The sequence below is a fragment of the Nothoprocta perdicaria genome, unplaced genomic scaffold (assembly GCF_003342845.1).
Source record: "Nothoprocta perdicaria isolate Ctin4 unplaced genomic scaffold, notPer1 scaffold_126, whole genome shotgun sequence".
Classification (NCBI taxonomy): domain Eukaryota; kingdom Metazoa; phylum Chordata; class Aves; order Tinamiformes; family Tinamidae; genus Nothoprocta; species Nothoprocta perdicaria.
In genome coordinates, this window is record NW_020454383.1 from 1,000,788 (window position 1) to 1,144,966 (window position 144,179).

The following is a 144,179-nucleotide window of genomic DNA, read 5'->3' on the forward strand; positions in this document are numbered from 1 at the left end:
TTAGAATCATAGAATCCTTAATGTTAGAAGGGACTTCTAGAGGTCATCTAGTCCAACCCCCCTTCACATGCAGGGTCACCTAGAGCATGTGGCACAGGGTGGCATCCAGGTGGGTTTTGAAGACCACCAGAGAAGGAGACTCCACAACCTCTGTGGGCAACCTGTTCCAGTGCTCTGTCACCCTCATTATCAAAAAATGTTTCTTTAAGTTCCTGTGGAACTTTTGGTGCTTCAGGTTGTGGCCGTTTCCTCTAGTCCTATCACTGGCCATCATTGAAGAGAGGCTGGCCCCCTTCTCCTTACTCCCTCCCTTGAGGTATTTATACACGCTGATCAGGTCCCCCTCAGCCTCCTCTTCTTCAGGCTGAACAGGCCCAGCTCTCTCAGCCTTTGCTCACAGCGCAGATGTTCCAGGCCCCTGATCATCCTCGTAGCCCTGTGCTGGCATCTCTCGAGCAGTTCCACATCCCTCTTGTACTGGGGAGCCCAGAACTGGACGCAGTGCTCCAGATGTGGCCTCACCAGGGCTGTGTATAGGGGGACGATCGCCTCCCTCAACCTGCTGGAGACGCTCTTCTTAATGCACTCCAGGATCCTGTTGGCCTTCTTGGCCACCAGGGCACACTGCTGTCTCATGGTCATCTTGTCATCCACCACGACACCGAGGTCCCTCTCTGCGGGGCTGCTCTCCAGCAGGTCAGTCCCCAGCCTGTACTGGTGTCCGGGGTTATTCCTCCTCAAGTGCAGGACCCTGCACTTGCCCTTGTTGAACTTCATGAGGTTTCACACCGACCAGTTCTCCAGTCTGTCCAGGTCCCTCTGGATGGCAGCACAGTCCTCAGGGCTATCAGCTACTCCTCCCAGTTTGGTACCATCAGCAAACTTGCTGAGAGAGCACTCCATCCCTTCATCCAGGTCATTAATGAGTAAATTGAACAGGACCAGACCGAGGACTGACCCCTTGGGGACACCGCTAACTACAGGTCTGCAACTGTACTCAGCACCACTGATCACTTTCTGAGCTCTGCCGTGCAGCCTGTTCTCAATCCACCTTCACCGTCCACTCATCTATCCCACGCCTCTGGAATCTGCCCAGGAGGATGTTGTAAGGAATGGTGTCAAAAGCCTTGCTGAAGTCCAGATAGATGACACCCACTGCTCTGCCCTCATCTATCCAGCTACTCGTTCCATCATAGAAGGCTATCGGGTTAGTCAAGCATGATTTCCCCTTGGTGAATCCATGCTGACTATTCCTGAACACCTTATTGTCCTCCACGTGTTTGGAGACAACAGCCAGGATGAGCTGTTCCATCACTTTTCCAGGAATGGAGGTGAGGCTGAGTGGCCTGTAGTTGAATTATTTCAATTCTTATTAAATGATGATATACTTTTAAATGAATGAAGACACTTAATGCAGAGTTTTGTCTGCTGACCACTCCTAGCTTTTTGGAAATGAACCCCAAATATTTTTCTGTATTCTTTCTTGTGAATGCAATCTTGCTTGATATAAAAGCATGACTTGTGTTAGATAAGCATATCTCAGAAAGTTCTTACTGTTGCTCTGATAGCAAAATTTTGGTGACTGAGTTGTTTATAGGAAAGCTTGCAAGCATTTCAGGTATGCACAAGTGTATTTGAGTACGTTTAGAGTATAATGTTAAAGAGAATGAAACCCTGTGGAATCTTGCATGAATACACTGTTGACTCTACATGCTAAGGTCCCAGCTGATCTCAGTTTCTTTATCAGTGTATGAATATAAACTTCATAGAATCTACTCTTCTGTGAAAATGCAGTGGTTTACATCCTTGTGATCAAAAAAAAGTTACCTCCTTTTCAAAGAGGTATGAGGCTAGGGAGCTTCATAAGCCTTATAGGAGACAATTGTTTGGAGAACTGCAACATTTTGAAAATGACCTGGACTAGTGGCATGCCTTGTCCAACCACAGTTTCTATGTACGTGTAATTTTGAGGTCAGCTTTTTGTTGCATAATTTTACAGTTACTTGACCCCAATATGAGACGTATTTTAAGAGACTGCATTTAGTCATGGCACTGTGTGGGTTTTTGTTTTCATTTTAAATCCGGCTCTGGATTGTCAGCAGCTAATGTATTCTTTCCTGTTCCAGTACCACAAGTATTCCTGTTTGTGAAGAAACGCTTGATCACAGATTTTAAAATAATGATTGACTTAAAAATTCTCTTCTCAAAATTACTATAGTTCTTTGTCAAGTCTTAGGACAATGCTACTCTTTATTTATAACTGAAACCTATTTCTATCACTAAAATAAGTGGCGGGATTGAGAAATGGCATATTTGGTAAAATTTTCAGTATTTTTATCAGCTGTTATTCAAAGATTCTTTGGCACTAAATATTTGAGACTCCTAAATAAAAATAGCTGTGGAAAAGTTGCCCCTCTGTCTTTCCCTCTCTCTGCCCCAACAACTCTTCAGAGGGAAAGCATCTCAGCAGTAGCTCTTAGGTCACTAATTTTCTTTTCAAAAAGAGAGACTCACCAGCCTCTGAGTTTAAACATCCTGTGTATAAGTCCCACAGGACTTATCTGTGCTTTCTGTTCTGATCTCCTCCTTGCTTGCAGTGCATATTAAATTTGCTGGTTTTATTCTGACTTTATTCTTTGCCTGCAGGAAACAAAAGGTGTAAACAAAAATGATTTGTTTTTGGCAAGACTGACAACTTTTAGCTTTGTGTTTGGTGAAAGAGGTGTAAGTATATACACACATGCAACTTGCAGATGACCGTTCCTATCTGGTTCAGCATTACTCAGTTGTGACATCTCCTAAGAACAACACTGGTATTTCTGAGACTTCCTTGGGCACTGTTTCTCTTTGGCTCCATTTAAATATGATACGAGACATACTTTATACAGTATTAACACTGTTGTAGTCCTAAAATGCCTGAATTAAAATTTGTGGAGTGAGTCAACTTCGGTAATCACAAGATTATTTTTACCTGACTTAAGAATAGTACATATATTATAGCAAGGATAATGGATTCAGTGAGAGCTTGTTCTTCTCTTCTTCCTTTCTTTCTTCTGCCCTACATGAAGCGGTATCTCTATCAAAACTAGCATCTGTTTTATGTTTGAATGGCTTTTTAGAAATTTTCTTGTAGTGATTTGTTACATTGTCTTTTAGAAAATCCTAGTATTTGATAGACATATGTTTAATCTCTCTTTTTTTTGTTGTTGTTGTCATGAGTGTTTCATGTCTCTGCTCTAGTAATTATAACTGTTGTAACTGTTCTTTTTCCGTTTTTCATATTTCATAGTTATGCATGCTTGCATTTTCATTTTAGGAAAGAGGAGAAAAAAAAACTCTTTATATAAATTTTAGCTTGACTTTCCAATATACTTTTAACATCTGTTACACACCTCTGAGCTTGTTCGATCTGTCTTTTTAGAAAACAGTACTGAATATAGAATTTACTTCCCCCAGAAGATACCCAAATATTTCTGAGAAGGGAGTAATATCTGATGATGTTTGCAGACAAATTCTGCATTTCATAGTGTGATCCTTGAAGAAGTTCTGTTAGAACCTGTAGGGCCTGTTCTCATGGCACAGGCTTTCTACGTTTCTAGCTGCTCACCATATTGTGTGGGTAAGATAGCTATTTTTCTTTGTAAAACTGCAACACAGCTGCTGTGGTTGCTACTTCAATGCTATGTTTTTTTGAATGTATAGGTTTGGACTACTCTTAGTAGTATTAAAGGCTCTTGTATATTTGTTCTAAGATGCTTTAGATTGAGGTTTTTCAAGCAGAAAGGAGAGCTAGGAAAGTAATTTCAGCTATTCCCTCAAATAATTGTGCTAGCTAGATCAAGCATGAGTTTAAGGATATTCAGAAAAAAATTATGATATGAAGTAAATCATGTTATGTGAAGGACTTGATGAAACTATGAGTGCATCAACTGTTAATGTTGAAAATCCATTACTAAAATTTATTTTAATTAGGCAGAATCTGATGGGAAAGTAGTTACATAAATTTAGTTATTTATATTCTTGTAACAGAGTTCTTTTAAAACTAAAGGCAATACTCCTGTAAATTAAAGGCCTTCTGAATAAAGAAAGAGAAAACATTAGAACTCCCAAGCTGTTGCTAGAATTTCAAATCTAGGTTAAGTTTTGCAATATTTATATAGTTGTCTAGTTTGTGTTTTGGATGCCACTTAATAGTTGGCAGTGCAAATATGTTGGCATTCTGAGTTGTTTGTGCATTGCTCTCTGCTTCAGCAGTGGTGTTCTATAGTTTCCATTGATGTCATATGTTATATTTTTGAGTGCTATTTTGAAGCTATGAATGTTAACTTAGAGCATGAATGTTTGAGCAGTTAAGGATAACATTGATTAATAATTCTGCCCCCCTTCTCCAGCCCTTCCCCCCAAAAAGGAACATTTTTGTAGTGTCTGAATACATACTTTGTTATTATACCACATGTGGGAAGTGAAAATATTTTTACTTTATTTAAACCGATCTGTCCACTTACACTTTGACACTTCTGACTTACTCTGAAATTACCAGTATGACCTTGGAAATAACTTTGTTAAATGCTGTAAGATGTTTGTCTGACTTGCACATGGGCAATGATTTTCAGCAGTGGGCATTTATTGAATGTGTCCACCTAGGACTTACTCTAATATTTTAATTCAGACATTTTCTGTAAACTTTTTCCGCTCTTGTCTTGCAAAGCATATGCTTTCACAGTAATAAAAAATTTCTCTGGCCTGTAGTCTACTTAAACTGAAGTTGATATAATCTTCGCAAGCATTTTGTCTTTTTTATAAACCCTAATTTTTTTTGGAATTATCTTTCATTCATATATCAGAAGGATATTTTTTCAGTATTTAATATTTAGCGTACCCTCTCGAGCACCCATGTGTAGCTTGAGTTACCTTCATTAACTGAGTAATCTTGCAGTTTTGCAAAACAAACAGCAGTCTAACTAAAAATATATGAAAATGCCACAAAAGTCAGGGCTACAACTCAAAAATGTTGATCAGATTTTAAAATCTAAATCAGCCATTCCATGAAAACTAGGGAAGAACCTCTGTGGTAGCAGAAAAATTTCCAGAAATGCACCACAGTCTTTTTCTAAGCTGCAGTTTGTGCTAATGTTGCCAGACAACTGAGATGGGAAAAGCAGGAAACCTTTTTGGAATTAATCACAGTTTTGATTTGGAAAAGCAACTTAAAATACAAAAATATTTTCCAGTGTTAGCTCGTGAACTTAAATCTACAGAGTACATTGTATATTTTATATTCTGTTAAATTATATAAATGGATCAGTTATTATGTTCATTAGTAATGAAGAAAATTCTTTTTATTTTTTTGAAATCTGATATTATGTTATGAATTCTGTGACTCAGAATTTATTTATTTATTTTTAATATTCAAATGGGCTGGGTTGCCTACTATTTTCAGTACCATTTCTTTACGCGCTGGGGACTTGACTGTTAGCAGCACCAGGCAGTTTTTAAAATATCTGTGTGTTTTTCTGTCTTGAAGAGCTTTTTCTACGTTCTTATATTAAAAGTAACTCTGACACTGGGCAATGCTTATCTTTTCCCTTGAAGATTTTTGGAGTTCCATCCTAAAAATACACAAATCTTACTTATCTTGGTCAATAACTTTCCTTGATTAATCAAAAAAAAAAAAAAAAAGAAAAAAGCAATTTTGCCTTTGTATCATCTGTGCAAACGTGATCTGATAAAGAACAGACAATCTCTGGAGATGTGTACTGGGTAGCAGACAGACTCTGCAACCCAGATGGGGACGTGATGGGGTTAGGCAGAGCATGTAGGTGAGCTGGGAAGCATTTCTGTATGAAGTTATTCACCTGCCATCTGACTTATGTATAAATACCTGTGTCACTTTGTTTTTAGACTCCTAGTTGGTCATGAAATCATAGACCTCTCTTAGGAGTGTGGGCCATGCAATGTACCCATTTTCCTGCAATGGAAAGTGTTGTATTACTTCATGCAAACATTAAGGCTTGGCTGGGCTGCTGTCACAGATTCTACCTGGATCTGTCCTTTAAAACTAATGCCATAGCTGCTGTTTATCACGTTTATTTATTTATTTATGTTTTATCAGTAATTTAGATATAACAGTTTAGGACGTGGCTTTTTTGTTTTATTTTTTAGTGCCAGTTGAAAGATGGATGACGATGACTTTGGAGGATTTGAGGTATGTCACTTCAATTTAACCTTGAAATATAACTGTTAAGGAAAATGGTTTTGAGTGTTTGTCTCAAGAAATATATTACACTCATACTTCTGTTAATTATATCCTCATAAAAATTTTGTCACTCTTAGGAATTGAACAATTGAATACTTCAGTAATTTGGACTTGTATCTTTTCTTAGATGAAACAGAGGATGATAAATAATCTTAAAGTCCTTCTTTAAGAGTTCATAGTGTCATAAATCTGTATTTTTTAAGGTAGATTTTAATACCTACACATAGCTGACATTTGTCAAGTAATAATTTTCCTATGCAGTTGTCTTTCATATATCTGTGTATATCAAATATCTAATCTTTAAACTTCTGTTTCATTACTCTGAGACTTAGTTGCATGGCAGTCTGTGAAAGTGCTCAGTACTATCATTCTAACCGAGGTCTTTCTTGTTTGGGCTTTGTAGATGGATACAGTTTAAACTTGACTTCTATCTCACTATTCTATTCTGACAAATAATATATGTATGGTCAATATAGTTAGATAAATAACTTAAAATATAAATATATAGACAAATTTCATTAAATATATCACAATTGTTATATTTATCACATATAATAAAATATATATAATAATATTTGTAAGTAATATATATAAAATTACCCTTCTGTTTTACACTGCAAAATATACTTGAAGAGTTGGTAAATAAATGTTTGTTATAGACATATAAAGCATTTTGTAAAATGTGCTACAAAATCATTTTTCTATTTTTCTAGGCAGCAGAGTCCTATGAGAGTGGAAATGGTGAAACACAGACTACATCTCCTGCTATTCCTTGGGCAGCATTTCCTACAGGTACTGATAGGAACAATGCTAGCATTCTTTTTCACGTGTGGCTGAAGAACAGTTTATCCAATTCAAAGGCTGACTGGCATCTCATGAGAAGAAGAGTAGGAACCTTTCCAGTCAAAGGCTATTCCTATTCTTGAGTATAGAAGGTCTGTTGCAAATGATGAGCCTTCTAAAGGAAGGATAACAGGAATATGTTGTGATCAAATTTGTTGTTCTTTTGCAAAACCTAGCTAATTAAAAAAAGAAAAGCCCACTATTTGTAACCTAATAAATGTAAATTATTGCAGGATATTCTGGACACAGGTTTATTCTTTATCTACCACGCAGACTGCATTTTGGAATGTCTGATGTGCTAGATTTTTTTTTACTTGATTATAAACATTGCTGCATTAAAGTTAAGCATTGTTACAATTTGAAGTTCCACTATGCACAATCCTAAAGGAAAGGAAAAGGGTACTTATGAGACACTTTTAAATACTTCTCAAAATCTCTCAGTAATTTGCACTGTGAAGTCTAAAGGTATGCTGAACTTAGAAATGAATGCTGGCACTCTCTCTGGAAAATATAGAGAATCTTTTCCCTGCAGTGGCACAGTCTAATACTGCCTGTGTAATCTAGTAGTTAGTTGTTCTGCTTTCAGATTTGTACAGTTTTGTAAAACTAAATTTTTACTAGTGATATCCTCAGAATAAAAGACAAAAAGGAAGTACATGAAGTTGCTTAACATTTACTTATATTAAATATTTTCTAAACTAAAAAAACTGTGCTTTGTAAATCCTGAATGTTAAGTATAGTATAATTTAAGAGCTGCGTTGGACTTGTATACTCAGGATATCATAATAATGGGAAGTTCAAATAGATTGCTTGTATGATATACATTTATTTCTGACCTTGCTTACAGGCAGTAATTTAGAGACAAAGAGAGGGAATATAAGCTGAATCTGAAAGCAAGAGTACTGTTGAGGTGGGAAAAGGCAATTAGATTCAATGTATCATAGTTCATAAATCTATTATTTCATATTAATATATGTATATACACACATATATTTGTTTAATCAAAACACAGGTAGATTGTAAACAGCTGTGAATAACAAATATTCTAGTAATGTATACCAACCTGCATGTTTGAGTTTGGCAACTTGGTCTGTATACTAAAGATACTGACAATGTAAAGAAATTTATATCTTCAAAGATAACCATCAGCTCCTGCACTTGAGAATTGCTGCAAGCAAATGTTCCTTTGTGAAGCAACATATAGGGTTGTATGAGTATGTTATGGAGCAGAATCTCTGGGACATGCAACGCACTGAATAGTGTGTATATATATTGTGTATGTCAAAAAATTTTCAAGCACGTCGTCCTGTCTTACTGCACATTTTCAGCTTACCATAACGTAGTCTTCTCCTATGCTATCAGTAGGACAGTAGATTAAGAAACTAATTTCGTTTCTGAAATTTAGTCTTAATTTCTCAGCTGGTGCAACAGAAAAAAATATCACTTTAACAAGATTAGGCAAAAAACATTTTATTATTCTTGTGGGAATGGAAAATTTCTATGCATTATTATAGTACTAAATAAATTATAAAAACTAATATAGTTGTAAAAATTGCACATAGATTTGACATAGTTGTGTCAGTATAAGCTCTTCTGTTTTTAAAAAATTACTTCTAGCACTGGTTTTCGCCTATTGTAATTTGTTCTGTTGGTCATTGAAACAAACAACAAAAACCAGAAAGCATATTTTTAAGAAATATCTTTATATTAATCATGTCATTTTAATGACAGTCTAAGACAACTCTTGATGGTAACTCTTGGGGTAGGTTACAGCAAGTTATTTTAAGCATTTTAATCGTAAAAGAAAAGCCCATGTATTCAGATAACATTACTAGTTTAAACTTTTTGCATGCATGAGAATGCTGCTTTCAATAATTTTAACTTGCTGTAACTGGCAGTATTTTACTGAGACTGATAAAAATGCTTGTTAGGCATTGACTTGTATGTTAACACTTCTAAAGAGAGAAGTCACTGATGTGCATGCTTTTTGGTTTTTATACAATGTTGTCCTTTCCTTATCCTATAAAATTATCAGTCATAAGTTTTCCTGAAAAAGTTGGAAATTGAAATGCGTTATGATGTTGTCAAGATGATATTGATAAATTTGGGGTGTGATTCTAGTTTAAAACCCAGGAATCACTGAACTTTATGGAGGAGATGGATGTTACGGATCTCATCCATTTCCTTTGTTTGATGTATCATTTATTCATCACTTCTTACTGTCTTTCTGCTCATGGATTTCACTTTGTCAGTAGATTCACAGTATGATAAAATAGATTTCCAAGTATTTGCTGCTTGTGGATGCTTTTTCAGAAAAGGAGAAAAATATGAATTCTTACAAGAGAAATGGTATATCGTTTTTCCTCTCACCAGGGTAACTGAGAGAATGTATATCCGTTTCCATGGCAGTGTTCTCTAGCAATGAAGTCAAATAAAGCTTTTACTCTAAACTGAGAATAGACTTCCTTTTTTTTTTTCTCTTGCTGTTTTAACTTTCAACCAATACTAGTGCTGTATAAACTTGAAGACAGCAAATGGGGCTCCTCTAGAGAACTCCATTCTGTGGAAGGTGCCATAGTAATATGAAGGAAGAGTAAGGAGTGAAAGAAAAAACTAGATTACATTTGTGCAGTCTTGGATATCCAATTGTATTTAGAGATGTCTTTGATAACTTTTGTTAGCAATACTTACAAAACAGCCAGCAGTACCACGTCTGTTCCTTCTGGCTGCTCTAACTGAAGTAGACACAAGTAGTACTCCTAGTTTGGTGCCATTGTACATGTGATAGGTTCTCTTTGTCCTTTCTAGCCCTAATATGGGGAAGTAATAAAAATAATCTTTACAGCATGTCTGTGTCTGGGCTGTGGAGGAATGTGAGGTATGACTACTGAAAACGTCAGCATTTTCTTATAGTGGATTCATTAAAGTGTTCTGTAAGAGTGAAAAAGAGGGACATCTCTAAAAACATTTGAGTTTGAAATCAAGTTGTGCTTTAGAAAGCTGAGACTTCTGCATAAAAATGAAGTTTAAAATCCTACATTTATAAGCAGTTAATTCAATTTAGAATTAAAAATATTTGGAATTCTAAAATAAGTTAGAGTTTTTGGAACGTTCTACTGCCTTTTACCCACTGCTTCTGATTTCTAGTAGAGCTCCAAAGGGGCTGATTTTATAAAGTGTTATGACCTCATGTTTTCTTCTTTTGGTTTGCTATTGCAGGATGAGACTTCTATCATTTGAATTCATAAACTATTTTTTTTATCTGAAGAAATTACAACAGTTAATGCTGTTCTCAAATTTATTAATATTAAGCATTAATAATCTATTCTCTTCACCATGATGGTAGAAATGCTAATATGTTTCTGTTGACTTTAAAGAAGTTGCTGTAGACACTTGGATACACTTTCTTATTTGAGAAAATAACTGCAGAATTTTAAATCTTTTAACTGAAAAGGTATATACATAACTGAAATACTTATTCTTAGTTTAGTTTTGATGTGTTTCTTCTTCAGATACTTAGTAATAGAAGTGTATTTCTATGCAACTTAATAAAACCAAATGGCTGGGTTTTTTTGTTTTGTTTTGTTTTGCGGGGGGGCGGTGTTTCTGATATGCTAGAAATGACCACTTGAAGATAGGTGAAAACTAATAATTTTTTCTGCACTTCTGTAGGCACCAAGTTGTGTAGCTTTATGTCTATAAGGAGAAGCTTGAAATTTAGCACTGTGCTTGCATGTCAGCTGCTTTTGGTGTCATCTCTGCTTTTCCAAGCTTACAGATAATTTGTCTGTCAGTAACAGTAAATCGCAGCAACAGAAACAGTGTCTCTGCACAGTATGTCAGTGTTTTGTTTTAGCAGCATCTCTTTTGCGGCTCTGGATGTAAAAAGGAGCCAATATATGGGAACAGAAAACAAAAAGGAAAAGCTTTGTGCATCCATCCTCACCAGAGAGAAGCTGTTTGACTCAGATGGTGCCCAATGAAGCTGGTCCTCAGTAGATTCTGCAAACTAAAGTAAAGGTGGCCTAAAAAAAAAAAAAAACAAAAACAAAACAAAAAAAAAAAAAACAAAGATGCATTTTCAGTGAATTCCAAGCTGTGTGAATTCAGAACAGTTATGTTTGCAGGAGTTAGTTGAGATGCAGTGGTGTTTGGTGCAGGTGAGGTGGATGTATTTATTTTTTTAGCCTGGTTTCCTGAGGAAATGAAGTTTATGCTATTGCTTTCGGTTCCTGTTCCTTCATTATAGGTTTTGTTGGCTAGTTTCAGCTAAACTTGAAAAGTGTCTAAATTACATTTCTGCAGAGTGCTTCTAGGGTGAGTGTTTTTTGTTTTTGCTTTTTTCCTCTGGTCAGCAAGTGGGTAATGACAGAGGTAATGCTTCACTAAATGAAAGGATGGCTGGATGTAGCCACAGTATGCTATGTTATATAATAGATGCGTTGTCATTATGCGTGTTTGCAGCTGTTACACAAATGTTGTAGCTGTAACTTACTACCATGAGAGATGAAGGAACTGCAGGAACTAGAGGACAAGAACACAGCTGAATGGAGACCAGCACTAAAGTATAAGTATCTTAATATAGATGTTTTATGTCTCATTTGCTTAATGGAAATCTAGTCAGTTCATTTCACAAAGAGGAAAGCTATTCAGCTGATCAAAACCTACCTGCATTCAGTTTTTAGAGTGAGCTGAGTAGCTTTCTTGTGGCTACCTTTTGTACTGAATAAGTTTCTACTGTCCAGAATGATCATTTAGACTTCTTAAGTTCTTATTTTAATGTGAAGCCCTGTCACACTACCTAGTTTTATTAATTAGGCTATTTACAGAGTACCTTTTTTTTCTATCCTATGGTAGCATGTATTGGAAAAAAATAAGGTTTGTTTGTCTTTTTTTTTTAAATCTAACCTCATTTCTGTATTTCCTAGCATTGTTTTTATTTCTAAGACATTATTATATGATATTGTTTCTGTACTTTTTAGAGCAAAGGTATGTCAGAAGGGCTCTATTTGTTTTGGGAATCTTTTCTGTGCTTTCTTTGTGTTATGTTCATAAGCTTTTCGTAAGAAGATTTAGAGGTAGCATGTAGCTGTTGCTTCAAATTTTATGTTAGGTCTGATAATGAGTCCTCGAAATGCCTACTCAAAAAACAGAATACTGAATGTTCCTGGAAAAGACTTTTATCCTTGTTTTAATAACCTTTCATTCCATGAAAATGCAGGTGGATTGTGTGAATGCAAAGCTACTTTCCACGTTCCTGTTATGAATTCACTATTCCTGATGATTTCTTTGTGACACCGAAAGAGCAGATATTTTGAAATTTAAGCAGTATGAGGTAGAATGATCACATTAGTTTGTAGACCCAGAGCAGACATCTGCTTAGCTTGAAAGGTGTTATTTTTAACTACTGTGTTAATATGGTTTTAATCTGATTCCTTTCATTAAATGTTTTAGGTTTAGCTGAATGCTAGCATAATGGCATGGCGGGGAAAAATGAAAAATACTGTAGTAAAAAATAAAGATATCCCACAAGAATAGTTTCCATCTCTTGTAAAGACTGGACAAGTTTCAGTGATTTTTGTTGATAGTGGTATGCACCAGCGTTTAACTGTGGAAGGAACAGCTTTTCATTCATTGACAGTGCTGTTACCTGTGAAATTCTGCTTTGAAACAGAGTAAAATATCTTTAAAGATTTAAATATCTAGAATATACATATACATGCTAAATGCTTATTAGATTACATCCTTGCAGTTGCTAAATTGTTTTAAAAAACAGATTAACTGAATATTTTTGACAATTTTATGTGAACCTGTTGCCTCAGTTCATTTTTTTTTACATGTATTTGAGCATTGGTGAAGGTATTAACACACTGTGGTGTTGACCTATGAATTATGAAATTGCCTCAGAGTTTTATCTAACAAAATAATACGATGCAGTGCCTCACTGATATGTGGAAGTTGACATCATGAGCATTGATAAACTGAACATACTTTACAATTATGTGAGAAATTGCAGAATTTTAGTGATGTTAAATTTGCATAAAAGGCATTTGTTGTAATATGTTTAAGGGATTTATTCCAATCTTAAAAATAAATTAATAACATTTTTACAGCGAGGTATTTTTACAATGATAGAACTGCTAACCTTGTTAAGGAATGAATGACACATAGAAAAAGGAATCATATAAATGGATGTGCTTCATTTCAACTAGCAAACCGAGAGAAGTTCAGTAATAGAGACATGCACACATAATTCAGGTTAAGTATTGTTTCTGCAGTAGAATAGATTATAGAAAAGCTATCACATTTGGAAAAGTAGCAGGACACTTTTCTCTGTACCAGTTGACAGAAAAAAAGAGAAATAGGTGTTTAATAATTTGCAGGAGTGGGTCTGGCACAATTTTAAGAAATTATTCTAAGCACTTGATTAAGTGAATTAAGCACTTGATTAGTTGAATGGTAAGAATCATGTGAATGATATTGCCGTGTCTTGCAATGTGTTGGCATTTTTTGTTTCCGGATCAATGATCTCCCTTAAAATGAAGTCAGAAATACCTAATTCTAAAGAGTGACTTTAAATAATACACTTTTCTTTCTTTTTCCAGCCAGAGAGAGAGAGAGAGAGAGATTGTGCTCATGTGAATGCAGTTATAATTATTTTATTGAAATTCAGTTAAGTTCAGCTTTTTTTCTAGGAAATCGACTATATTATGTTCAATAACAAAATTTCAGATGCTGGAATGACATATGTAATTGGTTAGTTTGCCCTTGGAAGAATAAAATGTGAAAAAGAGCCTTCCACTGTGAACATTAAGAATTAATTTTGAAATTCAGTAGAGTGTTTTTTCTTCTTGTCTATATTTTGGCACTACTGCTATGAATTGATATGTGTGGAGAAGCAGCCAAGTGGTTCCTGTTGACAGGAGGGCATTTGTGGAACCAGAAATTAGTAGAGAAGCTGACATGAGCTTCAGTGCTGGATAGGCCTTTACCTACCTTGACTCTAATTCTGGTTACACTTTTAGAAGCAATACACATATACCTACTTGCTCGTTTCTCCTGAGTATGTGAGAATGAATCCTCATCCCCTGAATCTAAAAATATTATGATTTAAATTTGTTTTGGAAAGGAGAAAATTGGTAAGCAAACCAGTAAAACTCCTACAGCGTTACAGAACACTATGCATGACATTGGAGACTTATTTATTTAAGCACGTTGGATATAGCGCTAATACATATTAAAATATTCCTCAACTTACTCTTTAAGAAATGTAACTCTTTCTAGTAGCTCTTCATTTATGTGCTACAAACAATGTAAAAATACAGAAAATACTTTGCCTATTTTGAATCAAATATATTAGATGATCCTGTTTGTTTAGCTGGGAAGGAAGATAAAGACTTTTGGAAGGATTTTATTTTTCTTTCATAAATGACAATTGCTTTCCACTGGCAGTGGTAGGAAAAGTATAGGGTGTTTGGGATTTATTTAAGATTGTATTGGACATATTGTGTGCCAGTTTGCTGTGTATTGGAAAGGGTATATTTGTTGATTATATATAATCAGTAATTTCCAGTTTATTTTATATATAAATTATTTTTTAATTTATTTTTTGCTGATTAAATATTATGGAGGCTGTAGGTCCCTATACTCTGGCTCTGACATTATGGGTTACAAAAAAATCTGCCTTTTAGCATAGCGTTTTGTCTTGAATCGTGCCTGTGGGATTGCATTTTCACTGAAAATGTTCACTGTTCACTGAAATAGACATTCAAAGAAAAATAGCCTGAAGGTTACTTTTAAGTTAAAAAACCTGAGAAATGCAGTTCAAAATGCAGTAAAATTTAAAGGGCCAAAGAACTGTGATAAGGGAAGTAGGGGAAAAATGTGATGATAATTTTTTTCTTTTCTTTTTGCTGTTTTTACTGCTTTTTTATTTCTTTTTTTCTTCACTGTTTTTGCTCCTTTCACTCTTGATATACTTGAGATATTCCTTCTAGAGCACAAGACTACTATTTCAAAGTAAAATTCTGGCTGTAATTCATATGTATATTTTATTTCAGCTTCATAGATATGTGACTTTTGATATAGCCTGTAAATGAATGAGTATATGCTGCTTTTCTTCATTGTACTGTAGCTTTGATCAGTGAACACCATTTTTCTTTGGAAATCTGTCAAGAGTTGTGGAACTCCTGCTCCACTTACTTGAAGGAGCTAAAGGATTTATATTGATGGGGGCAAGAAAAATGGAAAAACTTTACACTTTTAGTGTGGAAAAGCGTTTTCTTCTTAAAGATTGTATCAGAATGTCTGTGTCTATCACAGCAGATGGTTGTGCAGTTGAGCAGGAAAGGATCCCAAAAGTGATACTGTAGAATCATTATTGCCGCTAGATGCGTTGTGCTTCAGGCTGGCTTTAGCCTGGCCCTTTGGACTTGAGTGTCCACGAGCTGCTGAAATACAGTTGAATCTGATTCACTCTTCTGAAACTTCTCCGTTATGATAGGTAAGGATTCCACATAAGTCCATTTTGATCTGAACTAAAATGATAATGATACTTCAGCTGGTGTCTTCATAAGAAGAGTGAATAGGGCATGGAATGTTGAGTTGCAGATGCAGACTTTCATTAAATTACATTTGCTGATTTATGAATCCTTAATATAACTAAAAGAGAACGGAAAGCTTTATAATTAAGGTGGTTGAGAAATGCCTTGGAGAGTGTCTTCTGCTCTCATGGTCTCCTGCAAGGTCTTATATTTAGTCAAATGATTTTAAAATACAGAGTTTTATGTGAGTTCTAGTGAAAAATTAATTATATATGAACTATGCTTACACTATAGTGTTCATCACCAAAGGGTGAACAATAAGTCCACAAGTTTCTCTGTCAAGGTATCTTTCTGTGATTTAAGACTACTATTAAGAGAAATAGCTTCTCAGAATTTTCTGGTTATTGTAGTTATTTTGGTTGGATTTCCCTGGGTTGGTGAGCTGGAATTGAAATTCAACGTATGAAAAGATAGTATTTTGGAGTAAGTGAGGCTTTATTGCTTATTTGAGGCACATCATTAATGAGTTTACTTGATAAAGAACATTTATTAGAAATCCTATCATATTTCTCTACTTTGAACATTTGTCTTTAAAATTGTAATAATGTAAGTCTTTTAACTAAAAGACTAACTAACTTCTTCCCTTGCCCCCATTTCTATCATTTGAAATAGCACACAATAGGTGATGCCTATATGAATCTGCATTTTCTTTGTGAACAAGCATTTTTAAGGGGAGGAAAAAGACAGGATACTCTGACAGAGGGTTCCAAAGGTAACATGTTGTAAGTAAAGGAAGCCTAAAAATTCCCATTTAGAGTTTACTGTTCAGGTGCTCTAGTCTCCTGGTCCTGTTCTTTCCTGATTACTCAAATTGCTTCCTGTTCCATTGCTGAAATACTGTCCTCCAGGCTTTTCATGCCAGCTTGCGTTTTCTACTCTGCTATTTGTTTGTTTGTTTTTTCCATATGTCCAAATCCATCTTTGCAGACCTCAGCATCCTCATATTTTGTCTCTGTCTCCCAGTCCATGTTGCTTCTTTTTGTTAGATTAAGTTTGCATGTTCTTCCATGTAACCCAGAACTTGGATATAAAGCAGATGGGACACAGAGCAACTGGATTTAAAGATGAGAGTGTCCATTTGAATGCTCTATATGTGTGTATGAAACAGTAGTTTCAAAAACAGTAACATTGAAGTACTGAAGCTTGAAGTGGAATCTCCAGGAATCCACTAGATCTGTAATGTTGGAATCCACTAGATCTGTAATGTTAATGTGAGCTGCTTACACTTTACAAAGGAACTGCTTTGTTGTGATGTTTAGGTAGGGAAAGGCTCTCTTTCCGATTTTAATTACACTCACGTTGTTTTATTAGCTATGATGTTACTTTTCATCTTTTGCGAAGTGACAAGCTAACTGCTGTTATCATATTTATCATGTTTTTTTGCTATTTAGTATATGTCCTCCAAGACACAGCGAGGAGGGGTTTTTTAACCTTAAAACTTGAGAAAATTAGGATGTATGGTTTTGCAGTTTTCTTAGCCTGGTTAAAGATGATGTTGAGGCTGAAAGGCAGGACTCCAGGAGTACTGCTGCTGATGGCCATTATCTTATGAAATCTTTCTAAGTTACAAAGTGAACTTAATGCAGCTACACTCTGAGCAGGTTAGAATTTCCTTAGGTTGATAGTAGTCAAAGATATGATAACCTTGTCTAGACTTACTCTTTAATCAGGTTGGATTGTAAGAGGTAGGTAACTCTCTATTAGCCTATTTATATTTGATACACTGTGTTTTGCTAGATTCAGGTTTTCAGATACTGAGCTAATCGTACCATGCTTTTTTTCTTCTGTTTTTTATTTCTTACATTAGTATCTGAAGTCCGCGCATCTCAAAATGTGGCTGCTGATGTTCTTCTGGAGCACTCCATGCCTTCTTCCTGCCTTGTGCCTCCTGACTCATTCACTTTATCGAGTGATAATGTGGCAACAGCTGTTCAAACAGCCAACAGTGTTTTAAATGCAGCTATACTTAAAGATCAGGTAAAACCACAGTTCCTGAGTTTTATTATGAAAGCTTGATGTATTAAATCAATTATGAGAGCTTGATATATAAATATTAAATACAAATTAAAGCATTGTACCTTTTCTTGCCAAATCTAGATTAGGTTGCCTTGTAAGAGCAAAAGCTGGGTCTTGAATGATTTCTGTGATTTTGACTTCAAAGTGCAGTATATTTTCACTTTTTTAAAGAGTGTGGAAAGAGAATAATGCATAAATACTATAATAACTGTAAGACACTGTGTTTCATATGGTCTATAAACAAAGTATGTTAAAGGACAATTAATATGTTAAAGCCATACTGATGCAGTAAGGCATAAACAGCAGCCAGATAATTCTCCAAGAAAATGTAATGATACTAAAGCTACGAAGATTGTATTGGTAAAGATTGGCTTCTCAAGATCTTGGAAGTAACTTTAATCTTATTCTTTACATAAGGTTTTTGCTTGCTCCTCTTTTATACTGCTTTTTTATTTTTCGTTTTCTCTCCTGATCTGCTGCGGACCTAGTTGTGTTTGTATGATCTCTTTGCTGTCGCAATAGTTCTGAGGACTGATATTTTGAGGGTTTTTTTTGAGGGATGTAGAGGGCTGGAGAGTGGAAGTTGGAGTTGCTTACTGAAACTGACAGTTTGCTTTTTGGCCAGCGCAATATGGCTAGTGCAACTCCACTGTTTTAATCTTAGTCGCTTTTCAGGTCCCCTTTTGTATACTTTTTCCAGCGAAATGTTCTGGGGAAAGTCCATAAGAAGTGAAGAACTTTACCCAAAAGCAAACAGTTCTTAAGAATTCATAAGAATCAAAAAAAAATTTTTTTTTGTTTTGACTCATAACAGTCAAGATGCTTTCCATATAGAAAGTCCTTTCTCTCGTTCTCTGACATTTTGATAAGCAGCTTTTTTTTTTTTTTTTTTTTTTTTTTGACTAGGAGGATAATTAACATCTACATGTCTTCAGCCACAGTAGATCTTTTTATCTTTAATTCTAACAAGTTACTGACTGACCCGTAATTCCATAAATGCAAGATTTGCCATGAGTTTTAATGCAGGAAATAATGCAAACTAAAGAATATGACATTAGCAAGCATGCGCAAGGGACGGTGTTCAGATGAGGAAAAGACATTTAACCTTCTATTGTAAGATCAGCCTTTGTACCTTTCAATAAAGTTAAAAGGGAAATTATTGAGGAAATATGGTGGACATAAAATACCCTTCTGCATCTTAGAGGAGGATACTATAGATTCACAGAATGGTTGAGGTTAGAAGGGACCTCTAGAGATCATCTAGTCCAACGCGCCTGCTCCAGCAGGGACACCCAGAGCACAGGGCGGCATCCAGGCGGGTTTGGAAGATCTCCAGAGAAGGAGACTCCACAGCCTCCCTGGGCAGCCTGTGCCAGGGCTCTGTCACCCTCACAGGAAAGAAGTTCTTCCTCATCCGCAGCCAATAGAACTTGTACCCATTACCTCTTGTCCTATCACTGACCACCCCTGAGAAGAGTTTAGCCCCATCCTCTTTACATTCTCCCCTCAGGTATTTGTACATAATAAGATCCCCCTCTCAATCTTCTCCAGGCTAAACAGGCCCAGCTTGCTCAGTCTTTGCTCATAAGATAGATGCTCTGGTCTATTAATCATTTTTGTTGCTCTCTACTGTACCCTCTCCAGAAGTTTCATGTCCCTCTTGTCCTGGGGAGTCCAGAACTGCACCCAGTACTCCAGGTGCAGCCTCATCAGAGTTGAGGAGAGGGATAGGATCACCTCCCTTGACCTGCTGGCAACACTCCTCCTGATACAGGACTGTCAGTACAGGTGGTCTTAGTAATTGCAGTGAGATCATGGCCTGCAATTGCACATACATCTCCCATTCCCCTTGTTTATTCCCCATGTTGCGTGTGTTTATACAGAGGCATTTTAGTTGGACTGCCAATATGCCTCTCTTCCTAGCTGGAGCAGCTGTAACTTGACTATGTGAGCCTTCAGTAGTTCACCTATTTTGCTGTTTTCTCTCTGCAGGCTTCAGGCATCTTTTGCTGGCCGTGGGGTTAGACTGGTGTGGATGGCATGGTATGCCATTCCCTACCTTATCATCAGCTTCCCTGATGATTCCGCCCTCCCTCGTTGAATCTGGTTTAAAGCCTTCTTTAAAGCCTTCTCATATTAACCATATCCTTGAATATTTGCATCTGCAGAGACTCTCTTCTGAGTCCAACATTCTTATTGATAGTACAAGACTCAAGATAAGAGTGGTACTTGAAGGTAGAATTACAGCGTATAGCTTCTCTTTGCTTCTCGTGGAAGGGGAATTCAGAGCACAAGTTTCTGCTTGCTTTTGGCCTGCTTTGTGTAGTGCATCTATGTATGCATGTACACTCATGAAGTCTCAAATGGCTGTTTTTATGTTTATTTGAATCGAGAGATGCTCCTTTAGTAATCAAAAGGACAATCCATTATGTGAACATCTGCTGAGAATAAAAGGTCCTAAGGGCCCAGATGAAATTCGACAAATGTGTTTTGAAAAAAATACTGAGGTGTTTGTCTACCACTCTTTCCAGCTTTCAAGTGCTGTGGACTTTTGGAAAAGTTTTTGTCGAAAAAGGGCAGATGAATATAACTTAATAATTTACCTTTGAAGTTACTTTATAATGTAAGCCTTTCTTTTTTTATCCTTTATTTTAAAGAAGGGAGGTTTGGCTTCTATGCTATATACCACAAAATATTTTAAGTTTCTCCTAGGTTATGCTTTGTTGAAAGTATGGGCTTCATCATATATGTTTTGGACTGTGTGTTGAGAAGCCTCAATTTCAGTTTTATATACTTTATATGCTTTATTATACAATTCACTAGAATAGCATTAGCTAAATATTATAGACTTGTCTACTCTTGTTCTATTGATCTAGTTTCAGGATCAGATCTTTATTTTAGCATAGAAATTCAGCTTTTCCAAGGTTTTTCAATCTCTAAAGGGTAAAAACATGAAGTGACTAATCCAAAGACAGTTTAAGGTTATTTTCTTGTAAACATGATGCCTTGATGAGTTATTCTGTTTCCTTCCTGTCCCCTGTCACTTCTTTGAGTATTCTCTCTTGAGAAAGCAGTGGAATCTGAGGAATCTCTTTTGTTCTGCCTCTTTAAGTCTTCTTTCAAAGTGTTCTTGAAAAGCAGGAAAGGAGGTTGGAACGATGGATAATGAATGCATTAAGAATTAATAGCTATTGTTTCATTGTTAGAGATTGTTTTTGGCCCTCATCATCCTACATGTAAGAACATGTGTGACCAGAGAATTGTGGTTATAAATAAGTAATCTTAGTGTTAACAGTTCTTAAATTCTGTAATTTTGTCTGGAAATGAATTTCAACTTGCTTGGAATATATTCCCTTTAACTGGAATGTTATATTCCCTTTAATATTTTCTTTACTACTTTATTTCTCTTGTGAATTAGATTCAAGTAGATATTCCAGTTGCCTCTTCAAATCTATTTGAGGATAAGTCTTTAGTCACATCAGCTGTTGCATTAGAGGGTGCTGAGATACAGAGAAGAAAAGAATCAAAGAATGACCTGCAAGAAACTTTTGTGAACTTAGAACTTAAACCTGGCACTGCTGAAGAAGAAAAAAATATCCTTAAGAAGGTATGACTACTTTTCTGATACAAAAATATTTGATATTTGTGCAGAATTTAAATATATCAGGATTTATCAGTTACTTTCATGGCTAATTTCTATAAGAACAAAGAAAATTTGACAAGTTTAATGAAAAAACAGTTTAAAAATTAGTCTGCGTATATGTTTTTTTCAATTAGTCTGAATTCAGGCTGAATTTTTCTATTGTTTCATTAAAAATGATTTGACCTACTTAAAGAGAGAGAGAGGCGGGAAAGGGAGAGGTTGAAGAGAGAGACATATTTTCTTTAGCATACAGCTGGGTGGTGAGAAGGTGCAGTGGTTCTCCCATGCTTTTGAAGCAAATGTGTTTCCTGAAGTTGAAGGTGCCTTTGTACAGTACAGTACCTGGCAGGACTTCATAATTACATGACTGAATTTGTCACTGAGGGCCCTGAAGAGTAAGAGAAAGCTTTATTTCTTGTATTCTTAATGCTGTTATTCCTAATAGCTATCAGGGCATGCATATGAAGGAGTTGACTTGTTAGAAACGAAAATGAGGGTGACTTGTTAGATAGGAAGGTCTGCAATGGATTGATTTTTTGGTATGTGTGAAGAGGACAGAGGAAAGCTGTAAGGAAAGCATGTGCACAGACCATGAAGAGATTAAGAGCTAGGCCCTAAATGAAGAATGGTTTCAAAATCTGTACCTATCTTCATAGATGGATCTAAGGATTTGAGTCTCAAGAACTGCATTTATTATTTCTTCTAAGAGCAGGGTTGAATCAAGCAGACCTATTCCTTCTGTCCCCCGTATGACCCCTTCAGTTGTGCCTCTGTTTGAATAACTGTACAGCGAACCAGCAGGGTAGCTCATTCTAAACTGTGCAGAAATAACAGCTAGTGTCTTACATATGGTAGGAATGAGTTTGGTAGGGGCAACAGCCTCTTAAAAAATAACAAAAGATCTTTAATTCTGTGGGTTTTTTTTTGGGGGGGGGGGGGGTTTTTTTTTTTTTTTTTTTTTTTTTTTAAATCAAGCAGTGATACTCTCCTGGAAGCACTAGGGTGACTGTTAGCAAATAGCTAAATAAACACTGAGTATTTTGATGTTCTAGTCATTATTGGAGTGTATAGGAAATTATTAGGCCTGTAGGAATTATTATTTTTGTAATTTTAGTTATAAATTTTTAAAAGTTTAATATGTTCTTAAAATATAGAATGACAGAACAAACCTTTAAAGATATGGAAATACTTTATTTAAATAATTTTGTACTTCTTGAACATACCTCAATTTAACACTCTAATTTGGTAGCAATACCTTTCATCTCTGATGAAGATAGTGATGGAGAGAGAAGGCACTGTAAATAGTTCAGCTCCATTGCATATTTATATTGTGGTGACACTCCAGGGTACAGGATTTGTGTTTTGGAGGGGGTGGGTTGTAATGGACTGAATTAGTTGTAAACAATTGTCAAACGTGGTAACTTTTTTGCTTGCTTCTTTTGGAAAGGTCTTCAGGAATGAAACTAGATTGAGTGAAGAATTTGTGTTTTTTCGCAGAATTTGTGTTTTTACAGTTCAGAAAGGTGTAACTTCCTGTATTTTTTTTGTAATCCTTACAGGAATTAGAATATTTATTGGAGAAATATAGTAATCTAGAAATGGATTTCTTGAAGGAAAAAAAAGAAAAAGTCATTTCACATCAAGATGATTACAAAATGCTTCAGGTAATATTGTTTCTTTCTAAATGTCTTACTGTTTTGAGGGAAATTTGGTGCAAATCCTATCTAGCTAATCCTTCAAGTGTCTTGAACCTTTTGAATTTAAGAAATATTTCCAGGGTGTTTTTTATATATATATAAATATATATGCATATAATATATATAAATATATACGCATATATATATATATATTTATATATATATATAAAAATATACACACACACACATATATGTATGTGTATATTTGTGTGTGTGTATACACATAAAATATATACATACACACACACACATATATACGTGTGTGTATACATATATTAGAGAGAGAGATATATATATATTCATTAGTCTACTTTCACGTAGTATGTCATTCTTAGTCCAATCACGCACATAGCTCACAAAACAGATTAAAATCACATGTGTGTCAACAGTATGAGTTAACATGTTCTGCCTTAGTTATGGATGGCTATTTGTAAAGCATTAGCTTGATTAACTATGAGTGGAATAGTTTGAATGTTCCCCAATAAAGATCTGGAAAGCATGACTTGAAAGCTCCTAGACCGTGTAAGTAAAATTGCTTCCATCATAAAAATGAAGATCCTTCATTAAAAAAAAAAAAATTGTAATTTTTTCATTCTATTTTTTTTCAGTCTCCCAGTGTTGTGGCAGTCCAAACTAAAAATTATAGCATTTCAAATTTAAAAACTATAGCATTTCAAAAGCTTCTATTGGTAGTTCTTTACCAAATAATTGGTAAGAGTTGCTGTAATAAAGCATGTTCATTCCGTGTCTATATTGAATTCTTGGCTCTAGTACATCTTTAAATTGTGATCATCTTTTCTGCTTGTTTTTTGTTTATTTGTTTTCTGGTTTATCTGTGTATCACACTGCTCAAATAAAGGAAATGTTTACTAGCTTTACTGTAAAAACAAATTTTGCTTAAAAACCTTCAGGAATATAGAGGATTACTATCGGTACACTAAAGCTGATGACATCATAAAGTCTATCCAGTAGTATTGTTTGTGTTATTTTTTAACATTTTCATAATTCTATTAAAGCAGAAGCTTTTAGGTAATGGGAACATAAATGAGTTTTGCAAGTTTCTGACTATATTGTACGTTTTTGAGGTATGGATTCAACAGTTTTCAAGAATGCCAAATGAAAGAGTATTTTGTGGAATGATTCAAGTACTTCTTCCTCTTGTCGTCTTCTGCGTGTAATCAGAATCAGATTAGAAGAAAAGTTAAGTTGTGCTGACAATTAAAATTAATAAAACTTTTAATATTGGACTGCATTGGTTAGTGGAGCTTTTAATGCTTATTTCATTTGTCTGTCTTCTTTGGCTTTCCTGTTTGGCTTCTATAGCATGAATGTCAGCCCCTGTGGCCACACAGGGGGTAAATTTGGCAGCTGCATAGTACAGGTGTACAGAGTTTTTTCCGAGCAGAAACAGCCAGCTATTTGTGCTGTTAAATTGAGAAGAGAAAAAGCAGACTGAGACTGGTGACTATGGATTAGCTTTGGGTATTCTTAGGCTACAACTTTTTAACGGAACTCATTGTGGCTTCCCAAGCACTAGGTTTGTGTTGCCTTAATTCCTGTTAGAAGAAATGTATTTATTCTAATGTTTGAGTTAATATAGAAAACAAATGTCTCATGCGATAGGTCCCTTTCTGAATTTTAAACGTTCTGTGACTTTTTTAGGTATGTTCTGACTGATTTGAATTGATGATTATATAGACCATTTTACATTGTTATTTAAGCTTTTAAATATTTCTTAGTGATCCAACTCTTTTTATAGATCATTTCCATACAAACAGTTGTATCAGTACAACAGAGGCTGATTTGACAGTATGGCATAACAACTAAACTGATGTAAACCTTAGTGTTGTTGGAACATATCTTAATGCTTTGTCTTGACCATGTATTTCTAAATGCTTTCCTGTAAATAAAATAATTTTTTGTTAGATTAGTAGTCTGATTAAAGGCTTCATAAGTCAGTAACCTTTTAAGTCCCATGTTCTTAAGACTTTTCTGCACTTTTCTGGATTTTTTTTTTTACTGTGTATCTTGATGAGGAATAGAAAGTGTCAAATTAAGAAAAAAAATTGGAATTTTAAAATAGGTAATGCGACTGTGGAGTAGAGAGTTAGCCTTTCTGCTAAATAGAAAACAACTTTGTTGCTTCATTCTCTAAAACCTTTCTTACTGGTTAGACAATAAAAGCTAAAAGCTACTTTATTTCATTGTTGTCATCTTATTAGTTCTTTCTTGATAGCAAATATAAAAATACTATATAAAATAATATAGAACATTTTAAATATAAAAAACATCTAATCTTAGTAATAGTTTAGAACTTTCCTATAGCTGTCTATATGACTGTAAAGCAACTTAATTGTTTGTATGAGAAGATAAAATTAGTTTATTTTCATCAAGTTTTTCTTACTGTGGGTATTTTTTTGCAATATCTGGAAAACGTATATGCAAGAATCTAACATTAGCTGAAAGAATAAACCACAGATTCCTCATTCAATTGGCAGAAGTGAAAAGCAGAAAGGTGTGAATGAGACAATCTCATGACAATGCATTTAACTTTTAGTAGCATTACTACTTTCGAATCAAAGAGTTATCTGTTTTCCAAATTTAGGAGGTAGCACTCTGGCTTTCTTATATAATCGATTTTTGATTTTCTTAAGTAAATAATATGCCCAAGGTTTCCATCTGTTAGGCCGATTCCTACTGTTCACTGTCAAAGCAGTAGCCAGAGAGCAGCTACTGTTCTTTTCCTGATCTTTTCTTCCGCAAGCATGAGTGACAACAGTGTTCACTCAGGTTTCGTTTGGTTGGTTGTTTTTGATTTTTGTTTTGCAGATTTTTTTCTGCAAAAATGCCTCAGTTAAATGTATTTTCTTTTGTGTGTTTGTGTGTATATGTATTTGTATGCAGAGACAAACATTTTCAAAGACAAAATAAAGGCATAAAGTCCGCACAAATTTCTCCCTCCATTGAGTTGGTACTCTGAAATACAGTGTGTTTGGAGCTAATCACGCAGGATTCCAACCTTCTTTGTCATGAGCCCGAGCAGGGAGGAGGAGAAGTAGTATTTAGTTTGGTAGTATTTGGTAATATCAAATTTAGTTTGGTGATGGACGAATTGAGAAGGGAGGGAGTGGTAATCAGTGGTTCTAAGCATTGGAACCAGAATTCACACTCTGTTTTAATGTTAGCATTGAACTAACAGGAGGGCTGTTCTGCCATTCAGAGACCTGGACGGACTGGAGAGTTGGGCAGAGAGGAACCTCATTAGGTTCAATAAGTACAAGTGTAGGGTCCTGCACCGGAGGAGGATTAATCCTGGACACCAGTACAGATTAGGGGTCAACCTGCTGGAGAGCAGCTCCATGGAGAGGGACCTGGGAGTCCTGGTTGACACTAAGTTAACCATGAGGCAGCAGTGCCCTCATGGCCAAGAAGGCCAATGGGATCCTGGCTGCATCAGGAGGAGTGTTGCCAGCAGGTCAAGGGAGGTGATTCTGCCCCTCTCCTGGAGTGCTGGGTGCAGTTCTGGGCTCCCCAGTACAAGAGGGACATGAAGCTCTTAGAGAGGGTCCAGCGGAGGGCAACCAAGATGATTAAGGGACTGGAACATGTCCTGTCTGAGGAGAGACTGAGTTGGACCTGTTCAGTGTAGAGAAGGCTGAGAGGGAACCTGATCAACATGTATAAGTTCATGAAGGGAGAATGTAGGGAAGAAGGGGTCAAGCTCTTCTCAGTGGTGGCCAGTGATAGGACCAGGGGAAATGGGTATAAGTTGAAACACAGGAGGTTCCATCTCCAGGTGAGGAAGAACTTCTTTCCTGTGAGGGTGACAGAGCCCTGGCACAGGCTGCCCAGGAAGGATGTGGAGTCTCCTTCTCTGGAGATCTTCCAAACCCGCCTGGATGCCACCCTGTGCCCTGTGCTCTGGGTGTCCCTGCTGGAGCAGGGGGGTTGGACTAGATGATCTCTAAAGATCCCTTCCAACCTTAAGGATTCTCTGAGTCTGTGATTCTAACGGATGGCAATGTGGTGCTGTCACATTTTTTCTTTAAAAAGCTGTAAAGTTCTGTGTTTCGTTTACATGAGATTAATGTTAATAAAAACAAGAAATTTAAGCAGAGTTTATGTGTATTTTTGCATTCTTAGCATTTTTTCTGTGTGTTACTACCATGACCAGAGACAGTAAAGCAGACACAGCAGAAACTATATTTCATTATAAATGAAATAAATTTTTGAAGTCGTTGGAATGTTTGATGAAGTTCTCTGTTTGAGATGTTGTATACATGCGAGCTGGTAGAATATGTGTTTTGATTCCTGCTTTGATATTTGGAATATTTTAAGATGCAGAAAAAGTGCTGTAACATCTTTGCATACAGGATGTGGGTGAGCAAAAATTGCTTTGGAAAACTTTTAATTTTTTGATTTGTGTGCATTGTTAATAACAAAATCACCTAAACTCAGCTTTAGACTTTTTCTGTTCATTTAGACTGTAAGGCAGCAGATGCAAATATGTCTTTTTGCAATCAAATAGACATGCGTTTATTCATTTTAGCTATTCATTTGAAAAAATATTGCATGGATTCTAGCACCCTGCAGTGGATCCTGATTTTTACAATAACATATTTATCTGATAAAACTTCTGATGTTTATTCTATCAGCAGACAGCTTCATTTCATGATTCACTATGAATTCAAACATTGTTTTCTGCTCTCATTTGCTTGCTCTACCACATAGTCATATTTGATGTTGTATTGTATTGCTATCTGCAAATTCTAATAGCCATTTTACCCATTTTTGCTGTCATCAACCTTTTCTAGAAGCTAAGCGGGTTCTTTTTCCACAAAATTGTATAATTATTGTGGTGAAATCTTTTTCTTTTGGCAGCTGATATCTTTATTCTAAGTCCTAAAACAAAGTGATAAACAAAATTTTTGTTCAAAATCCTTTGTTTCTATTGCTTTCTTTTATTCAGGGAGTGTCTTTGTTGTTGTTTTTGAAAAATGGCACTGTGCTTATTTAACAATATTCAGATTGTTGCAAAAAAGTTGTAATTAAAAATAAGTAAGTTTTGTACAATGATTTAATTCTGGAAAGGAAGCTTGCACTGTAGGAATCATTTATAGATCAGTATGTAACAATCCGGAATATTTTTTGAGAAATGGCAGTAGGTTATGTTGTGATACCTAATGAGATTAAACCACATGACAATTTAAGTACAATTTTCGGTGTCAATTATAACATTTTATCTATTGCCGTGACGATTGATTTTTGGGTATCTTTTCACTGGTTAACTCTTAAAAATATCATTCAAATTGTGAAGTTTGAAATTATGAAGAAAATTTTATTAAGTGTGTTTAAGTAACAGTCAATTTTAGTAAACTTATGAGGAGTGAACGTGTATCCCAAAATCTTAATTCTGAGTACTCATTTGTGAGTTTCAATTCTTATTATGATTAATATTCCCAGATAATTTTGTTTTCTTTATATATTGAACACATATATCACATGCATTCGTACAAAATGTGTACTTAATCGCATGTCTTGTTTTTGGAAATGATGTTTCCAAACCATAGAGTATTTTTCGTGTGGAATGCAAGAATGAAGATTTTCTGTAATGTTAAAATTATCATACAATATTGTACAAATAGAATTGTACAAACATGGAATTTCATGTCCTCATAGTTTAGGTGAGTGCTTAATATCAATCTTAGTGCCATCCAATACACACAAATTTGCCTGTTTTCAGAGATAAACAGCTCTTGTCATCTGCCATTTTATTGTTTTCCATTATATTTGGGAAAATATGAAATAGCATTTAACCAATACTCTAATTAGAAAATAAAATATCCACCAGTGGAGTAAGATATTCACCCATGTATGTAATGACCAGAGCTTATGAGTGAACTATGATCAAAATGAGATGGTAGTTGGAAGGAAATTTGAAAGGAATGCTCTAGTGATAGACCTAAGCATCCAAAAATTTGCCTATTGCCATTATTTGAAACTTAAATTATTTACAGCATTAGGAGTCATATTTTCTTTCAAACTATATTTCAACTATAAAAATAATTTCATATTACTCTAGCAGGGTATTTCCGTATTGCTGTTGACTGATGGATTGACTTCTGGCTGCAAGGTGAACAGATCTGTGGCCTTGGTACCTAAAGCGAAGTAATTAATGGTTTTCTGAGTTTTTTTAATTTTTTCCCTCTTGATATCTATCTGAGTTTAAGGGAAAAGTTATTGTCAGGAAAAGCTTATTGCCATGTTTCAGTAAGCTTTTCGTAAAAAACAAACAAAATCCTGCATAGCTGTAGCCCGTTCTGTTTCAAGTAGTTTTTAAGTACCTTCAGCTCAGATTTGGGAAGGAAGGTTGAAAATGAAGACTCAACCATACAACCATATTTCAGCCATAACAGAGCTGGCCAATTAATTTTCTGTTACCAGGAAGTTGGAATATGAAACACAATTCATCTTCTTCAAGCGGCATTGGAGATGTAGGGATGACTGATGTATCTAGATCATGTAAACAGGGAAAATCCATAGCATTTTGCTGTCTTTCCTATTTGTATTCATGAACTGCTAAGTAGGTTAAGCAAAACCACTGCTGCGGTTGCATGCTAGCTGAGCAATTTCAATTTTAGCACATGTTGAAACTGGAAATAAACTGGGCAGTTTTAATGTATTTTTCTCTATTTGTTCACCAACAAAAAGGTTAGAGTAACTCAAATAAAACATTTGATGACATTTTCTAGTTAAGTCAATCTTACATTTTTTGCTAGAGCACTTTGTAGTAAGCTCTTTATTTTCTTATATGTCAGTTCTTAGCTTGAAAATTGCTATTCTTGGAATAATTGTGTTCAAAAAGAAATATTCCTTCTAAAACTGTATATTTCATTCTATGCATTTATGACTCCGAAGGTGTTCTGCAGGAGACTGGAAGCAGATTTTGGAGGTAGGTCCTTTCTGTGCCTGGAGTACTAAAAAATGTATGTTTTCTTACAAAACTAATATATGACTTACATCCTGTTAAATACCATCCTCTAAGAAAATATTTAGGTTGGTTTTAGGTGCAGACATACAGGAGACAGAATACTCATAGTGAAAAATAGGTGTTAAAAGAAGAAAAAAGTTATCTACTGTACCTGCAACTAAATTTATAAATGAGATTCCAGAAAATTTTACAGGGAATAGCTGGGTTTAAAATTACAAACATTACATTACAAATGTGAAAATTGGAAAATTCAGAAAAGGCACTTTCATAGACAGCGAAGTATCTTTTTGCTGAACAGTTAAAGGTATTTATGAATGTGGTAATATCCTTTGCCCACCTGTTTCAAGTGTGTGCCAGAGAGCTCACGTTTATTTCCTCACCTTTTTAAAAGAAAATAATTTTTTATATACTCTTATACTCCACCTTCTGACACTTATTTTCCCTTCAAGTCTCTTTTTTTAATGAATCATTTCAGAGTGGTTTATCTTTTGACCTGTGTTTTTCCAACTTTGATGCCTTCATTCCTCTGAATTGTTTGTACACAGTATGAAAAAAACCCCAACTGTTTCTATTAGAAAAAGCATATGCCTTATATTTTCTCTTTATTCCATTAAACCTTCCTTTAAATGACATTTTATGAGTTATTTCATGTTCTTATTCCAGAGTGGTTAATTTAGAATAGTGGATATTAGACCTAGGTTACTAATTTTCTTTATGAATAACTTTTTAAAAAAATATTTACCTCCATTGATTGTCTGATTTTTAAAACAGAAATTGTGACTAGATATCTCTTTTTTTTTCCTCAAGTATATAAGTGCAAAAATCATTCCAGTCTGCTCACTTTGTAACTGCTCTTACCTATTTTATCCATGTGTATCCAAGATCTATTTGAATTGTATTGGCTAACTTAAGTTTGGGGTATCACACGTTAATCACAGCAACATTTCTGTTTGTGTATTCATAGTAAGTGTATTCAGAATGATGCATCTTTTTCTTTTTTTCTGTTTTTAAGAAGGAAAGTCTTTAATTGAGGCCCTTTTGAAATGAGAAGAACTGACAAATTGGAGGTGTGTCCCACCGAGTTTATGTTACCAATTTTTTCATTGAACATAGCTTTTGTAGAAAAAAAAAGCTGGAACTATCCAAAGGTTACTCAAGACTCGAATAGAGTAGAACATGTATTATTAAGAGTTATGAGAATTCTTCTAAGATTGTTAGCAGTTATTTGGAATTCAGTTTCTCAAAAATGTGAGAATTAGCACTAGTAGAAAGGAGCTCTATATTGCTAGAACCACTGATTTCGTGTCCATATTCAGTCTCAAGTATCTGACAGATAACTTTAGTTATAATCAATCATTGCCAACTGTTGAAATATTAGATCTTAGTCAGTAGTAGTCAGGATTAGTCAATATTCCTAACTTTTTTCATGATTATATATTGGGTGAAATGAGATGAATAGCAAATATTAGGATGATATTTTGTCAATTTCCCCTTAATGGCTAGATCGCCTAATTTTGATAATAGTTCGTGCATAAGTTCTGGTCATTATGTGCTTGGATGCTTCATTGGATGATATTTTATTGTCCAGTTAGAGTTTTGGTTAAACATTATTTCATTTTACTGTATTTAATTATATTTTTATATTTAGTACGAACTTTGTGATGGAACAGATTGATTAATTGAAATAGTTGTCATGTATGTAATTCATGTATATATAATTTGTATGATGTATACTTATATATATCATACATAAATATCATTGAGTTATAAACAAATAGTGTGAATGAATTCCAATCTAACAAATTCTTACACTGTTAATGTGTTTAATTAAGAAAATCTGGGATGAATTGCACATGAAAATTAATCTACATATTCTATATCAACCATGGAAAATCCCAACTGTCTCTTTAAAATTTAGTTTCTTTTTACTTGAGTAGTGCAGTTGCTGAAACTTTTTAACACACAGATAAAATGAGTAGCATCTTATTTTCAAAAATGGTTATGTAACCACATACTGCCAAGACATAACAGATCATTTTTGTGAAGCTTCTGAAATCAGTTATGCTGTTAAAGTTTTAGTTTATTATTAAATTATTATTTTTATATAATTCAATGCATTAATATATTAATGTATATAGTTATATCATGTATATACACATAATCATGTATTTACATTGTTAAAACATGAAGCATAATACATGATGTTGCAAATTGAATATATTATATATTATAATATATATTATTTTATAAATATTAGTATATTAGTATATATTGTATATAACATACTATTCAAAATATATATATATACTCTTAAGCCTGAGCAGTAATGGGATAAATTAACTGATATTTTTGTTGTGCTATACAATTCCCAACAAATAAGCACATGATTTAAACCTATTGCTAGACAGGCATTATTTTGTTTGGGGAATTAAGTCACAAATCAATATATCCTAAAACAAATATTTATTTAGAATGGTTAGCATAGATTAGTCAATATTTATTGCCAGGGATAAATATTATACTGAAGTTTTACTTATAAGTCTGCAAATGTATTTTTAATATGTTGCACTTCTTCAGCTTTTTAATGAGACCTCTATTCTTTTAAATATCTTTACATCTACTTAATAAATCTGGGTGCATCCTGTTGAGGAAGACTGCACTTCAGAAGGGTTTACCTCCTCATTTCCTCTTTTTGAAGAAGCCTTTAGCCTTTTTTACCTTACTGTAAGCAGTGTTTTTTCCAGACGGAAGAGGAAAGCTGCTCTGAAGGAGGTCTTAATTATGATTTTCTCATCTGAATTAGCCAACTTGTGGGAAGTCTGAGTCCAAACTCACTCCTAATACTACAGCCTTTAAAAATGTGTATAGAGGTTGATTTGTGTTACGCAACAAAGAAAGTGTGGGCTTATTACTGCGGCCTCGCTAGGTGGCTTGGAAGGGAATTGAGGGGTCTTGAGCAAGGTGGTTTGTGCATGGTCTTATTTTGATGGGCTGGAGATAGTAAGGTCTATATCCAAGTTAGAATCCCTGTGCCTCTCCCCTTGCTTTTTTAGTAACAGGATTGTATTCTTGCTCTTATTTCACTCCACTCTTGATTTCATTGGGAGGGCGGACGGAGAGAGGAAAGTGATTTCTGACCTTTGTTCTTTTTTATCTGATTGATACTGAATAAAGAAGTGAGATTTAAAGGTTTTTTTTATGGATAACAGTAACTCTCCGAAGTTGAGAGTCATGGTTTTACCATTATGAGAGGAGAGAATGAGATACAAAGTATATTTTAGAAACAACGTAATGGTGAAGTGTAAGAAGATCTGGAGAAAATGTTCATTAGATACAGGAATGGAAAGTCAGTTATTGCTTCAGTTTTATGCATGTGCTTGGAGGAAAGGACAGGAGGGAGGCATGGTACTTCTTTAAGTTATTGTTATATTAAGACATTAGATTTTTGTCCATCATCTTTCTTCTATTAAAAAAAAATACTCATTAAAAAAATATGTTGCGACAGAATGGTTGAAGTTGAAAGGGACCTTGGGAGATCATCTAGTCCAACACCCTGCTCAAACAGGGGCATCTAATACACTTTGCGCAGAATCACTTCCAGGCAGATTTTGAATATATCTCCAGGGAAGCGGACTCCGCAACTTCTCCACAACTGGGCAGCCAGTTCTAGTGCTCTGTTAGCCTCAGAATTGAGAAATTTTCTTTTTCTTGTTTTCAGATAGACCTTCTTGTGTTTCAGTTCATGTTACCTTGTCAGTGTTAATGGCATTTAGCATTTTATTGATTTTTGTTGGCATAGTTTTTGATAATTTAAGAGACTTGTTTGCTTAGAGAAGAAGAAAATAGCCTAAACATCAGCCATTATTGAATATACCAACTCTATGAAAAATCAACAGACCTTATTTCAATCATTTGTATTTCTAAAACATGCCTTTATGACTTCTGCAATGTTGCTGCAGATGGAAATGTTACTATTTCTGGCACAAAAGGTATCTTCAGAATTGTAATTTTGGTATATATAGATAAATGATGGTTTTAACCACTATACACTGTGGAAGCATAGTATGTTTGAAATTGGAAATACAGGATGTATCCAAGTAAGGAGAAAAAAAAAAAATCACACATGTGATGTAATGAACTATAAGCAATGTGTCCTGTGGAAGTATTGTGCTGTTTGATTTGTAATGCAAAGGCAAATCTTTCTAGGGCTTTCTGTGGAAAAGCACTTTGTTTTAAGACTCTGAAATCAGTCAAAGAAGGTTTCATGAGTGATAGGTACTGCTCCATTTGCCATGTCTGTTTTACTAGCAAACTTACAGTAAAAAATACTTAATATTAGTAGATTCTACATATGAGAACTTTTATTATGTCTTTCTTGGTTAATTTTCTCTTCAGTTGAGGGAAGAATAAAGGACCAAATTAAGTACTGTAGTATTTTTCACTAAATATTAATATCTTAATACAACAAAGTAAAGATTGAGGTAGTGAACTGCACATGCCTAAAGAGTTGAGTTGCATCTGCAGTGGGAACTATATTTTGTTTTGAACATATAGTTTCACATTATTCTCTATTTCACACTATTTCCATACCTTTTCACATCTCAGCAGGAAATGTCCACTATGTTAGGAAGTTGCTCATGAAAATCTATTCCCTATTATACTTCACTATTCACTTCAAAGTCAATTATTGTTGTATGCTTCAGGTGGCAGTAATAGTTACCTGTATAAAATAAATGATAGTATGGAGGCACTAATACTTCCTATGGTGAGCTTAAGTTTGTATATATAATGCATTTCTGTTGCTAAGAGAAATATTAGCTATTATTTCTTCCTATTAAAAATACTTGTCATTATATTCTCAGACTCTCAGTTCTATCTTTTGCTAGGATGTTAGCAGTATGACCAAAGTGGAAGTTACTTGCTTTGTTGCTTTTTCTGGAGGCAGCCTTAGCTCTTAAGATAGAATGGATATTGAGACAAACCAGTCTGCATCTACTATACAACAGCACACTCTTGCATGTCTATTAATTAGTTATTATGGACTGATTCTGAGCATGCTTTGAGCATAAGGAAGTGTCTTGAGAAGTTACCAGTTTACTAACACAACCAATGTGAATACCACTGTAATTCATTATTGACTTAAAAAAAAAAAAAAAAAAAGAAAAAAAAAAGACTTAGAAAAGAAAAAAAAATTATCTTGAGGAGAGGAAAATCTTGATATAATGGAGGAATTGAGTCTAATATGAAAGGTCTAAACAATTTACTGCAAAGTGAAAAGTTGTGTGCAAGATCAATGTGAAATCGGTTTTCTAATGTTGCATGTGGACAACTACATTTTGTTGCTTTTTTTGTTCTGGTACTGAAGATGTGGGAAGAGACAATAAAGCTTCCTAAGATGCTGACAGTTGCCTTTGCAAATAATTCTGGAACTATCACAATCTTGTAGAAGATCGGCAAAGTCAATGCTAACTCGGATACCAGGCTTGCACATTGCACATGACTCTTCACAGGTGTTACAGGAGCATGTGTAGAGTTACCACATAGGTAAACTGTGTTGATTAAACACACAATTGATATGTTTCAACTAATTGATAATAACTTTTCTTAAAAACAGGGTTTCAGAACAAGCACATAATATCAGTTCAAGATTTTATTGTTGTGGATCATAGTTCATTATTAGTGAGCAAAATTTTCAGTACTTTCCTGAAAATAATGGAGGAAATAAAATGATTTATTTTCCTCTATAAATATGATTTTCTAGTATTCTTATATGGTTGTGGCTCTTACTACACCTATGTAGTGTGTATTGCTATTGCTGTATACTTGCTGTATACTGCTGTATACTTGCTGTATAAAGCTCATATTTACAATTTGCTTATGCTATGTAGTGTGCATTGTTATTGCTGTATTCATTTATTTATTTTTATGGCACAGCTTAGGGCTATTGATAACCTGATAAATTATATTTCTTATTTTAACAACTTCTACTCTAATCACTACAGCAAATAAGAAATCTGTAGGAAGAATTTAACTCTAGAGAAATTCCTACAAATTCATCTATTGAGTTTCACACATACTGCAACAGCATTTAAAATAACTTACTAGTGTGCCAAAATCGAATGTTAGTAGGGAATCTGCACAGAGGCAGTGGGTAGTATGCAAACATATCTGTCCCCTCCACCTTCTCTACAAAAATCAAGACCCTCTTCCTCCAGAAAATGTTTCAGCAGATCTTTCAATTTAAGGGGAAATACCCATCAGGGTATAAATACAATGAAATTACATTACAGATCTTTTCCCTCTCTTCCCAAAGAGATCTCTCAAATCTTTCTTCTTGCAGTTTTACATAGCACCCTGAGACATCACGCTTACCTTCCCAGTGTTCACATAGACATGCCCAATGCCTTTGTCAATACAATGAATGTTAACAAATACCACTGACTTATGTAGACTGAAGTAATTTAAGAAGCTATTCAGCACAGAGATGTGAAAGAAGTATTAATGCAGTTAATGTAGTATTTTTTAAAAGTAATTATGTCAATTAATAAATGCATATGATTCACATAAGCTAGGGTTTATTTTTAGAGTTTTTAAAGAATTGTCATGATGACTGTTCATCAAATCAGCAAGCTAATGGCCTTGGGAAATTCCCTTTTTGTTTATAGCTAAAATGTAAAACTCAGGAACTTTGCTATATCTTCATTATGAGACAGAAAATCAATGCATACATTTTCATGATGTTAAAGTTTATTTTGGTCTACTCTCTCTTTGAGTATTACAAGGACTAAGCACATATTCTGCTGAGTGATATATCAAAATGAAACAGTGTTTGGCAAACTTCCCAGGAAAAAAGGCCTGCCATCCTCAAGAGGAATTGAATTGTACATTTTTACAACTTTAAAGAAGTAAACTTACAGGTCTACTGTGTTAGCTGAAAAATCTTGAAAATAGACATATGCTACAAGCAATGTAATGCAGTACTTTCATGTTCATCCAATCTTTTTAATTTTGGAATATTTATAAGGTATTTCCATGAATAGTGTATCATGATGTGACATTAAAACTTATCTGCTCTATACTTGGAGTAATGCTTTTTCTTCCTTTCTGTCAACTCTGTCATAGAAATAGATTGCTAGACCTGATCAATCCTAAACAGCTTACACCTTACCAGTAATTTCTCACAAATAAGATTATTTTCTCTTCTTCAGGGAATGTTTAAAGTAAATACTGATTTTTTTTTTTTTTGGTTACTATTCCTAAATTGATCAGGCCTAGCAATCCATTTTTTTGACAAACAGAATTTTCGTGTTAGTAATTATACCTTGGTGTTGATGCTTTATCTTATGTTACCAGTTCACATTTGATGTGTCACTGTGTATAAGTCACAAATTCTGTAAAACTCAAAATTTACTCTCAGAAGAAAATCTGTGCTTTTTCCTTTTACATCATGATTTACCAGGTAATGCTGGTCAGGGGTGCCCCACTTTATATTGGGTTGAAATACGTTATTTCCTCCACCATAGTTGATGCACTGTGTTCCACTAATAGAGCCAAAGGATCTCTGACACCTTTTTTTTTTCAACCCCTTTGATTTAAAGCCTTTTTTTTTTTCGCCCCTTCAATCTGGAATGCTTTAAAATGGCTGATTTCTTTTTTTAATGTTCATTTTTCAGAGTTAACTTAATTTGTTAAGCTTTGTGAACTTTTTAAGTTAACTACCAGATCATATTTTTCTCCTATCTACTCTTCTGTAGTTCTTTTTCTGCAAAAAATTGCAGAAACATCTTAATTTAGCTAGTTTGTCAGTGATATCTGTCCCTCGCCAGTGTACCTCAACTGATGTATCTAGATGTATCCACATGTTATCTGAAGTAGTAATTTGTTTGTTTATATTTACAAATATTTCTATATGTAGTTCTGCTTTCTATCAGCTCTCCTGGTGGAGTGCCACACTTTGCTGAAAACCAGTTATATTTGAATGTCAGTGTCTCACTCTCACCCAAAGAACTGCAGGATGAATATCTGTAATTTCAAATGTTTTGCTAAAATATTCCTTTCAGTAGAGAAGAACTGAATGGCAGGGCAGAAAGCTCTCTTCTGATATAATAGTGAGAAAGCCGAATTTGTTTTTAATAGTTTTATGTAGCTATTTCTAATACAAACAAACATGCTTCTTATATTAGATTTTGCTTTTCTTCTTTTTTTTATGACTATATAAAACTTACAAAACTTAATAAATTGGAAATTAAATTCCATCCAGAAAGCCATAGATATGCAATGTAATTTGCATATAGAGATGTCTGGTAATCGCTGAAAGATAAGCTTAATGATGAATGCCTTTCTGCAGTTCTGCACTAATTTTCCTAGTGTGTGGAAAAGATGCCTGCTGTACTAGCTGATTTAAGAAGATGTGCAAGAAGAGTATAAGGGAAGAAAGAAATTTTATCAGCTTCTTATTCATGATAGTTTGAAGAAATAAAGCAGTATTGCTCATTGTGAAATGATGACAGCCAAGGATATGTTCAAATTGCTAACTGATCACAAAAGAGAGGCAAGGATTTTTATAGAAAAGCAAGAATTTAAAGGCTACTATCGGTACTTAAAAAGATAGATAAGGTGAGAACAACGTGAATTGAGCATATATGTAATACAAAAAAAAAAAAAAAAAGAAAAAAGTGTGTGCATTTTTCCACAGAGGACAAAAAAAGAAAGAAAATTGATTTAAATAGGATGGTATGTCTGATGACTATGTGTTACATAATCTTTCCTTATTTATGTGCAGGAAAAACATAAACTGGAGTTAGAAGACATGAGAAAAGCTGGACATGAAGCCTTGAGCATTATTGTTGAAGAATTCAAGGTAAATCTAAATAAGCTTAGCGTAGTAGTATTTAAGTATACGTTCAGGTAGTCTTTAGTGCCCATCCTTGGTCAGTCTCTTCTCATTATTAAGACTTTCTTTTCAATTTCCTCTAATATAGTTTGGCCTGAAATTTTACATGACAATACCTCAGTTTATACTTCTTTGAGGAAAACCAATCAAATGGGTTCTCTTTAAAACGTCGTATTCATGGTTATTATTTCATTATACAATATAGGTTAAGAATTAACTTTTTCTTTTCCAAATAGACAAATCAAATGTATTTTTTAATGAAAACAATAGTCTACATTTTTAGTACTCGTATCTTAATTTATTTTGTTATATGCAGCAGACCTGACAGCAGTTACATTAGTAGCTGAATAACTAAGAATTAAAGGATTTGTATAGGATTTGTGCATTTTAAGAAAGAAGGAAAATGTGATTAGCCATTTTCGTGAAACATAAACTAGTGAAAGTCGTAGACCATCTTATTACACTTATACTTAGGCATGCATAATATTGTGTTGAAATATGATATTTTCAGTAATGCTTATAATTTGTATGCGAAAGTGATTTTCATTTTCAGTAGATTTTTAAGTATTAGGTTATTAGTCTCTACAGTACCTGTGTTGCTGATCACCTAAACAAAAACTCCATGTTAAACAACACTGAAAAAGAATTGATTACTTAACTACTTTTTTTCCCTTGTGCCTACAGGCTTGCTGGTGAGTGGGACATCAAGTCCTCAAATTTAAGAGAATTTCTGGATAAAACGTGTAGCTCTTTATCTGCTCTATGTATCATCCTTTCTTATAAGCTATATTGTTCATTATATGGCATGGTAGATATCTCAAATATCTTTTCTTTAGGGAGGAAAATGGCTGTCTTGTGGACTGTGTGCACAATGAATTAGGCAACGCACAAGGTGTAGAGGAAACTCGATCAGAATTTAATAGGAAGGTTTAAATAGGATTCATCTTGCCCCTGGACGCTAAGGATATTTGGCAGTCTGTGTTCAACTATGACTTGTAATATCTTTTGGATAGAAATATATTTTATATGGAATGATTTGCAAATAATGCAAATATTCATATATATTCATACATAATATTTATAAAAACACACATGCATATATAGGTATATTTGTGTATACATGTAGATGGATAGAAATAGTGAACAGCATAACACTATATAAGTTAGTAATCAAAAAGCTCGTATTTACAATTTGCTTATGCTTAGAGCAAACTTTTACTCTTTGTAGATTTACTGCACCAGCCTTGTTTCTGCTTTCTTTTTCTGCTTAAAAATGACATTTTTTTCTGATTTACCAATCTCCTTATGGTAAGAAATGATTTGTTCTAAAAAGAAAAATATTTCTGCACATTAATCTTTCCTTTATATGTTGATTTACCTTAAACAAGAAGTGTTATACTGAAGAGCAAACGTTTTTAATTTCTGACCTTGTTATAATTTGTCCTTTTTAGCTTGGTCACTTTGTAGAAAACAACTTATTTAAGAACTTGAAGTACTGAAATTATTCCATTTATTTTTAGTATATATGTTTTGGAATATATTAGCTCTCACCAGATGTGCTGGGAAAATCAGTAAAAGATACCATTAAACACATTGCATCACAAACCTTCAAAAAACTTTGCCTCGCATGTTAAGTTTAACTTATTTATTTTTAACATGCACTTAGCACAATTAAGCTTTTTTATGTTCATTTTAACAAATAAATTATCTATAATACATCATGGAAAAAGTAAAAAATAAAAGTTAAAAAACAAGGTGAAACAGATTAAAAATGAATGCAGTGCTGACTGTTTAGGCCAACTGTCCCCTTTTGGTGTTTAACTATTTCTGTTTAATTTCTGCCTTCTGCATCATTATTTTTTTAAACTTTTATCCCTCATATTAACTATAGTGAAGATGAGAAAATGTAGATGTTGGAAATGATGCTTGTGGTATCATGTCACATCATAAGAATTTTTCCTTTGCTTGTTTAATCAAGCTTTTGTTCTAAAATGATCATAGGTCTGTAAATAGACAAGTTAAGATTTTTAATCTATTTTGTTCATAGTTCTCACCATATAAAATATCCTGTAGTGCAGACTTTAAAGGACGTTAGCTTACAGATAGGTGTTTTTATTTGGTGGTATTTATTTCCTTGGATTATTTTATACAATTTTTAGTCTTCTGTGAAACAGCTTGCATGAATCAGATGAAAAACAGCTTGCATGAATCAGATGAGTGGTTCTTTTTATGGGATGTCTTTCTTTTATTTTATTACCTAGAATGTAATAATGAATACATAGATTGTATGGGATATGTAAGGACCTTAGGACTGTCCAGGGGTTTGTGTGTGTGTGTGTTAATTGGTTTCTTAGCATAGCCATAAGCCCGCATGAGGGAGTTAGCCAGATTTCAGCTCCTTTTCTGAAACACCACAGATTGATTGATTCAGTTTTCTAGATGACAAACTTGGCAAGAAAGGCTTGCCACAAGATGACAAGGCTAAATTCAATGCAGGTGAGTGTGTTTTGCTTAAATGCAGGTGTTTACATTTCACTTAAAACTTCTGTGATAGTCTATGTGCAGGTTGTTGAAAAACAGCAGAGTGCTAAGCAATTTTTGCTTTCAAGTGTGTGCCAGCGTGTCCAAAGGAGTATAAATTAGCATGATGCAAAAGCAGTGTTGATGAAGAAATAATATTAAGCTGGGTAACAATGTCTTATGGAAAAATCTATGTCACAATTTTTGTCTTTAATGCTTTTTTAAACACATAAAAAAACTGTGTTAAAAACATGTAAATAGCATCTGGATCCATTTTTCTCTTCTACTCAATTCATAAAGCAGGCACTTTATTGACGATTGATGCATGTGATGATCAGAAATTCAAAAAACTATTGATTATAGCATTGTCTCCATCTGTGCAACTGCTGTTCAGTTTTGAGTCTTATTAAAAAAAAAAAAAAAAAAAAGCCCTGTTTCTCGATCTGTTCTAAATTCACCAATATTCTAAGCTCCTTTTCAGTTTATGATGATTTTAGGACTGTGAGACTTCAGAGAGAGTAAAAATTTCATAGAATCTAACTGAACTAAAACTGAAGAGCAAATACAATTTTAGGGAAGTTTTGCATTGAAATCTGTGTGAGATTTTTTTTTTAACCCATTGTTTGAGTTATCTGGGGCCAGAAAGTTGACCCCAAATGTCCCTATTTCAGTTAGTAAGATTATCAGCCAGAAAGCTGTAATGCAGTCACTTCTGCTGCCAGCTGTCCTTGTGACTGTGTAATCTTCTCTAATTATAAAATAAAGATCTTAGAGAAGGATCCATGTATTGGTAATTCAAGTATTAGTTCAACTTGAAATAATTTATTGTAAAATTGTATTGTATTTTATGGTATAAACATACTGGTGTGTTTGAAATTTTATTGTAAAAACTGTTTTGAGATTATGACTTTCTATGCAAAAGTTAAACTGTTCTTTTAGACTTTCTCATCATGTGAGTTTGATGTATAAGATATCATAAAGCAACTGTTCTAAATCTACTGTGGACCAATAGACTTCAACACTGGCAAATTTAATAACCATATTTCACCAATGAGTTAGCTTGTCCCTATGGTATGGAGAGGTTGGTTTAGACCGAAATATTTGAATAAAAGACACAAACATCAGACAAGTAATACAGTGCAGCCCACATCTGTCAGAATTTTGTTCAGATGGTTATAGTCAATGATTTCGGTCTATTGTTAATAAAAAGGGGGGAAAAAAAAGTGCAATTTCAACCAGCAGGGAAATATAAGAACAGAGCTAATTCCAGTATTGGGTCCGTTCCTTAGGAATTCTTCTTCAGAAAGTATCTTTTAATATATCCATTCTTTTTGTAACTGTTTTCTGGCAGCAAATTCTTAGGATATGCTGTAAGTGTTAATTTTCTTAAATTTCATTCTTGCTGGCTCTCATCCTTGTTGCCACTTGGATTTATCCTTTTTAAACTTTGCTGTCAGTGTTGGTTATGAGTATAGAATGAGTGTTTCCTCTACAATCAGGGGCATTAAAAGTAATTATTTGAAAAAAGGCTGTATGAAATCAGTGCAAATTGTAATACCAGTTATTTGTCTATCCTTCTCATAGAAGTGAAATGTGAATTCTCTCTTTACATTATTATAGAAGTATAGTTTATATAGCAGAGAATTCATTGAAACGCATACTGAAAATGGCATCTTAATTCCACCAGTGGCAGTAAATGTCCTTCTCCATTCAAATACAATCTACTACTTCATGATTGTAGACATTAATGACTCAGACATCAGCACTATTTAAAATTCAGTCATTATTTATCAATTTCTTGTGTGCATCTGTAGTAATCTGAGAGAGTATCTAATCAGCTTCAAATCATGCTGTGAAAACTACTCTGTCATTTTTCAGTATTTTTTCCTTTCTACTGAAAATAACTCTATCTACCCTTTGCTCATTTGTCAAAAGCAGCTGAAGAACCCATACCTAGAAAAGAAGGCAAACTATTCCTTGTTATTTCTGCATTTCTGCATTTCTGTAACAATATTCAAATACAGCAGCAGTGGAACTATTGTAAAGATATTTATAAATATTCTCTACAGAATTGTGATAAAAGAGTTTAGAAGGTCTCAGTTTTCCTAAGGATCTGGCTAAGGATCTGGCTAAAAGAATATTTGAATGTTAAAGCAGCATATTTCCATTTTAAATTGACGAGAAAGCTTTCTCTATTCCTCTTTTTTTATTAGTTATATTTGTTGAGTGAGATTGGAATTATCGAACATTAATTAAGACAAGTCATGATAATACTTGAAGGTTTTGATGAAATGTCTGGGCTGTTTTTATTGTTTTTTGTTTTGATTTCTTTTTTATACAACTTGACAAAGCTATATTTTATGGAAAACAAATCTATTTAACACACAGAGCAGTAAAAGCGAGAAGTCTATCTAAGCAGATATTCACAGTGTTATTGTTGATCATTGCCAATGTACTAAAAGCAGCTGTAAAAATAACCAGATTTTATTATGACACTTTATAAAAGTGTATTAACCTACTTTTGTATTTGATTCAGATATCTCTTACACTAGGTCTTTGAAACATCTGACAGTCTACACTGTAAATAGAACAGTGGGTAGTGATGCTACAAAACTTATTCAGATCCTGACAAGCTGATTTTCTGCCAATAGTAACTCCTGAAAATAATTTTTCACGTGAAATAATGTTCAGCTTGATATGTAAAATTTTACAGCAAGGGCTATATTTAAGCATTGGTAACATGCTCTTATGAGTGGAAATGATACAGGAAATTCAACATGAAGTTTTTAGTTTATCTGATTGAGAGTCCACTTTATTGTAAATTGAAATTTCACCCTGACACAAGTGAGAATTTAATTGCTTCAGTCTTTGGGGTGATTTTTTTTTTTTTTTTTTTTTTTTTTTGAAAAAAAAAACAAGTATTTTGCAGTCTATTTCACTCAGGAAAGGCTTATGTGATAATAGGCTGGTAATAAAAATATTCATCATATTGGATTCTTTTGAAAAGGAAATTTTTGGAAAAGCTTTGAAATAGTTTAATTTGTGATACTACAAACTGACAACCAAGTTGTTCTACAGCCGATCAAATTTCAAAGGTTGAAATAGCGTATCATCTCAAAGGTCATGAAAAGATATTTGCTCTTTCATCTTTACTGTTATTGAATAATAATTCAATAATCTATTAGGTACATTACCTAATATTTTGACTTCAAAGTATCAGGAATCAAGTACTGGTAGAGATAGACTATGTTATTAGATGAATCATTGTTTAATGCCAATACATAGCAATATATTACTACCATACATGCACACAATGCATACAGTAACATAGCAATTATTATCTTTTACAGCCGAAATTAATGTTAACATCTACTATTTTTCACATATTTGAAGCATTATGTGCCGGGTATGTGCCATAGGTGATTCTATTTTTAAAACAGAACTTGTTTGATCATGCGGATGTTGAAATTTTGTACTAAAGCAAATATTTGATATATTTTTATCTGATTTATGTTTAATTACCAAAACAAGTTAATGATGCCTGTGTTTGGAAGAAATTGAAGAGGACTTTGGATTGGCTTAGGTTATGTAATCTCATATTGGTTAATTCAGCAGCCTCTGTATCATGATGGACATCTCATACTAATGTTTCAAGGGAGTCTATTTTTAGCATTCTCAGGCAATGTTGCAATTGAGAAATCTGTTTCTTGCAGGGTTTAGAATAACTTTTATATTCATTTTGGAGATGATAGAGGAGGCTGATTACTGTGGTTTTCTCTTTCTTTCTTGTTTTCTGTTTTTCTTTCCAGCAAATATAGGGGAATGAGGGAAAGACAGAGTGGAAGGGAGAAAATGGTCGTTTGTTTCTTTTAGGAAATTAGGGATGAATTTGCAGGGTTTGGATCTCTCTTTCTACTGTATAATTCAAGAAGTATTCTTATAGATTTTGGATTTTGACTGTGCAGTAAATCCTTTTTCTGGGCAATCAGCTATGTTTTCTGTTGCCAATGGAGCTTATGTGCTGAGGTTGAGCGATGGTTTTGTATTAAAGATGGGCTGGAGTGGTGGGTGTGTTTTGATTTTGGCAAAATCTTAGTCATTGAACATTGTCCTTTCTGAGGGCAAACACAAACTTTAGACAGCATGAAGTACTGCACATGCTCAAGAAAAAGGGCATAAATGTCTTAGAGCTTGAGTTGTAGTCAAGTTTTTTGACTTTTGTTCTCAGATTGAATCAGACTCACTTATTTCAGTTTCTAGTATGGATGCAGTGAAGAGTCTCTGGTGTTCTCACAGGACACATAGTTTGCTGTCAGTTAAATTCTAGGACCTACTGTCCACAGGAGCACAAGCTATAGCATTGTTCGTATTTTTTTAACCTTGTGTTACAAACCAAATTTGACTGTTGCTAAAGTAGATATGAGAGTAACCAGGATATATATTCCAGATGCAGAATATACTGATATTTACTCCATAGGGGTACCTCATAGTACTTACAGATAAAGTTCTTACGATGTTTGGAACTGGTTCCAACAGAGTCTTCCAAAATATCCTTATACATAAAATTCAAAACTAAGAGATCACCCAGTCCCACCCCCCTGCTCCGACAGGGACACCCAGAGCACGGGGCACAGGGCAACATCCAGGCGAGTTTGGGAGACCTCCAGAGAAGGAGACTCCACAACCTCCCTGGGCAGCCTGTGCTAGGGCTCTGGAGAATTTTTATGAACATGGTTTTGGGGATGGAAAGTTGCTTGTCACTGCTTTTTGACTGAATGTGAATTACTATGTACCTTATGCCATTATAGTTTAGGGAAGGTGTAATATTTCCCCTGATTTTATGGAAATCAAGTATGTACTTAGTAGTTTTGTATCCTTTTCCCTTGCATCTCCAAACATTCAGCAGTTTCAGTTCAAATCAAGGGTTATGTTGAGTTTTATAAGCTACAAGGCCTAAGTATGGATTGGAGAATAGAATAAGTAGTGCAGTCGGAGATGTACCGTTAGTTTGTTGTAGAGTTGTTCTATTCGTGTAAGTATAATTCGAGGGAAATGTGCATCTACAAATGAACTGAAATTAAAAAATACTTTGTCTTTTGAAGGTAGTGAAGACAATTTGAACTGATGATATTTGCAGACATGTGTTATGGGTTTTTAAAATATAAACACTGTTCACCCTTGGATGCCTGTTTATTTAAATCACATGACTACCTGTGAGGGATGTGCTCCTTCCCCAGCTCAGCCTGGTTGACTTTTCGCAGGTAGCCCTATTCACTTCTTAACCGCCAGTGACATTATCTGATTCTAGTAGTTGCCTCCCTAATTCCTTTCCCCACTCAGACATTAAGCATCAAGGTCCTGATGGGGAGATAAGGCTAATTATGCAGACACAAGGCGAAAGTCCCCTGAAATGAAAGAATGACTGTGAGTCAATCATCTTATCCCATAAATATGGGGATAGCCCGAGAGCCCCTTGAGCTCTCCTTGCATGGCAGAGGGCTGCACGCCAGGATCTCCCCTTGAGCAGGGATGCCTCTCAAGGATACTCCTCGAGGTTGAGAGATCCCTTTCCACAACAGATTCGTGGTAGGTGAATATAGCACTCTCTCTTTAAACTTTACTTTGTAACTGTGCACAAAATCCCTTAGTCATAAACCGTTGACCAGGTCTGGGACTAGGATTGGATCCAGCTGCACCCAGACTCCTTTCAAAAGGAGCTTAGAAAGCAAGGGAGTCCAATCTGAACCTCGTGACCAATGGGAGGGTATCCTTGATAATTCTGTGTGTATATTGAATCTCCATGCAGTAAATAATAAGCAGCCTTGCCATTGAATATTGTGAAACCATTGTCTGTATCAATAAAACCTGTTACTTTTTCTTTCACGCGAGTGAAGTGCATTGTGGCACTCACCCCCACCACCACTTATTCCATGACACTACCTAATTTTTTCATGTGGAAAAGATGAGAAATCCACAATCTAATTAGTATCTTTATCCTCAAAAGACAAAAGAGATAGGAAGAGGGAGGCAAGATATCTAGAGAATTTTTTTTCTTTTTGATATGCTCTTGACTTTTATTTTGTTGCTTATGGGATAATTTCTTTTCATCTGTCATGAAACAGTTGGCATAATTTATAAATATCTGTAAAGATGCAAGAATTTATGATTTATTCAGAATGTTGTTCTGTTCTTAAAAAGGGCTTTCATATGAGATGTATGCTTTTACTTAAATTTTTCCTGGATCTTGTTATATCAAATTTACTCTGTTTATGAGAGCTTATGGATGAGAAACGTCACAAAATCACAGAGGTAAAGACAGAAACCTCAGAAAAGATGCTAAGATTTGTTCACCAGTGAATCCCATATTATTAGGAACTTTTTAAATCCAGAAGGATACTGCTATCCAGTAATCCAAAACTATAGTGACTTATTTGGCAACAGTTGTTTTGGCAAGTATCAGCCATTCTGTTGACTTATGAAACAACTCATGAGACTTTTTATATGACCTTTTTTTCTGTCTCTTCTCTGTTTCCTATGCTGTAGAAAAAGATGAAAGATGAAACAGGAGCAAAATAAATGTAATAGTAATAGTAATAATAATAATAATAATAGAATTCAATTGTAAACACTTATATTCATCATCAAATTTATGAGAACAGATACTTGGCATACATAATAACTTGAATTTGTTTTGCAACACGTATACTTTACTGTGTCAATGCATCTTTCAAAATATCAAATGACTTATTTTTCAAGCTGTAGATGATACTCTATAGGAATCTAATCTATAGGAATCTAATAGGAATTTAAGGAAAAATTTCTTGACAGTGAGGGTGACAGAGCACTGGAACTGGTGAAGAAATCCTGAGGAACTAAAGCTGTCACTACTTCTATTGCTTGTTATAGCATAGATATTGCTTGTTATAGCATAGATTTAGATAATAAATAGGAGTATAGCAACATATAGCTTCTGGAGAGGGTCCAGAGAAGGGCAACCAGGATGATTAAGGGAATGGAACATCTCTCGTATGAAGAGAGAGAGGCTGAGCGAGCTGGGCCTGTTTTCTCTGGAGAAGAGACGGCTCAGAGGGGATATGATTAATATGTATAAGTTCAGGAAGGGAGAATGCAGGGAGGAAGGGGACAGGCTGTTCTCACTGGTGGCCAGCGATAGGACGAGGGGTAATGGCCACAAGCTGAAACACAAGAAGTTCCGTCTCCAGGTGAGGAGGAACTTCTTTACTGTTAGGGTGACAGAGCAGTGGAACAGGCTGCCCAGGGAGGTTGTGGAGTCTCCTTCTCTGGAGGTCTTCAAAACCCGCCTGGATGCCACCCTGTGCCACATGCTSTAGGTGTGCCTGCTTGAGCAGGAAGGTTGGACTAGATGATCTGTAGAGGTCCCTTCCAACCTGAAATATTCTGAAATATTCTGAAATATTCTGAAATATGCACAGCTGAGACTGATGACTCCTGTTGTCATAGTCCTGAAATCAATTGTTGATACAGGTTGATCCTTTGAGCAGTTTTTTTTAAGGGAGAAGGAGATTGCCCAAAGTACCCATATCGTAATCATATTCTTGGACTTTGTGCAAGAGATACCATATGTTACATTCTGCTCCAATCTTTTTTGAACAGATCATACAATCACAGAATCCCAGAATGGTTGAGGTTGGAAGAGACCTCTAGAGATCATCTAGTCCCACCCCCCTGCTCCAGCAGGGACACCTAGAGCACGTGGCACAGGGCGGCATCCAGGTGGGTTTGGAAGATCTCCAGAGAAGGAGACTCCACAACCTCCCTGGGCAGCCTGTTCCAGGGCTCCGTCACCTACAAACTTTTGAAGAATGGCCGCTGCTTCAGGAATACCATGTTAATATTAAATCTGTGACCACAGATTTATGGAACATCAGTGTGACCATTTGAATAGTATGTTATCAGTTTGAGGAGAAAGTGATATTTGAGCAGTGACAAGTAGCTCCCCAGAGTACCAGTTCTGTTTCCTTGTACTGAAGCATGTCCTTGTACTAAAGCATGTTAAAGTTAGAGATGCCTATTACTGAATAGGCAAATGAATGCAACTCTTTAATAACCTAAGTAGTTGATTATTCTGAAATTTGCCAAAGCATTGGTTACCACATATCTCTATTGTATCCACACCCAGAAACCTTAAAAAGTAAAATATCCTATTTTTTTTTAGCATTCAGAAAGATATTCTTTTATGGCAGCCTTATATTCAGCTCTCTCTCATGGCATCCCTATTTTCTGTGGTCAGTTAGAGACAGGCAGATGTAGGCTAGGTACCTAGTGAAAAATAATAAAAAGTTTAAAGGGCAAGATACTGACATTTGTCAATGTCAGTAGTCTGTGACACTTCTCATACTTGAAAATAGAATTTATATTGTGTAGGAGCTTCTTATCTTCTTGTATTGATAGTTATGATCAGTCCCGAAGATAAAAGCTTATTCACAAATGCATATTCCCTCATGGTAATAAAAACATTCTATGCTTTAAAACATAATAAACTAATTAATAACACTAAGTAATTTGGTGGTGGTGTTTGTTTCTAAAGCATGTTTTAAAAATCGTAAGACCAGAGAATCTTGAAATTATGCCTGAAAAAGGAAATATTATTTTATTTAAAAAAAAGATACTTTGAGTCAGGTAAGATTTGGGCCCCCATCAATATACATTATTTTCCCTATGCATATTCTGTATTTTAACTGCCTGTCTCTTTGATTGGTCTGCTGCATCTCTCCATAGGACATAAAGATTTGTGTCTAGCAAGCCTTCATGGCACAAGATGGAAGCCGTCTCTGAAGGGCTGTCCCTTCAGATGATAATTTATCTCTCTGTTATGCAGTGGAATACTCAAACACAGGGTCAATTGTGTGTTGCTGTTCGAGAAGTATTAGTAGCGTAGATGATGGAAAAATATATTGGAGAAAAAAAAAAAAGGATAAGTTTTAATCACCAATCCCATCTAACAGTTAGTAATTACTCCCTACAAAACAGTAAGTTCTTGCTACTATTTCATAGGAATAAAACAGTCACGAGTTAATCTCACGTAATAAAAGTCTGTAGAGTGGTTCTACCCTTGGTGTGAGCAAGAAGAAACAATTTCAGAAACTACATTGCAACATAATAACTGTTCTGTTACTGTTTTTTTTCTGGGATGATAGCAGACTGTTTTTTCGTTTGTGCCTTTTCTTTTCAGTATATTGAAACAATTCTTCTCACACTAGCTTGAATTTCTTTTTCCTTTTTTTTCCATCATAAGATAGAGACTTTTTTGCCAGTAACACATGGCAATTTCCAGTATACAAATAGTAGAATTCAGCTGAATATAATATTTCACATGTAGGAATAACACTCCCTTGCAAGTTAAATTTTGATGATCATCTGAATTTATATATACAAGAACTAAAAGTAGTAGGAAGTAGTAGGAAAGAAATTGGCTTCTATGAGAGTAATCTTGTAACTAGTTAAATATCCAGCAAAGGCTAGCAAACCTGTTCTTCAATTAAAGTTTATATAAAGTATGATTTGTGTTAACTCTGAAACCTTTCCGAGCCTATGTTGAAAATATAACTGTACTGTAGCACAAGTGGTATCCTGAAGAACTCGTATTTTGGCAAAACAGGCTAAGTAGTGAAAAATGTGGGAAGACAGTTCAAAAAATAGCAAGAGTCATTTCTGTGTGTTATTTCCCTCAAAATTCCATTTAATGTATGTGTTGTTACATCAAGTAAGTGTATCTTCAGAACAAAGATTATTTAAAAGATATGACTTTTCTTATTTTATTTGCCTTTTCTGTTTGTTGTTGTTTCTGTTTGGGCCAAAGGTCTGTTTTCTATAAAACTTAATGTCTGTTTTAACTTAAACAGTAATTTCAGCTAGTTTGCTGTGTTCAGTTTTAGTTAAAAATAGTTCGCTGTAATGTATATAAATAGTCCAATGAATATTTGGAAAGTGATATAAATATCTTATAATATTAGGGGGAGAGGGAAACTTTCATAGCACATTAGCTAAGTAACTCCTGGGCAATATTAGTATTATTTCCAGAAAATCAGATTGCGATTTCTTTGAGTGGTGATTTATTTTTTTCAAATATTTGACATTTTTTTCTTTGTGCATATAGATGCTGTAACTTCCTCAGAGTTCAATCAGGTGCATATATGTACACCTGTATGTACACATGTACACAAACACAGACATGCATGTACACAAAATTCCTAATTTTATTTTCTCCTTGGTACTGTCTTGGTACTTTAACTTTTCATATTTTGGCTTCCATCACTTCACATGGAAGTGTGAACTTTCCTTGGCGGGGGGGTGGTTCTTTTATGTTTTAAATTGCTCAGAATTTCCATCTGCTTTTACTTGACTTGTGGTCATGAAGATCATGCTTGGCCCATGGGATCCTTCAGTGTGCCGAGAGGATGTGGAGTTTTGTCAGCCAGTGAAATATGTCTGGCTTTTTTTTTTTTTTTCTTTTTTTTTTTTTCTTTTTTTTCTCTTCAGCAGCTCTCAAATGCTTCTCTTCTTGTGTGGTCTCACTAAACTGAGTATATTCAACAGAAATATTCTCTATCTTCTGTGTATTGCTCTTTTTTTTAAGAGACTGTGTATAGGAAATCTGAGATCCCAAAATTTTTAATCGTGTCTGTGAGAAGATCCAAATCTAAAAACAAGGTGGTGTTACACAGAAAGTTATTTCAGTAATTGTACATTCTGAATTTGTAACAGCATTTCATGTTCTGGTTATATACAAGTATATAGTTGTTTTCCAATTTCTGATAAACATACTAGTTACATTTTTATTGAATTTTTCTGTACTTTCTTTTTGCAGGCATTGCTGCAATCCACAGTTCAACAGCGAGAAGCAGCTATTGAGAAGCAGTATATACTGACAATTGAAAAACACTCTCGCAAATGTGAAGAACTTCTTAATGCTCAGGTATGGATGTACACAGGCACATATACATGGATTAGCTCTTTATCCTATACATTTCATTATGTGTGTATGTATGCAATACCAGAAGCATCAAGATTTTCTTTTAGTTCCAGGTCTTTTCCATGTGTTTGACGAAAATATGAATGGATTAAATAAAATAATCAGTCATTCACCTTGTGTGATTCAGCATAACTGTGAATGTAGATATTGAAAAACATGCAACACACAGTGCAACTCTTTGTTGGGATCCAAGGTATTTTATGACATTTAAACCCAAGTAGCAAAAATTCAAGAATAGTGTAGCCCAGAGGAGGAGAAATCATAGAGCAGTTTAAAGTGTACTTCTTTAATGATTGTCATTTTTTGTTTGGGGGAAAACATTTAATAAAACATTAAAACAATGTTAAATTAAATTAAACAGTATTAAAACAATTAAAACAATAAAACATTTTTCTTACTTAAATGCAGCATTTGATTGTATGGGATTCACACAAATCACACACAAATACTTTGATGCTGTTCAGTGAAGAAAACTGTGTTGTTTTTTTCAAACCTATCCCTGTTTCATGGATATCTTGCATAAAAATAGAAATAAAATGAAGAATTATATAAATATGAAGAATTATATAAAATTCATACATATAGTGTGTTACCTTTACAGCTTACCATTGCTTGATGCTTAAAAGTGCAGCACATAAAAAGTACTTCATCACATTAATTACTGAATAGTTTCTGAACAGTGTAAACCTGGTTTTTGAAAAAATCTTCATTTCATTTTAGTATACTTTATGAATCAGAATAATATCTGTGATTACAATTTTTATTGGCTATTTATTAGTGTTTTTTTTAAGCCACTAATTTTCTAATAACATTCTAAGAACATTTACATTGTAATTAACAGTTACTTATCAACTTCTGTTAGCGATAATTCCCCCCAAAATTGAAAGATAATAATTTGCTTATCATTTTAACTTTCCCATAGTAAATTAGACCTAAACACAGCAAAAATCCACTTGATATATGCCACCATCCTCAACAGTATTTTATGGATATCTGACTTACTGTATCAGTTAAAGTTTATTACAAATATATAAGCATCTGTATAAATAGTGTAACAGAAAGAGGTATAAGTACTTGGAGAAATCAGTTCTTGCCGGAGAAGCATACTATACAGAGGTACAGAGTTACTCAATACATACTCTACTCTACATCAGTGCCTAAAAGGAAGTAAAATGGATTTTTATAGAATGTTTTATTTTTCTGAAATGAATATTCTGTGTACTGATTTAATATAACCTTCTGAATGTTAAAAATGAGTGAATTTCATGAAGTTCATTTGAATTATAGAATGATTTTCTGGGAATGTACTTTCAAATTTAGCAAAAATACTCTTTGATGATATGTAACATCTCAAACCACAAGGTGGGGACAGAAATATGCAAAAATGTTCAAAAAGTTCAAATTTACCTGAGACTATTTTTTCAGTAGAGCTCATGAATTTGAGGGCTCTCTTCTTGGTTGTAGGGCACAAGAGTACTTTGCCATAACACAGGAACCAGTTCACATCATGGCTACATTTAACCTAACATAATATAACGTTTGGGCCCCGAAAAGATTTACTTTTTTTTGTTTACAAATTTCCAAGTCATTTCTTCTCATTCTTCATTCAGCTCAGTTAAGGTTTACTCTCCCTGATTGTAATATTAGACTCGGGGATTTGGAAGCCTAAGCAAATAAATAAAAAATATGCTTGTTTATGATAAAATTATCTTTATTAAAAAAAATCTGTATAAAAAAACTATTTACATTTTCTTTAAATGCAGATTGTAATTGTACAATGCATATTGTGACTTTTTAAATATATCTGTTTTGAAATGTATTATTTACTGATGTGTGTTTTAGCACTTGTTTTTCTCCAAGGAATTTGTTCTGTGTTAATAGTTGAGGTTGTTGACATGATAACTAATAACTATACAGAAATTTTGTATATGTATTATGGCATTGTGCAGGCATATGAATACTCATATTGAGAACTATAAGTATCCATCTTATTTTCAGTTTCAAGAGGCTTTATGTTATAGCACTAATAACACAGTAAAATTATACTCTAAAAATAAGCTTAGTGCATTTTTTTTTTTTTTTTAGTGTTGGTTTTGTTGGTTGATATTCTTGTTTAGGAAACAGCACTTTTTTGCCCTTACAATTTTTTTCACAACACTTTCTTAGCCCTCTGAATTCCTGTACTGTTCTGCTTGCTATTCCTTATGATTTTTCTTCTATTTTATTTAGAATTCTACAAAACAAAAGCTATCTCATGTAGTTTCATAATTCCGTTGTTATGCTTTCTCCTAACTCAACTGCTAACTGAACAATATCTTGTTCTTTATGTTCCTAGAATGCTTCTTTGGGAAAGAGAAATTCGGGGAAAAATTTTCTCTGCTAGTAATTAACTGTTCATTAGAGTTTATTCCAGTTTTTGGTATTTAAGCTGTAAATTAATCTTCATTACAGGTAATGTTTTAAACCAAACTGATTACCTAGCATAATCAGCTTCTCCCTTCCTTTCTGGTCTTCTCCAAAGGAGAGCCATCCACTCATCATCACAAGTTGTCTTTGACTATGTGTCTTGTTTTAGGCCTGTTAAATATCTTTCAATGAGATCTTCTCTCAATTCAATCCTCCACCAACAATTTCTGCTAAAATTGCAGAAAATTCTCCAAGGTGATACTGGCTAGTTTTTATTTCCTCCTTCTGACTGAAGGTCATTTCCTTCACCACTGATTCTAAAGTTATAAAGTTCTGGCCTGTGTTCTGTTTTTTATTTTCTGAAATTCATATTTGACCAGCATCCAATACTCTTTATTCCCATAGGTATTAGAAGCCTTTTCTGGATTGTAGATTTTGAGGTTTTCAAGACCTCCTAGGGCAGTTTGCATGGTTATTACAAGATCTCCTTGAGTGGCATTGTACAAAGTACTCTCCAACATAGTATGCTGAACTGCCTCTGAAAAAAAAGTGTCCCTTTGTACTGATTTATTGCTGTCCACTACTTTTGCTACAACTACTTGAAAGGTCAACTGCGGCAGCAGTTACTATACAGTAGTTATCCACAGATGCCAGCTTATTTCTATATTTGCCCCTTTTTGAGTCCTATAATGTCATTTGTCTTGAATATACAGTCCTCATGTTCTTTGTCTGTGGAAGTGACAGTTTCTATTGGACGACCGCTCTTGGAGTGGGTTGAAAGGACAAGTTCCCTCAAAAGTCATTGACCATGTTCAAAAGTCATTGAAGTGTTTTTTCCGTTAATGTTTCACAAAACATTCTAGCCATTCTCAGGCTGTATTCATGCTCAGCAGGTTCATTGTGCTTCATCACTGAACAGGACAATGAGAACAGTCTATTATGGCAGGAAGCAGTCAGGTTATGTAATGAGTGTTCAGGAAAGGCATGTGCATCAATTGTGCTTTTCTAGGACTTATTGTCAGGGAAGACTTCAATGGTATATGTGTCAGTTTATTTTAAGTGGGGAAAGAATGAATTTCACTGTTACATTTTTTTCTGAGACATAAACTTGGATATTGTCTTGTGAAAATGAAGACTAACTTTGACCTTGTCTTTGAAGTTATTTTCTATACTGCAAGACGTGGTCCTCTAACTTTTTGATCAAAATACGCCTTTTTAGGGGGGAAAAATACCACTGAAAAAATGAAGGGAATTTGAGTTGTACAAGGTATTGGATCCCATTTCACTATTTGCCAATAAAATACAGAGTACAATAAAGTACAAAATAAGATACAACTTTTCAATAAGAATTTTCAGTACTTCATAACATATGCACATATCTATGGAAGCAATCTGTCAAAGTGTATCAATGTATAAAGGCACATACTGTCATGTTAGACTCAGGTAATTAGTATTGTGGTGCACGCCATTTTGAGGAGCAGTCAGGATTTGTTAATGTATTTAGGTAGATGCACTCTGACTAAACTGTAGTTCATTTCTCATACAGTTCATATTTTTGGAAACAATTTCTGTCCCAAATAAATGCAGAATGAATAATTGGTCTGGTATCTAAATAGTAAAAGCCTTTTGTCGGATAAAATGTACAGTTTTTGCTTTATTAATAGCTGCAAATGTCAGTTACATATTAATGCTATTATCTCTGCTATTTAGTTACGTTTTGCTTACTGAGGAAGAGGCAATAATTAATAGGTAGGTTGTGCATCATTTTTTCCACTGTTGTATTTTTTTCTGCTTAGTAATAAACTTAGAGTAGCTGATATTTAAACCTCCTTCTTTATTAGTGGTACAGGTTATAGAGGGAAAACACTTCTCACAGAAGATGACTGCGGTAACTTTTAAAAGGATATGCCATAAAAGATGCTAGAAAAAATATGGAGTAGATCAGTATCTGGTATTTGAAATATTTGAAGTATTTTCTGTCTAAACCCAGGATATTGTAAAGGAATTTTCTTATTAAATTTTTAGACCATGAGCATGATAAGGTAAAAAGATGACCTGTTTTCACTGTAAACCCCAAAAGTAATGATTTATCCAAAATTTGTCTTACTATTTGATCAAGGTAACTACTGGTAAAAATATGTAGCTAGTACTAAAAATCTTTATCATGATTAGTTGAGATATTTTGTTAAAAACAGTCAAATGATCTATCAAAAAAAAATCAGATTCTTAAATACATTCAGCAAACCACTTGTCATGTATGAGCAATCTTCTTCTCCGTGTAACAGTTCTCTTGCTCTTTCCTTTCTTGATGGTTGTCTTCCTTACTGTCTTCTAAGCAAAGTGAAGGGAAGCAGGCATTCGTGGAGTGGGAGGAATGAAGGTACATGTGAAATTAGATTCAGAAGGCACTGTCACTTGGCAATATCCCTCTTTTTCTCAGTGTTTTCTCGAGGAAGCAGTAGCAAGCAGAGATTATGTGTTTTAGATTTTATTAATCTCGATATATTCCATTTTGATTCATGTAGAAGAATAAAGAAAAGAAAGGAAAATGTCTTTAATTTTATGTTTCAAGTACATACATAGTCTTGTGCCGCATTGGCTGCAAAGCATTTGCGTTCTTTGCAAAGTTCTGTAAGGCTGCAGAACTTTTATAGCATATATTGTTGTAAAGGTTTTTTTTTTCTTTTTTTTTTTCTCAAAATTTAAGAAGCTGGAACTACTTGTAAAAGTAGCAGCTATGTATTGTAATGTAATTTATGAGAAATAACTAACTAAAACATAGTTTCACATACTAAAAAAGGAGTTAAAAGATTTCTCTGTGCTTTGCATATTGACCTTTTTTGTGATGATTTTGTATGAAACTATGAAAGAATTCTCACATTTGTAAATGCAACAGCATTTTGAGCTAAGCTGAGTTAACCTTAATTCTTTTCCTCTCTATATCATCATGTTGGCTTTAAAAGTACTTTGTATTCATGATTCTAGCTTGATAAGTAGTTATTCAAAATCTGTTTGGTGGTACATGAATTTTTGCAGCAATTTTTTTGGTATAAGAGTGGAAAAAAAAAAAAGTATTTTTAGCTTCACTTTGAAAACAGTTTGCTGAAATATCATCCCAAGCAAGCTCTATTTGCTGGAACTCACTTCTTTCAAATATATGAATGATGTAAAAATGGCTTATATGTTAACTTGTGGGCAAGCAGAAATTTGGTGTGGCAAAGGTAATAAGCTAGAATGTGCTAGATGCCCTACCTTCGCCAGTGTTTGCAAGACACAGCTGGATGCGTTTTGCATTTTCAGTCATCTCTGTACACATGAATTTTCTGGAATGCCAGTTACATCTGTGTTTTATAATAATTGAATCTCTCTATGCCAGAGAAAATGTTTATTTGTTTCAGCAACTTAGTTCTCCAATCAGAAATCACTTTCTATTTCAGTTTTTTTTTAAATACCTACTTGTAACATGCAACATCTTGATGTAATAATGCTTATTCTACAGAGGTGGTTTGATTTTTGTGCTTCCCTGTTGATGTTGTGCTTCTTTCTCTGTTAAGGTTGATAATAGGGAAACTGCTTTCCTGGCCTATCAGGAGGCTGTGCAATTATATTTTCATAGATAGTAGTAGTAGTAGATTTGTAGTATATGCATTTTAAGGAGACAGTCATTTTTTTGCAGTGATAGTGGCAGGTGCCTGTACCTGGTCTGTCTCTTCTGTTGCAGGGGAAATAAGAATGTCTCAGAACTTCTCGATTCGATGGCAGTTCTTGGCTAAGAAAAGAAGTACTTAGGTGATTTCTCTTTGTCATTTGTTTCTCTTTACTCCAAAATGCAGAATTTTGCCTCTGAATCCTAATCAAAGTAACTTATTTATAAACAATAAAACAAATGTGACAAAATGTTTTAAGTCTGACAGTAGGTGATTTGCTTTAAACTTCTCATGTTCACAGAACTTCTCATGTTCATGTTCCTTGAGGTATGCGCATTATTCAGTAAACAGCTGGCTGGAACTTTGTGCTGGAGTAGTAGGCTTAGTTATTATCCATATGATAATTTTTCTTCATATTTTGATTGGTTTTATTTCTTGAATAATGTTTTGATGTTTCCTGAGCTTTCCCTTAAGGAAGTTTTGCTGTCTTCTTGGCGACCCGGACCTCAAACTGGCAACATACCGTTCAACCATGCAATAATAAGTTATAATTTGAGGAAGTGGAAATATGTAGCAGATCTTGAGATTCTTCACCCAGATTTTTCCACCTTGTATTGCCAAGCACTCCAATGCCACAGATTGTGAGAGCAGTGTAGAATTGTGAGAAGCCAGTTATGACTACCCAATCTACAGGATCTGTGACTACTGTCTGACATGTCACTTAGACATAGATTAGAAGTGGTGAAAAAAAGGTGCAGTATGAAGTATTGTGACATTAAATATAACTAGCCTTTCTGCAAGACCAGAGAAGTATTACTGTTATTTTACTGATGCTGCCATTTTCTTCCATCTAATATTTTGAATAAGATGTAGAAATAGACATATTTTAATAACTTGCTTGTAAATAGCAGTTAAAATTCTGTTCTGCTTAATATTTAGTAACTCTTAGGTAAGCATCCTAAAATACTTACCTAATTTTCTTTGAACCAGAAAGAAACATGATGCTTTAATTGTATTTTGTTTTTTTTTGTTGTTGTATCCACCTCCAATCCAAATAATGAGATTTTTCCATGACCTTTGTTATTTCTTACTATTGTTTGATTGAAGCATGAGAAAGTGAAGTAGAACTTCGTCAGTTAAGAAGTTTTCTTGCTTAAATGTTCCTGCTGAATTGAATGAAGGACAGGAATATTTGCTAACTGCCTCTGTAGATATTTTTTCCAGATCTTGAAAATCAGGAATAGGGATTGTTCTGCATCATTATGTAATAATGGCAGGAAAAAAAAAAGTATTTGAAGGTGAGAGGTGAAAGCAAAAATATAATTTATTTAGATGAAGAAATTTAATAAATTTTGTTACAAAAAAGATTGATTATTCAGTGGGGTGTAAAATCAGAAATACATATATTGTGTTTCTTAGTATTTTAGTTTTCAGAACAAGACTATTACAGGACAATTCTAAATATCATTTCACTAGTGTGTGAGCTTTTTGTTTTCTTCAAATGAGAGGTCTTTTGAAGGTATTAAGTATCATTACTAGTTACTCTGATGCAGCATATAAAGCAAACTTTTCCTCTTTAGTAGTAGTGTGTGTACTTTATTCATTTAGACAGGTAATTCTGAGAACTGAGCAGCTTATTAGCTTGGTTAGCAAGCTTAGCATGCATAAATTCAGTTTTTAGCTGCTATTCATAGCATATAAAAGTACATAGATACTTACAGTCACAATCCATAGAAACATTAAACTAGACATATATCAGCTATAGCAAAAGAATTGTACCTTTGGAATTTCTGTATCTATTCCCTTTCAGATGAAACTATACAGAGCCCAAAGAGAAACTATCCATATTTTAAAAATTCCTTTCAGTTCATTTGAGACATCCTATTTTCCATTTTTCTTTAGATTTGAATTTTCGAACTGATAGGAATATGCAAGGATTATAACTGTCTTAAATTCAAGCTAGTGTATTGATAGCTTTAATATAGCATATTAACTGTCAAATAACTTTAAAAAATCTTGAGCCATTTAATTCACTCTACAGGTTATTTAGAATATATAAAAGTAGTCCTTCAAAAGATGCACACCTGAAGTAAAACTGCCAAGATTCTGCAGAAATAAATTTAATCTATAAAAATAACAAAAAAAGAAAAAAGAAAAAAAAAAGAGAGACAAATTGCTATTGTGATTGAATCTGTTTACAATATCTTCTCTGACTCACATTCCAGGAAAAAAAAAGATTTTTGATTTCTTTTTTACAGGAATCATGAAAAACCACAGGACCTCTGTATTTATATTTGAATCTACATCAAACATTTTTCATTTGGAACTGTTGCCTAAAGAACTTCTTTCAGGGAGAAAAACATAACCTGTTTTGAATGCCTTTTGTTTTAGGTTGATTTTCTCTTGACTCTTCTTGACCCTGTCTCTTATTGCTTTCCATAAAGGAGGTTAGAAATATTACTATTACTCTCCAATTTAAAATATTATTTTTTAAAGAATATGCATATATATACATATAGATAGATAGATTTTTTTGTGACAAAACACTTCCAAAATGCCACATACCACTATGATTTTACTTTTCAGTATTTTTGCATTCCAGATTTCTTTTACTCTATACCCTTTACTCCCTGACAAAGGAATTATAAGGAGCAAATGATGGCTTAGTTGGAGAGGGAGCAGTTAAGCTCAATAAATTAGTTCAGGCAGTTTAATGCATGAACTTCTGTACACTATATGAAAATTTATATGCTATATTACTTGTGGCACCTAAGTTAAAGATATTCAGTACTGACTTAGTATCTCTGCATAGTTTTCTTGCTGTGCCTTACAGTTTACATATGCTGTGTTCTTTTGCAGCAAACTTACGCTGGCTCAAAATTTTCTTGTTCCACCAAAGTGCTATTTCTTTTGGCTTCATGCTAATTTATTCATCATACTATGAGTTCATGCCTTTATTTATTTAATTTCCAAATTAAGTTTGGACATAAATTTTCACTAATTTTACCCTTTAGTTTTGAAGTCCAGTTTCTTTATGAGTAGCTGGATAACTGTATACAAAGCCCCAACATTTTTATAATTTTCTGATCTTTTTTTTCTGGTCTTTTGATTCTTTATCTGTTAAGGAAAAAATCTCACTTCAATTTCTATAATAAGCTTAATGTCCTGCAGTCTACCCAGATTGCATACTTTTGTTTTTTTCTCAGTTTAAGATTCCATAGTAGTTCTCCATCATAAATTTCAGAGAAGTGGGTTAGTCTTTATAGTTTCTGAATATGACTGCTAGATCTGAATTCATTATACTCTTTATAGGAGACTAGCCATTCTTTCTTGAAAGCTTATATTAAGTTTGCTTGTTGAGGAATTGGGAATGTCCTTTTGACAAATACAGTCACCAGAAGAACCCCAGCTTTGGCATGTAAACAAACGATATAAAGCATGATCTGCAGTGCCTGGGAGATGAAACTCCACATACAGATAGCTCAGAGCAGTCTTGAGGCTCCTCACTCTTTTAACTATGTCTATCAGAGAGGAACATGCTCATGACTTACCCATGGGAAAAAGGAAATGTTGAATGAGATTCATTCGATTCACACCCTACCCATATTTTTTCTTTTTAATGAGGAAAAAAGGAGGTATTGAGAGAAAATTGCTGACCCATACGCATTTATCTCTGTATACATGACCTTTAATGCTCAAGGTTTGTACATAGTATGAGGACTTGTTGAGATCTTCCAAAAACACTTAGCTTAGTGGGCTTTTCAAAGATCGGTGCTTTGGTGGAAAAGGTGGAGATAGAATGGATCGTTGATGTCGCTGAGCTCACTTCAGCTAATTTTAGTCAGCATAGCTTTCAAGACGATTGCATAATACAGGGACTAATGAAGCACACTGCTGTGGAAAAACATTAGTTCTTAATAAGTAACTGTCTTAATTAAATGCAAAGTGGGAGTTTTCATCTTTTCATATTACATCTGTGCTAAGAATGCAGTGCAGGCTTTCTGGACCCATGACTTGTTCTGGGGAGAAGTGACTTACACTATGTTATTCTGCTTTATCTATTTCGAGTGACTTATTTCTTTTTAAATAATTTATGTAATGTAATAGTTGAAAATACATTTTTCTCTGAAAGAGCAATCTGATTGGATAGATGTAAATTCTGAAGTCAAACAGTTCTTCAAGGTATTTCTTTAGCTCTGCTCTCTGTTTCTTTAGAGAATGTGTTCTACTATGTTGTGTGGACAGCTGTTGCAACATTTGTGATATCATATGAACTTCTGGAAGTTTGGATATGAAGCCAACCCATTATGGAAGGATTATTCCACATGAATAAACATTTAGATTATAATAGGAAGGGGCATGCTAAGCTAGTCACAAGGAGCATACAGTCTGGATGAAAATTGGAATTCTAGCATCCTTATTTCTCATGCAAATATACATAATGTAATAGATACTGCTTTGAAGGGTTCCAGAAGTGATTAGTTTATATTTTGAAAACACTGTGAATATCTTTGTGGGTAGTGTTTGCCTACATTATCTCTAAAAATAAAAGCTACTATTTAGTTATGCAAAAAAGTGATGTGTTTAAGTTCTTTTGAATTCCATACAGTTCAAAATATAATACCACACATTTTTTTTATACTCAGTCAAAGAAATAAGAAATACTGAGTTAGATTAAAACGGTCATACTCTAAACTGCCACCTTCACATTTATTATAACTGTTTACTCACCAGTTAATTATTTTCTAGTCAGAAGTATTATACTGTATTTTAAAGGTACCCTTTTTGCTTTCAGAAGAAGGAAAATGACTTCTTATACAGCTATTTCTATTTTAAATTATCACCATATATCTCAATTGAGTTGATTGAAACAAATATGTACTTCCTCACTGTAGCACTCAGCGGGCATAAAATCACTTTGTATTCTACAGAATTCTTATTTTCTGGGTTTATTTATACTCTCTTTGTGGGAAAGGATGCATATTTTTACTTGAAATATATTCAAAATAGGAACATGGCAATCTTCCTTAGGCTAGAAATGTTTTGGCCCTTTTTCTTTTTCTTCTCCTCGGATTGCAGGTCTACATGTTTTTCTGAAAATTAAATAAGTAAAACATGATGTGTGATGAGGTTGTGTTCACATGGAAGGCTGTAGTAATAAGATGTGTATTTCAGCTGCAGGTAAAATGGACATTAATTGTTTCAGTTGCCTATGTAGACATGTTCTTTGTTGAATTAATGCAAATGAGAATTTTTAAATGTAATTTAGAATTTTCAGGATGGGCCTACCTATCTGTTTTCTTATACACGTAAATTAAGTTCTAAACCTATTGTGAAGATCAAAGACTGAAATTAGTGATCCCACAGGGAATGTTGTAAAATACATAAAATAACTGGTCTGATATGGCAATTTTAAATGCACACACACATTCTTTTCATCCCACCTAGAAATCTGGTGGTTGGCATCAAACTGCAGATAATTGCCTCTAACTGTTCTTCTAAAAATTACAATGACAATCAATCAAATGGTTCTGAAGGATTACATTATAGATATCTTAAAGCTGTAAAGATTTGATTTTCATATTTCTGTTTTTCTGATAATCTTAGAAAATCCCTCTGCAATTATTATCTAAAGCCAATTGATAGTACTCGTCTTTGATTTGTGGAATGTATCTGATTCAGTTTTTAAAGTATATTTACTTATTATTACATCAGTATTTCAAAGGAGCATGGAGTAAGATATGCCAGTTTGCAGTCTTTCCACAGTCGGTTAAGTGAAGGATCATCTGAGCAGTAACATCCATCTATTGTTTTACTTCTGTTTGAGTTACTGGAGGTTTAAAGGGGAAATGATCATTAAAGCTAGTGATTGAAGATGCTGAGTCCACAAGGAAAGTTAGCAACACATCATTAAGCATAGCCACTCATTGCACAAGTGTTTTCCATTAGAATATGTCTGCTCCATTCAGACCTATTTTAAGTAAATTCACAAGGAAATACCTCTTTGCATGTTGATCCTGGAAAGACAGATAGGTGTTTTATTTTATAAAGCAGTCTAAAAGCCTTATATTCTATTCTTCAAATGTAAAAATATTTTTCAGAACATAATATTGCAGTTTGGTAATGTGTTTCTTGCTGACATTAAGGACACTTACGATTAAAACATAGCAAAATTTGTGAGACAGAAATGACAGTTTCTTAGAAATGATGGTTGAAGGTGTATTTGCCTGATTTAAAATTTTATGTCAAAGTTTTATGTTCAATGTACATATACTTTTATTCTTAAAGCCACAGTGCAATGCTTTTTGCCAACCTTATTGAATGTTATAATATATTGATACCATACTTCTTATTCTAAGGTTATGAAATAAAAGGTAGTATAAGCATACTTTAACTTCCACAGCTGCGTAATTAACATTTTCAAGGATGATGCTGCTTTGACCATCTACATAAGTTTTGTTTTCCACGTATCTCTCTTTTTCTCTTCAGATCTAGAGAACGTGAGAGACAGTCCCGAGTGCTAAATATTTCACATGAGTTTCCCTTAACATCAGAGCAATTAAAGAAGCAGTGTTTGTGTTTAATCAAATCTAGATTCTGGCTCGTCTAATAAGCAAAGGACAAACCTAACTATGTTGCTTGAGTTGTTTTTGCCTGTTCTACCAACAGACTGTAGTTATGATACAGATTTTTTCTTCCAATAGCATCAGAGACTTCTTGACATTTTGGAAGCAGAGAAGGAAGTGTTATCAGAAAAGATAGAACAAGCTTTGCTGCAACAATCACAAAAACATAAGGTAATGCTTTTATTTACAAAAGAAAGAGAAGTGTAAACTGTATCATAGAGTTCATAAGGAATGATCCTGTCATAGTCATTGGAAGGAAAAAATAAAGCCTTGTCAAAATCTTTGAGTGTTTGATATTATTTTTAGCCATTCATCTATTGTGTAATGAAATCTAATTTTTCATAACATTTGCAGGAAATACTTGACAAATGTTTGGATGAAGAAAGGAAAAGAAGCAAGGAGGCTCTAGCAGCTGTGGCAAAGGTAAACTCTCTTGTAAATTCTGACTCTACAGGGTAGATTCCCTGAGTGTCGTTAGGAATGCCAAATTCAGCAGTTGATTCTTATTTCATTACTAGGTGTGTCAAAATTATGTTCTAATTCATGTAAATTATAAATATTTCTACAGTAGCTTAGGGCTTCATAAAGATACCCTAACCGTTCAGGAGATGTAGCTTGCTTACTTCTCTTTAAGATAACCTCTGAATTTGTACCAAGAAGTCAGGATCTTTGGTTTGAGAGGATAGAACAAAATAGTTAATTTTCTAATATATTATTTTATAAAAGCCCACAAGAATACTTCATCAAAAGTTAACAGCAAATGTTAATGACACCAGTTCACAGAAGTGACATGTTTGAAAGTAAATTTTCACTTTTCAGCATCATTTCTTCAGTTGATTTCAGTATTAAGCAAACTGTGGTTGGGAGGTTTCTATGTGTTACAATATACTTCATTTCTAGAATCCAGTACAAAATTGTAGTTGCTTAAAATATTTTGGAGAAACCTCTAAAGATGTAATCTATAATATTTAGGATGTATTTCCTAAATAGGATGTAGAATCTATAGTAGGATCTATTTCCTATTTAGGATGTATTTCCTGTATCTTTGAGTAGTATATACACATTTTCTGAATCTGTCTTTGAATTGCAATCAGCAGCACAAAAGGCTTTTTCACATGGCTAATACCTGGGGGAAAATGTTTTAGACAATAAAATAGCTTAATTTAGTACAGTCTTCTTACTTTATGTTGCATTTATTATGTTTCACAAATCTATAATTAATTTTTAAAAGATCAACCTCACAAAATTGCAGTAAAAAGCTTTTCTTAAAATGTATTTGAGAAAGCCAGTATTTATTTCCATTTATTTCAACCTTACTTGACCAGTTCCATAATTGGCACTAAAGGACATTACTAACCTACAGACATATTAAAATCCTTTTTTTGCCAGGTAATACTTGCATGTCTTGAACTTCAGCTTGCTATTATTTATTGACACATATGCAATGCCAGATTGTTTTACTGATAAATGTGTAGCTCAGCATATATAAAGCTGTGCGTTGTCTTTGTTGCTCCAGCTTCAGACTTGTAGAAAGCTACAAGTCTGTTCTTGTGCCTGTAAAAATCTATGTCCAATGGTAGCTGGTTAGTAACATCTTAAGAAAAGATTGAGCTCTTAATTTAGAAGTAAAAATATTTCTTGTATCCTATCAGCTCATGAGTCTCATTAAAAGAAGTAATACTTATCATGTTTGATATTTTGTTCATTTGTTTATGCTTGATATGTTTCAAAGGCTGAAAAAGTAGTAGTGCAGGAGGCTATTCTGAAAGCAGTAGAGGAGGAAAGAAGAAATATGGAGAAAATTCATGAAGAAGAAAGAAAAATGTGGGAAGCAGAACGTGACGCACACAAAGACAAGATTGCTCAGGCTGTTTTGGAAGCCATGCAAGAGCAAAGAAAACATAATCAAGTTAGTATATTTTACCCTTTTATGGACCTGCTTTGCATATTTGATTTTCACTTTTGAATGTCTTTGTAATGCGGTGGTAGTTTTTCTTTAAAAATATCATTTATTACTGCACCTACTTGATATTTGAAATGCACAAAAATGTCATTAATTTATTTTCATCTGTATTTTGTGCATAGAGATAATTATTTGGTACATTTAAAATACAATTCCTTTGACTTTTTCAGGCATGCATACTGAAGTGAGATTAATTATATACCCTGTAACTACCTGTATCTCTAGAGTTGGGTTCAAAAAGAACACAAGATAAAGCTCAGATACAAGCTTTGTAGAAAGGTTGAATGATTTTCTTTTTAATACCTACAGAGCAGATGAGATCCTTATAATGCTGAAATTACACTCTTTATCATAGTAAAAAGATTTTTTTAAGATAAAAGCTAGAATAGATACAACATAAATAGAGTATTAGAAATCTGTAACAGTAAAAAGCTGGAGAGGTCCTCCTATAAGGATAATTTTATGTCACTTAAGTTGGGAGAGAAATCCCCAGCAACACATTTTGTTAAACAATAGGAAAGACAAATGACAGCTTACAGATGTCAGATGTTACTCTGGTTTAGTGCTGAAAAATACTTGAACCTACAGGTAAGCAATTTGTCTGTTGACATTGGTTTTTCTGTGTACACTCTTCCACTCAGACTTATTTGCAATTTTTTCTTCAAGGTTTTTCCTTCAAGAAGAATAGCTGAAATATTTACCTTCTTGCAATTGCTGTTTAGACAATTTAATCTTTAAAGTTAAGTCTTAAGGACCAACAGTAAAATATAGAGTCTGGCATTTTAGACAATGAAATGTGAATTTGTGGCAACATATGTAATAACATTTGTTCTCATTTAATTTTTATACTGTATTGTGTAATATCTCTTCTTCACATATCACCCTGTGTCAGAATCATCAGCTTATAGAACTACTATGCTTAGTACCAATTAATGATGCTACTGACTGTAGATGTAAATGAATAAATGAAGTAGACTGACTCCTTTGTTATCAGCTATATAAAAATGTCCTTAAGAGGAATATTGTTAAATTCAAAAGAGAATACTTTCTGAGTAACGCATGATTCTGTAACTAAATATACCAGAAAAAACATGATTGTCTCATATTACAATAGTGATTGTCATAAAAATGTAAACAAAAAAAGATTTTTTTGCAATGCTGTATATTAATTTGAAAATATTTACATTACAAATTATAACTAAAAAAAAAGAAAATGAGCATAGTATTAAAGAGGTAGAACTTCCCTCTGCCAGTACTTTAAGTATAAAAAGTTGAAAGAGAAAAATCAGAAAATATCACTGTAGGCTTCTGCAAGTACATGAGGATGAATGGCTTCTGTTTCTAGTCCAGACAAGTAACTCTAGGGACATTTTAATTTTCATAGACTTCCTAAAGATGAAAATGCATTTTATAATCTATGCAGCTGAAATCTGTTTTGGTCTGTGTCTGAGTTGACCCCAAATATCACAGCTAAACAGGAGCTCAAGAAAATTGTGATCTGGTAAAAATTGGGGTATAGCGTAGAAGACACTAAAAATCATAACCAGGAATTGAAGTCTTGTTTTAATTTGCCTCAACAGCCCCAAAAAACAAGTATTACTGTCAATTTTCTGTTAATTAAGAAGACCTATATGAATTTTAAACAACAAAGAAAATATGAACTATTATATATAGCAAAAAGAAGGATGTTAACTTATTGATTGGCCTAAAGTTCATAAATCAGATGTGAAAGATACTGTATTTCAGGAATTGAAGTGCAGGAATTGAATAATTGTTTACCTGTAAAACCTTTAAACAGTGAAAATGAATGAAAACAAGCCTTCTAAATCAGAAAATAGGTTTAGTTTTGGTCTCCTCTTGTTTGTTTAAAAGGAAGAATTTAATATCAGCTAATTTTAGTTAGAAAATAGTATTAGTTCTTTCATTATTCTTTAAGCGTATTAAGTGGAACTTTGTAGCAGTTCTGTAGCAGCTCTGAAGATCTCAGCTTTTGCTGGATGAAGTGGTATGATTTCATTTAATGTTCTAATAAAATTATTTGAAAGAAGAAAAGATTAACATCTGCCATGTAAGGATGAGATGGAGCTTTTTATTTGTGTAGTTGGCAGAGGAGGAGTTTGGTTCTGCTGCGTGGTTTTTCTATTGTTTGTCATTGAAGAATGGCTGGGCAGGAGAGCTGCAATGGATTGCTGAAGCAATGCAGATTGCACATTGACCGACCTTTACCATAAAAAAATTATTTGCCCTCAGTAAGATGCCAAGTGTGCAGATAAGGAGGTGCTACCTCATTGTAAGGTTTATATTATTAATTAAACCTTAAATTTAAATGAAGAAAAAAAAAAGAAGGGATTTAGGAACAGTTTGGTAAACAGTTCATGATCAGCAGCAATTGTTTAGTCGTGAAAAGTGTTTCATAGAATCATAGAATGCTTAAGGTTGGAAGGGATCTCCAGAGGTCATCTAGTCCAACCCCCCTGCTCACGCAGGGTCACCTAGAGCACGGGGCACAGGGCTGCGTCCAAGCGGGTTTTAAAGATCTCCAGAGAAGGAGACTCCACAACCTCCCTGGGCAGCCTGTTCCAGGGCTCTGTCACCCTCACTGTTAAGAAATGTTTCCTTAAGTTCCTGTAGAACTTCTGGTGCCTCAGTTTGTGGCCGTTTCCTCTAGTCCTGTCACTGTCCACCACTGAAAAGAGGCCGCCCCCCTCCTCCTCACTGCCTCCCTTGAGGTATTTATACACGCTGATCAGGTCCCCCCTCAGCCTTCTCTTCTTCAGGCCCAGCTCTCTCAGCCTTTGCTCATAGGGCAGATGTTCCAGGCCCCTGATCATCCTCGTAGCCCTGCGCTGGACTCTCTCCAGCAGCTCCTCATCCCTCTTGTGCTGGGGAACCCAGAACTGGACGCAGTACTCCAGATGTGGCCTCACCAGGGCTGTGTATAGGGGGACGATCACCTCTCTGTACCTGCTGGAGATACTCTTCTTAATGCACCCCAGGATCCCGTTGGCCTTCTTGGCCACCAGGGCACACTGCTGTCTCATGGTCATCTTGTCATCCACCATGACACCCAGGTCCCTCTCTGTGGGGCTGCTCTCCAGCAGGTCAGTCCCCAGCAGGTCAGTCCCCAGCCTGTACTGGTGTCCGGGGTTATTCCTCCTCAAGTGCAGGACCCTGTACTTGCCCTTGTTGAACTTCATAAGGCAAGGCACACTGCCCAGTTGTCCAGTCTGTCTAGGTCTCTCTGGATGGCAGCACAGCCCTCAGTAGTTATGGAAGAGCAAAGTAAAGAAAAGCTTATAATTCAAGTAACTTCATAAAAATGAAAATATTCCGAGTCAGCATTTCAACTTGATGGACCAACCCTTTCATGCTTCTCTTCCCCCTTTCTAAATGAATTAAAAGATTAGAGTAACATTATGTTAGTTTTGGTGAAATCTTTGAATGATCCAGTGGTTTGGGGTCTTTAGTTAAAAATCACAGGTTTCTAGCTAAGGTGATAATATTTTTTGAAGCCTGACAATTTCATTGGGAGTAAATGAGATATATTACCTGACCAAAGCAGTGACTAATTTCTTGAGTGCTGTCTCAAGACAAGGTAAAGTGTTAGTCAAAGAGACTGTTTTCTTTTTATGCTAGTATAATATTGCAGCATCTCCAGCTTTTACACGTGTTATCCATGTGCTTGGTGCTTTTATAAAAGAGATTTATTCAGAAAAGTATTGTTTATTTTGGGGAGATTGATGTTGTCCTGTGAATTGGGGAGAATAAGCTTTCTTTAAAATAAATCTTTGAAGATTTTGTAACTTTGCACGGTAGCCTCATGATCTTTCTACATGTTGAAAAGTCATTATAGGTGAGGAACTTGTATGCTCAGCAGGCTAGATATATGCTAGCAGGTCTAGTTTTTTGTTACTATTGTTCTGTTTTTGTTATGCAAACAGAGTGTAGTGTGCCTAGTAGTTTTCAATGTTGAGAGGAATACCTGTTGAAGTAGAAAAATCTCCCACTGGACTATTTTTCCAGAGCATTTTCTTTCAAATAAAGCAGTAGTTGCCCTCTAGATAGACAGAAACTGGAATACATGATTTAACTGAAGCTGAAACGTTTCCTCAATAATTTAAAATTCCAGTGAAGCTCCTAGAGTGAAAACTAAGACCTTAATCCAAAAAGAGAATAGGCAGTACACCTCACTGTTTCAAAGGTTTATTGTCTTTCCTCTTATTTTTACTCCTGAGTGCCTAAAAAAATACTTTGAGGCTGTAGGATAAGAGCCACTAATATTTGGATAAAATAGAAAGGATGTTATAATCCATTTATAATTAGTGAGAAAAGCAGAGTAACTATAATGAGAGCATGGTAGTGCTAATATCTTACAAAGCCATACTTAACTGCACAAGTGAGGTGAAAACTTAGAGAAGTAGATAATGAAATTGAAGAGATAATTTATATACAACAATTTTGATTTGAAAGAAAATTTAATAAAAAACAGAATGCAATTTGGCAGTTGAGGGATAAGCCCTTGAAATTTAGGTCTGTGTCACAGCTTGACAGTAAGTCTCCTAAAGCACTTAAAGCAAAGAATCACCTTCGTCATTTCCTGAAGGCTTAAAGTTAAATTTAAAATATTGTTTGTTTTATTCTGGCTCTGAAGAGAAAGAGAACTTGAATTCATCATTGCCCTAATACACATAGCAGATATATTGGAGACCGTAAGTGTTCTGAAGACTGCAAATAATTAGAAAGGAGAAAAAAAAAAAAAACCTTTAATTTATTAAAAGAGCTAACATAAAATCTGCTGCTTCTTGGACGTTAGCAAAATCTGCTGCTTCTTGGACATTAGCAAAAGCTTTGAGGCAAAATGATCTTACCAATGGGAAAGTATTTCAGGAAAATTGAGGCTACAGTATTTCATTCAGCCAAGCCACAACGGAGATATACTGAGATATACAAAGAAAAAAATGCTTTGGGAAGAAAAGATTAAGTAAAAAACTTACGGAAAAAATTGTGGACTTCCAAGTACTCTTTGCCCAGTAAGTGTCTAAGCGTTCAAGACAATTGAATTTGTTCACACTCCTGCGGGTTCTTGTGTTCTTTGAAGAACTGTGATTTATAATTTATTAGCTTACAATGTCTAATATAATTTTTAATATGAAACATCTAAATAGTTGAAAGAATCTTGATTAATTCTTCCGGTAGTACTATATGTGCTTTAAAATATATTTAATGTTTTTCCATCAGTTTACAAATGCCAGTATAAAATCGTTGCTCAGAAGGTAAAATGCCTAGAACACAGGGTGATTAATCCTGAGAAATGAATGGTTACTTTCCTCTTACATTAGTAAAACCTTTCTGGTATTCAGGCCCTGTGCTTGAGGGAGTACTTCTGTTGACAGCTTTGGCAAGCATGAATTAATTTTGCATTGAATGTCTTAAGTATTTCCACACCCAGTAGTGTATAAGTGAAGAAAAGATGTGTAGCTGAATATATTAAGATGATGGCGATATACACTTAAGGGATGGCTTTTGTTTCTTTCCAATTATTGCTTAACTTGACTATAACATATTTGCTGAGAATGATTATCTGTGTATTTTTTTTTCCTTGAAACTCTGTATAGGAGAAGATTAAAAATCCAATAAATAAAAAAATTTGTCTAAAAAGTGATTTTGCACTCCAGTGACTAATCAAATTTGTTAATTCTATAGTATTTTCATCGTCCTGTAAGCTAGAAAAATCTCTAAATCACCTATTTTTGATGGTACTTCAAATTAATAGCTGTATATTTTGACAGATAATGATGAGGAGAGCATAAAATACGTGGGACACTACATTAATCTTACCATTTTATGTCAAATAGAATTTTTCTAGCAAACAATTTCCCTTCTGTAGATTGTTTAGATTGTTTAGACTGTTTTCTCATCTATTCTACTGTTAACTCTTCATACCCTATCTGATCATCCCTTTCATATGCACACTCTCCTTTACCTGCCAGTAAAGGAGACAGATTCAACTGATATTCCCATGATGACAGTGCGAAAGATCTTTTTTTTTTCTGTCAAATGATGGGTTATTCTGATATTCTCCACATGTTTTTGTGAACTGCATTCCAATTATCTCTGCCTCGAACAGAAGACAGAAATTGCTTCACAGAACAACAAGCAACAACTGATCCAGCAACATTTGCGAGACTGCAGTTGGGGTAGTTTCGGTATCGCTGTGGTTTTGCAGAGTCAAGGTACCATTGCGTACCTGCTTGACAGGAATTTTTGGTGGATTTGGTAGTTTCTGGTGTTAACACTTCTTTAGTAGGATCAGGAACTATTGCCTGTCTCAGAGTAGGTAGCTGCTTTATCCTGCCCTGTACAAGATTATCTCTTGACTACCATGGAATATGGAAGCCTAACTCACTTTTTTTCTTTGTTCTCCACTTTGAGTACTATTTCTGCCCACGCCAAAAACACTTTTTTTTTATGACGTAGTCAGCATCTCAATTTGGGTTACTTATAAGTTAGAATAGTTTCATAATGAAAACCTGAAAGAAATGGCAAATATTTTAGAAGTAATTTTCAGTTTCACTTTCTTTCTGTTTTTCTACTTTCTTGCAGAAACAATATGTTCAGTTCTTACAGAGATCATGGTGGTTTCAGAAGGATATGGAAAAGCATTTTTCATTAAAATAAATGTTCTCTGAACAGTGCGTAAGGAAGCACACATCTTAATAGTACTGAGTGGGAAGAGATCTCTGTCATTAGATGAGTTTATTTTCAATATACTTACAAAGTCTGGAAAGTGAGTAGTCCACTGCATGCAGACTTTAAACATGTCTGAATTCAGTAGTACTTTGCAATGGTTTATAACCGCAGACACTGTAATTTGAGGGTTACTATTTTCTGAACAACCATTCATATTGCAGTCTGTGGTTGCATTTCCTAGATAAAATTCAGTACTGCCACCTGATCTTTCTGTGGAAAGAAAAGCATTTTGCTGGAAAATTGCAAAGCATCATATAGTGTATTTTTTTTAGGATATTGAGTGATCTGGTATGCACAATACACTATTTTTTCTTTCTGTCTTCCTGTGTATATAAATATTATCTTTTTACATTTTGATTGCTAATTTATGTTTGAATATGATTTCTCAATTGAGTACTTGAATAACCATTCTGATTGTCAGCTGTTGTCAAGCATGTATCCACAAAATGGCTTAATTTGGTTCTAATTGACTACTGATAGCCTCTAAGTGAGAGGGAAAAAAAAAAAAAAAAAAACAAGAAAACCTGGGAAACCTACCATCTCTCTGTTAGGTGGAGTGGAATGTTCTTCCTGAGCAAGCTGCTTCTTGAAAAACAGACTTTCCCATTTTCTTGAATGAATTAAAATGACACCTAAACTGTCACTGATATCATTTAATTGTGTCATTCCCATTTTAGCTAGAGATTAGGTTAGGGCCATTTTTTTACCTTTGAAAGAGAAAAATAAAAGAAAAAAAGACAAATTTAATAATGGAAGCAAATATGAAGATGAGTAGAAAAGTCAACATATACACTGACCAGATGCATCTAAGTACCAGGTAGAGTCAGAATTTAAAAATCTTTCATATCGAATCATAATTCTACCACAGACTGTGGTAGAAATATTTGGAAGAATGGTGGAGGGTTTGGGAACTTAGAAGAGAGGATTCCATGAAGAACAGGGAAAGAAGGAAAGAATGAAGATTCTTTTCACAGAGGGGAAAAAAAATACAATTACTGATTTATTAAACAAGTCAAGGTTAAACACGTATATAAATAGGCAAATAAGTGTTGGATAAACTATTTTAGAACAATCATGCTTTCTTAAGTTATGTGTCTCCAAAGGTTTTGGACAACAAATACAGTACATATTTTGTGCGTTCCTCTGAGGTTGGCATGAAATTCAAGTGGAGTCCACTACTATTTTATATAGCTTATCTTATCCAGATTTGCAAATATAATATATGAGTTTTTCTGAATGGTTCATTAAGAAAAATTATCTTTTTCTTTTTGGTCTAAATTATACATACTGTGTTATTATTTTTCTTGAATGTTATGTAGTTTTCTGATTAATATTAGCCTTTTGTATATTTCTTTTTCAGGAAACTTTTATATGTCTCCTCAATGTTTCTGAATTCTGAAAAACAAACTTTTACTTAAGTAATGTTTTTCCTTATTTAAGTTACTTCAGGAGACTAGGACATGAGCAGTGAGTTTGGGCCAGGAAGACGTTTCCTACGCCAATAACTTATTTACATAAGTTGTGTTGGAGGTGGCAGAGGTGTTTCAAGGAATTATTCCCAGCTTTCTGTGCTGTTCTGTATTTCTAGCATCTTTCTTCTGCATCATGCATCTATTAACATGATTTTGAACTGTTCTTTCTCTCTCTTTTTAAGCCCTTCAGTGACTCTAATACTGAATTTATAAGGTCTACCTGAAGGCGCTTTTAGGATATCTATTATTGCAAAGAGGGTGGCCATGATACAATTTTAGAAAAAGAGAAAGGACTTTGTTTGTGAAATACTTTAAATATCTAGACTTAAATGTTTTCGTTTTACATAGGAACTTGTTAAGGAAGCATTAATGGAGGAACAAAAACGAAATCAAAAGGTAATTGAAGAAGCTGTGAAAAGGACAAGAGAGGAACTGATTGAATATATTAATGAACAGAAAAGGGTGAGTTTCCAGTCTTTAATGGATTCCAGTTCTGTAGAGGGAGAACCTTGTGAAGTTTATTAATCCTTGAATTTTGAGATGGTCAAAATGCACAGAAAACAGGATCAGGAATTATTTCCTCAAGCTTGTTACCTTTTTTTTCCAAATGATTTCTGTTACTATGTTTATGTGTGCAAATTCACACAACTGTGGGTTTATCACAACCAAAAAATCGAAGCGGAAGTGAATGCATTGTTTGAAATCCACAGTATTACTGCAGTAACTTAAAGAGAAGACGTACATGCTGTCCATTAAATTCAAATTGAGATCTGAGTTCAGTTCATTGAAGCCATTTTGGTATCAATAATAGTTGCTACTTGATGTCCACAACTGATCTTCGTTGTATAGTCTGCATGCACACAATAGTTGTTAACTGCTCCTCTCAGTCTACATTACATATGTACGTTACTTTCAACATTATGTCAAAATCAGGTGGAACTTCCTGTGTTTCAGTTTGTGGCCATTGCCTCTTGTCCTGTCACTGCCTACCACTGAAAATAGTCTGGCCTCATCCTCTTGATAGCTTTTTCATAAGGTATTTGTATACACTTTATCACTGTACAAACTGATAAAATACAATCTTCCCCTCCACAGGCTAAATAGGCCCAGCTCTCTGAGCCTTTCCTTACAGGAGAGATGCTCCAGGCTCTTAATCATCTTTTTTGCTCTACACCAAGTTGTCCATGCCCCTCTTGTTCTGGGGAGGCCCAAAAAGAACAAAGCACTCCAGGTGCTATGTTACACTGTGTTACATGTGTTATATTTATTGCCTTAAAAAAATCATGGGGAAAACGTGAAAAAAAATATTTTGATGTTGTTATTAAGAAGAATATTACTTTGAATATTGAATATTGCGTTTTTGTTCTATGTTCTGAATATTCTGAATTTTCATACAATATGAAGGTTTGACTATGTGCCTATGTTTACTGTCCATTCATCCTCTCCAGTCAAAAGAAAATAATATTTCAGAGAATGCTGTGGAGTCCTTTAAATTACTTTTTTTTCTGTATGATCCATATAATAAAATAATCCTAGCTTTAAGAAGATGCAAAACTAAGAAAGTAACCTACTTTTATAGCCAGTATAATACCACATGTATTGAAGTTAATAGTAAATTTAATCAATTTTGTGAGTTTTTCAAAGAGGAGACAGGAAACACCAGAACGATTGACATCTTCACCTTGGAGGAAACAGCAGTGGTTTGTAATGACTTGTAATGCCTTGAACTATAATGAAATTTTTTAACCTACCCCAGGACTGGGGGGCTAAACATGTCATTCCTCTTCAGATTCAAAGTCTAGTATTGCTAGATTGCTTGATCCAGCATGTATATCAGAAGGCCACAGTGTAGAAGCTTTTCGATGATGGTCCAAGAAAATTTGCTTTAGAGCAGCGGAGCTCTTTTAAGACAGCTTTCTATAGAACTTTTTCATTGTAATTCATTCAAATGCATACAGCTCTTCATCTTTAATTTTCTATATTTTTTACAACCCCTAGGGCTTTTGATAAATACACAGGCATATGGCTGTTTTTTCTCTATTTGAGATACTTATTAAACATTATATTTGTGGGGTTTCTTTTCTCATTGGCATGAGTGTTCTGAAGACTTTTATGTGTTTCAGTATGTCAGAGTTGTTTGGAAATGACTTGAATAAGATCTATCCATGATCAGTCCTTCCTTCTTGTGAATTTATGACATTGTTTTGTTATATTTATTTTCTTTTAGGGCAAGATTTTTTCTGTAGACAGTAATCTAGTTTATTTAGTAACCTTTTAAGACATAATTTTCCAGGAATTTAGAATTTGTGTAAGTTAATTCTATACCTCATGAAATTTTTCTCTATATCCTATAACCATCTTTCTAACATTAACTATACTTCGGGTCCTATACTTTGCTCTTAAACTATTCTATACCTGTCACAAGCCAGTAACTGTGTTTTTGAAGACTTATGGTGGCTTTTAGAAGTGAAGCTTCTTTTCCTTTTTGAACTTCAAAATAAGTTTCAAATTATAGCAGGATCCCTTATACATTAAAGTGCTACTTCTTTCTTGAGTTAGAGTCTCTTCTGCTACAGCGTGGAGAATGAAAAGTGTGCTTTAGTATGCTTTAGAATACTTACGTCCGAAATCAGCAGTTAGTTATACTTCATTTATTTACTAGCAAAAAGATAAAAATTAAGGTTCCTTTGTCCTCACATATGTCTTTCAACTTGTAACCATTCTTTACTGCTTTCTTTTACTATGAACTCTTCAGAGCTGAGAGAACTAAATATTCTACCTTTGATAAGATTCTTTAGTAAAGGATTTAAGGACATATGCTTAATATTCGTTCATACTGAAAGTGAACCTTTAAAGATCTTTCAAAGCTTTTCCCAGATATGTAATTTTAAATTAAACTTAAGAGGCATTTCACATGATATATCCTTGAGTTTGTTATACATAAATGTCACATGCAGTAACAGAGAAACACAAAGTCTTGGTCATATTTTTTCATATGCAAAAGGTTAAAAAGATTAATTTTAATAGGGGAAATGGATAGTAATACTCATATACTTCATACTAAAATGGCCAAGATAAGAGATATACTTCTCCCCTCTCCATGTCTTCACAGCAGACTAGATAACCTGAGTAATTTTTAGCTTCCCATTCTTATATTTCAGATTCTCTAGCTTTTTGTGGAATCACATATATCTAGGCCTATTAGAGGTAGAAACAAATAAGAAGTTTCTAAGTTAGGAGCAAATTGTTTCCCATCTTCTTACTATTGCATCCAATTCTTTGCCTTTGAGTAAAGGAAACCATGAATTGAAGGAAAAAAATAATATAGGTAACTTGGATTTTTATGCAGTAAATGAAAGATGGACAATGCTCTGTGGTTACCTCATTTTCATACTTCAAGTAAAAACTCAATTTTTTAAGGATATATAGCAGTATATTGGAAACAGTTCAGCTTATATGCTGCATACATGGTTTTGTTTTCCCTGGTATATTAAATAAAGAATTTAATACTATAAACATATGAGGGGTTTTTTTCTTGCACAAATAAGATCTTGCAAATCTGGCTGTCTAAGATGTGACAGAAGTAATTTAGCCGTGAAGGGTTTAACCTTTTAATATTTCACTGTCGCCACTATGTATTTCACAGCTGAAATTCAGTAAGGCTGTTGCTTCTGTTTAAAGGCATCTTCCTCAGGTTTATAGAGGCTCATATACAACTTCAGAAAACCTTGAAATTAAATTTAAATGCACTCGCTATAATTATTAGTCAGAGCTGCTTTCCTAAGAGAAGCCAAGAGACCCTCGTCAATGAATATTCAAGGTCTCTATCCCTTCTGACATAAGCTTCACTAACTCATTTGCCAGAGTTGTGCACTTCAGCCTTTAGTCAACTGACTATTTTGAAAGCAGCTGGTATTGTGACAGGTCCCACCGTACTAAATGTCCCACGTTTCAACAAATTGCATAGGCCAACCATTCAGGTTTACTGTGTTGATCATGCTGGAAAAAGCAAAAGCTTGTTTTATCTCAGTGAAACCTGTTGTTTCCTTTGTTTTCTTTCCTTTTTTCCTTTAATTTGCATTTACTAAATGGAAACTTGCCATGCTTTTTTTCTGCTTAAAAGATAACTTTCTTGATTTTTAATGTTGACTTGTTTCTAGTTGATTCTAGAAATAGTGCCTTTTTAATAATAGTAACATGATTATTCAAGTTTGTAATAACTTTATGAAGATGTTGTAATGCAAAGGAATGCAAAGGAGTACAGGAAAAGTAGACAAATTTGCATTTACTAAATGGAAACTTGCCATGCTTTTTTTCTGCTTAAAAGATAACTTTCTTGATTTTTAATGTTGACTTGTTTCTAGTTGATTCTAGAAATAGTGCCTTTTTAATAATAGTAACATGATTATTCAAGTTTGTAATAACTTTATGAAGATGTTGTAATGCAAAGGAATACAGGAAAAGTAGACACATTTAGTTTTGCTTTTTAGAATACACCATGTCATTTTTTATGAGTGTTGTTCTGTTCACATTCTGTATGAAATGGTATTTTTTGACAACTGTTTTTATGTTTTCAGTTATTATGAAAGGAATTGTAAAAATTAAGGAAAATCATGATAGTAAGTGACTTATCAGCTACTTAGCAATGTGTAATGCAAATTCTGGCATAAATATCCTCAGAATTGTTTTAAATCTGCTGGCAAAGTGAAAATGCTTCTCTTCAGACTTGATGGAAATATTGTTTATCCATTAATAAATACTGGTCTGATGTCACTTAAATGTCATAGGATGTTTTTAATAAGTCATTATTTTGGTCCATGTACAAAATGAATCATTATTGTATCAGATCTTTTTATTTTTTTAACCTCCACTGTTATTGAATGCTTAACATAGATTTGGCATTTGATCTGGACTTTGCCAGAGCAACAAGCATACTGTCCACAGATCTCCACAGTCTATTGCTGCCTCCCACAACAGAATTATCAAAGACAGTGGAGTCTGTATGTACTCATCCCAAATATGACATATTGTAACCATCCACAGAGTATTCTTACCATGGTCTTCAGGTAAAAAAAAAGCTTCACTGAGTTCACTGAGTCCCATATGGAGCTTGCACAGTCAGTGCAGGGGAATCACTTGGTTGAGTGGGCAGAGCATTTTTCATAAAACACCATTGCAGTTCCAATTTCAAAACTACTATCAGTATACCAGATTCTGATAATCATATATTGTATAGAGATACTGGTTTTGTGCTCTATTTCAAGTTTGTACTTTTTTGTCCCTTCTTGCTAACAATCCTTTGCATTGTTTAATTGATTATCATAATGATACTCATTTTGATTCCTCCTTCCTACCCAGGTTAAGCTATATGCATTATATGTCTTTAAAAATTCCAAACTCTGTTTTCATACTGGAATATATTTGAAGGGCTTCCTCATTGTTAGGTGAAGCAACTTTATTTTTCATTTTTTTGTTTCTATTGATTATTTTTTTGTTTTTCTTTTGGTCTGGTTTGCAAAAATGGCACCTAGCATCCTGACAGCCATTTCCATGTCTGTATGTAAGTACATATATAAGTGTGTGTGTGTGCATATCTACATTGTGTGTATATGCATTTATATATGATGCAGACAATACAATATATATAAACAAAATATACATAGTAAAAAGGGAAGAATAAGAGAAATATATTAATTTGATGTCTAAAATATTGATTTAAGGACATACTTGCCCTGCTGATTTGCTTGCACTCTGTCTCTATTCAGTCACCCAACACGTGAAGAAAACTACATGCACACTGTAGCAGATGCAGCATCTGTGAAAAAGCAAGTAGAAAATAGCTGTTGCAAGTTAGTGAAGTGAGTTTTTAGAATCTATTGGTCTGAGAGAAACCAAATCAACAGAATTACAGAAGTAAGAGTCAATATCTGTACAATAAATAAACTTGGAAGTAAATTGTATAGGGGCAAGAAAGTGATATTTGAATGGAATAAAATCAGTACTGAAGAATATTAAGATACCACTCTGCTTTATCTTATTGAACTAATGAGTAAAAATGTTTCTAAAGACCAGCTTCTGACCTTATCTCTGTACTCACAATGTGGAACCAGAGCCTTTTTTTTTCTAATGTGCCAAATTTAGTGCCTGTTGTTCTATAAAGTCAATTCATGAAAGTTGCATTTTATATACAGACCACCAGATGAGATGATTTGTATTACTTTGCATATGGAACAAGAAAATGAACTTAAAAGCAATATTAAAATAACTTTTAAATTCTTAGAAGACCAAAAATGATGAATTTCAGATTATGCAGTCTTTTTGGACAAATTCAGATTTTCAGTGATAACAACTAGTAAGTTAATATGGGTGGGGATTTTGGAAGTATTGTAACTATCGTAACTGTGTATTATCACACACTGTTTTATATTTATAGTCAATGAAATGCTGCATAGAATCAGATGGATTCTAGGAACTGAAAAACAAATCCTGGGAAGGAAACGATACGAAGAATACATTCTTATACTAATTTTTGTGAAGTTGAAAATACCTTAAATGAATATGGAGTTAAGATTGTGGTAGGCATTCAGTATGTTATTAATATTTTATTTAGTTAGCTACTGTGTGATTTTATTTCCTGTCTTCCTTTCTTATTGGTTCTATATGCTAGCATCATTAGACTACAAAATTCTGGGAAAGACTGCTATACAATACCCAGGGGAAAAAAAACTCATGCTGGAGTCCCCTGCAATCAATGTGAACGAAAAGTAGGATGACAGTTCATCTCTGTACTCCCTTGTGACTTTCTGGTGTAGTTGTTTAAGTGGATCCTGGCAGAGGAAAATATCCCTGTAGGCCTAATCCTGCAAAAGCATGCATGCACATTTTACGTATTATAATTTGTCCTGTTTACTTCAGCTGGCTAGCACTGTATAATTTTGGCAGAAAATTGATTTCAGTATCAGACAAAGGAAACATAGAAATGACTTGGCACTCAATTTGCTACTCTGTATGTTTAATGTGAGGAATGGTGCTTTCAGTTCCTGTCTCAAACTGCGAATATAAACTTGGAGTTCCAGAAGAAGATTAGCTATGGTCTTGTATGTAGATATTTTATAATCATAGTTAATTTGATGAATTTTAAGGAAGGTGCATTGCATTTTAACCTTGACAACTGAAATGCAGACATGTTTCTCTCGTCTGGCATTAGTGTATATTTAAAAGAATAAAAAATGAGTCCATGGGAAAACCTGTGGTAAAACTATTGCCCATATAAATCTATTCATTTCTTTATTTCTTTAAAAAAAAAAAAAAAAAAAAAAAAAACAACTGACGGTAGGAACAGTAGGAAATGTAAAATCTTTCAGGGTCGCATTCAAACTTCTTTTTTTCTGAAAGGGATAAATTACACAATCTGGAATAGTGTAACATGTTGCATCTCAGGGTTTGAAGAACTTGATTTTTCCATCAGAATTTCTCATTAGTCTTTCACCAGTGAAAACTAAAACAAGAATCTCTCTTTTCATTCTGTGCATGTCCTCTCTATTTAGTGTTCACATTAGCTCATGAAACCACTTTCATTTATATCTAGACTTTTGGAATAGAAAGAATATAGGACTGGAATGGACCTCTTGGGTTATCAAAACCAGTCTTAAGATATAGTGTATATTCCTTCCTAAAGGGATCAGGAAAGGATCATACTTAGGAAAAATTATCTTCCGATTGAAGGCATAAGCAGCATTAGAAAATAGTTTATGACTTCTGCTTTCCAACTGTGTTGCTTTAAGGGCTAGGCTAACTCTCAACAGTCTGTGCTTTGTCTTAATCTGTTGTGTTTTCTAGCCAAGGTCAAACACTTCCCACTTCTGCTACTTCTCTGCTTTAATAGAGAGTCGTTGAAATGCAGCAGTGCATTTTCTAGCAATTATTAATTCTCTTCATTGCATTTATCTATAAGAATTCCAGAACATTTGTTCTGAATTCATGCAGTGCCATTAAAAAGAATGGTCACTCCATGTCGTTATCTTTGCTGAAGTTAAAAAAGTTTTGCCCTTAAAGGCTTGGCTGCTTCTGTAAATACTTCTTGTGAAGTGCTTTTGATTGTATTTTGTGTTGTATGTACTTTATAGTAACAGATCCTATATTGCCTTTGATGCAAATAGCTTTTTTTTTTCCTCAGCTTCCCATTATTCTTACATTTTGAAAAGTTGTAGTGATATATGAGTTTTTATTTTGTTTATACTGCTACCTGTTATAACATCTTCTCCAGATAAATATTGCTACTTTTCTAAAAAAGATATCTTTAAGCTTCTCTGTATTTTCTAAACAAGGTGCTTATTCTCTATTAGAATTTTTGTCTCTGCTATCTTGTCTGAAGCAGGCTGTATCCAAGAAATTCTTGTTGAGGGAGTGTATTTTAGAAAAATTCTTTCCTTGTATTTAAAAGACTTAAAATTCAGAATGCAATTAAAATTCATTTTATCTAGATCCTGAAACACTAGCATTTCTATAGTGGATTTATGGCAGAACCTCAGAATTTCTGTAGCTCATAATCAAAACAGTGTGCATTGTTGACCATAATTTATCATTTTTCATACCTGAATCACTTGGTCATGTTCCAGAAGTTAAAGATAAAATTTGCTTGTCAGAGTATAGTTTATTCTATGTTCTCTGTGATTTCCATTGTTTGCTAGGTAGGCTGAAGTTATGGGAATGCTGTAATGAGATTTTAGCATTGTTATTTATTAGTTTTGCATATGGATTTGTTTGGAGGTTCTTTGTTCAGTCTACACTGAAGAGTTTTATGTTTGGTCATCGAGAGTTTTATGATTTTTTTGAATATGGAGATTGATTCAATGCCTGATTAAGGGAATAGCAAAGTTACTGCTTGATTTGAGTTTGAGTATCATTGCCTCAAAAATGTCATCTTTTTCTGGGAATGTCAAATTTTTGTTTTCCCAGTTATTTTGCAGGAATTTTAATTCCTTCAATTTTTACATCTTGGGGTTATGACTGTAGGGGCATTAGACATTTTAAGTAATTAAATTACTCAGGAGGAGGTTCTCTTTATGATCATTTCTACAAGTCATTTTTGTACTGTTTACCCTTTTCCTTTCCTTTGTGCATTTTTTTTTCTTGTCATTCCTGTGGTTCTGTTTTTAATATTCACAGAACTGTGCGTTGTGTATTTCAAAATAATTATTTCCAGTAGTGTTAGATGTGTAATTGAACTGAACTGAGTTCTGAAATGGTGACTTGAACACTATGTGGAATAGAAATAGTGTTTCAGTGATCTTGATGCAGAAATGTTTATTTCCTGTATTTTACAGATTTCTGTCTTGGCATCTTTTCTACCAGCTTTTCATTTATAATTTGTACAAAGCTATTTTCCTTTACAGATTTCTGTATTGCCGTATTTTCTACCAGCTTGTCATTTTTAATTTGTACAAAAACATTTTCCTGTATTGCAAAATTAAGTCAAGGTGGGAAGGAGAGTGTACTATATTCAGTCTAGATCCAAAGTTTTGCTTGGAGAATTTTGGCTAATTGGAATAGGTATAAAGATCTGGATCTGCTGTGTTAAAAACTAAAGGCTGAATTTGGTAGACATAGTATGGAGAGGTATGCACTGTTGCACCTCAGGTCTGCCTATGTAAGAGTACATGTCTTACTATGATACTTTTTATATTGAAAGAAAATAAAATAATTCTCTATTTGTGTCCCCTGAAATGATTTCTAATTTTGGTAGCTCTATACATGCATCATTAGTTTCTCTGAAATTTTTTATCTTTCTATTTTTTTTATCTTTGGAAGGAAATTCTCTATTACTTTAGGTAACATCTTTGGTTATTAATGTGATTTTAGACTTTGTGATTGATATTTATTTTTTCCTGCTTATGACATAAAATGCAAATGATTCATCCTTTATAAATTTCCAGTATTTTTCTGGAACTATAAGGAATTAATTCTACAAACCTAGAACCATGCACTAGAGTAACAATGCTAAATATTTAACATAGCCAAAGACAAATATAAGAATATTAACAGATTCTGTTCTTCAACATATCATCAAAAATACTAGTCTCCAAGTTAATGGAAAATAATTCAAGTAATAAATTCATGAAATTACGTTTTTGAAATAAACTAAGAATCATAGCATCCTTAAGGTTGGAAGGGACCCTCAGAGATCACCTAGTCCAAACCCCCCTGCACACACAGGGTCACCTAGAGCAAGTGGCACAGGATTGTGTCAAAGAAGCATTATGTCTGGGGACGATTTCTAACCTTCACCTTACCATCAGCACACAAATCATGTTCAATGTAACTTAATTAGTATTAGCTAGAGATTCACAAATGTATTTGTTTTGGATACTTTGTTCTATTTCCTCTTTCTACAGTTTGTAAAAGCAACTTGATTTAGTTGTAATACTCCAGTTGTTCAAATACGTGTTTTCACTTCCTTTTTATACCTGTTTGATCATTTGAATGACCATGGCTTTTGTATGAAAAGAATAAAAACATGCATGAGAGGCTCAGTGCATCGCGCAGACTCAAGTATGATGCTTTTTAAAATGGGTTGAAAGTTGATCACTGACATTTCTTTGTACTGTTTGTACTTCTCAATTTACTTATGCTGATAAAGTGTTGTTTTTTCTTGCTTGTTTTGGTTTTAATGTTTAAAGATACACTGTTAAAACAAGCATTGTGTTCACATAGCTGTCCTGCAACATCTGGGTACTCTCAGTACTTTTATGATTTCATCTGACCCTGTGCCCCGTGCTCTGGGTGTCCCTGCTGGAGCAGGAGGGTTGGACTAGATGATCTCTACAGGTCCCTTCCAACCTCAACCATTCTGTGATTCTGTGTGAAAAATACTTGTTTTTAAATACTAAAGAAGGGATTTATTTCACATAAATTTTAGATCACTTCAATAAGTCAGTTTAGGTTTTTCCACTAGTTTCAATCTTATTGGAATTTCTAATATAAAAAATATCTTCATGCTTTCTTACAAGAACATGACTTGAGTTTACTCCTCTTTGTATTTGACTTGATCTTTCGTGCAGCTGAAACTGCTCATAAGTAATGTCCTCTATTTTTTTAACTTGTTTTGTGGACATGTAAAAGCCATGTTAATGGCTCTTGTAGGAAAGTACCTTCCTAGCAGGTAACTGTTTCTGACAAAAGTTTGTGTTTTAACATGACAGCATATCACTGACTCACTGAAGTCTCAAGTAATGATTCTGAGGAAAACAAAAATAAATTAATAATTATAAAGTGATCCAGTGTATACAATTAGAACATGACAAATTCAAGACAAGGAACAGGATATACTTCCTTAGATGATATGGAACTCCTGGCTGCCAGACATCCTAGATACTAAAAATTTAAATGTGTGGGTTTTTTTCCACCCTTGTTTTGTTTGCTTTTAAAGTAGAACTTTAGTTTGAAGTAGAATTTGCTTGCAAAAGGAAAATCCATGAAGGGCTATTAAATAAAACACTTGCATCTCTCGTTCAGGTAGCTGAGTATTTGGAGGTATTTCAGTGCTACTTCTGTTATATTCTTTTTCTTTACTAGGTACTAGCTATTACTAGGTAACAGCTATTTGCCTGTTGTAGATACTGGACTGGATGGACATTGGTCTGACATTGTACTGGCATGCAGAGTACAGCTTCTTGTTGTGTTCCTGTTAGGTAAATAAAGTGTACTGGTGGTGAAAATGAATTCACAGTCCTGTAGCTGTTTTTAGAAAAACCAAGTCATGTCTAGAAGAAAGCCAAATGGACTGGCTGTGTGCTGTGTTATGTGCATGTGCAGAATGATGTACTTGGTTGTTTCCCATTTCCTCAAGGGAGACAGTAAGTTTGACAGCTGCTGCTACTACTGCCTTGTTTGCAGGGCCCATTTGTGACACATGTAGCATTTGTTGTCTCAGCAGTAAATATGGACATTTCTGATTTGAATTGTTATTTTTGGATATGCATAATCAATACTTCTATATTTACAACAGCAACAAGAACAAAAGAAAAAAGATTTGTGGATTTAGGGTGTTAAAAACATAAGTTATGACTCATGGTATAATTTCACATGTTTCTGCTTCAATTGTCTCTTGTGAGAGTATAGCTCTTAAATCCATTATGTCATGAAGTAAAACTTATATGAATTTCATTCTTTTAGTACATAAATTAAAAATACATTTTTAAAAACACATTTTTAAAAAAATTAAAATTAATAAGTTGGTATTTAAAAGTAAAAACTTACTGTAATATGCATGCCTTCAGTACATCATGTGCTCCAGGAGAATCAAATGTTCTTTTAAAGCATTGCTGTAAGCATTTTTAGGACTGAAAACAACATGATGGCAATCATTTTGGCCTGTTTTAGATACTATTTGTTTCCTGGGATGCTGTTTTTCATGAAGTACAGTACAGAGTACAAGACTGTCAGGTAGTGTAAATGAGACTTAATTTTGAACAGAAGATCTGTCCACCGTTATGAACCAGTGTTCAGAAGTATTACTGCAAGTATGCTTATGTATGCAATGACTAATTTTACTCTGTATATATTTTTAAGAAAAGAAACAAAGACATAGCAAGATGATTTGGTCCCTTGGAGAACAAATGTACTGAGTACTATTCTAAGCTAAGCCTGCCTCGGCATATCACACATTTGCATTTTTTCTTCTTTGCTCTTTGGCTGCAGGAGCAAGTAGGTATTCGGTGTATTTTATCCCTATTTAATTCCCTAGTCAAGCTGTGTAGCTATTGTGTGTTATTTTTCGGAAAAAAAATAAGGTGAAATTTTTCTAGGAGGAGGAAAAAATCTCCAGAATTCATTTTCAAAAATACTTTCATCATAGCCTGGTGCCACAACTGACAAAATATTTGTGGCTTTCTGAGATGCATAAGTTGCTTGCATAAAAGGCAACCTTACTCAAGAGAACACATGCAGTTCTGCATTGAGCTTTTTGAAGAAAAGAAAAAATAAAAGAATTATTTTATTAAGACCACAGGAAAAAGACTCAATAGCCTTGGAATATTTATGCTTCCAAAAAAGATCTTCCTCATGAAGACTGCTGTTTCATGCAGTCAGGCACTCCAGGCTATCCTCCTAACTTGTGTCACACCATTTAAATGTTTCAATATGAAGTACCTGTAATACTGATGTAAGCAAGTACAGATTTGTTTTTCAGATGAGATGTGTACAAATTAGAATATCATCAGAGACTACACGGTGATACTTTAGTTCCTTCTGATCTCTGTCATTGCCTGTTGAATGGGAAGCTTCAAGAATGTCAGCAGCATAGCTGCTTGCTGCCTCTTGTGTCGATTCTTGCCTCTCTAACAGTGACTACTACACAAAAAGTAAGGTCTCACATCATCTAAAATGTCATTGTCTCCTCAGTGAGTATCTAGACCGGGAAGTCTCAGGTATTATACCTTATTATATGCCCGTAATATATTGTCAGCCGTTCTTCTGACTCACATTGATCTTGGTAAGGAAAGACAACTGATCGAAAGACACTCTTTACCTTTTACTTTCAGAACAGGAGTGAAGGAACAAACTGATGGAAGTAGTGTAGTGTTTTATTTGTTTTTATGAATGTCCTTCATTTTTAGTCATTTTATAGGTTGTTTTTTATAGGTATATAGGAAATTTACAGATAGAAATGTGATTTTTATTTTTTTTTCCATGTTGATGGTGTTCTTTTAAACTGTCCAGAAACTGACTCAGGCTAAACTCCATAAGAAAAAAAAATGGATATATTTCCAAATGTCTTATAAAAATTTTAATGATCAAAGCAGTTAATTGCTCACTAATGTATTTCAAACTAAGATCTGGTTGCAATTATATGTTGTTTTCAAAGGTCAGGAATTTTTTTTTGCTCTGCCCCATATTTTTTCAGAACATGTGCAATATTCAGACTTTACCAAGCTGGGTGGAGTGGCCGACACTCCAGAAGGCTGGAGTGCTGCCATCCAGAGGGACCTGGACAGGCTGGTGAGTTGGGCAAAGAGGAACCTCATGAGGTTCAACAAGGACAAGTGCAGGGGAGGTGCCTTGGGGAGCACCTTGGGAGAAATAACCCCAGGCATCAGTACAGTTTAGGGCTCGATCTGCTGAAAAGGAGCTCCACGGAGAGGGACCTGGGAGTCCTGGTTGACACCAAGTTAACCATGAGCCAGCAGTGCCCTCGTGGCCAAGAAAGCCAATGGGATCCTGGCCTGCATCAGGAGGAGTGTTGCCAGCAGGTCAAGGGAAGGGATCCTGCCCCTCTCCTCAGCTCTGGTGAGGTCGCACTTGGAATATTGTGTGCAGTTCTGGGCTCCCCATTATAAGAGGGACGTGTAGCTCCTAGAGAGGGTCCAGCAGAGACCAACCAAGATGATTAACAGACTGGAACATCTCTCGTAAGAGGAGAGACGGAGGGGGTTGGGCCTGTTCAGCTTGGAGAAGAGAAGGCTGAGAGGGGATATGATTAACATGTATAAGTTCATGAAGGGAGAATGTAGGGAAGAAGGGGTCAAGCTCTTCTCAGTGATGGCCAGTGCCAGGACAAGGGGTAATGGATGCAAACTGCAACACAGGAAGTCCATCTGCATATGAGGAGGAACTTCTTTCCTGTGAGAGTGACAGAGCCCTGGCACAGGCTGCCCAGGGAGGTTGTGGAGTCTCCTTCTCTGGAGGTCTTCAAAACCCGCCTGGATGCTGCCCTGTGCCACATGCTCTAGGTGTCCCTGCTTGAGCAGGAAGGTTGGACTAGATGATCTCTAGGGGTCCCTTCCAACCTTGAATATTCTGTGATTCGACATAATCTGTAGATTTTTTTTGCCTTTTATTCAAAACCGTATACTGTCATCTCTTAAGATCTTGCAAATGTTGGGAAGTTTTATAGAACAAACATTTATAAAGTTATTCTGTTGTCCAGGTCCACTGTTCTTATTGTCGATGGTAATAACCAAGTGCTGTTTATAAACCTCAGAATTCAGTAAATTATTGCCTGTTCACTTTTATTGAGTGCATCATAAAATACTCTTTTAATGTGTTACAGTTTGTGTGTGTACAGCAGGCAAAAACACAGTACAGTATTTTTTATTGTTTATATACTTTTAACATTTTTATGGATATCACTATGTAGGGAAAAAATGAAATAATTCTTGTACTTGGTATCTACAGAAGTAAGCCAACACAGAAAGCTTTCTACAAATCAAATCTGTTCATGCTGAATATATCATTTAAAGAAATTTTTAAATGTCAAAAATTTACTTTATGATGGAAATACCTACAGTAAGCATGTGTGGGTGTGGTTTTTGTTTGTTTTTATGTTCATAGTTCGTACCCTTGTCAGCTAGCAAATTCAAACTTTTAGTTTTTATATTGACTTTAATCTTCTTTCAGGAAAATTTACTGCTTGTTTTCTGACAACAAAGCAAGTTATATTAAGCAGGCGAATTTTGTCCTGATACATCCACACAAGCTCTCCTTGCTTTCAAAGGGCATATTTTGGCCTAGAGGGGAAAGAAATTAGCTTATATGTCAGAACTTGAGTAATCATTTTAATGAAAGACTTGTATTTGCTCAGGACATATTTCCCTAACATACAAATATTCTCATCATAAATGCATTTCCATTTAGTTCTAAGTGACAGAAGCTGGGAGCAAGATATAACAATTGTTAGTGAAATTCATGGTACCACTGTGTGTTCCCATATGATTTGTGCAGCTGTGTCTCATAACCTTTACTAGAGAACATAACTAATCACTGCATTTCTCTGACTAATATTTACCATGATATAAGTGCACATTTTAAAATTCTGAATATCCAAGGCGTATGGGGTTTTTTTTTTGTTTTGGTATTTAATAGATTTTGTGTGGATATTTTTGGGGGGGAGTGGGTTGTTTTTGTTTTTTATTAATATCATAGAGACTAAGGGGAAGAATCACTGGCAACCTGGTATAAACCAGGTCTGTTTTAAAGTTAAGAACAAGCTGAAAAGTTTCTCCTCTGGCTTTTTGTAGAGAAAATGTTTCTTCAGTTTGGTAGTAATGCCATTACTTTTGGAAACTAGGCTTCCAGTCCCATTTGCTGCTTCACCATCCATGTACTTTCTCTGCAGTTTTGTTCAGCTATAAGGGAGGGATGTGGGGGAGATTACAAGGACTTAGTATGTACTAGATAGTGTGATTAGGTTATTTGCTGTTTAACACTTGGAAAAATACTTGGAAAATACACATTTATGTAGAGTCACCCAATATTCTGCTGTACCTTAAAGTAATTCATTTACCAGATTCAGTGGGATTATTTTGGAAAGAAACAACTACTTAACATTTTGAGGAGGAACAGTGGTTTTTTTTTTATTATTCTTTGCACAGATTAATTTAATTTGCGTTGCTTTTTAAGGTTAAAAAAAAAGTCCAAGTTATACTCAAGACAGCAGGAAATATCTATTAGTAAGTCAGTTTAACAGTTCTGATTCCCATGCTCCTATATCGGGGGTATTTTTAATAATGCAGTAGGTTTTAAAATGTGTTTTGTATGTTTGCTTTCTTTTGGGAAACTACTAGATTTTTGTTCTAGCTTTTGAGAATGGGTTTTTATCTGGTATACTATGTCTTTTGGATTTGATTGTGGTGCAAAATCCCAGTAGGATAGTTCTGAAGTTTTGTGTATTGCCCTTCGTATTTAAATACACTCTTTTAAATTATCATTATATACTTCTAGTCACACCTTGGTTTTTACCTTAAATTTAAATTTTGTAGTTGAAGTTACAATAATATAAAACCTATCTGGAAGAGTACCTTTCCTGATACAAGCTGAGAAAGATGACTAGTGTTACTGTTGTTATAATCCCTTGTTTTCTCTGTAACTTTTTTATTTCCAGTTTGTGAAGTGAGATATTTTTATTTGCAGCATTCACAGAAAGCTTCTGAATTTGTTGCATTTGTTCAAATCAGAAATCTGTGGATAGTAGAAAAATTAATTTGTATTCGGTGTTCAGACCAAGATTCGAGTCATGGAATCAGATTGTTTCTGGCTACAGAAAAGTTGAATATTAATTTAATAAAACAAAATCAGATCTTTTTTAATGATAACACTGGTCAATATCCTATATCATTCATCAGTAATGAAAAGTGTGCCGTGTTGAGGGAAGTCATATGCTAAAGTACATATAAATTCAAATGTTAAAAGGGCCAAATTCTGTTGTGCTCATGTCAAATATAATCCCAGATTTAGAATAATTTGCTCTGTGGTATGATTTGTTTCCTGTGTCTCTCTCTTAAGCAACATTTGTGAACTTGTCCAATGATATAGGGCCAATGAATATTTTTGTGCAATAACTTTATAAAACTTCTTTTTCAATTAAAAAGCTATTACTGTTATTTTCAACTTGCACTTCAACTTTTGTTTAGATTTAAGTGATGTCATTATTATCGTACAACTATTTTGGTATATTAAGGATAGGCTCAAATCAAATGCCTAGATATTAATTTAGTTTTAGTGTATTTAAATTCTTATATACATATCCAAAAACATTGTTTCCTGAAATCCAGCAGATTTTCTCTTTTGATATCCGTAAGTGAATTAAAAATCCCTTTATATTTTCTAAGAATTCTATTTTGTAGCCTCTTTTCTGTATGACATTAAAAGAGAACAAAGTAGACAGAATAGCAAGAGAGACAAACTTTTATTCAACCTCATTATATATTTTATCTACTTTATCTGCCTACTTCATTTTTTGCTTAACCATATAACATATTTATTTTGTGTTTATGACTTGAATTCCTGAACCTTCTCTTTTCTCCCTTTCTGGTGAAGTATTAAATGTTTTCTTTTACCTAGTTCTGTCTGGGGAGTGGTTTAGGTTTTTGTTTTGTTGTTGTTTATTTTGTTTTTATTTTGCTTTAATTTTGTTTTTCTGGCCAGGAAAAGAATATAACCACTATTTGCAGTTATAAAGTTATTTCACTCTTGTTAATGTTGATTTTTGTAGACATTGTAGCTTGCTTCCTTGTGCAGGACCTGACTCTGACCACCAGCATTTAATAATAAATAAGTTTTTACTCGCCATCTGGCTTTGAAAGTACTATAATAATTTATTACCTAATTTATCTTTGAAGATACTATAATAATTTACAATTAGAGGAAACAGCGACACATAGACTAATGGCAATCAAAAGGGACTTCAGGGAATTGGGGCGGATGATCAGGAACTCAGGTGCGCAGCTCGTTTTCTGTTCTGTTCTTCCCAGCGCTGCCATCAACATAGAAAGAAATAGCAGGGTACAGTCCATTAACACGTGGCTCCGCAGCTGGTGTCATCGCCATAACTTTGGTTTCTTTGGTAGCAGGAAGCTTTACATGGCACCAGGCATGATGGTGTCCAGTGGGATCCCTCTTCCTCAAAGGGGGAAGAGGGCACGGGGTCAGGAGCTAGCTGAGCTCATTGAGAGGGCTTTAAACTACATTCGAGGTGGGAGGCGGGTACCAATGGGGTTGCAGACGAGATGGTGGCTGATGGCCCATTACAGCACTCACAGCAATCTAGTGCCATGGCCTAAGAAGGGTGCTCTGGGACTGAGGAGGCCAAAGAGCAAAATACAAGGACTTCTGGAGACCCACACAGTCAGGTTGAAGCTGCCCCGACAAGAAGGAGGGGCACCTTGGTAGCCCCACTCAAATGCCTCTACATAAACGCACGCAGCATGGGGAATAAACAAGAGGAATTGGAGATGTGTGTGCGGTTACAGAGCCATGATCTGATTGCAATTACTGAGACATGGTGGGACAGCACCCATGACTGGAATGTGGCCATGGAGGGCTTCAGGCTTTTCAGGAAGGGCAGACGAGGAAGGCGAGGTGGTGGAGTTGCTCTTTACATGAGAGGGCAACTTGAATGTGTGCAGCTCAGCATAGGAGAGGATGGAGTGTGGGTAGAGAGCTTGTGGGTGAGGATTAAGGGGCAAGCCAACAGGGGCGACACTGTGGTGGGAATTTACTACAGGCCTCATGACCAGGATGAGGAAGTGGATGAGGCCTTCTACAGGCAGCCTCTCGATCACAGGCCCTCGTTCCTTAGGGGGGACTTCAACCACCCTGGTATCTGCTGGGAAAACCACACAGCCAGGAACAGGCAGTCCAGGAGGTTCCTGCAGAACATTGCAGATAACTTCCTGATGCAGGTGGTTGATGAGCCAGTGGGGGTAGGGGGAGCACTGCTAGACCCGATACTAACAGAGTTGATCTAGTTGGATCACCCTCACTTCTTGACAGTGAGGGTGACACAGCACTGGAACAGGCTGCTCAGAGAGGTTGTGAAATCTCCTTCTTTGGAGATCTTTAAAACCCGCTTGGAAGCAGCCCTGTGCCACGTGCTCTAGGTGACCCTGCGTGAGCAGGGGGGTTGGACTAGATGACCTCTGAGGTYCCTTCCAACCTTAAGCATTCTATGATTCTATGAAATGTGAGGGTTGGGCCTTGGCTGCAGTGACAACAAGATGTTGGAATTCACGATCCTGCATGGAGGAAGCTGGGCGAGAAGTAGGATTGCAGCCCTGGACTTCCAAGAGACGCCTTTGACCTCTTGAGGGAGCTCCTTGGAGCAGTCCCCTGGGCTAGGGGGGTCCTAGAAGGAAAGGGGATCTAGGAGAGCTGACTAATATTCAAGCACCACTTCCTCCAAGCTCAGGTTTGGTGCGTTTGCACAAGAAAGTCAAGTAAGCAGGGCAGGAGACCTGTATGGATGGGCAAGGAGCTGCTAGGCAAAGTTAATGAAAAAAAAAAAGGAGCGTACAGCTTGTGGAAGAAGGGCCAGGCCACATGAGAAGCATATAGGCACATTGTCAGAGAATGCAGATGCTCAACGAGGAAGGCCAAGGCCCGTGTGGAATTAGAGTTGGCGAGGGATGTCTGGGAGAGCAGGAAGGGTTTCTATAAATACGTCAGCAGCAAGAGGAAGACAAGGAAAAATTTTAGCCCACTGCTGAATGGCGAAGGTACCTTGGTGGCACCCCTGATGGATGATGTCGAGAAGGCAGGGTTACTAAATGCCTTCTTTGTTTCCCTCCTTACTGCTAAGGCTAGGCCCCATGGACTGCAGAGCTCAGGTAAAAGACAGATAAACGGGCGAGAGGAAGACCTTCCACTTGTCGAGGAGGATTGGGTTAGGGAGCACTTGAGCAAACTTGTCACCCACAAATCTATGGGCCTGGATGGGACGCACCCAAGAGTGCTGAGGGAACTGGCAGAGGATATTGCTCAACCACTCTCCACCATCTTTGAGAGGTCCTGGAGAGCAGGAGAGATGCTGGAGGACTGGAAGAGAGCCAGCGTCACTGCAATCTTCAGAAAGGGCAAGAGGGAGGAGCCGGGCAACTACAGGCTGGTCAGCCTCACCTCTCTCCCTGGTAAGCAGCTCATCCTAGAGAGCATCTCGAGGCATGTGAAGATGAAGGAGGTGCTTAGGAGCAGTCAGTGTGGATTCATTAAGGGGAAGTCGTTTGACGAACCTTATAGCCTTCTATGATGGGATGACTGGCCGGCTGGATGAGGAGAGAGCTGTGAATGTTGTCTACCTTGACTTCAGCAAGGCTTTTGACACCTGTTCCCATAATATCCTCATAGGAAAGCTCTCGGAGTGTGGTCTGGTCAAATGCACAGTGCGGTGGATTGAGAACTGGCTCAGAGGCTCAGGGGGTGGTGATAAATGGGGCCGAGTCCAGTTGGAGACCTGTGGCCAGTGGTGTCCCCCAGGGGTCAGTACTGGGCCCAGTACTGTTTAACTTCTTCATCAATGACCTGGATGAGGGCACTGAGTGCGCTGTGAGCAAAGTTTGCAGATGATACCAAGCTGGGTGGAGTGGCCGATACTCCAGGAGGCTGTGCTGCCATCCAGAGGGAGCTAGACAGGCTGGTGAGTTGGGCAGAGAGGAACCTCATGAGGTTCAACAAGGACAAGTGCAGGGTCCTGTCCCTGGGGAGAAATAACCCCAGGCATCAGTACAGAATAGGGACTGTTGGCAGTAACTTGGTTGACATCAAGTTAACCATGAGTCAGCAGTGTGCCCTCATGGCCAAGAAGGCCAATGGGATCCTGGCCTGCATCAGGAGGAGTGTTGCCAGCAGGTCGAGGAAAGGGATCCTGCCCCTCTCCTCAGCTCTGGTGAGACCACACCTGGAGTACTGTGTGCAGTTCTGGGCTCCCCAGTGCAAGAGGGATGTGGAACTTCTAGAGAGGATCCAGCGTAGAGCAACAAAGATGATTAAAGGACTGGAACATCTCTCGTAAGAGGAGAGACTGAATTGGTCTGTTTTCTGTGGAGAAGACAAGGCTGAGAGGGGATCTGATTAATATCAGATGTACATCTGTATCAGTACATGAAGGGAGAATGTAGGGAAGAAGGGGTCAAGCTCTTCTCAGTGATGGCCAGTGCCAGGACAAGGGGTAATGGATGCAAACTGCAACACAGGAAGTCCATCTGCATATGAGGAGGAACTTCTTTCCTGTGAGAGTGACAGAGCCCTGAAACAGGCTGCCCAGGGAGGTTGTGGAGTCTCCTTCTCTGTAGGTCTTCAAAACCCGCCTGGATGCCACCCTGTGCCCCATGCTCTAGGTGTCCCTGCTTGAGCAGGAGGATAGGACTAGATGATCTCTAGAAGTCCCTTCCAACCTTGAATATTCTGTGATTCTGTGAAAAGTGGAAAAGAAGTCAGCAGTTGATTGAGGCCTTATTTGGGGTCCTCCTTCTTTGAAGAGTATTGCTTTCAGTATTACTTAAATTCTTAGAGATGAGATGTAGTGTTTGCAGAAAAAGTGGTTCATATTTTTAGTAAGAAACATGTTTTGGAACATAATTGTCATGCAACTGAAAGTACTGTAGGATTCAGTGGTCATCTGACATTGTAAAAGTCATGATACTGAGGATGTTTAATAAGGTATAGTATATAAACAAAACTGTTCTTTAAAAGATCTATAAACAACTCCTGATTTTTCTTGAATTACTTGTCACTAATTCGACTTTATTTTTCACATATTTACTTTAGGATTATTTAATTTTTTTTCTTTATAATTTTTGTATACACTTATACATGTATACAAGATACATGTTTTTGCTGTGCAGAGTAGAAATATCAGGACCAGAGAATCACGCATGGTTCCATGCCCATTTTTTTTTTAATAAAGTATAAAAGTAGAAATGGAAATTTCTATTTAAAACTGAAAAACAATATGCATATATGTATATATATCTTTTGACAGTGAACAAAATCTTATATAAAAATAACTCACAAAGTTAACTCTTAGGAAATTATGTATTAATTCTTATTTATATCCATTTGGAAATTAGGTTATTGGATTTGCTTACCTCATATCTGATGCCCTGGGGAAAAGTGCATCAGATATGACTGGGGGAAAGTGAGTCTTCTTTATCAACTGATTTGACAGCATTAGCAAAGATCAATATTTGTTAAGCAGTGTCGTTTTTTTTCCTCACTTTTCTGAAATGACGTTTGTCAGTTAAAAAAGGAAGTTGCAGTTAGGATAGGAATGATAGGATCATTCTTTTAGAGAACATCCCAAACTTTTTGAGATAATTTTGCATGTTATGATTTAGATTTCTCTGCTACAATATACATTAATCTTTTATTAAGATTTTTTTGTCATGAAACATAGTATCTTGCGTTTAATATTATTCAAGATTAAGACTGAATGAAAATTGTCAGAGGTAAATGTTCACTTAAATTAGACTTTTCCACTCTGTTGAGGAGAGGCAGCAAATTTCTGTTGGAATTATCCAAGAAACTGCCTGTAATTTACTCATAAATTTTAATTCTACAATTGAAATAATATTTTAATCTGAACAATACAGGCAGATAAAAGATCATATAATCTTCAGAAGGACCTTGTATTTTGTAACCTTTTTTACATTAAGAATTACAATTCTTTACATTAAGAATTATAATTCTTAATTTTACATTAAGAATTTTACATTAAGAATTATAATTCTTTTGAATTATAAGGTAGTTGAAACTTACTGATTGCATAAAATTCTTTGAAAGTAATTTTTTTATCAGAAAATCTATCCAGACATTACCTTTACAATAAAAATGGCATGTTGGCCTCTCTTATCACGCATACAAACATTTATGCTACAAATGTTCCTGCTGTTCCTGTTAAAGATTTTTTGTTCTCTGCTTTAGAAGTTTACATTGTCTCTCTAGAAAGATGTCTGTATGTAATTGGTATATCTACCACCAAGTAAATGTCACAGCACTTGGAACCATATGGAGCTATCTTACACATGCATGTTACCATAAGCTGGTCCGATAACTTTTTAGTAGTTAGACCAAACATGCATTTTGCATTCATTTTACAATTCTAACAGTGGATTTACTAAGACTGTTAATGAAGTCCTATCCTCCTCTTTCTTTTGTCTTTTTATAAATGGTTAGCTTCACACCTTTCTAGATTTCCATTTCTCCGGTAGCAAGTGAATTCTGTTTAATAACTAGTTTCAATTAGAATGATCTGCAGCGATAAGATGTAGATTAATTTGTAACCCAGCTTCCCTTTCAGCTTACCTGAAAGTAAAATGTATTAGAGAACTGTTACATAAGATATTTCATACATTCTACTTAGATGCAGACTATAGTCTTTCCCTTTATACGAGATAGTGACTATGGAAGTACAAAAGTTTGGAGGGAAGGTTAGCAAGACTGGTCATTTTCTTTTCATGCAGAAAATCCCAGTGTCTTTACCTGGGGCAGGGATAAATCAGACATTTTTTCGGGTACTCTTGATTCATCTGCTTGTTTGATTACAGAAGGTCAAAAAGAGAGAGAGGAGAAAAGTGAGTATCTGGGGCAGCACACAAGTTTGTAAGTAATAGAAAGAGAACTTTAATGGCTGCTGCTATGAAATGCTTTATTTATAGAGTTACAATATTAGTATATCCCACTGTTGTGAATAGGAAGAATCCTTCTGAAAAACTTGTGTTACATATTGATGACTTTAATTTGCTGATCTGTTTATATTAAGTGATTTGCAAAATCATGCACCTAAAAACAGACTTCATTTCTGAGTGGATATAGGTAAAGCTCATGATGGTCAGTATTATTCAGTGATTATCAGAATTCTGAAGTTCACTGTTGTGTCATACCTGTGCTCAATTTCAAGAGTCAAGAACAGTTTTCTTTCAAAGATTTCTTACTTAAAGGCAAGTGCAAGTGGGAGAGACTAAGAAAATCAGTTTCCTTTAAATGAATAATTTCAAATACTTGCTATATTTTAATATGACTTAGAACAAAATAGGGTGTCATTACCATTCTTGTTCCTGAATGTTTGGCTTGGCATCTGATGCAAGGCCTCAATTGCAGCCTGAAGTGCCAGCAGCTGAAGCTGAAAACAAGACTGCGGTGGGCAAACTCAAGATTTAATTTCAGAAAGAGTGTTTATATTTTCCCTGGGGCCACATTAATGAGAGTCCAAACCCTAAATGTTACCACCAACACATTTTAACAGACCAGTTTCCCAGTTTTTAAAGTGTGGTGTCACCTTGAATATTTTTCTTTTAACTTTTACCCCGCCTTCTTGCTTTAAAAGAAAGGCACGAAAGCTGTATCATTTTGGCTGAATTCAGTGCCAGATTTTCATAAAGATCTGTGTAATGCGATGAAGTTGCATTTAGAACCACTTAATCACATCTACTATGGCTGTATCAACTGTTATAATAATTCAGCTTTAAGTTACTTCGTTAAGTTACAAAACATACTACCATCTGATATGTATGTATATGTTCCAAGGGGCCAGATACTGATGTTGTTTATCAGCCCAATGTCAGTACATCCACAGCATGCCCAGGATGAACTTGTGACCAGAGGGTCAGTGCCAAGAGAGACAGTAGTGACGGGGTCACAGAGAGTTCCTTAGCTCAGTTTCCTGCTCATTCAGCTGGGCCTGTTTTGTGGCTTTAATAGGATTAAAGAAACATTTACATTGAGGCTTTAGGAGCATTTTCACACTGCTCCTTAACCCAGTTCAAAAAGCAGTATAAATCCAAAGGATTAAGTGGGGGATTTATGTAAAGTTGTAGTGTAAGATGAGTTGGTGCACCTGGCTGTCCATTTTTTTCTGTGAATAAGGCAGACTGAGGCAGTGTACTGCATATGATACTGAAATGAGCTTGGTGTTCTTTTGAACTTTAAAGTCTCTGTAATTTTGAAATTATCCTTTCTAAATATTAAAATAAAATGATAGTTTCTGATGAAGCAATATAGAATTTCGTTCTAAACATCCTATTAGTTATTTTTCTTCAAGGGATCCTATGGCACTTTTATGCCACATTTCAATACAGAATCATCATGCATTTAAGAGAATTTTAGGTTTCATGGAAATTATAGAACTCTGTATTTAACGAATGGAAAGGGAGGAATACAATTCTCTACCACTTACCTAGGTTCATTAAAATACATAAAGCCTGATTAAATAAATAAACCAAATAAAAGTTTTCAGACTACTTGTGTAATCATTTATGTTGATGAAAGGAATTTATTTGAAACTGTATACCTAGCTTATGTATGCATTTTAAAATTACTCTAGAGTCAAATTACAACAGTTTGAAATTTGTTACTTAAAGCTGTTTCATATTCTTTTGTGTGCCTAACTGCATAAATCTACAAAAACTGAGATTATGCCTCTACTCTTTACTCAGGCAGAATTCCAGCAGAAACTGAAATCAAGTGGTGTTATTGCTGAGAAAAGAGTGCAATATCAAAGCCAAAAGCATTGGTGAGAGTGAAGAGGAAGAGGGAGAGGGGATGTTTGGCAATGGTTGACAATAACTGGTTATTATATTGAAAACTTCTGTTGCCATTTATATACATTGTCTTTTTAATCCAGCATGCATCAGTATAATTACTCTAAGAGATATCTAAATTTTGGCTTTGGTCTGCAGTCATATGATTATATGCAACAAACATCTAGATATAGACTGTTCACATTAATAATATTTGCAGTGTTCACTGTATCAATGTCATCCATCTGTATGTAACCATAAGCATATATTGGAGTTTTTGTCCACCACTGCATCCCACTGTGCCCACAAAACCTGCAGTCCAAGGAAGTGACGTCTTTCAGAAGGTTTCTTTTTTCTTCCTTCCTCCATTACTGTGCTGATACTTTCCCTCTATTCTGCATGGTTTTGATTCAGAAACAGAAGTAGCCTCCAATTTTGATCTGTTGCCTGTGACAAAATCTGTGGGAGAGGAGGGAGTGATGCACCCTAATGCTTTTACTGGCCCCTGTAAGCAAGGCTGTCCTGTAAGCCTATAGTCCTAAATCCTATAAGTTTGTTTGTCAATCAAACTGCTATTATTCCTGCCCTATCCTTCTTGTTTTAGAATTGAACTGTGTTTAAATTGTGCCTCTGAGTTGTAACCACATCATTTGTTTTGAGGTTCAGGAGGGAATGCTATCCTTTAGAGAATGAGCTGATTATCAGTTGGGTTATTCTGCATTCTATAACTTTCCGGAAATCTGTTTTGAGATTAAAGAGAAAAATTGAAAGTTATTAGTTTCACATGTGGGATTAATCATTTTTTTCCAACTCATCAGTGCTGTACATAGATGTTCACAGGAGAACTTGAACAATCTCTTTCCAAATACTAGAAAATTAGCATGATGCTTTAGTGAGTTACCCATACATACATATATATGTTATAAATATATATATATAAATAATATTGTTATTGACATCTGTGTTGACTACTGACTTACATTATTTGGGAAACCCTGTTAAAGGCCATGCATTATTTTTTAATTCCTTTGGTTTGAATGTGGGGAAGATTGTCTGGTTTTCGTATCTAAAATAAGGAATTATGAAGGTAAGAAATTAAAAGTCCACTTGAAGTCCATGATGCTATTTCAGTTGAAAGTCTCAGTCTGTAACCCCATCTCAGAGAAGAAGCAAGATATCTAGTTTAGTAACCAAGGGAAAGCTACTCTGGGAATATACCTTTTTTGTGTTGTGTTTTGTGTTGTGTTTTCTGTGGTGGCCATTTTTTGAAGAAATGGAGTTTTGTTGAACACCAGGTCTACAGTTGCTATACTTGGCTGATGAATCTTTCAACCCCTTTTAGAGTCTTTTCCTAATGGTGTTCTAAATGATGACCAACTGAGAGCAATGGGTAGATAATCTGTTTATGTTTTGAAACAAGGAGGTCTTGTCTTTGATGATATTGTTGCAGCAGTGACTTTATGAAGTGCTTCTTCAGCAGCTGTCATGAACTACATTGGTTTGGGGCTCTAAATTACAATTTGAGATTTCCATTAAAATGTATCTGACAGGGCTGTGCTTTGTTTGTTTGTTTGTTGTTGTTTTGTTTATTTGTTTATTTCTTAAATAAAGGAGAGAGAGAGAAAGAGATCAAAGTCTGCAGTCCTATCAATACTTCCATGGACAGATACAATTCAAGGTCCTGATGTTCCACAGAAGCCCTGTGTAATCTCTACCAAGTCATTTGTAGCCGTACTGAAACAGCATGTGATGATCAGGGTACTTGCAGTAGCTCAAGGCAGAAAACTACTAAAAGGCAGAAAACTACTAAACTACTCTACATTCTCTATAGGGAGCCAGAGTCTGGCAAGCCTGAATAGAGAGCAACCTGAAGTTTTTAATTCATTTATTTGGTTTGAATACCAGAAAAGGTGATCTGATGATTTTAATCCTTTTATTGGTCTTCTGTTTTGTGCCTGCAGTTCAGAGGTGATAGTGTAGAATATAAGATACAGCCACTTGACAGAACCAGATGTGAGTCAATTTACCATTTCTTTCAGAAATCTTGCAAACTGTGCTCATCTCCATGCTGGTACAGTCAAATCGAATTCAGGATATATTCTCACATCTCCAATTGTAAAATGGCCATAATTGTACTCAGAAATATCGTATGGGTTAAGAAGTGCAGTACCAACAAGGACAACATAAAAATATTTATAAATGTGATGATAAGCCTCTTTATTTATGGTTTAAAGTACTGTGTTCAGTTCTGGGCTCCCCAGTATAAGAGGGACGTGGAGCTTCTCGAGAGGGTCCAGAGAAGGGCAACCAGGATGATTAAGGGAATGGAATATCTCTTGTATGAAGAGAGGCTGAGTGAGCTGGGCCTGTTTTCTCTGGAGAAGAGAAGGCTCAGAGGGGATATGATTAATATGTATAAATTCAGGAAGGGAGAATGCAGGGAGGAAGGGGACAGGCTGTTCTCACTGGTGGCCAGCGACAGGACGAGAGGTAATGGCCACAAACTGAAGCACAAGAAGTTCCGTCTCCAGGTGAGGAGGAACTTCTTTCTTGTGAGGGTGACAGAGCAGTGGAACAGGCTGCCCAGGGAGGTTGTAGAGTCTCCTACTCTGGAGGTCTTCAAAACCCACCTGGATGCCACCCTGTGCCACATGCTGTAGGTGTGCCTGCTTGAGCAGGAAGGTTGGACTAGATGATCTCTAGAGGTCCCTTCCAACCTTAAATATTCTGTGATTCTGTTTGTGTTATCACATAGAATAAATTTGTGCTAAGACAGATTTTTTTTTTAAGTTTTTTCCTTTCTCAGAGCTAAAGGAAAATAATGTGTTCAAAGGAAAATATGAATTGTTCTTAGTTGGTGTACCATGTGAAAGTCATGTCTATCAAAACAATCCAGTCTAAGACAAGTCTAAATCTATTACTCAAACATCATTCAGACACCAATAGCTATTCTGCAAAATAATTTCTGTTTCTACACTTTGGTTTTCTTTAATTCAAATGCATGCATTTTTCATGTAACATACAAGTATCAGATTTAAGTTCATGGTTATTGTTGTACTGAAATTGATTTTTTTCATTACCTAATTTGTATGTAATCTGTTGAACAAGAGGGAGAAAGGAATTGATTGAATTTTTTTTTAGGACAGCTAGATGGTTCTTTGAAAACACAGGCTGATAAATGGAACTTTTTCCATAGAAAACTATGTGTGGAAAATAAGCAGAAAATACCCTGAAGTTATCAGCATGTTTTAGCAGAGGTTTCCTCCTAAGCGGAAACTTTGGACACTTTTTTCAGGGTCAATAGACTGATACGAATTAACAGCTTAACAACTTCCAGGAACTTTCATGTCACCCTTATAAAATGTAATGTACTTGGAAAGGCTGTGTAAGTAGTCAAAGGCTGATATGTGATTGATAGGTGGGCAGCTGAACAGCACTCCTCAACAGTGCAGAGGATGGGGAAGATCAGGTTTGCTGTTGCTGTACGTGCCCCAGAAACACTTTGGGCAAAATCCTGATACACATGAAGCTAGTGACAAAATTCCAGTGGGCCCTGATGAATCCTGGATTGCGCTCAGAAATCATCCTCACATGCTTAAGCTGAAAAGTCAGAAGATAGAATCACAAAATTCATCGTATTGCAATTCAGGTCAAGTTCATTTAGACTTGATATCCAGGATCAGAAATATTCCTGTTTAACTATATCACAAAATCACAGAATGGTTAAGATTGGAAGGGACCTCTAGAGATCACCTAGTCCAACCCTCCTGCTCCAGCAGGGACACCTAGATAGAAGATGAACTCTTTGAATCCTAAATTCTACCTTTATTAATATGATTGTAACAGTAGAGAAAGGTTCTGCCAAGATCGCTGTGAGACTTTGATTACCTATTTTGGCTATTTTCCTACTCATATGCACTCAGTATTTAAAGATGATCCCTTTGAAGTTCAAATGCTGCTGTTGATTGTTGCTAAATCCTGTAGATTAAGTTTCATAGACATAAAGCTGTGAACCAAAATTGCCTCATGCATAGGCAAAAACATGATATCTTTACATGGTAATTCTCTCTTGCTAACACTTGCTGAATTCTCTTTAAGTAAGTTAGTGTTGTGCCTGTTTTGTAGCAAGCTAGAGCTAGAGCATCAAGGTCTGTGCTTTAAAAGGAAGTTTCCTTTTAACTTATACTAACAGATAAGACTCCAGTATTGATTGGAAAAGAATATACAACAAATAGATGTACTGCGTGTAGCTAATAATAAAAAACTGATGTGATATCAGTCATTTTCTTTTGAATTATGTTATTGTATTTCGTAAGACAAAATCTTTTCCATATACAGCTTAGAGATTATATAGCCTCAATATAAAAGAAATCTGACTTCATTTTTATATCTAATCAATACTTTTAGGCATTAGATGTTTAGTTGTAAGCAAAGCACTTACTTTCTGCAACTAAAACAGGTTTCGAGAAAGCTTTGGGATTTTTTTTTTTTTAAATCTTAAAAATATCAGAGAGATGTGTGTTTGTACTATATCCATGAGTGTTTCAACAATGTGAGCAGTCTTCCTGATCACAAATTTCTGCCTGTGTCCTAAAGCTGTTTTCAGAGCCTTGCTTTGTAAGATTATGCTAGTACATTTCATTGTATAAGATATTCAGGTAGTTATTTAGATATATGGTATATTGAATGCAGTCTTAAGTATGTTGAATCTACTGGTAATAGTTACCTCTCTGTATTTAGTGTGTGTAAATAAGACAAATAATAAAAAAAAATCCCATATTTCTGATCTGCTATGTGGGTTGCATAAATTGCATAGATTGCTTGTCTGTTTCCTCTGATTAATGTTTCCATTATTTTGGTTTGGTTTTGGATAATGCCCACTTTCCACCTTTTATGGTATTCTAGGCAGGTGCTACAACAATTTTTAATTCCTTTTGCACTCAAGTTAGCTTCCTTAATTGAAAGCAAATTTCCTCCTTTTATTTATACGAAGAACGAAGGTTGGTGTTTTCTTACATTCCTCTGTCCAGCTGGGAGACAGTAGAGATTCTGAGAGGGTTGACAGGGTATTTTCCCACCACCTCAGCAGACCAGGCAGATCTGTTTTAAAGATGTTTCCAACATATGGTATTATTTTAATAGTTTCACTGATCAAGTTCAGAGCATAAAATCCTTAAGGTTTTAGAGGTTGCAGCATTATTTATTTAAAGAGAAAGAAACATTTTCACATGGTGATATAATTTATTAAACATTACTCTTTCCTAGAGGTTCAGTCTTGAACACTGATGTCTTTCTAATTTGTAGCAGATACTGTATAGATGACAGCCATGAAGAATCTTGTTTTTATATACTTAGTAAGTGTTATCAATAGTAGAAATTCACAGGTGGACAGACAAAAATGTCCTGCTCTGGGATTAAATCAAAAATAAACTCTGTTACCCATATGTACCATATGGATCTGTTTTCCTTTTCATCCATTATAGAAATGAGAGGAAGTAGGTCATTGTTTTCTCATCCAACTCACAGATTTGCAGGTTCCTCAAGGTAATAATTTTTTATATGCTCTGTTTAATGTGCCGGGGAGCTTTTTAAAGCCTTCTATTGAATCTTTGAGGAGAAGATCAGCACTAGGAAAGCTTCCTTATCCTGTATTTTTACTAGAAAATATAATGCTGTAGCCAAACCTATGCAACTCTAGATTTTTTCAGAATTGTAACAAATTCATTTGTTATTGTGGATTAGTTGTGGAAAAAACTTTACATAATAAAAATTATACTAAACAAATCCTTCACCTTTGATTTTTCCTCCAAGAGGAAGAGGGTTTTATTTAAACAGAGTCAAATATTTAAACATAGTCAACTCTCTGGTAGTTGAATGTGTTGAACCCCATGAAAAACATAACGTCTTCTACTCCTATTAGTATTAAAGAGACAAAACTGTGAGTTAAAATGCATTTTTGGATACATTAATCATTACATTGTCATTTGAAATTCCAAATTAATTGTTCAATACACATTTGTATTTCAAAATGTATAAAATGATGTTCTCTGAGAAAGTGTGAGGAAAACATGTCTTAATGTTTATGTTAAAAGGGAAGGTGACAATTCCATGTGTAGCATTAACTTTGCATTTCTTAACTTCTATGTGTGAAGTTCATGCTACACAGACATTAATAATAAAAGATGTCTTCACTTGGAGATCAGAATTTGAACCTTTAATCTTAATGTCTAAATATAAAATTGTATTTTCTATAATGGACTTTGATAGTTCCTGGTAATAGATAACATAATTATGATATATAGTAGTTATTTATAGGTCTCTGACTTTTTCTGTAATCAATTTTACATATTCAAAGGCATGGAGAATGGTGAATAGAGGAAGCTAAAAATTGGTGTCACAAAAATACTTTTATCTGTGATCAGTTAGAAGGGAAAATATTAAAGAAGTATATGCTCAGCTGTGTAAGAAACACAGCTTTTTTTTGTATTTGAGGCATCAGCCATGTAGATTTCATTCCATTTTACAGCAACATTGAGCTTAATGATATATACTGAGGAAACTGAGGATCTAAGAAGGATAATTCTTAAATTTAATTTGATCTGTGAATAATATAAATGATATTTAATGAGAAAAAAAGGAATGACATAAAATAGAGCAGCCTGGAATGAAAACAATCACCTGGTGGCAGTATTCTGCGTTGTTATGTCTGAGCCGTTAGCTTTATTTCTTGGACCGAATTCTCACTTCCAGCAATTTCAGTTCTGTGCCTTTCTTCAGGACATGCCTCTCATGACTTAAAGGCAAAATATTTGGGTGAGGGAAGTTAGGATTAGGGGCCTAGGGATGTAACTGAGATTGGGCCCCGTAGGGAGTCTCATTCAGTCATCTTTGGCCAGAGTAATGGTAGAATCACACTTAGATCACAAAAGAAGACAGAAGGTTTAAACAGAAGGAAATAAAATATCATTCAGAATTAGAATTCCACGAAGGAATCAGCCATTTTTGGAAAATTAATGGCTCCTTATGACTGCAGGAATTTCAAGAACGGTGTAGACATCTGCTCAGTTTGGGAACTGCTTTTCCATGTGTGCATAGTCAGTTCCTCAGGAGGTACAACACAAGTGCATAGAAAGACACTTTTTGGTACTTAAAAAAAAAATTGGAGAATTTTAAAAGGCATTAAATATCTTAAGATATTAAGATACTAAGTGTCTTAAAATAATGCGGAGTTCAGGGAAGAGTTTAATTCCAAGGGCTTTAAAGCTTTGTGCTAATTTAATCTATGCCAGTAGGAGACAATCTACAAATATGGCAACTTTAGAGGTAGAAAAATATGTATAAGTAATAAAAATTGTGGTGATCTGAGGTAGAAAAATCTCCCTTTAACGTGATCAGCACAGTGAGTTGTTAAGTATCTATAGAATTAGTGCAGTTAGGCTTGGTTGCATGAATGCTCCATTCCTAATATGTGTTATTCATAGTGATCACATTTGCATATGAGTCACATTCAGTTTGAATTTGCCAGATGTCCATTTATGTTTGTTTAAATAATGAGATCATTCCATGAAGTGAACAGGACCTAAAAATAGAGAGAAGACTGTTCAGAAAAATAAGGTTTTAAATGCCTTATTTACATATTTTCCTGTCCAATAGTATATTATGCAAGCAGAAATGCAGCCATATCAAGGCACTGTTCAAAAGCATTTGTCTGACTGTGTTTGTAAGACTTCATTAAACGATATATTATATAACAAAGCTTCACAGGATTTGTTTCTATTTTCCTAATCAATTTATTCTTCTTTTAAATGCATTTAAATGTAATGTTTTGAAAGCAAGCATGAATTCACTGCTTCTCATTTTGTGTTGCTCTGTGAATATGCTAAGTGTTCACACACAGTGCTTTGTCATTTACTGTAAGTTGGAAGAATTTTAAAACATGCTATTTAAATCAAAGCTTTATACATAAATGGAGCAGAAAAGGGGCAGCTGAGTTCTGAACTCCTCTGTTACTGAATTTATATAAACTTTGAACAATCAATTAGCTTTCCATATGAGCAGACTACCAAATAACCTCAAGCTCATCAAAGACTACCATAGTTTACCTAATTCTTTTAAGATTTTTTTTTTCCTCAAAATCTGAAGAAATTCTACTTTGCTTATGCTGCAGTCACTCACTATACGTATTAAGCATCTTGCTACTTGATGAAATTAATGATTTTAATAGTGTGCAACTTCACAGAAAAAGTTAACAACACTGTATCAAAGAACACATATATGGAAAGCTACTTGATTTCTTTAAAACAGAATCTGCAAGAAAAGACTGGAAAAAAAAGTAAAAAAAAAGCCAAAGCTCTTATTCCCTCAATAAAGAACAACCTGAAAGATGATAAAATGTGAAGTAGAAAAGCATCGTCGAACTGATACATCCAGCAGAAGCAATAGAATTTGATAATATGCTATTTTTATAGAAATAGGGCTCATGCAGATTTTTATAACACATAACAGATTAATTATGTGAATTTGACTTTTTCTACCTATTCCGCAGAGAAATATGTGTCACAAACACTAAAACATCTGCAAGCTTTCTCGTGCAAAATGGCCTTTATAGTTTGGGTTGGAGAAAAGAAAGGAGCCAAGACACCTTTCAAATCATAAGATACACAAAATTGCAAGAACAGCGTATTTATGTTTTTTGTTTGTTGCAGGCTTCTTCAGGGCTTAGTTGGCTGTTTCTAAGTCTTTTCTTGTCAGTGGCAGGTGTTAATTAAGTATGTCAAGAAATGGCTTTTCTGAAATTTACTTGATCTTTATAGATGAGTAGACTATGACTACCAAATCTATACATACCAGTCCATGTATAGAGCAGTAATGTTTGCTGTGCAGTAAGAAGCAAAAAAAAAAAAAGCTCAACAGCTGGAAATTTGCAGGAATCAACAAAAGAAAAGGAATACAGACATACTTGTATTACTAAAAGAGTTTTCTGACTGTGTGACTTCTGTAAAATGGGTGTGTGTTATGGAATTAAAAATTCATTGTTGAAAGAAAATGCTAAAATACTCCACCTCCCAGTCTGGTTTGCATTTTAGAAGAGCACAAAGAGCATCGAGACAAAACCTCACAGTAAAGTTTCTGTTTATGTTTGGTTGAATTGTTGTAATTAAACCACGAATGCAACTTCAAAGAGAAGTGGCAAGGTATAACTGACTTTGCACTGCATTGTATATTAATACTAAAAAGTGGATATCTCTTATGGAACAGGATATCCATTCAAATGGCTGCTAGGGCATTACAGCAGCTGCTGAATGGCAAACTATGTCCTTATATGTGTTTAAAAATACCACAAAAGCAGTTGATGAAAGCTCTGATGAAAGCACAAATTCTGTATAGATGGGACATGTAACATGCCTCCAGAAACCATGGCCATTTGCAGATGCTTGACACTGTAGGTCTTGTATGGCTGTGTGGCTTCACACTGCTGTTTTGCTAATACATAGGGAATTCCAAACCTTGGTTAGTCACCAGTGCACTACAGTTTGCAGTACACCACAGTGGTACACCAATGACTTAAAATTGAAGTTTAGCAAAAGATATTTGAAGGTGCTTAATGCCATAATATTAGTAAATACAACATAAAATAGCCTCCCTTTCACTTTAATTAAGTCATTCATATCATTATACTTTATGAGGGGGAGAAGAAGGAGTTGCATTTTCTTTACTGGAAGTATTTAGTTCACAATGCCTTGCCATATGAGATTTCAAGACCTGAAAGAACAAAATGTTTGAAGAGACAAATCAGAAAATTACTTTCCCTTTATGAAAGAAAATCACTTGCCCTTTATGAGCAATTTAAATATTATTATGCAAATGAAATGTCCACCTTGAAATCTGAAAAATATTGTTCTATTTAGTGTTCATTTTAAAATCGAAGCACTATCTTTTTAAATGAAAAGCTGTAATTTTAACATATTCTTCAAAGATATAACTAGTGTGGCTAGTTCTATACCCCTGTAATATTTCACTCAGTGCACCAGTTGCCCTTGCCATTTTTGTAAGTGAAATTAAATGGTTCCTGCATAGTGGAGCAAATTCAGCCAATTAATAAAAGACAAAAACAACTGGCTACCTATGAGCAAAAATTTCTCATAAAGCAGTCTTTGAAATCCTTGTCTGTTCCTCTGAGATGAACCTTAGAACTAAAACTCCCTTTTTGCTGGATACCAAAAAACACAGGCTTGACAGAGTTGTGGTTTTATTGTACGTTATAATCTCTCTCTCTGTACTGGCACCCACATATTTTGTAATGGTTTTGTCAAGAAAATTATATTCTACTAGAAATAGTTAAAAGTCCTATCCCTCTTATTGATAACAATGTGTACAACATATGCTTAGGCTAACTGGTCAAAGGAGAATGAACAAGAACACTAACTTAATTCTTTGCACTACTGTCTCTTATTGTAAAGTACAAAATGGCTTGTCATTTTTTTTCAAATTTCTGGTTACCATACTTCTGTGGAATTTGGCAGGTGTTGAAAAATTATTTTTAGACTTGCATGTGTTTCATTCTTGAGAATCAGAAATACTTAAATAAAAATGTTACTAAATTGCATTCATGTAAGATATTTGGGATATTTGCTTGAATGGTTGATTTTTTGCTGACAAATTCTGGCATTTATTTTCAGGTTTTCTTAAAATTGATCATTCTTTTTCTGCTTCAACAGCTTGATCAAGTTGTCCGTCAGAGAAATCTGTCAAGTTTGGAACTTTTCCTCTCATGTGCGCAGAAACAATTAAGCACTTTAATAAAGGAAGATGGACTTCAGCCTTCTGAAGAGAAAAGAGAGTGATATTCTGAGTGCACTCATACTGAGAGCAGCAAATCTCAATGTAGCAAATGACAAATTCTGTCTTTTCTAATTGTTTGAGATTTTATCATCTTTTCAAAATTGATTTGAAACTATTGTTGATAGAATTATTTGTGAATGTTGTTCTTTGATTTTTTTTGGGTACCAGTATTAAATTAGAAAACAAGGAATTAGAGAATTACTGTGAAAAAAAAGAACATTTGTTTTTATTTATGATTGTGGTTTCTTTGCATTTTCCTGTAGTCCATGATTGATACTCTAGGTAACTGGAACAATGATGAAAACATTTCCCTGTTATGACTATTTAAACAGTGGTATCATGTGTCTCAGTAATTTATTCATGGTTTTGATATTTTTTAAAAATAGAGGAAAAGATTTAATTAAATATTCATGCAAGTCTATGCGTATTTCCAAAGTATATGCCCAAGTGCATTGCCCCAAGTGAGCCTGAAAAGCTTATTGCCTTCTATTGCTTTGAATTTATAACAGAAGATAAATACTGAATTTTTAGAGTGTTGACAGGCATTTCCTTAATCATTTAAAAACAGCTCTAGTAATAGAAAAGTTTGAAAACTAAACACTACATCTTTTTACAGTAGAGCAAAGCATTTGAGAAGTGTTCTGTTATAGTAACTAACGTATAGGCTTTTTTTTAAAAAAAAAAAAAAAAAAAAAAAAAAAAAAAAAAAAGCTTGTCTGATTCCAAAAATCTTTTTCTCATGAAAGTAGGATTAATATGTCTGACTCAGTTTCAGGAAAAAGATGCATGTAATTATGTGGAGACTGATACTGCACTGCTTCAGTGGAATTTCTGACAGGATGAGTGCAGGATGCTGACCTCATATGCCCTTTCTAAATCTACTGAAGAAAGCAGAAATATTCCCCACTGAATGTATTGGGTTTGGATCATTAGGGCTATCCAGTCTTGCTAATGGCAGTGTGCCTACACTCTACTGATTGTAGATTTGGAGCCTTAGTTTAGAGTTCTGAATGAAATAAGGGGAAATAAAAATATTATTCATGCTCATGAATGTAAATAAATCGACAGTGATATCTTTTGTAGTGGGCTTGTGATTCGTTTGGGCCTCATGGACATTTTATAGTGCAGATACACTTTGCATTTGGTAGTTAGAGTTGGGACTTTTTTACATTGGGGTTACTCCTCATACATAATGCCCTTTCTTGCATCAATAAAGAAATTCCAAGTGGTAAAAATGTATTTTGCAAAATAAAATGGGTATTACAGGATGTTTGGTGTGTTTAGGATGTTAAGGTGTATTAGGGTGTTTTATTTAAACCTTCTTTTTACATGCTTCAATTTTATAGTAAAAAATGAATTCTTTCATCTTCTGCATGACTGCAAAGGTTCACTGAAGAAGTAAATCTAGGTTTTACTATACAATGACATCTCACAACTAATCAATGAAAAATCAGTCTCCTTTTTATACATATCTTGTCTGACTGATTACATTCCATTTCTTCTAGCAGACCAATCGGCATTCATTACCTGGAGAGAACAGCCAAAGGGTAGTCTTTATAATTTTGATTCTCTTTTGACCGTGTTTCCCACTTTGTTACTCAATTTTGTAAGTATGATAAGTAAGATATGTCAGTCTTGTTTTGTTTCAAGGCTTTGCAGTAATGGAGAATCGGAGTATTTTTCATCTGCAGGTCCTATCTGCAGATTGCAATCTTTCTTTTGTTTGTTGGTCCCGAGCAAGTGTATTTCCTGTCTTTGTCAGTTGCAGCTAGGATGGCACTGACTTGCACGTTACTCATTTGAGAAACAGAGTTAGTGCAAAATAAAGATGATTGTATATTGCTATCTCCATTCTACATTTAATCATATTGATGTGATATGAATAGGTTCCTAGATGGACTTCAGCCTTCTGATTTTTTTATTTCTAGGACCATACATGGAACAGTATATCTTTCTGCGAAAGACTGCAAAGTGTTCTGCAATAAAACCTAGAGCCTTAGGGCATTGCCAGCATTTTTGTTCTAAAGAATTTAACATTTTAAATTGCAATAATATGCAAAAGCACTTGTTACAGACGTTTTCTTGGGTGATGGGTGTTTAATGGGTTCTGATGGGTGATCGATGACAATAAGATTTCACTGGATAAGATTTATACTACTGTATATCTTTCCCATTAGCATTGTGTGTCAGTTCTTGAATATTGTGATTATCACAGAAAGCTGTAAAGGGTGAGTTTTGTTTTCCTTTTTTAGCTTTGACAGATCCCTTAGTCTTTCTCTCTACACTCTGAGTAAAATTGCTGATTTAGTGTCTGCTACTTAAAGTGGTGACAATAAAAGAGAATTAAACCAGTCATAGAAAATCAGATTGTATTCAAAACCCCAAATCTCTGAGAAGAAATTCTGTTAATCCAGCAGAAAAAAACTATTCAGTATGAAAGCTTTGCAATATGCAATAATCGCCTCCTCCTCCACATTCTTCTCAGAGGTTTAGAGCTTAATTTTATTTTACATTATTTCTGCATAACTACAGGATAATGCAGTTTGTGGGATCTGGGGTGCTATGGAATCATACAGTCTTTAAGTATTTGTGTTATATTTCCATATGATTCTGCTGTCTCCCTAGTTGCTTTCACTGCAGAATTCTAAGTTAACACTGAACCTATGTATGTAGAGGTTTTTAAGAAAGAAGAAATCATTTGTCACACACTTTCTATACACTTTCCAAAACTGAGATCAGTGAGGGAATACTTGAATATTTGTTTTGTTTTATAAATGTCATTGACAAATAACATTTTTGTTAACAAGGCATTGAATTCCTTCTCTGTATCATAGGAAGGCCAAACAGAAAAAATGCTGTAGTTGCTCCAGAGGCTGAGGTCGTATTAATGTTTTGAGATTTTGTACATCTTTACATTGGCTTTTGGTCAAATGTTGCCTCATGTCCGACTTCCTCAGTAAATGGCAATATTAATTCCTGACTGTCTGTAGTTATCCATGTAGACATGACCTGAAAGGGCCTAATTCTTGTTCACACTGAAACTCCCTCTTAGCTCCCTAGATCCTTCTCCTCCACTCTTTATTTTTAAGGTCAAAGATTTGAGCTACAAATTAGGTCCTCTCCCCTTGGATGGAATGAGTCTGTGATAAGATTTCACTTTCTTTCTCTAAATTATTCATAAACTGGAAGCCAGTATAATTTACACTCACTTTCAGATCATGTACAATGTCAATGCAATATCAAACAGACAGTGCAAATACAAAACAGGATCTGAAAGTGAAACTATAGTCAATATACATAGTGTTTATATATATAAAACTATAGCCATATACTCAATCTATAATAGCTATAATATAGCTATAGCCAGTCTAGCTTCCAGGAGGTCACTTTCCTGATAACCGTGCAGTAGATGTTAAAAAGCAGAGCCCAGCATGTTCAAACTTCCCGTTTATATGTCCCTGCTTCATCAGCAGCCTTGCAGCCCATGCTAACCTGCCTGGACTATGTAATGTGCATTAAGTACTTCAGATACTGAAAGCTTTGTTGCCACAGCAATTAACTGTACACAAGATTGTCGTTAAAAATATATACATGATAGTTCTGAGTGTTGTCTGAAAAGATAACACTCTTTTTTTCATCAATATGTCATAAATGTGCTAAAGAAATAGTGATCTATGAAACACTTTTTACCAGGGTATAATTTAAGTCCATGTGCTTTTAGGAGCAGGCCACTCAAATACTCATTTTTTTTCTGTGATCTGTCCAACAATATCATTCTAAGACGAAGAGTCAATGTTAGTGGAGCTAAGAAAAATTTTAAAAAAAAGCCTATATTAAATTAATAGAATTCTTCATGAATAGCAGCTAGGGCCACATGTGGCCCAAATAAGTTTAGTTTCCTGGAGAAATCAGCAGAGTTGCACTCTGGCTCGAGGTTTGTAATAGCCTTTGAAAGTGTATTTCACTGGTGAAAGGAAATAACTGAGGTGTGTTTACTTCCAATTGTAGGCATTAGCTAAGAAGTCTTGCCACAATGATGCAGTAGCTAAAAATGCCCTCATCAAGCTCTCTCTTCGACGGAGCGAAAGGTCAGTCTTGCTTTATGCCATTTGCTGCAGATAGACACACTTGGTACGTTATTAATTACATTTCTGTGGGAAGCATTGCTAGCATTACTTTATAAAGACATGCCATAATGTCCTGAAAGCGGTGACAGTGTAGATACTGATGACAGAATGGTATTTGGCAAGTCAAAATAAAAATGTTTCTTTTTTTCTTTTCCTTTTGATCTTGTTTATCGTAAAGTGTATGTTTTAAACTTACTACATCACCTTTCAGGACAATCTTTTCCTGTGATAGACATGGCATGGGTATTGCATCCGTGTCTTACATACTCTCTGGGTAATTATAACTATTTTAATATGCGTCAGAGATTCACATTTGTTTATGTTGCCTATAATTCCTCACATTTCAGGCTTATAAACATTTTTTAGATGTTTTCCATTGTCTGGCATGAGTAATATAATACACAAAGAAAGGATTATTGAATAAACACTCAGGCTATGCTGCTTTTTACTGATGACATTTTTAAACAGGTTGACAGCTAAAGCTAATAAAAAAGAGGATATTTCTTAATATATGTTTCCTTCAAGAACGATTATCAATGAAATTCTACAGATTTTCAGATATTTCTTTTCAAATTTGACCATAAATCTATAGCAACAATTGTAGCTAACTGTCAGATTGCAGGTCATCAAGATTTCCTTTTTTCAAGATATTCAAGTATTTTGTTTTCTTGTCATACATGTCAAAGAAATTTGAATTTAGAAGTTGGTTTTAACTGATTCCTTGTATAGTATAATGTTAGAAGCTTTTTAACCTTTAGTGGATGGAGAAAAAGAATTTTTTGATGCATAAACTTTGCAAAATAGTTGAAAGTTATTTTACTAATACTAAATTAGGACACTAGCTAAGACTTCAAACATATCTTCATATATAAATTTTCTAATTGATAGCCCATCGCCACGATACAAGTCGAGTCTTTATTTTTGTTGCAATAATTTTACAAATTCCATCACTTAGGCATCCTGCTCTTTCACTGTGAACATAGATTACATATTTCAACAGTGATTGTGCAATTCTACTTCCAAGGAAGTTAACAAGAGTTCTGCTGTTGGTTATTTTCAGCTCAAGATTTCATCCTTCCTCAGATATTTCGTGACTGCATCTGCAGCGGATATAACATACCGGGCTCTGTGTGGTCAGAAATGTACGCAGAAATTGGGTTGGTTTGAAGTTCTTTCAAGAGCAGATTTCTTTTTTTTTTTTTTTAAGAAAAAAATACATTCATTCCCATCCCATTCAGCTGGGAAAGAACTGAAATCTTGATGAGGTTATATCTGTGTCTCAGCATTGCTACACTACTGCTAAGTGTATATTTTCATACATTTGCTGAAATAAGCTGCCTTTCCATCGATACATCAGAATCGATAGCATCGCTATCGTATCCCCTGCTGAAAAGCTTAGGAAAAAAAAAAAAAATTAGATATGTCAGCAAAGTTATCATCATAAAGGTGCAAATTGCTTCATTTTATCATCACTCTGGACGACAATAGCATCTTTTTCTATGTCCCTCTGTTAGTTTTTCTTGACAAGGAAGATGTGGACATTCTCAAATACTGTATCTTCTGCAAATCTGCAGCCATCTGCAAGGTTTACACTTGGATGTTTTTTGATAAAAATCTCAGTAAAACAAGGATGAATCTTAAAAAAATTGGTCAGGGTCAATATATCATATAAATAAAAATTATTTCTTTTTTATGTATTATTATATGGAACAGGAGAAAATCTCCCCTGGAGCGTCCGTACCCAGGGCTTTCAGCAAGTATCTAACTCAGTTATCTAACTCTTGTGTTCTTATGTTTCATTTTTCTTTTTTCCATATTTTATAGAATCACAGAATGGTTAAGGTTGGAAGGGACCTCTAGAGATCATCTAAGACAACGCCTCTGCTCAAGCAGGGACACCTAGACCACATGGCATAGGGTGGCATCCAGGTGGGTTTTGAAGACCTCCAGAGATGGAAACTCCACAACCTCCCTGGGCAGCCTGTTTCAGGGCTCTGTCACCCTCACAGTAAAGAAGTTCTTCCCCATATGGAGATGGAACTTCCTTTGTTTCGAATTGTCCTATCACTGGTCACCACTGAGAAGAGTCTGGCCCCTTCCACCATACATTCTCCCCTCAGATATTTGTACATGTTAATCAGATCCCTTCTCAGCCTTTTCTTCTCATGAGGTTCCTCTCTGCCCAACTCTCCAACCTGTCCAGGTCCCTCTGAATGGCAGCACAGCCTTCTGGAGGGTTGGCCACTCCACCCAGCTTGGTATCATCCTCAAACTTGCTCAGGTTCCATGTGTTAGGGCAGAGGGAACGTGCTTATGATCATGATGATCAATACGTATAGGTGACAGTGGAGAGAAGCAGCAGTTATAAACTAAATTGAATTAATTTTCTCCACACTGTTGCTACTGAAGGGAAGAAACATTCTCTACATGCCAAATAAATAAATAAACAAACAAAGATTACAGTACTATGGTTTATGCTTCTCTGATGTATATTAAGAGAAAGAAAATGGATGGTTTCACACAACAGAATGATGACAGGTTTGGATCAGAAGTATATACAGAAACTACATGAAATACTCACTTGAACCTACAAAAGTCTTAGATATAATCAGCAAAATAAAAAATAAATTTTAAAAAAAGACCTCTGGAGATATTTAAAATCTACTTGGATGTGATCCTGTGCAACATGTTCTAGGTGTCCTTGCTTGAGCAGGGAGGTTGGACTAGGAGATCTCTAGAGGTGTCTTCCAATCTCAGTCATTCTATTCAGTCTACATTCTATTATGTAAACATTTTATAATAATAGTAAATGCAAACAACATGCATAGATAGAATTCAAACCTGAAATTGGACTTACAGTGACAGAACTTGTCTAAGTGGCCCACTCCAATGATGTAAATGAGGCCAGAATAATCTGCAAATCTCCTGGAGATCTTTCCTTATCTTATAACTTGGCAATTTTTAACAAGAGCTAGAAGCATAATACCACATCAGAGCAGGGGAAGAGAAAATAATCTAGTGAAAGAAACTGGTGTTCAGAGGATAGGAAAGAATGGACATGGGATAGAGAAGTTCTACTTTCCTAAGGGTACACTTGCTTAGGGGAGTCCCAGCAGCGTAAGGTAAGATTGTGGCAGAAGGTTGGGTGCATTCATTTAGCACTTTAGATGCTGGTGTCATAAAAACATTTACTGCATTCCAAGAGTTAGAAGACTGGATGAGAGGGCAAGACAATAAGGAGGATTGGGGGAGTGGAGGAGTGAGGCAGCCAAGAAAAGAGGAAGCAGTGACATTCAGAGCCAATCCCAAATTTGTCACAAAGTCACCGAAGTCAGGACTGAACTAAACACCCCGTTGGAAGGGTGGAATAATGAGGATCACAGACAGAGGCAGTTGAGTGAGTGATGCTAAAAAGAATGAAAACAGTGGTTAATGAGAAAAAATTTCTTAAGAAGACTCACCAGAAAGAAAAATGCAAACAGTGACCATTTAGAGAAAAAGAGTTGAGGTTAGAGTGGGAGAGAGAGGGAAACCAGAAGGAGAGAATGAACTTGTCTAACAGTTTCTTACACACACACACACACACACACACACTATTAAAGTTGGACAGCAGTGTTGAAAGAGATTTAAATAGAGTTGATTTCCTGAGCATGTAATGAGTCTGGGCACTTTGGGTTTGGCTGAATCTTTTTTCCATTTTGGGGGCTTTTTTTCCACAGGAAGAAGTAAAACATTTTCAAACCAACTCTAGTAGCTCTGGTCCAAATCAGTTTTAAGGTTCTAGTTTCAGAATATCAAATTATCACAGGCCTTCTCATTACATTATGGTCCAGCAAAAAATTGAGTTATTTCTGCAATCTTGATTGAGGCCCAGAAGTTCTTTCTGCTTTTCAACTGGTGCTGCTAAGGTGTGTTTGAATCATGAGATTAGACTCAAAGCAGCTGTTTTTCTCTCTCCTTTGTCTTTTCTCCCCTCCTACTGCCCTAACCTCTACCGCTTGCCAGAGTTTCACTCCCTCCTGTCTCTACTCATTGCCAAAAAAAAGAAAACAGCTTGTCTCTCCCCTCTTTTTTTTTTTTTTTTTTTTTAATATGATCAGATTTTGAGGCTTTGGTTTTGACTCACATCTATGTGAGGTAAAAAACACTCTGCTTTTTGCTTTTTTTCCCTCCCAGTTTTAAAACCTGATGTTGCTTTGGGTTTGTGGTAAAAAGCAGATTAATGTCCTTGTCCCTGTAACAAACATTTTATTTTTCTTTTGCATTCATTTTTTGTATTGGTTTTGGCCACCACTAGAGACAGCCTACTAGATGAGATTGATCGTTGATATTAAGCCAAGATGTTTTTTCCAATGTTCTTAACTGTTCCTGTTAACTTCTGTTTTCTGACACTTTTTTGGATCAACACAGTACAATTCTTTCAAGAATAAATAAAATTGTTTGTTTAATTTCTTTTTCATTTACTGTCAAAATACTTCACAATTTTGCCCTCAGATTTAAAGTCAGGAAGTGTTAGATATACACACACATAAACCAATACATATCTATGGTAGATGTCAGCTCATCGTGCAGTCTGTTTGGGGAACTGTAGCTGGAGGCAGAATAGAAGCTCTAGGTATCAAAGAGTCAAAGTCAGTTGAGCAGTGACTCAGTGAGTGGCCTTGTAAGCAAATTAAATTATGTCTCAGTTTACTTTACTGCAAAAAGATCACCATGTGCCCCTTGGTGATCCCTAAAGCGTTCCAAGGCTGGAACAGTATTCTGGGAACAAGCTGGTATGCTTTCTAATATGCTTTCTAATTCAGATGACTATTGATAAGCAGAACTGTGACCATCTCCCCCCAAAAATAAACATATTTGTTTTTGGAAAGAAGCCATTCTGGACAGCAGTGTACCCAAAGCATTCCTCCTTCTCTGTCATCTCAAATCATTCACAAGGCAATTTTTGTTTGCTTTTTTTTTTAATTGGAAAATGTGAAGCACAAAACAAGCATGAAGCAAAATAATTTGCTAATGAGTGTTACAAAAGGTAAAACTGTCAGAATCTTTTTAGGAAACATTTACAGTGTGAGAAATTCTGCACTTTCTGGGGGTATGGAAAAAAGAATGGAATCTGAGGGAAGGGGGTGTTATCTTTTGTGGGGATGTGATGCTTAAATGTCAGCTTTGTGTCTTTTTTTGGAGTGTGTTTGTGGGGGGGGGTCTGCTGAGTGCCATGGAGATATATAAACAAGAACTGACCAATTATTCATGCAAAAAAGTGGTTTCATGAATCACAGGAAAACAGTAAATTATGTGGAAAAGCACATTTCACATTCTATTCAGGATGTAATCATGACAACTAAAAATAGTTATCAGAGCTATACGATACGGATTTTTTTAGTAAGATTTGAGTGTGGGTTGGATAAGGGGCTATGATAGGATAAGATCTGCAACATAACCTTTCTGTTGTTCTTCAGGAGCAAAACGACTACATAGCTGCCTGCTCCGGTGTGTCTCATTGAAGTATATGCCAAGTGTGTAAATGCAACCCTGGAGGACCTGGCAAACCTGCAAGAAGTCAAGCCCTGAAGTGTGTGTGGTTTGTTAGCAGCAGCTCTTGCAGAGCACTGAAGGGGTGTGCAGTGGCCACAGTGGGCAGAAGATGAATTAACTATTTAATCAGTGAAGCATCTCTGTCTACAGGGGCGTGTTTTTGCTTCTTTGGTGGTACATTTTAAGAGAGGACTTCTTTATAATGGAGGAAGATATCACTAAAAGGCAACCTGCAGTTCTTGGATTATTCTTCACTCAAGACATTTATGTTGCATTATGTTTCATATGTGACTCAAGACATTATGTTTCCTGCACTGAACTTTACTGGCACTAACACTTTCTTTTAGCCTGATCCTGCAATTCAGCCGGCCTGAGGACAGATTTGTACAAAAGTAGAGTCTCATTGACTTCATTCAGACTATAGTGAGCACATATTCACTAGCTCTAGAGAAGGCTTGAGGACTAAAAAACTAATGCTAGCAAAAAAGCTTTTAGGTAGCAAGCTAATATTTTCTTTTGATGCAATTGCAGCAGTCACAACCAGTATTTACTTTCATTGCCCTGTTCTGCTTGGTTTCATGAACTACATTGTATAGAAAGCTATATATTTCTTTCCATGCATGCTTATGGTTAACAATGGTGCATAATTGCACCAATTTTTTCTCTGCCGGCAGCAGAGAACATCCCACCTCTGACATATTTAAACTGTTTCTCAAGCACCTTGCCAATTCATGCCATTCTGCTCGCCATTGGGATTGCTCTGCTTGTCTGAATTGCTTCGTTACAGAAGTATCTTTGAGAAACATTTTCTATCTGATAATTGAAAAGTCAAGCAGTAACCATGATACAGCAGAGTTCATGGTTCTGAAAGCGTCGCTCCGCTAATGTAATAAGGAAACCTGGAACCCTACAGCAAGGATTTTAATAATGCTTTTCCATTGGCACTTGGAACCCATTAGAATGATTATGTAAGACTTATGTAAGAGTCACTGTTATTTTACATGATGAAGAGAAGATTTTAAATGATGAAGAGAAGATAGCTTTAGTTTTAAATCAGAATGTTTACCAAACACCAAGTTTCTGGACTGGGAGCTACTCAGAGCGAAAAAATTCCCTTGCAGAGACCAACACACTGAGCACTATACGTAGAGAGGATGATCAGAAAGCTGATCAGAAAGCACTGAATGACCAGTCATAATTTTGAACAGTAGGGGTAAGGTTGTTCCTATGAAAGGAAATTAATTGAGAGTTCTCAGTAATTGTGTTTTATAGCTAGTTTTCACAGGATCAAATGAATCCACAGGGCCAGTGACTAAAGAAGCAGGGTCAGATGTGACCTCTTGGGCTGAGATTAGGAGATGAGAAGGAGTAAGAAGAAGGCTGGCTAGTGCTAGATGGGAAGAGCCTGCTTCTAAAAATATTTGTCACATCAGTGATGCTGACTGCTATATCATTTCACAAGCAGGATGAAAAGGAGCCAAGATCCCCACTGGTCCCCACTACCGTTTTTGTTTATTATAATCATTCATTAGACGCTGTGTCACATATAATATTTTCCATCTGCTTTTGGCCATAGGGTCTGGTACTGCTCAACAGCAGAAACCTGTTGATTCTGGACTGCTAACTACTACTGACTGGCACACTGAACTGTAGGGAGACTTAACTGTGGTGCAAAACAGACAGAATTGTTTCCAGTATACACCTAAGGAGGCCCTCTCCATAAAGCAAACATTGATTTTGGAGGGGTAATTTTTTTTCTACCTGTCTGCTGCCAGGTAGTAGCAGCCCTCTGTAAATATACTCCCTATACTTTTCCCTGTTGATGCTAACTCACACTGAAGCACAGCAGCAACCTTTAACACAAAAGATGTTGCTGAATATTGCACACTCCTGTGATCAAAGAAGGTCCATCCAGATTTTTATGGACCACTTTTAGAATGAGCTAAGGCAATGAAGGCAATATTGAAGGCCATGGGTGGACTATGACTGTGGGTTCACTAGGTTTATCCTGCGTTATGGACCAACTCCTACTATTATAAATCATGAAGGTATGAATTTCTTCCTGTAGCAGCTTGTTTGGTTGTTTTTGTTGTTGTTGTTTTTGGAAAATTTTGGTAACCGCACTGACCACAGTCTCTGCTGCTGAATTTGTCATAACTGAGGCTCACTCATGAATGTTTAGTCTTAACAGTGTGGGATTTCCCACTGTGATTTCTGACCACATTCTGAATAGACTTGTTGGTACTGAAGTATCATAAATACACTTCTAGATAAGCTTCTAGTCTCTCCGACATCACCACTCTCTCCAGGGTCAGCATGACACAGGCATAAGGCACCCTGAAACAGACCTGTATATCCTTCCCCTTGCTAGCCCCAATTCTACTTAGGATCACCAAAGTATTTAGGATGGAAAACAATCTATTTTTAGAACAATCATGCAGTCACTCAGGATATTATTTATATTTAAATTAAAAACAGATTTTAGGCCTTCAGCTAGCCCAAGGAACTGGTGTTATTTAAGGAGGAGAAAATGTTTGTAATGATCTAAGCAATTATTTGAACCTGGCATTATGCACTGCAAGGAAACAGCAGAACCCTGCAATGGCTTCTCCTTTTAAAAGGTTAGGGGAAAAAAAAGGGGGTCAAATGTGCTGTTCATTTATTCAAAAGTGGCTACCAGGACATGGTTTAGAGAAGTCACACACTCTTCTTGGCTGAGCAATAGTTAAGGATTGCTTGGGCTGAGTCAAATGCCCAGTGGTGCTTGTTTGGAACATTTTCCTTTGAGTCACTTTGTTTGAAATGTAATAAATGGCTGGTGGATCTGTTGTTAGAGTCTCTGTAGTTGTTGCCTGGAATATTATTCCAAGATGTTTACTCCATAGAGGTGTCTCATGAGTGGTACCTCTTACTCATATCTGTCATATTTTTAAGAAGGGTAATTTGAACTTTCTCTGGTTTTTCTTTACTCACATCTAGCAGATGTTCAGACAAGCAGAGGTGTTTCCTTCCGTCACACTGTCACTGCATATGTCTCCAAGGGACATTCAGAGCCAGATTTAAATGCAAATGAAGTGAATTGAAATAAAAATTCAAGGCAACTATATTTAGAATAAATATGTATATATATTTCCAGTTTGATCAAAGACTATGTGAGAAAGTGAAGGGAATCTAAATTTCTGCTGATTGCTCACAGAAAGGGGTTAGTGAGACCTTCTAACATAGGAAATGCTGTCATTATAGGCAATTAGTAAAGGGCCTTGACATGAGAATCCCTTTCATTCCCAAAATCCCAGATACACAAGGTATTGTAGTGTGACTTTTCTTTTTATGAAAAAGCCTGGGACATAGCTAAGGCAAAGAAGGTTAATCTGATTTATAACCAGGTAGATCTATATGTAGTCATCTACCTGTGGTCCTTCAATAATCAATGTATACCTGCCACAAACTCTGTGCATCTGGAAACTAACAGGGAATTAGAAGGAATATGGTGATGATGTGTTCCACCTAAAACCTAGGAGCGCCGTGTGATAGACAAATCCTGTGGTGATGGTGAGCTGGGGCTCGTGCTGGTACAGTGTCCGTTTGAGCTGAGGAAGAGAAGAGTTCCAGCAGCATGGGAGGCATCAAGCCCCAGGACCTCTTTGACATCTGCAGAGGCAGGAATTGTCCTTAATCAGCTGGTTTCTTAAAGACACAGTTTCTTAAAAACCCAGATATCTCCTGTGGAAGATTATCTTTGCATGCCTTACTGCTTGCATGCCTTACTGCCTTCTGGATGGACTAGGAATTAAAGAACTGTTTGTTGTAGTCATAGCAAGCAATATTTATTTCTAACCTTCAGAGTGAGATTAGATTCACAACCTCTTCAAGGTGTAAGTCTTAGATCTCATTGCTGGTTTTGGTCTTGAATCTGGTCTTAGATCTGTTATTGGAAAGATGATTAATTGACTGCAGAGGTGTTCAGGAGGCTCTGAGGAGGAAAAAATATTGTATTGCTATCCATCATGGCAAAAAAAAGGACTTGATTTTTTTGTTTTCTTAAAAAGCTGTTTAACTTCATTCTTGCAAAGACCCCTAGTTATAAAATAATGAAGGAGAATGTGATCAAGGCTCTGCTACTGAAAGACAGATGCAGATGCTGAGCAATGGTACCATTGCGATTTTGGAAGAATGTATGCTACACCGACGAAAAGGCCAGATAGGAGGCTGTTTCCACAATAGGATATGGTTAGACTGATTTGGATTAAGTGGTCACCAAAATAACTCGTGCTATCTCCATTCCTGACGTCTCCTGATTTCTCCAGGTTTCACCTGGAGATTATTTCATTTTTATTTTGCATATTGAATGAAGTCATCTTATAATGTCTGCTTTTAGAGAAGCTTGGATTTGTACTTCATACCAGGACATGTGCTTTGATTAACTATCCTTTTCAGATAGTAAAGTATTGGGGAAATAATTAGTATATTTTTAGTGAAAATGATGCATTCCTCTAAATTTCTTAAAAGGATTTGTTTTTATTGTGTCTTTTAAAGTGCTATTTCTCCTTTACCCCACTTATTAGCACCTGGTGGTGGTGGTTCATGTGGTGGTTCACGTTATTTAAAGCACTGTGACAACTTTTGCAGATGTGACAGAGCTCAATATCTCACTTACCCAGAGTTAAAATGTGTGTCAGAGTTACAATGTGGGATTGATACAGGACATCAGCTGGTTTAGCTGGTCATTGATCTTCTGTTGTTCATTCCTGGGCCTGCAAAGTTATTAGCTGCCTGGGTTACAAGAGGTCATGAGTTAGTGTTGGTTTACGTGGGAAGTCTAGAGAGAACAAGCAGAAGGGTCCTCATGTTCCTCTGTTCCTGCCTTGTGGGGAAAAAGAAAATGGAAAGCATCAGTAATTGGGTGTGGAAGCCCTGACAGGATGGGGACACATGGGTCCCCTGGCAGTACTGCAGGTTATATGATGAGGGGGTGCGTATGACTGAAATGGTCTTGTGTTTCCCAGACTACTTAAAGGTTGATCGTTTCCATTTCCCATGATCAGTGTCTCTCTGCTTCCCCGTCACCCCCCACACACATATTTTTTTTTAGATCAGGCAATTAAACAAAGAGCAGAAAACTCATGTACCATCAACTGTATTTGAGTAAAATCCGTAACTGTAACAGGAAGCATTTGTGATTTCATCTGGCAAAGTATAAAAGCAGGTTGTAGAAATGGTGTTTAAAACAGTGACATTTAATTGGTAGCTGCCAGAGAAGGACACACACAAACTTTGTTTAAGAATAAACTGATTTTCAACATGAAGGAATCTGGAGATGTTTTGACATATTTACATTATGTAATGGAAGTATTAAATAGGAAGTGAGAAGTCAAACTTTTTCTTAAAAAAAAGTTTTTGTTTACATACCCAGGCAAAAGTTAAGACTACAGTAATGCCCCACTTTTCCTTTCCACAGTTTTGTCCCATGCCTGTGTTGTTTACATTCCAGATAATTTGAGCTAGCTGATGGTTGAAGTCAATTACCTCATAGTGGTTTTTTTTCTAAAAGGAAAGGTATAATTATAAATTACAGATTTATTAATGAAATCTCTGAAGCTTCCTAGAGAAAGATGAAAAGATGTGTCCTACATATGCTGCAGGATTTTTATTAGCTTACGTATTTTACCAGAAAATGCCAGAAAATGTGGGACGCATCCCTGAAAACATAATTTTGACATTCTGAAAAAGCATGCAATGGAGATAACAGCACTGGGATTGACTGAGCTGTACTCAAGACAGAGCTTGGGGTGTTAGAAAGGGAGGAAGGTAACTCCCCTTCATCTTTATGTTCCTCCACTTTAACTGGTGCTTAAAAGGATACAGGGTTCAGTTTGGGAGACTTCTAGAGCAGCTTAAAAGCTTTACTAAATTATTTTGGCACAAGCAATCTTTCAAATTAGTCTCTTCACTGATGATGTAAGTGGTTCACACACTTTAACTCCCTTCGTCTGTTTCCAGGACCCACTGTTGTCTCCAGGTCATTTCATCTGGGTGACATATTTAGGAGGTTTTCTATATTGGTTATATATTTGGGAAGATCTTGGCACTCTTTAGAGCAACCACTGTCCGTTTTGTCCCTCAGAGATAAGAAGTGCAAAGGGATTTTTTTCTGGTATATTATTCAAGGAACTGTCAGGGTCTGATATGCTAATTCCAAAAAAAAAAAAAAAAAAAAAAGCTACAGTAGAGAGAACAATAGAAGCTTACTTACATTTCTTGTTCAGCTGTATCTCACAAATATCTCCATAATTTATCTATGAGATTTATCTATCAGATGAAAAATAAACATAATAAAAAAAAAAAAAAGAGGGAAAATAAAAGTCTTTGGATAATATTATTAAAAGCCAGTAGATATTTTTCAGTATTTACTATGGAGGGGAGGATTTGGGAAGAACACATGAAAGCTAAAGTAGAATTATGGATTTAGTCTTAGCAACAGTGCAAGAAGTATGAAGCTTGAAAATCCTGCTCTTTATTCAGAGGAAGAGGATCTTTCCGTAGTCCAATTAAATATCACTGTTATTCTAAGGATTGAGAATATCCTGAGAATGTCAACAGAGTATAAACCTGAAGTTACAGCATTACACACACTTATTCAAAATTAATATGGGGGTACCCTTTGAGGTTTAGATTTCAAATCCTTCTTTCTATTTTTTTCTAAAAGAAGATGGAAAATTGCATGGCACTTAGAACAACTAAGAAGTCAGCTTCTTTTTTTTTTTCCAGTTTTCCATGCAAATAAAAATAAGCAGCATATAAGATAAGATTTAGATGAACATACCTTAACTACACAAAGTTAATTTTTGCATAGTGAATAACACCAATAGATGTATATAAAACAATCTCCTTAACTTTTCTCAGTTTGTATTCTGAGGATTATTGGGCAAAGAGCCCATGACCTTTTTTTTTTAAGAGAAGTGCTGATGTCCACAGAATTATTATGAAGAAAATCTGTGTAGGAATAGTCAATTTCAGGGAAATGGAATGACAGAATCATAGCATAGTTTGGAAGGACTCCCCAGAGGTTATCTATTTCCACCTCCTCTCTGGCATGTCTTTGGACAGCCTCGTGATAAAAATATCATTTCCTAATATTTAACTGGAATTTTCCAGGGTCCAATTTGTGCTTTTTGCTTATTATCTTCCAAGAAAAGTGTGACTCTTTGCAAAAAGAGTTGCAAAAAGCGGTAAGTTCACCCCTCCTCCTTTCCTTCTCCAGGCTGCAGAGACCCAGCTGTGCACCCACAGCTCCTCTTTATATGCCATGTGCTATAGCCCCATGACCAGCTTGGCAATGCTCCACTTCACCAGGATGTCAATATCCTTCTGTTACTGGAGAGTCCAAGTAGGACACAGTACTCCAGATGCAATTTCATAAATGCTGAGTAGAAGGGGAGGATCACTTCTCTGGACCTGCTGACTATACTCCTACTAATAAAGCCCAGGATGTGGTTGGCCTTCTCTGCTGCAATGGCACACTGCTCAATCGTGTTCAACCTGTTGTCCACTTGGACCCCTCCCGCCGTTGCTCTTCTACAGAACTACTTTCTAGAATCAGCCTATATCATTTAACTACATCATTTAATAGGATTATTGCATCGCAGAGGCAAGACCTTTTACTTGCTCTTGTTGAATCTCCACTCCATTTATCCAGCCCATATCTCACCAATTTGATGATAAGGAGATAATGCCAAAGATCTTGTTAAAATCAAGGTATTCAACATGCGCTGCCCTCCCCTTGTCCACAACACCACATCAAAGAATACAATAAGGTTGATAAGATATGCTTTTCCCGTGATTGATAAATCCATACTGACCACTCACAGTCTCCTTCTTGTCCTTCATCTGCTTAAAAATGGCTTCTAAGAGGATTTGTTTCAGCATCTGCCCAGGGACTAAGGTTAATTTGATCAGCATGTTGCATTGATTCTCCTTGTCACCTTTCTTGGAGATGAGTGCAATATCTGATTTTTACCTCTCCCTAGAAAACTCCCTTGACTGTCTAAGCTTTCAAAGACAAGGTACATGATCCTTAAGAAGACACTGCCCAGCACCTTCAGCACCCTTACACACATCCCATCTCATCCCATGGACTTCTGTAATGTCCAGATGGGTAAACTGATCCCTACTTCTGCTGTGGACACTCCCACACACATCTCTAGGAGGCTCAGGGATCTGAAGGCCTCAGGACAAGCCATACATGTGAAAACTGAGATTAAGAGAAAGGTATTGAGTGCCTCATGTTTTTCTCTGTTGCTTGTGACTAGGTCCCATGCCTGTGATGGGTCTATACTCTCCTGAGCCTTTCTTTTTCTACCAGTGAACTTAACAGAAACCTTTCTCCCTGTCCTTTGCCTCCCTGGCTAGCCTTAACTCCAAGTAAACTTTGGCTTTCCTGACTGCTCATCTATTTGTACAGACAATGCACTTGCAATCTTACCATTTTTACCATCTATCATTTTTGCCATTTACATTTCAAGTTCAGTTAAACTATACTAAGTAACAAGGAAAAAAAAAAAAAAAGAAGAGCCTGCTGTGATTCAGTTAGCTAGAGGATGGCTTCATGGCTGCCTGGTACTGGTCAAAAATTACCTCTATCAGTTTTAGTCCCTCCCTTTTACAGCTGCTGGAATTCAATCTCTTCATCAGTCCAGCTACTTAGAGGGCTTTTCTCTGAGTGTTTGGTTGCAAGGAGCAATGTGTAGCTGTTGAGAGTGTTTTAGTTTACATAAGGTGCTGTGTAAATGGGGATGTTCAGGTTTGGCCCCTGAACAACTTGTATAAAACCCAAAGTGGGCACAAGTATACAGAGGCTGATCACCTCTAGAATAATCCATCTTCTGTCCTGCAGTCCATTCTAGTGGCCTTTGCAATCCAGTCCTCAGTCTGTCAAACAAAGAGGTTTTCCGCACAGTGGTGGAAGTCCAGCTTTGAAACAGCTCAGTAAAGCTGTAACAGCAAGGGAGAGGGATTGACATGCTCTCTCTGAGGGGGTGAGCCGCTTAAGAGAACAAGGAACTGGCTTGGAATAGCAGATGAAAGGATATTACGATGTGTCAGTAAGGTAAAGGAGACCCCAGGCAGCTCTGACTTAGACTCAGCTGTTAATCAAAAATTCTGGGGGAAATCCAAGCCTCCAGAGCTTTAACAGAAATAGAAAAGACTGTTTCATATTATAGAAGCACATAAAGCTGTGCTAAAGGGGAAATCCAACCGGAAAAGGGTTTTTCTCCCTATCCAGCTTGTTGTTCATGCAAGAGCAGTAAAAAGGAATAGTGCTGTGCACCATTCTGGAGTAGTGCACATATTAACCTGTAAGTATAGATAAAAAAAAAAAAAAATCATGAATATTCTGCTTAAAAATCTCCTTTACATAATAGTCATTTTTCAGTGGCTTACTACCATTTCTACTCAGACTTTATTGCCACTCAAGAGCCCTCTATATCCATAGGTTTCAGTCAAACCACATACAAGATAATATAAAGATTCTCTTTGACTTTAATGGGCTTTGAATTAAACATATACAATAAAATGACATCTGTAATACATATTCTTTTTTTTTTTTTTTTTTTTTTTTTTTTCCCCTTAAGGCTTCAGATCACCATTCCACCATCTGGGAACCTTCCCCGTTTTGGTGTTACCCACTTGCTAAAAGTTTTTGAACAGATGATATATGTTTTCAAACAGATTAAAAAGTGTAAGCTTCAGGTCACTTACTGAGTTAATTGAGATTCTTTGGCAAACCAGAACAACGAATAATTCATTCCAGACCATAATGCAATGCTGAGAGACTGGCACAACCTGTGTAGCAAGGGTAAATTAGGTCTTTATAGTCTAAGGGAGCAGCAATAACTATTCCATGGAGCAGAGAAAGAAAATGTGGCATCATCGTTATCTCTCAAATGCCAGCTGTAGTTCATCTCTTCAGCCGTGCAATAAAAATGGTCTGTTGCTGAGTCAATGCACCTGACTCAAGACAATTGAAATGATTTCCTTAGCATCAACATTGTGTCATTTTGGTCTTTCATCCTTTTTATTCAGCACTTCAAGAACTCTGAGAATAGAAAACCATCACTTTCATCCACAGAAGTCTGGCATTTTACAGCATTTTTCTTTCAGAGAAGTAGCAAACACTGTCCCCTTACATAATAATCAGTGGTAGTAAAAGTGGAAAAGAAGGAAGTTGAACTACTTGAACAAGCTCGGGCAGAATTTAACAGGTTGAAAGTGACCATCAAAACATAAAATGTTTACTTAGAGAATATGATGGGGAGGCTGAGAGTGCTAGCATTAGAAACTGGGAAAGGGGGGAAAAAAAGGGAATGCAGAATGAGACACACAGAACGAGTATTTTCCTAGAACAAAAGAATGAAGAACTTAAGGCTGAGGAGAACTTAATAACTCTTGGAAGGAAATTTTGAAGCTGTTCTCTCCCGTTGTTAATATTATGATCTGTATGCTGTATATTTTTTGGTGAAGAGAGAGTAGTTTGTCCTAAAGGCATTTTTTTTCTGATCCAGTGATTATCACAAATCTCAAGAGGCTTACTGGATGGAAAATGTGTTCATTACCAGTCCTAAAATGTTTAATCCTTAATTTTCCATTTAGAGTCTCTAAGGCAGCCCTCAGGCCAGACCAAAAAAAGATAGGAAGCATTATTTACCGCAAACAATTGAAATCCCAGCTGGTAGTCTGGCACTTTCTCTAATGCACTCTTCATGTCTCCAAGCCAGTCATCTATCTGCTGCTTGAGCTAGGCATGAACAGCATCCAGAATTCTATGCTGTATTTTTGCACTGATTTTTAGGAAGACTCCAACACACACTCCATTTCTTTTCTTTGTTTTTACTTTTGCTTTGTTCTATTTTCCACATCCAGATTCAGAGCTTAGATGTCACTGTAGTTGTCTTACTCACAATGAATCCTCACACTTTAGAATAATAAGATCTTCGAGTTAGAATATTTAAGAGCAAAATTGTGCCTGCAGTTAAGGAGACAGCATGAAAACCTGGCCCTTAGTCATCACTACACAGGGATTTGCACAGAAGGTCAAGCCAGAATTTTAAAAAGCTTCTTCAAGACGTAGATTTTCCAGGTTTTCTGTTACCAAAACGTCATACTGCTTTTTAAAGAAGGTCTCTGCTACTCCCACACCAGTTTCTTCTGCAGCAACCTACAGGGAAGTAGTAACACAGTGTTTATGGTGACCTCCATTTTGTGCTAAGAGTTTAATGTCATGAGTTCTGTCTTATGAATGCCAAGGTGGGCTTGAAGAGGAGTCTCATAACTGCACAATCTCAAATCAGGTGGAAATTTGAATCTTCAGATGAAATTATATTCTGGGAGACAAAACTCACTCCTCCCCATATCCTCCAGTCTTTGAAGAGGTTTGGATCTGACATTTCTGGCTCAAATGCTAATATAACAGTGGCTTCAATGTTAGGACAAATGGGAAGAAGACAGGCAACATGGACATAAATAGAACTACTAATTAGAAAAAGTGGTGAGAAAATATGCAAAATAACATCCAACAGTGAAAGAGATGGTTCTATATCTGTTTAATCTCTCTAAATCCCTGCTTCTGAAAAGTTCTCTAGTAAAAAAAAATCCTTTGTACATAGGAAGAATCTTGTCCTCCTGTTCCTTTGTTCCTTTGTACATTGTTTTACCTATCTGCTTGGATCACTCTTACTAGCATAGCTATTTAACCCTTCACCTGCCATTTTTTTTTAACTTCAGAGAAACCTACAAGTTAAGGAAGACCGCTATCATCTCTTACAAATGGGAATACCATAAATTTGGGAAAAATTAAACCACAAACATAATGTCAGAGTAGAAGTCTGTGTTAGGGAAAGGAATCAGTCTCCCAGATCTATACAAATGTTTGGATGATGCTAGTCTTTATCGCTGCATATTTTCCATATGGTAGACACAATATTTGCTCTAAGAGGAAAAAGTGACATGGTTGCAGTTCTTCTATTTCCAGGGCCACTTAACAGCATTCAATCATTTTAATATTCATTATACATTACCTGTTTTTTATTAAAGAAGTGAACTTAGCAAAAGTCAACAGATCACTGAGCAGCACATCTCCATTTTCACTTACTCTTCTGAGTACTTCTTCACATTCCTAATTGCTGCCTTTCCATTAAAGTTCATAATCAAATTATCTACTTAATCAACACTCCACAAAATGAGGCACTGGTATGACTTCTGTTACATTTAGTGATAAATGAAACAGACACATTGCCACTCCCATTTAGAGTTGCTTTTCCTTCTCACAGTTCGCGTACTGTGTAGTCCTGAGAGCAAGTCAGGAAATTCCCTAATGGAAAATTATGGAGTAACAAGTTAAAAGATAAAATTTTCTGACTTTAAGTCGTTAGAGGCTTGTTTTTACACCTTGAGGACCGAGAATCTTCATTAAGTCTTAATACCTTGTCCTTTCATTTTTTCACTCTTCACTAAAGACTTGTCCTCAATAACATACTGTAATTGTACTTGGCTCTCCATGGAGCTATTTGAGAATATGAAATTTGCATTTCATATTCCATTTATGTCTTCTTGTCCCTGTATTCTCAGAAAAGATAATCATTATTCTTGCCCATTCAATTTTAGACAGTGTACACCTGTGCCTGCACTATCTTTACTGAGACCAGCCTCACCTTTCTTCAATCTCTTGTCACTTAAAAGCCTGTTATGGGTTTAATCACATTCATTACCTTTTTTCGGATTTAAGCTCAAACATTAAAGAGCCAAGGGCTCCATAATTCCCTCCGTGTTCTGGCAACCAGGCACATGAGTATTAGGGAGCTGTCAAATGCAGTAGCCAACAAGGATACATATGCAGCACATACACACACATATACATGTACACTCACAGCTGGCCACAGAGATCAACACTGACAGAAATATGCATTACTCGCACAAACCTTCTGCTCCCTTTGGTAGCCGACTCCTCCAGGTGCCTTTACCATCAGAGACACTTACACAGACTTGACTCCTAGGCCACTTGACGTATTTGCTGGCTAGTCCAGCTTGATATTCACTAGCAATCACATACTGCCAAGTGGCACTCTCACTCACTCCTATTACTGTCACCAGAAATATATGAGTCCCAGATCTGTAGTCCCAGCTCCAGATACTGACACCTCGACCTCCATACACACACACACACACACACACACACAGAATAGAGACACCCTCAGAAAAAGAATTTAAGAAGTCAGGACTGACTGTGCTCATAAGGTTCATCATAGCATGGCTCCTAAATTATATATTCCAATGTCCCATGTCTCTAAGTGAATTGTTGGGATTCTCCCACTTTCTGTTGTGCCTCATGTGGAGATGAGTCTGCATGAGCTGAGTACTCCCTGGTGATGGGTCTGGGAGTAGCTGGGGCAACGGGTTTGTGTTCCCCAAACTTTTGTTTCACTTGGCTCCTGTGAGTGTGTGGAAACAAGATCCTTAACACATAATGATAAAAACAAAACAACTTATTAGTGTTACCATTTTAAAGCAGCTAGCAGCCCAAACAAATGGTCTAATATATGAGTTGCTAATATGATTTTAGATCCTGCTTCATGTCCCAAATAACTTTATCTCTTTGCCTAGTGAGATGGAGACCATTACACTGGACATATCTAAACTACTGATATCTTGTCCCTGAAGAAGGCATTTTCAGACAGACACTGCACTGCAAATCTTCTGATATTTCTCTCCTAAACCCAAATGATCATTTCAGTCAAGGCATTATCCAAAGTGTTATTCCATGGCTTTCAAAGCATTAATCACTACATATAGCTAGGTCAGGGTTAATTGTGTGCAGTCCTTGTAACTTCATTCATTTCTTTGGTGCCTGTGCTACTTCAAGGTCAAAGATATAGGTCTAAATTCTTATCCTAACAACCCTGCACAACCATCTCACAGAGAAAACCCATATTAGTGTACGCTTTTGTTTTATCCCCATCTTGACACGTTAACATTGCTGGAAATAAGAGACTATTCTTCACCTGATGATAGTTAAATATCTGAACATCCTTGGACTGAGATGTAGCTTTTATAATTCCTGGATATAAAAAATGATAGTTAAAATAGGGAATAATTTTCAACATATGCCCACATTTTAATGACTTTCATGTTACTTCAGCTTTAACTTTTTTTCCCTTCCCTGTTTTTGTTTTTCTAAAAGATGTAATTCATATAGAACTCAAGTGACTTTTTGTTTATTGGGATAATATTTGCTGTAAATGTTACACACATTTCTGGTTTATTCAACTGCTTTTAGAGAAGTAGGTGATATATTCTAGTGTTCCTGGCATGTTACATAAGTTTCAGATCTGAGCATAAATACTCAATTTTGCAAAATCCCAAATACATGGTACTGTGTTTACTGTGCAATAGCATAATCCATAGCTGTACAACCCATGAACACCAGAAAAGCATTAATGTTTACCATACGTTGCTGATACATCAATTAATTAACTTCATTAGAGTTGGCCCCTCAAACGATTGTGAGTGCGTCCTTGTACAGAATGTTCCATGCCACATTTGGTGAGGGAGGCCAGCCAGAGGAACTCGGTGTTTATTTTTGAACCAATGTAAAAGTAGACCAGGCGCAGACACCTCCTGCTGCAGACTAGACCTGACAAAGAGGTCATCTTTGTTGCACATGGCTGAGGAATCACATCCCCTGCCGAAGATCAAGGCTATATTTAGAAACAGGCTAAAAACTATTCATTCTTGAAATTGTTTTAATTTCCATCCGAGGAGTCAAACTGCATGACTAAAGAGAGATTTTTTAATGCAGTAGGCTGCAGGGTCAGTGTGAGCTGTGAGTGCTTAAAAAAAAAAACTGAGGAATTTCTTCTCTGTGACAGTGGCAGAGTTTTGTCCTGGCAATGCCAATGGCAGAGTGGCACAGCTAATCACTTTAGGCTGAAAAAGAGTCATTACTCAAGAGGAGCTCATAATGTTCATTTAAATTTTACTTGAGTAGATACGATTACAAGAAATTGCACAAAATTTTAACAGATATTGTGCTGCCCTGTTTATAGAATAGTATAATTTTACTGAGTCCATATTTCTACTGTAAATGAAAACTTTAGGGCTTGGGTGGCAGGGAGGTGGATGAAAGGAAATGTTTAAACTTCACGGTATTTAACAGAATAATTTTAATGCACATTAAAACCTCCTTTTGGTCTACCACAGAGAGAGTGAGTATAAGCAATCCAGCAACCCTCCTGCCCTAAGTATTCTACATCTCTAAGTCTGCAGACTGCACTTCAGTATGGAGACATGGAAATATACAGCCAGTTTGCCATAACAAGAGAACTGAGATTTTTGCATGTTTCTAAAGCCAGGTAGCATAATTATGATCTAGTCTAACTGTTACTCAGAGTAAGCACCCACATAGTATCTTACCCAGATATTCCTACCCCCATCCTAGAGCTGCAACTGGCTGATTCTATGAGTCTAAATCTACATTTGATTTCAAGAGTCCAGCTGATAGAGAAAGCGCATGTTTGCTCACACCTAATTCAGATTATGACTAACTGTGATTTCCGATCGCTGTCTTCCTTATATTTTGTACGTTTATTAGATTAGAATACTATCAATATTCAGAAATTATTTTCATCCCCATCTAAACCAGTCTCACACTGTGAGCCATGTATGTGCAGTATCAGGTCTTTTTTTTTAGCTCTTTGAACACTTTTCATTTTTTTAACAGTATTTTGAAGGTGTAGATATCAGACTGGATAGTGACATCATGAATGCTTTGATTGGTCCCAGATACAGGGATAATATTCATGTTCTTTTTCTACTCGATATTTGTAGCCTAACATTATGTCTATCATGACAGTCAAAACATCTCACCAAATGCTTACAAGTGACTATTAACAATAATCTGCAGTGTTTTTTTAAGAGCTGATGCTCTGCAGAATCCACTTTCTCATTTTATAGTCTTGGTGTTCATTTCTTCAGAAGTTTTAAGTCCATTTCACCATGAGATCTTCAACAATTTGGATCCAGTTTAATATGACTTCTCCCTGACAACACATGAGTTCCGATATCTTTTAATATTATTTTTAAATACTACTAGTAAAATATTATTTTACTACCTATCACTTACCACTATCGCTTACCATATACCCTTTGAGATCCTTGATAAAGATACTGAGTAGCATTCAACCAGGAAAAAAAAAGCCTATGGCATGACAGTAGAAACAGCTCTTTGTGATGAAGCTCTTTGGATATGTTTATTTGCTCTAATCTCTTAGCCTTTGATAAATTTAACATGAGCTAGAACTGATGGTCATTTTTCTACCATTACTTATTTCTTCTTCCTTTTGGAATGCCACACAGGACTACATCAAATGCTTCACATAGTGCTGAAAATGCTATCTCAAAATAACTTAATCTTTGTGTCTTTATCTGACAAATTTGTAGACTTGAAAAGAAAGGAAATAAAAATAACAATAAAAAACAAGATTTTAACATGGCACATATTTCATCTTCATATGAAATGTGTATATATGTGATATATGTATATATCATCTTGATATGAAGTGTGTATATATGAAGTTATGCACATCACATCCTTGTGATTTACACAAGGATAAGCAAGGGCCTCAAACGTCTACCTTATGAGGAAAGACTGAGGGAGCTGTTCAGCCTAAAGAAGAGAAGGCTGATGGGAGACCTGATCAGTGTCTATAAATACCTCAAGGGAGGGAGCGAGGAGGATAGGGTCGGACTCTTTTCAGTGGTGGTTACCAGCAGGGCTAAAGGAAATGGCCACAAACTGAAGCATCAAAAGTTCCACAGGAACTTAAGGGAAAATTTTTTAACAGTGAGGGTGACAGAGCCCTGGAACAGGTGGCCAAGGCAGGTGGTGAAGTATCCTTCTCTGGAGGTCTTCAAAACCCACTTAGACACAATCTCATGTAACATGCTCTAGGTGACCCTGCATATTCAGGAGAGTGGGACTAGAGGATCTCTGAAGGTCCCTTCCAACCTTAAGGATTCTATGATTCTACGATATTGCAGTTTCTTCTTTATGGATAATGTCCCATAGCCTAAGGTCAATGCCAGCCTCATCCTTTTATTTTTGCCCCAATTGACTTCTTAACTAATATCAATGGTTGTTTTCTTTCAGTCTTATACAATTTTCTGATGTCCTAATCTTTCTTAAAAGCAACATAAACATGGTTTAGGATCTCAGTGGCCAATTGTTTTAATGTTTTTGGTTACAAATTATCTATTCTTGTAGATAAAAATGCATTTAAGTTTAATAGATGCTGGTAAGTGTCTAAAAAAATAGTATATATTTTATTTTCACTGAAAAGGATGAGCACATAAGCCTGTTGCTTTCCTAATGAAAAAATGTAGATGTGTATAAGACATTAGGCATTTACCAACTCTTTTTAGCATTGGAATGTTTCAGTTTAATTTCTGGCACTGCAGAGCAAGTAATTGAGTGCTGCTTGTTCTAAATGAGACAAGGGAAAAAGAAGTGTCCTCATATAATTGCATCAGTGTTACACTGAATTAGCAGCTGGTGGATGGGAGCTGAAAGACAGGAACAAGAGACAGAAGATGTAAGTTGAGATTGAAGTACACTGAAAAGATGTATAGTCTTCTTAAAACACTGAGAAGTATAAGAGAATGAATAGTAGATCAGAATCTGAAGTAGCCCAGACCAGGTTACACTACCAAAGTCAGGGGAAGTTGTTCCTCAGCTGCAAGATGTAATCACTTTATGACCATAATTGGACATCACTGGCACTATTAGGTTGACCTAATTAAAAATAAGATTCTAGACAATCTATATCATCATCTACTATTTTAAACAGGATTCCACTCTTGGGCTTTCCCAGTGACCTGAGTGCACATCTTGCATGGCCATAAGCAAAATCTGAAGTTGGAGAATGTCTTGGGGTCAACAACTTGACCACTGAGTAAATCAGAGATAGTTGTTGGCTCCCAATGCTACTTACATGCAAGAAGCTGCACCAGTTCACCTAAGCAGTTAATAAAGGAGGTAAAAAAAATTGTAGGCAAAGTGAAAAAAATGACAGAAATATAAAGAGGTGAGAGAGGAGAGCAGGGCTATTACAATATAAACAACTGATAGCAAAGAACCATGTAATTATTTTACAGTTGCCAGATTACCACTACTGTGAATAATCTGTGATTTTTTTTTCAATTATTCCTGGAAATGAAACTAGAAGAATCAAGGTTTTCCTTAGCATATTTCTAAAGGAGTTTCCTCAATAATTACTTTAACTTTCTGGCTCTACAAAAGTATACATGCTTTTAAAGCAGGAATGAGACTGCTAGTGTGAGAGGGTATAAATGAGGTTTTCATGCTGCAGTAGCTAGACTTTTGCTTTGTAGGTACTTTTTTAGAGCCGTTACTTACTTTATCTATGTATGCATTGCTTATTCTTTAGCTACATATGATCATGTGTATTGCATGGACATCAGAGCATGGTTCATGCACTATGTATACTCAAGCTTATAGCCTGATTATCTTGCATCACTTGTGTATCAGTATAATGCTGATATTTTGACTGCTTAGCAGATTGAGGTGCTTTTTGGCTGGAGAAGATTTCCTCCTGAGCCAGCATCTGTGCTCTCCAGGCACTGTGTCAGGGAGTGTGCCCTGCTGAGGTCCTCTAGCCACATAGAGGGACCTACAGTTCACAACCTACTGCCTGTTCTAGCAAGATAGTGCAGACATGCTGCTTACCTCTAGAGAGTGAATCTTCTCTGCTTGCAATAAAGTGCCTTTCAGCATGGATTCTGATTAGACTTCATGTTTATCAATCATCTCCTTTATTGTTTAACTGATGGTCTTCTTCAGGTGACTCTGAAGAAGAAATTCAAATGGACAATTCAAGAGATTATATTTTTATCAAGAAATTTAGCTTTGCATACATCCAAGATGGTCTTTCTGATTAGGAAAATGTTTGTCTCCTGCATAATTTAAAGTTTTTAGAACTAGTTCTTCTATTAATTTTTTTTTCACAATTCTTAGGCAATATATGTGGATGAATATCTGAGCCAATCAGGGAAAGGAATAAGCAGGTTCCTTAACTCTTCTACCTACGTGTCTTAGGAAATGCTTTGTAAGTGGCATATACATCAAAAAAAATCATGTTTGTGTTTTCTCTCATCTGACTTTAGTCATCAAAGTTATGTGTCTGCTCTAAGCTGATCTATACTTAACGGATGGAGACAGAAGCTGCTAGAGAAAGTCATCGTATTTGTTTTAGAAACCTATCTCAGGAACACTGAATCAGCATCTGGAATGCCTTCCCTCCTTTGATAAGAGAGATCACAGAGAAAAAATGCCTCATTGTTATGTATCCAACAAATTAGATGATTCTTACCCAGCGTGACTGTTGTGAGTGAACCTGTATGCTATGCATTTCTGTCTTTTTCATAACTTTGATACCAACCTTTCTTTCATTGCATTGGCCCAAATCATTCACAACCACACAAGACATTGACAGTTGCAGTTGACTACTTCTGTTGTTTGGAAGGTGTGACAATTATATTCCCAAAATAAAGGAGACAGTATTTATAAGCCAGAACACAAAAGGGAAATCCACTTTCCTTGAAAAGCTTGGCTTCTGTCTGAGTTGCCTCTTGTCACAGTTATATAAAAGCCCCACTTTATTTTTCCACTTCCTCAGTCAGAAGAGCTTTGGAGAAAATTCACAGTAGCCGTACCAAACATATTGATCTGGGCTCCCAATGAGTCTCAAAATGCAAACCAAAATTTTATTTCTAACATAAGATTTATTTTGCAGACAGAAAATGCTTTTGATAGTAGCCAAGAATTCAGGACATTGAAGTTCATTTCCTTGCTCTGCCACAGACTTCCTATATGACTTTGGGAAAGTCATTTATTCCCTCTATTCATTGGTGGTAAAATCTCCTGGATGTTAGCAAGGATAAGCAGATTGACAGGGATAATTTGACATCAAAGCCCATATATCTGCCCCAAAAAAGGTAGGCATGTTTAATGAAAAGCTCCTTCTATATGCAGTTATTTGATTTATGACATTCTGTGCCACCTCTTTCCTTTTTCTTGGGCTAGAAGCTAACAACTCATGAATTGAGGCTGATTTCAACAGCCTGAGGATAAAATAGAAAGAGGCTGTCTCCTAAGACATAGAAAGTCCAAGGCACAATAAGATCTGATTAGTTTTTTATACTAAAAAGATCCTAGTGGCTATGACCTCAAAGATCCTAGTGGCTATGACCTCGAATCTGGTCAGTTCTAATGAAATGATCCTGTATCTTTCACTCTCTCACCTCATGCATGAGGTGCACTCATTTGGTGTTTGAACCAGTTTTAGGAGACTTGAATCTTTCACACCAAAGAGCTTTCCATCCCTGGCAGTGATTAAATAGCATGTATATGTGGCATTTAGGGACATAAGTTAGCAGGCGTGGTATTGAAGGTCTTATGGTTGGACTCAATGATCGTAAAGGTCTTTTCCAACCATAATTATTCTATGAATCTATGACTGTATGAGATTGTTTTCCTCCCAATTAAAAGTCAGAGATGGGGGATCGTAAGGGCAAGACCCAAAACAACCTGAGTCTATATGGAAAAGATATTCTATGATCACCTTTGAATGTATCAAGAGTAATAAAGTAAGTAAGAGTAAAAAAATTAATAAAATTAATCTTCTCTCAAGAAAATATGCAGAAATGATGATTGATGAAGTCAGTTTGTCTCCCTAATATAGACATCACAGAGTGGCAGAAAAGTCCTCAGCTGGCAAAAGGAAAGGCCTGAGACATTTTATTGTCTTTTTATATGCTTAGATTTGTTGACTTACTCCTGTAACTTGTTAGTAGGCATGGGAGAAAAGAGCTGAATACAATAAGACTGACCTTCCCATAACTTCCAGTGAATACAAACCCTCCTCTCTGAGTTTTGGTTGACTGTTTGCCCTCCTACTTCAATTTCCCACGCCTCTGTACTTCCAGGCTATGCTTGTGACCAGAAGCCAAAATGCCATGAGAAAAAGCTCTTCCTGTGATAATTATAACACTGCCAAGCATAAGGCCTACAAACCACATGGGAAAGCTTTTTCACATACAAATTACTACCCAAAAATATTCCAAAAGTTTGGAATAAGAATCCAATCTTTAAACATTAATACAAACCAAATTTCTCAAATATTTCAGTCAGCCCTTTATTATCTGTGCTATATTGCACAGAGTTGAGATAAACTAATCAAGCTCCTTCAAACAGATTTTACGTGGGTTATTCCTACATTAGATACACTAAGTATCAAGCTAAATCCTATTTCTACTAGTATTATTTCTATAGTAATGTCAAATTTTTCTTACCATAGAAAACTGTCTTTCAAGTGTCTTTCAATTTTGTTTAACAGCTTAAGACAATCTACCAAGGGCCTGGGCTTCAACAGTGGCCATGGACGGATACCAAGGTGGGATCAAGTTATACCACACTTCCCCCAGGCAATCTCCCAATCTCTGGTTGTTTCCAACCTCTGATATTTCCTGAATCTGTTGTACTTTGTCCAGCTAGTAATGGAGCTCTCTTCCATATGCTTGTCCAGTCTCTTTTTGAAATAATGAAATTTGTGCCCTTTTGAGCTCTTTGCATCAGCAATTATCTTGAACATCGACTTCTACAAATCTACCACATGTGAGGTGAGTGCTGATACAGAAAGCAATACAAGTTTCCAAAACCGACTACAGTGCTTTTCGTAAACGTCCTGCCTACTCTCGAGGCTTCCTATACTTTTCCAATCAGATTAAAACATGTGAGCATTTAGGAGTAGATCTAAAAAAGAGTCACTTTAAAGAATATATCTAATTTTGTTAATTAGAGATATCTAATTGTATATATATGTATTTCTTTAAATGAAATTATATATATATATAATTATATATACCTTAATTTCTTTTAAAGAAATAGTTAATATTACTGCTGCTACTAGTGCATCTGTTACAGTAGAGTTTAGCACTCCCAAGGAGAAAAAGAAAAAAAAAAAAAGAAAAAGAAAAGAACTCAGGAGCTTGAGGTTGTCAAGGCTCTATGATAAGCTGTTTTCAAGATGATAGCTAATTAACGCTTTGTTATGGCAGTTTCAGAAATAAATTTGGTAGCAGTTCTTTAGTGGTTCTGTTTTGAAATTTATATAGCTGGTTTAAGCAAGAGTAGAGTAAGACGTTCTCAGTATCTATCCCAAACCAGTGAATTAATCATCAAATGAACCAAAGAACATGATTAATTTCATGACATTCTTGTCCAAGTACAAGATCTATTTATTAAGAGCAGAAGGATAGAAAATCCCTAAATTATTTTATTATTATCTGTTCTTTGTTGGAGGACTATTGTATAATGCTATCTGAGAGGACTTTTTCACCATTACCTATCATATAATGACATCATCTTTCTAGATGATGTAGATCATCTACAGACTTTTTAAAGACCTAGGAAATGTATGC

The 144,179-nt window shown here is 35.4% G+C and overlaps 1 protein-coding gene and 1 long non-coding RNA gene across 2 annotated transcripts; both read left to right on the top strand.

The window, feature by feature from the left end:
- The first annotated feature begins 6,162 nt into the window (after window positions 1-6,162).
- CCDC91 (coiled-coil domain containing 91) lies at window positions 6,163-112,116 on the top strand. Its single transcript, XM_026033241.1, has 12 exons — window positions 6,163-6,205; window positions 6,970-7,048; window positions 17,510-17,679; window positions 21,137-21,325; window positions 22,921-23,025; window positions 38,832-38,909; window positions 52,312-52,419; window positions 65,234-65,326; window positions 65,510-65,578; window positions 66,888-67,064; window positions 75,689-75,802; window positions 111,846-112,116. The coding sequence occupies exons 1-12, from the start codon at window positions 6,176-6,178 to the stop codon at window positions 111,969-111,971; spliced, it is 1,338 nt and encodes a 445-aa protein (XP_025889026.1). The 5' UTR covers window positions 6,163-6,175; the 3' UTR covers window positions 111,972-112,116.
- A 5,059-nt stretch (window positions 112,117-117,175) lies between these two features.
- LOC112942361 lies at window positions 117,176-121,602 on the top strand. The gene is made up of 2 exons (XR_003248373.1): window positions 117,176-117,238; window positions 121,556-121,602. It is a non-coding gene; the product is annotated as an uncharacterized LOC112942361 (long non-coding RNA).
- The last annotated feature ends 22,577 nt before the right edge of the window (window positions 121,603-144,179 follow it).

Bases quoted from the DNA above. Each gene is read 5' to 3' on its own strand.
- CCDC91 (XM_026033241.1), top strand. From the start codon at position 6,176: ATGGATGACGATGACTTTGGAGGATTTGAG. The intron at 17,680-21,136 runs GTAAAACCACAG...CTTGTGAATTAG, and splicing joins CAGCTATACTTAAAGATCAG to ATTCAAGTAGATATTCCAGT. The intron at 65,579-66,887 runs GTAAACTCTCTT...TATGTTTCAAAG, and splicing joins CTCTAGCAGCTGTGGCAAAG to GCTGAAAAAGTAGTAGTGCA.